This window comes from Myripristis murdjan, chromosome 7 (assembly GCF_902150065.1).
Source record: "Myripristis murdjan chromosome 7, fMyrMur1.1, whole genome shotgun sequence".
Lineage (NCBI taxonomy): Eukaryota > Metazoa > Chordata > Actinopteri > Holocentriformes > Holocentridae > Myripristis > Myripristis murdjan.
Genome location: NC_043986.1, coordinates 28,950,484 through 29,094,662, shown reverse-complemented (window position 1 = coordinate 29,094,662; position 144,179 = coordinate 28,950,484). Strand labels below are relative to the sequence as shown.

Genomic DNA, 144,179 nt, shown 5'->3' with positions numbered 1-144,179 from the left:
ATGCCCATATCCATCATTTATGTAATAAATTCTAGCTGTAACAGGACAATTTAAGTAATTAGCAGCACAGCCAGAGCATCCTGTCCCGCTTTGCCGCACGGGCTGAGATTTACAAGCGGACGGGCGGCTCTTTCTGCAGCTCTGAGACACTCATCTCCAAGGCCGATGGTGAGAGCGAGAGTGAGAGTCCAAGTCATCCTCTGCTGAGACAAAAGGGTTAATGAACTCTTGGAATGAACTTGGAATCACATGGAGTATGGGAGATTATTAAGGAAGTGGAGGGGGGATTAAAGATCCAGTAATCCTTGTAGATTACCTTTAAATTATGTGCTGGATCAGCTCTATTCCTGGATTCCTGAATGAATGTCCGACATACTGATCATCGAATACTTCCATCATCAAGTCATCGCTATCCTTCCCTTTCACTCATCCCTCTCTGTGCCTCCTGAGTGTCTGTCCTCCTGGCATAACAAAGGGACACCTTAGCAGGTGAGTGCTGCCACTCGATGGAGGGCATCGAGTAACCCTGTGCCTCCTCCTCAGTGGGTAGAAATACATACTTGCATGTCCCCACAGTGACCATGAGAACAGGCATGGAGAAGGAGGCGGGGAGAGAAGCTGCTGGTCATGCCTGGACCAGTGTTGACTCTAATGACTTTGTCACTGGACTTAGTGAGTTTTCAGACAGCCTTGGTAACTATATTCTTCAAAACAACAAACAACAAGCGACTTTTTGAGAGAATACCCGTGTTCACACACTAATGCAATTTAGTGACAGTGTGATGTTATAACACAACACACTGAATTATTGGAAAAATACGCATTACACATTATTGAAGAATTCCATTATTTTCATTATTTTTTAAGTATTGCTGGTGCCTAAACTGACACCTGCGCACAGCACCATATGGATATCTCCTGCAGCCAGTGGGGGCCCTAATTTAGTAACTGCTCCTGTGGGTCATATTTGAGGGTAGCAACAAATTACCTATGTGGTCATATGTTGAGTGAGCAACTTAACTCAAATATGACGTGTGCCATAACAACCAAACATATCACATTACTCCTTTTGTCTTCCCATTCTTGATGCCAAACACCCTGAGAAAGGCCGCATGGCCGAAACATGTCGGTGGTTTTAATGTATAAGCCCTATTAATTAAAGGCCTTTTAACCTATTAATTCACTTGAGTGCCTGGATTTCTTTTTTTCCTTTTTCATTACTTCCCCCAAATATTCCATGAGCACCAGTGAAGGGGATTCCAGTAGCGCTCTGATCCTTTTTTCTTTTTCTGCATATCACATTAGCACCTGAAAGAAGTGCCAGCTACCATGATCAGGTCCGATGCACACAGATGCCCACTAACAGGGTGGCACTACAGAACACAGCTTGTCATAGGAGCAAAGTACCATCAATGCTGTTAAGTCACCGCTGAGCAGATTCTCTGTGTGGTCTTCTTTCCTGAAAGTGAAACATGGCTGGTCTGGCAAAATCACCACACCATCAGGCAACAACCACCGGCATCTGAGAATGCACAGCAGGACAGGCACAACTAGAAAATACTACTCTTAGGTGCCTCAGAAGTTTCACCTCAGAAAACTTACAGTGCCACACACTATAAAGGTGTCGTGCTTTATTTGGATGGTGCTGACAGGGCACTGGCACAGGCATGTCCACAACTTCCAGTTTCACAGCAACAGGTGCTGACCCAGCAGGTTTCTGTTATGCTGCTGTAGGTTAGAGAGGGAAAAGAGTGGAGGCCAATAGAAGCTGCTGCCTTATGGATCCACCTTGTCATAACACTGGGATCATCGTGGTTTGCTCGTCTGTGTGGTCCTCCTCTGCTGACCTACACTGTTACAGCAGCACAGCCTCACTCGCTTGTTTACAGCCATACCTACCACAGTCTGCCTCACCAAGCCTTCTACCTACCACACCGTGTGATTGTCAGCCATTTGTTGACACATTTCGCTATGGTGGAAGTATGCATGCCTCCAAACTGCAACTCCGCTGTTCGATTGTCCAGGGCATTACAAAAGGAGAGAACTATTAGCAGTCAGTTAGTAAAGTGGCTGCCTGGTGTGGAAGTGAATGATATGGCTGATTTGATTTCAAATTTAAGTCACTGCAACTACAAATCAAAATTACTTGTAGGCTGACAAGAGTTAGGTCAGTTCATCTAGACAGTTTCTTGTTATGCCAGCTAGTGAGCTAAAAATAACCCTGCTTATATCCAATCATCACCCCGACAAAGGCATTTGTGCCAAAAACTGTGATACTTATTCAAAAATATAACATGATTCAAAAACATAAACTCAGCATTGAATATCGGCACAAGAGGAGCTGCTCACACATGCAGTTTCTGGAGGCTAGATGTTGCATTGTGGCGGTCTGCTCCCCTCGCTGATGCTCTGAAACTGAACTCAACTCAAAGCTGGAAGTGATATAAAATGATACAAAATCTGCTAGCTAACTGTGTACTAACTGTTATAAAGAAAAATAGGGCCATGTATTTTTTTTTGGATACAGTAGATACTGCACAAGCAGTCAGTTTATCCACTGTTGAGCTTAACTTTGAATAGGCACACTACAGTGGTATGCAAACACATGAGACTTCACATTATGCTGGGCAAGTTTTGTTCATCTTATGTTGTGATATTTCCACAACATATGAACCACTGTATGCTTTGAAAAATAATCTAAAATAATCTTAAAAGGATGACACCAGTGTACCCTAACCAAATTAGACAGTACTATAATTTGAAAATTGCAACTTCCTAATGTTACATAAATACACCTACTATTATTGAGACAAAGCCTATAATTAACTGTCTAACAAACGGACATAAACTAAAATAAATTAGACGTATCGATGAAATAATCAGTTCTCAAATTCAACTTAGCAACAGAGCAACAAAGTTCAAGTTGGCAACAAAATTAGCCGTTGACAGAGCTGAAAACCCTCCAATATGGCCACCGGACAGTGATGTCACCTAAAAACCCTCTGTAGTATTGCATACATAAAAAGAAGAGAGCTGCAGTTTATGTCTGCTATATTTATCTATTTTGAGCGGGGTGTTGCTAGCTCCAAAGGTTCACAGTGTTCCTGTGCATGTGAGGGGGTTGGAGGGTGTGGAGGAGGTGCAGGTTGTTTCAGGGCCACCGCCACTTCCTGCCAAAGCCTTGATGTCCAGTTTGTTTTCTCTTCTGTCAGAGCGTGGTGTACTAGCTGGTTATTGGCAAGAGGCTGTCAGGAAGGAAGAGATTGGCCACAAACTATTATGTGGTTTGTCAGACCTACAATGAGATCAGCCCCAGCGTGTGTGTGTGTGTGTGTGTGTTCATATATGTATGTATGAATTTATGTGAACACATGCATGAAACAACATATGGTACATCGACCACAACCAGTCAGTGTGAATAAATGTGGATTATTCACCTTAATCGCATCTCACCAGGCAGGCTTGACAGTGAGCATTCATCCACAGCACAGCAATGGCCTGGCCTGCACCGTACCTTAAGCATAATATCACACCATCTACACACATGCACACACTAACATCCCATGCATTCCTAACCTTGCCTTGACATACTTGAGGGATTTGGAACAGATGTGGGACTACATGGGCAGAGGATCTAGCGATAAAAGATACATCATATTTCCCCCGCACTACAGCACTCCTGTTATGCTGTGCTTCATAGCTTTTTCATGCTATATGTGCTGCAGGAATTGTAAACAGTTAAAAGCACAAAATGTCCCGTGGAAATTGTGATGCTCTCTTTGTGCCTTGTTATGCCTGAATATCAGATGACTGCAAAATCCTTGCATTTCAAACAATTGAGTTTTCAGGAATAGATGAATTATGGATTTTGAGGTACCCATTATTTATGTATATATGTGTATTATGTTATGTGTGTGTGTGTGTGTGTGTGTGTACATATACATATATATATATATATATATATATATATATATATATATATATATATATATATTTACTCGATGATGGTTTAATAATTTTATATTAGTTTTTATCTATTTTTTGGGGCCCCTGTCAGGCAAGGGCCCTTGGAATTGTCCTAACTTTTCTCCCATATACGGCGCCCCTGTGTATGTGTGTGTGTGTGTGTGTGTGTGTGTGTGTGTGTGTGTGTGTGTGTATTTTTGTGATTTAAGGCCATTTCTATATACAGGAGACTATGTTAACTAATGTAAAGAATTATACTATGATGATGTTAGCAGTTACGCAAGACAAATTAAAGGATAGGCTCAGAATTTTTTCCACCCAAATAATATTAAAATTTTGAATACCATCATTTTTAACCAGACATGTCACAGTCTCACTGCTAGCTTTTAGAAACTCAACACTCTCCTGCAGCCTCTTGTTAGCCTGTAACACAAGCCAACAAGGCACCCGTTTTTTGCCCTTTTAAAAACATTATAAATGGACTTTTTTTAAAATGGGAAACTCAAAATACACCTTGAAACTGTATGCTTTTGAAACAGGCTTTCTAAAAGTTCATATTTTGTTTTTATGATAAGACATTACATTGTATTGTCGCATTGTTTTGCCGCTAACTCAGCTAACTTACGCTAGCTAACCTGAGGTGCTCTCTGTGTGGAAGGATACGAATGTTCGGCCTGTTCTTTGGTCTTTGCAAAAAGAAGTTCCACACAGTAATGAAAAGTAGTCCAGTTGTTCAAAAGTTGCTCTAAATGAATACAAAAATTAAACTTAAAATTAAAATTAGACAGATACAGCTATGCTGAGTTTCCTGTTTTCAGAAAGATTCAAAGTGGTTTTTGAGAGCTGAAAATGACGACGGCTGGTAAAACGTCACAGCGAGGAGGGAAGTTTCTTTTCACTGAAGCTTGCTGTGGGTACCAAACCTGGTACCCATAGGTGTACTGCACATTTACAAACCCATTTTCATCAGGATGGCGGACAATTATATCAGCACACCTGCTGAATGCACCTTTAAACACCGTGCACAGTAAACTGATCGTTTAAAATTGATAAATAAAGCTAAATGAAGCTGACTGTGACACATTATCTGCCAGCTATTTTTGCAACTGTTTTGACCCTGGCATCCTTAGATTCAGCAGAACATGCAGAACAGTTTTGATGATAACATGTCTATGTTTGTATAAAAATACGGGCGTGAAGACACCTAGAAAGTGCATGTAGAGGAAGATGTCTTCTGTGGGGATCTGACAGCAAATCTGTGTTGAACATGATGTTGCCAAGGGTTGTAGCATCAAGGTCACTTCAAGTCTGGTACCATTAGATTCAGCGGAAAACACTGATCCTTATTTTTAATCTAATATGTGTATGTTCATCTCAAGCTGCAGGCGTAAATAGCAAAAAACCAGGACAGTTTGGTCGTGAGGGTTGAAAACCAGGACATTTTATTTTTTTACAAAAATTTGTCGGGACTCTGGGCATCCCAGGACAGTCCCAGGATGTCTTGTCACCGTAGCCGAGGTTGAAAAATACCAAATCTATCCTTTAAAATGAAAAATGAAAAAGAAGAAAAATACATGAAATGAAAAATACACCTACCTGAATATCTCCACTTGGCCATCAAGGGCATGACAGGAGCCACAGCTAAATGAACTGAGTGACATTATGAGGCCTGGACTCATCCTATCACCCACACGGCCATACGCACCGGGCAATGGCCAAGGGTAATATTTAGGGACGCATGGATACACAGCCAAAATCCAAACAAACCTCGCTCTGAAACAAAAGGTGGAGGGGGGAAGGCTGGCATTAGCTGAGGGAACTAAACATTTGGTGAAATGAAATGCCTTTTCCCTCTGCCCAGTAAAGATGTGTGACTATAAATACAGCCTGTGACTACTAGATCGTCACTTTACTGGAGTTTACTGGACATTCTCTTGCTATTAGCACTGCTGGAGCTGCCTCACAGCTAGGGACAGACAGTTAAACTAGAACATCAGGCTGCAGGTGACTGGTTTAGCTGTTGGAAGGTGGAAAGAATACATGCCAGTATTGTATATAGATTTTTAAAGAATCAATCATTTGTTTCCCATTGCTTTCCACTGTGGAGGGAGGTAGACAGTGCACAGTGATGCTGTATGCAGGGAGTAATGTTCAGTGGTGGTCACGATCACTGGTGTTCGCTGTTTGCTTCTCTCTTATCCTTCTGTTGAGCAATGGATGCTCAGAAGCCTCAATATACCACTTAAGAGGTAAGAGCTATTTCTCTTTGTCTCTCAAACACACACACACATACTTACATATACACACTAAAAGATCCCCACACGCTACTCCAACACACAGGGTTATTTGTGTTAATTCAGTCATTCAAAGGTCATCTCATTAACATACACAGGCCGACGGCATGCTTATTCTAAACTGTGCAGGTCACATTTGAACACCCTGTCGTAAATCAACACTTGCACGGTGACTTATTGTACCTGCAGCCATTAAACCACCCTCACCCTCCCTGACCTGGGACAGGTTCCCAGAGAGATCTGACCTTGCACTAGCCCCCTGGGGCTCTTCAAAGCAGATCAGTGTGTTCCTATAGATAACCTTCTCCAATTGGCAGCCGTGCCCTACGAGGCTAGTTCCCGTACCTCGCAGGGATGGGAGGACACCAGCTACACCAAGGGAAGTGTGAATTTCGACAGTAAAAAGGGAGAGAAACAGAAAACTCGCTGTGGAAACTACATTTGGTGTTAGATGTGATGCCCTTATACAGTAGTTTTATGTGTTCTGGCGCAAGAAGAGACATTTATAGTCTCTGAAAATTGGAGGTACATTTGATTTAACATCCCTGCTGTAAAATAAGCAGATTTGTGCCCAGAAGATCAGCTAGAGGAAAGGAAAGGAAATAGTGCACAAATAGCTAGACATGCCAGTGTATTCACACTGTCATTTGGGTGCTTGTTTCTTCCACAGGCATCTGCTCATATAAAGACAAGTATTACAAGCCAGGAGACACTTTCCGGAGAGGGTGTGACAAGTGCTTCTGTCATGAGTTTGGCTTCTTCTGCTTTGCGTGAGTAGATTCAGTTCAATCCAATTCAGTAATGGCTTGGCCATGGACAGAAAACATCGTAAAACATCCATTCTCATGGAGACATGCATAGCTGGAATACACATCCACCAAACCAGCATGCTTCAAAAAACCAATTGAGCTTTTATCTTCAAGATCACACTGCTTCCACCTCTTCTCTTCTCTTCTCTTCTCTTCTCTTCTCTTCTCTTCTCTTCTCAATAATCAGTCCCTCTAACCTGAAGCCCTGTATCTTGTCCTTCCATCCAGACCAATGAAGCCCACCTCCTGGCCCAAGAAGTGCCGCCGCCTGAGGACAGAGTGTGGTTACGTGGTGGTTTACAAGGAAAACCCTTTGGCGGAGTGCCGAGCCTACAGCTGGATAGGATGATAGAGGAGATCAGGAGATCAGGCGCATTACTCTGAAAAGATATTAAATATGTACAGTAAATACTGACAGATCAACACACTGCTTACTGTACATATATTTTTGTGAAACAGTTCTGGAAACTGCTTTGGGAATCTATTCAGCCCTATCACCCAAAAGAGAAACTTGGCTGAGATGTTGTCTTGTGGTCCATTTTGAGAGTTCACCAATGCTTATGGTATAACTTTGATAATATTCATAAATATTTATAAGGGCAAGTAGTATCATGATATGATGTGCCAGGTCTTACTGAACATAAGCAGGAAAGGAGCGGGGTATCATGTTTTTTCAAAAGGTCAAGCTGCCATTAAATATACAGGCTTAATCCTGCTCAGATGACTGTGCATCATGCAGCGAAGTGTTGTAAGCTGTGTTTTTGTTAATGATTCACAGGTTTGTGGGTAAAGTTCATGTAGCATGAGCCCTTTCCCATTGAACACAGTGGTATGTTGGTGTACGGTGGTGCACCGTCTTCTACACTCCTCCAGTTTATTGGATCCAAAATGAGTTCATTCTGATGGTGATCATCTAATTTGAACTGAAATTCACACCCTGAAGGCTTTGCTGCAGAAGAGAACGGCAATATTATGCAATTACTTGGTGCATTTAAGAACATGTATAGAAATGTTCCCAATGTTTAGAGATTTGAGATATTTTGTATATTATATGGTGCATGAAAGGAAAAAATAAACAAAATAGCTGTATTTTGCATTAAAGAGGCTAATGTAATTGATCATGTGAGCTCTGGAATCTCACTAATTATGTTTTCATATATTCTGGTATAATATGTTTACAGGGCTGACAATGTTGGGGAGGCTTCTTTGAAAGTCTTTAATAGTTTTACAACTATTACTTGACATTGGAAGCTTAACTACAAGAGGAGTCTGCAGTCTTGTGTGCACACCATCGTTGTCCGTCATCTAAAACTACAGGAACTGGAATTAGATTCGCTGTGACTCTCTAATTCCCTAAATCTCTAACTTTCTGAGATCAGCAAACTACACGGTCGTCAGGTCGTTTTGTTACAAGCCCTGGTCGGCTTGAAATTGGGCAGTGTGAGCCTAAAAGAACCAGGTTGAAAGGTTCTGTTTTTACAAGAGAAAGAGATCCTGGAGAAACAAACCTTGGGACAGTGTGGAGCCCCCACTGGACCTTGTCTTGAGAAGCATCACTCTAGAAAGCACTCCCAGGAAACATGACATGTAGTGTACTTCATTTGTTTTATTGTAAAAAAAAAAAAAAAAATCATATCATCAATCATTAGAGCAACAAAATTTTGCGTGTCCATTACTTTTCTACATTATTTAATTAATAACATTCATACAGTGTCAAAAAAGAGATAGAAAAGCATTAAGTGGCAGAACATGGAGTGATGTGCAACAATACAAACTTTTCATTTAAACTAGGCCTTAAAGCAAGGTGCTGCAAACAAGACTCAAACTATCCCCTACTGCAAACTTAGCACCACTGTATTTTGTAACAACACAACTTTATCAATAATATGATTTTAGGTAGCAAAAAATCCAAATCCACCCATCTTATCAGTCTAAATCACAAAGCAACAGAGGACAGTGCTCCACTAATCAAGATGTGGTAGATTATCCTTTTCTGCCAGAGTGACATTTTGATGTTGGGTATGGTATGGTCACTTCTCTACCCCGCAGGGAGAGACAAATCAAAGTTTTAAACCAAAATCCAAACTGTTTCCTGAACAGCAGTGAGTGAGCACTGGGTCCAGAGAAAACTAGACTCACCAGCATTAGATCTTTTGCCTCTCTCATCTCATCTTTTGGTATAGAGAATCAAAATCGGGCCAAACTGCACAACCAGTGTGCAAGATTTCTAGGTACAGAAGCTCAAATTTTTCAAACAATTACACCTCGCTGTCATTCTGGGACTTTGAAAGAATGGCATGGGCTCAGTAGCAGGCCTGCCTGTGTTGTATAAAGAGTAAAAACAGGATGTGATGACACACGCCTGGCTGCTGAAATCCTCCGGCAGCGAGGACTAGATGGGGACAAGGGCTGTAGGGCTGCCGGGATCAGGCTATCAGGAAGCCAGCCAGGGGTGGAGGAGGCACTGTGCAGCAGTGGCTCTCTTCTCTGGATGGTAATCCAACATGCGAAGCAGGAAGTCAGAGAATACAGAAGCCTCCTCCAACAGGAAGTGGTATTTCTCCACCAGAACATCAAAGAGACCCCAAGGCCTGAGCATACTTATACGACACAGGTCACCTGAATAAAAATATAGTATAAAGGCTTTACTATACACAAATCATGAGTTTACGTAAGGCCATTTTGCTTAGAATATGCACCTAAAAATGAATTCATGGTAGCTGTATACTGTATTTGAAGAGTTCCATTCCAATATGATGACAATATATCCTCTTTTGGAAAAAAAATAAAATAAATAATAATAATTCTGTTCAGTATTATCTAGTATTTCCAATAAGTCAAAAAAATAAAGTCAAACAAAGACTTACAACAAAACAAACTTTGGTAGAGGGTTGAATGTTACTGGACAGTGCGCATGGATTTGAAATATCCTCAATAGCTGCTGTGTGCTCCCCTGGATTGCTAATCCCCAATACTGGATTTGTATCATTCAATTCACATTAAACTAACATTTTTAGCACATAAATGAATGCAAACAAAGCATATCATACCAATATAAATAACAACAAGTTCTGGTACCCATTTTGTTTGAAGAAATTAGAGAGCTTTTTTCTTCCAACGAGGAAAATAACAAGAAAATTAGAAAGTAGATCCGGCAGGTCTCGTCTGCAGGCAACTAATTACATGGGGGAAAAAATGGGTACCGGAACTTGTTTTTTATATTAGTATAATCTGCTGTGTGGACATTTGTTTATGGGCTGACAGTGTTATATTGGGAGCTGTTTTGTTGCACTACTTTGGTAAACGGAGAGACAGAAATACAATACAGTGGATTAGCAGCCCAGGGGAGCACGGAGCAAGTAACAAGGATGTTTCACCACCATGAGGACTCATTTTCACCCAGGTAAGTATACAACCCAACATTTTATTCAGGTCCAATTTTGCTTTAAATTACATCTTGCTTTATGAAGCATTTTATATATAAATTTGTAAGGAAGCTCTATTTTTTTTTTTTTTTTAAATGAAACCTGTTAGTGCTACTAACAAAGTAAAAAAAAAAAAAAGATGCTTTAAAAATTAATGCGAGGGTCAAACTGCATACACACCTCTGCGGTTGAAGTACTCTGCTGAGTATTTGCCCGTCAATGCAATAGCCGGAGGGATTCTACCAAGGAGCTCAATGATGTGGGCTATATGATCTGGGGTGGATGAAGAAAAACAATTCACACATGGACACACACACACACACTATATACACATTACCACACGACTGTAGCAGCAACTACAAAGGACGCTCAATGCAGCTACAATGTAATCTCATTTAATCCTGTGTCAATGTTTGTCACGCCTCTGTCAGCTCAGTGCACTGAACAGTACCTTCCTCCTGGGAAAACGTCTTGCCGGCTTTAGGTTCAAACAGTGAATCTCCAGTGACCAACTCAAAGGCCTGGGAATGAATACAGCAGGAAATTACAGGGTGAGGTTGTGTGGTCCAGTGCCTTGGGAAGTCAGATCTCAAGCCTAAAAAGCAGTGGCTCTCAGCTTGTTTAAAATATTGCGGCAGAGAAAGTTCAAGCAACAAAGTGAAATGTTCTCCTTTTCTTCATGCAGGCTCTACCGTTTCAACAAAATGCCTCAGCCCATGTCATGGAATGTACAGGATTTTAGTGAAGCATTTTCACATTATTATTGAGACACAGCACATATTTGCAAACCTACCCTTGCACAGACATGTCATTTTAATCAATAGAGGGCTTTTCAGTGCTGTAGCCACATCTTCTGGCCATAGAAAGTCCTCAGGTTATGGATACGATCAGCTGTGAGTAGCTGGTCGTCTGAATGTCCAGTTAGTTCTCAACAGAGCTGAACAGACGTGGCTCATTTCTGATTGGTAACTGATCATTACACAACTAATACATCTGATTTTATTTTTACATAATGCCACCTTGTTGGTGGAATTAGTTAATATTAGCAGACATGAAGCAAGCATATGGACGGTTGCATGTGCAGGAATTTGCCTTGCTCAATTTAAAGCTAAATGAGCATATGGAGGCTACACACATTCTCAGCACTGATGCAGGCTGTCCCCTCAGTGCATCTAATCATTTTCACAATATTGGCTGGGTGGTAGCTGAATAGTCTGTTATTCCTGTTCTAAATTAGACAGAGTCCTTCCAGTGAGCCAGCATGAACAACAGCAGGAACCTGTCTCTTTCAGACCTAAATGGAACAGGACCTTTATTAATGTCATTAATAACACCTAGGTTTACCTGCTATTACATGTCAAAATGGCTGCTGTGGAAGAGGTCTGTTCACTCTGACCTAAGCCTGGAACACACCGATCCAATTTTAAACAACAAGCACCGACCAAGACATGGTAAGAGTCCCATCACACCTACCAACATGCAGCACGTTCTGCACCTGTGTGAGTGGGAATGAAATGATTCTCCATGCCAGGAGGGGGCGGTGGTCTCAAATAGTTTCAAAAAAATTAAACGAAAGTCTAGGGCTTGTGGAAAGATAAGGACACAAACTAGCGTTAGCCCTTTATTTTTACGCCACTTAAAAACTGTTTTGTTATATGAAATTGGGAGTTAGTCTGCTGGCTGTGGTGTTGTCAGCCTGAAAGTCTTGTGGAAGGTTTGTTTACCACAGCTAACTCTCTCTGGTTTGGTAGCTTGATCACTGATTTCTGCCACTTCAGCATACCGAATCTGCCTGGTAGACCCTGAGGAAAGTTGAAGAGGTCTGACGGTGCAGGACACCCTGTGCAGACTACAGGCGCTCTGTGGTCACAGACAGCCCAGGACAGCCAGACAAGCGCCAATGGCCAACCATTAGCTTAGTGTGTCATGGGCTTTACAACATTACTGAATGGATGGAGCGCTACACCACAACAGTATTTTTAAGAGCTTCCAGGATGGCATCAGCTGTGGTTGCTGGGAGGTTGGATCCTCAACGGGGAGCCATGCAGTGGTTTGGGTCAAGGTTCTGTCTCAAATGGAAAGCTATGTTTCAGAATGACGTGTGTGATGGCAGCATGTCAGTGTCAGTTTTGCAGGAGGAAAAGGTAGGGAGGATATTATTCTAGGACAAGGCTAAAACAGAATTATGAGGACTTGGAACAATGCTGTAACTCATATGGTTGTTATTATGCTTTGGTCATCGTGGTTCCTGTGCGCTGGACTTACCATGCAGGCTATGCTCCAGATGTCAGCAGGCGGGCCATAGTCAGATCCCAGTAAAACCTCAAGAGAGCGATACTGACGAGTTTGGATCTCCTCACAGAAATGTTTATACTAATGATGAGAGAAAGATGAGAGAAACACCGCTATACTTAAAGGAACAGAACCTTCATTCATGTAAGAAACACCTGTGTTTACCCTGCTATTTCATTTCAAAATGGCTGCTTCGTTACATTGTAGCATATATACGGACATAAAAAGTAGCTGAATTAGTGGAGTGAGATATGGCCACTTTCCAAGGCAAATCAATTTGCTTAAAGAATTTTCCAGAACCAGTCATGTTTTCATTATCTGTAAACAAGGGTCATTATCTCACCCAATGGCAGATCTTCTCGCTTAACATGAGAAAACATGAGACTGAATGACTTGTCAAGATTGACCTTTTTCACATTGTGGCACTGCAGGATTTTACCAAGAGATTCAGCAAAAGATGAGAGTTCTGTAAAAGTTGTTGAGTACTCACCACCCAGCAGGAACTGCCCAGGTCAGCTATCTTCACTGTCACTTCCTCCCAGCTGAATGGGTTCAGGCGCTCCCCCTCTGAAAGACAACAATACATCATGTGTTAGAAAATGTAATCCCATAGAGAAACCTCTCATAGTACAAATATAAAATGTAAATTGGGGGGTTGAAAAATATGTTTGCACTAGCTCTATCGGGGATAGAGTGATACATCAGTTTGCCAATGTTGACTTTTTATGCCAAATTCAGATACCGGACAGACAGTGTTGTCCTCGTCTGATATGATGGACATGATGAACAGAACCGTCCGCGATTCCATTCATAGCAACACAGATAACTTTAATCTTCATACGCATGGCTGGGCGCTTCTGACACATGCACCGCCAGGTATTGGAGTCTGGGGACAACAGCTGCTATCTTTTTCTAGCATTATCACCTGACTTTCCACTTGCCTGCTAAATCCTCCTGTCCTTGTCTGCGTCACCATCCCTCTCCATGTTGCCTGATTTCTTCTAGTTTTGGTTGTTTGCCAGCGTCACAAAAATAATGCTCTTTACATGCAGCTATAGCCCATTTAACCATCTCCATCACCCATGAGTATAGCCCTAGCCTTTTTGCTTTTTTTGTGCCAAATAGATAGATAGATAGATAGATAGATAGATAGATAGATAGATAGATAGATATACTTTATTGATCCCAACCAGGGAAATTCTGGTGTTCCAGCAGCAACAGTAGAAACATACAATAAAGTTAACTAAAAAAAAGAATAAAGGCTAAAAATATACAATAGAGACTATAAAGACTAAAGACTCAAAAAATACAATAAGGGCTAACCTAAGGAAAGGAGATACGAGATGTGAAAATATACATATGGAATGAGCATGACAATATACAGATGGCGCTGAAGTATATGCATGATTGTATAGATTGTATAGATAAGGAGAGTTAGTATGAAACCAGGAGACTAAGAACCAAGTGGCAGAACCTTTAACGCCCGGGACTGGGACAAGGAACTAACCGCCTTATTAAATGTTAAAAGTGAATCTTCACTTTAACCTTAAGTGATTCTAAACTTGCATTTTGATCAGATTCCACACAATAAGGCATGAAATTGTTATTATTAGTAGTGATATACTGAGTATTAAGAGGTTTAGGGCATTAAGACTTCTCTCACATCTAATTATTTGGAATGTTTTGCTATGAAAATGTTCAGTTGAAGATATTGACTACTGATTCAAAAAACATTGTCTAACTTCAGTCTGAAAATATCAGTAACAACTGTAAAAATAAGTAAATCTGGCAAGCCCTAAGTATATGCTGTTCTTCATTCTATCGCACAGAGCAGACACTTTACATAACAGAAAGCGTCACTTGGCTCCAAGCACATCTGCCTTGTACACACATTTGTTGAGCCTGTGTGGCGACTCGTACAGCTCAGCTATCGAGGCTGTCCAGCTCTGAGACTTCACTCTTAAATAATCTGCAGCATCTGTAGCATAAAACCAACTGTGCCTCTGGTCTTGGCCTCCTTCCCAGGCAGTATAGAGGAGGAGCTGCTGTCCCCTGCTGGCCGTTTGTGGGACTGCTTCTCCAGACACAGCAGGATGTTCTCTGGTTTGATATCTGTGTGGATGATTTTACAGTGGGAGTGAAGGTAGTCCAGGCCCTCAAGAACCTACAGAGGGAAGTAAGGGTGACAGGGCTAAAGGGAAGGAGTAAAGGCTTGGTGAAGAAGAAGAAGAAGAAGAAGAAGAAGAAGAAGAAGAAGAAGAAGAAGAAGAAGAAGAAGAAGAAGAAGTTTTCAAAACTGCAACGAAGTGCTTTACAATGGTCAAAAACCAACATAAAATTCACAAAAATAAACAAGGTATGAAATTAATTCAATGCAAATACATTTACAGAAGTAATTTAAAAGATGATGCAGCCTGAGCTCCAAAATTTAAATTGTGACATAAAAAGGTATGGTCCAATATTAACTTTAATCGGTCTACATTTGATGGAAAATGTTTGAGAATTTGTGGAGAATTTGTGGTTTGCTTTGACCTCCCAGCCACCTCTGATATTCACAGAATTGGTTTGTGGCATCTTACAACGTAGATTCAATAGCTTGACTACATCTTAGTGTGATGAGATATGTTCTTCACCAGAGACAATGTAAATGGCTAAACTGATACAAGGTTTCCGCACCAGCCTTGTAAAATATTAAACAAGCTGAATCCACAAACATTTACCGTCGGTAACGCAGCAAATTGTTTCAGCTATTTGAGCCGAGTATGCCAGCCTCTTTGTTTGAACCGAGTATTCTGCAGTTGGGCATATAATTATTCAAGTAAATGTGTTGTTTTCTCTAATAAACACCTATGCTTTACCTGAGTGAGTATTTGTTTGACCCAAGGTCGCGGCAGTCCTGGATTCCCAAAACACACTTGCCAGCTTCTCAGGTCTGGGCCCAGCAGCTCCAGCACGAGGCATAAATCTGACCATTGGGGGTAAAGGTCCATTTGCAAGCCCATGCACAAGCCATTGGCTAAAATGACTCAATCTGGGCTACTGTGCAATACTGTCCTCAATACACCAACACATACTCATCTGAACATCTAACCTGACAATACTCAAAATGTAGATGAATAGTCTACTCACTCTGTGTTTTTGGATGCACACACACACTTGGTGTCAAGTTTATGGACTTGGGAGAGGACGGTCTTAAAAAAGGATACGGACCCCGTTGACCCCGACAAGCTTGAACTCATCCAGCAGCTGAACAATCCTTCGACTGGAGGGATGACGGGAAGTCGGGCCGCTGGCCTGATGGAGCGGGGTAAAGAGAAGAAGGGTAAAAATAAAGCGGGGGATGGGGAGAGGAGGTGGATGAGGAGGGAAATAGAAAGGGAAAGGTGGTAGGGTGCATGTAGAGTTTAGAAGGACATGCTGAGGAAAATGGAAATTAGCAGGGTTGAGGAAGGAACACAAGCAAGATGATGAGGACAGAGACAGGAGTCTGGGTTAAAGGGCCAAAGAATAATAAATAATGATAATGAATCCCAAACAAACTTCTGTTGATGTGCATTCTTCAAGACATTTTTTCAGCATAGGGTCCTGTGTCAAAATTGTGCTTTCTGATGTGCCAGATCTACTTAATTAATTTTGGGAAAGAACACCTAAAACTAGGAGGATGTATGACACTTGCATGGAGAACCAAATTGCAGGCCATCAGACTTCAGTGGAATAGAAGGAATGGCCAGAGGCCTGTCACTGTTGTTGCAATTCCTTCTCATCACCAGTGTTACAGCTTTCGTAATGCCCCTTTGACCTCTAAATAACTGAGACAGACATAACTTAGATAGACAACAAAGTGATGAAAGACGAGCTGAAATAACAACAGAAGGAGTGAGACAGGTGAGAGAGAAGAGAGACAAGCAGCAGGATACTAACGCATCGCAGGAGAGCCAGTTCGTCCTGGCCTGCCTCGGAGAAGCCGGGTCCACTCTTCAGCACCTTCACAGCGACCCGCCGAGCCAGCCTGCTCACACACACACACACACACACACACACACACACACACTAAATCAGCTGATCTATTGATGTGCTTTAAACCACATTCAAAGGCACAATGTCTAATCCTAAAGATGTACATTTATCAGCCATAAAATGAAGGTTATAGAATAATTATTAATATAAATCCGTATTTAACATGTTTGTTTCTTTTAATCGGTGCTTACTGAATATACTTGCTGTTCTAACAAATCTAAATGTCTAGACAGAGCTGTGATGCAGCCAAATACACCAACTGTTGTCAACACAAACCTCTTTCATCATTAAATAGTTACTTTTTATAGTTTCATCAAACCTACTGGAGGTCTAGACACAGCCAGACGGTGGAGAAATAGCCCCAGCCGAGCTTGGAAACAACCTGGTACCTCCTGTTGAAAGTGTCACCTATTTGGACAGGGTGGTAGCCACCTGAGGAGATGAAGACACTTTTATTACTATCAAAAGGAATATGTATTTGGCTGCGTCGATGTTGTTTATTAAGCTTTGGAGAGGCGGCAGAGCGGCTTAGTGGGCAGACTTGCCCTTATTCAGGTTGCAGGTTTGATCCCTGTTTAAGAGCCATGTGTCCTTGAGCAAGTTATGCATGCACCTAACAGAACATTCAGTTAAAAGCCAAAAATGTGAAGTATTTCTATTCTACACTTTTTTTTTTTTTTATCTGCTCCCTTTGAACTATAACACATCCATGGTGAGTAATACATCCAAATTTGCCTTTGGGACAATGACAAATGAGGATACCATAAACCCCTTGTAATTTACATTTCCCTTTTGGCCTGAGACTTGGACGTCAGCGGCAATCTGTGACTCGGATCTCTACTTCCATTAAAGTTAAATATGAATATCAGCTGGTGTGTGATTTATTACCGTGTCAAGGCGTCTGTATCACACAGGCAGCAGCTTATCTGCTATTTAAGAGATACATACAGAGACCTACGAAACGGGATGGTAAAAGAGGAGGAGGGGCTGAGGTCAGAGTGGCATGCTGGCAGTGTTATCAGAAAGAAAGGTTACATGGGAGAGAGAGGGAGACAGAAAGAGTCTTGGTTAGACTGCAGCACTGTTCAAGTCTTACATGGCAAAGCCAGACTAAATGACTACTCTGCTTGCCATACTGCCAGACAGATTTCCACACAAAGGTGACGGATCAAAGAGGAGGTGCCTCATGCAAAATCATACATCACCTGATTCTGACCTTAAAAATCATTTTCCCATTTATCCAGAACAGCTACCCATATTGGTATTTGATTGTCCAAATACAATTCTAACATAATTCTAACATAATAACTATTTGAGTTGAGGCGGTGCAGAAGCCGCAGAGCTGGCTAAGTGCAGCTGCCCTGACTCAACATGTCAGCAGAGAGCAGGGCGAGTCGAGAGCCTCGACCGTACCATAGCAGTATTCTCTGGGGTCCTCAGAGTCCTGGCCGTCCTTCTGATCCAGCTGCTCATGGCATCCCAGGTCCTCTAAACTACTAAATGACCCAGCTTTACCCCTGTAACACAGAAACACAAACACACACACAAATGTAGACAATTGAAAAACGGTCAAAGGAGGCAACAAGAATGAATAGGCATATGAAGACAAACCCATTTCATTCAAGATATTTTGACAGGATCACGTATTTGATGGTACAATTCAAACATGTGGATGAATAACATCTGTATATCCCCACCTGTGTCTGTACACGCATGCATGTGTATGTGTGTGTGGTGTTGCTGGGGGCAGACAGCGGTGTCACACTACTTTTAGACATTCCCACAGACTAAACCTGCCATGGAAACTTGGTCCCACTGCTTGGCTAAGAATGGACATGCAGCTGAAAGCGGAAGTGGTTGCCGCGTTTACGGCTCAGCTGTAAATCAGTTTACAATATGCTGATGCAACATGAGAGCTGCGCATCCCAGCTGCTTTGGAACCAGAGAAGCCAGGACCTGATTTTATCACGTCATAGCTTCACTGACTACAGTACACTGAACACAGGGCCCAGTCCTGTGTGATGGAGGACATGTTACCTTTGGTCTTTTACTGCACATACATCATCATGGGAATGCACCAGATTTTATCATTTGTGTGGATGTAGCTTTAGTGTTGTTATTGTTCTGTGTTTTTTGTTCTCTGCAAAAGTTGCACCACTGGAAATGAACTCTTTTTAATTTCATCTCCCCTTTTGAACTGGATAACCCGTGTCAACAGTGCCTTTGGGGTTAGGGCTGGTCAACACTGGTGGTGATGGACTGGAACCTGACACCGTGATATTCTGTGTGAAACTGGAAGTCACCTCCATGTCATGAAGTCTAAAATAAAGCTGGCGTGCTTTCTTTGTGCCCTGGTCTGCACCTAAACATGGTTGCAGCCTGGCATCGCTGTGGCCATTGGAAAAAAAAAGAACACGAGCCAAGTTGTAAATTTTGTCCAGCTCAGCGGAGTACGCAAGATTGCATAAAAAATTATATTTGGTACAGACTAAATAAAGGGACTGAGGTCAGAGTGGGAAAAACTAACTAACTAACTAACTAACTAACTAACTAACTAACTAAATAAATAAATAAAAGCTGCCCCCAAGAATTAAACACCAAAAAATAAATAACTACATATAAATACATTTAAATATCAGTGTTTCAGGTGAAAGTCTTCCCCATCTGGAACACTTAAAATATAGAAAATAGATTTTTACAGCAAACTGCTTATGTTCAGTGCATGAATGAGCTGCAAAGGGACAGCATAGGTCTGGTGCAAGGTCAGTGGGTTTTCAATACACAATAAAACACATGATTACATTAAAGCTCATAGGCTGATGCATCTGCATGAGTTTGAAGTTGCATGAGAAAAAGCGTGCATCCATCAGATGATATTTTCTCCATTAAAACAATGGAGAAAAGAAAGGCAATTTGTGGAAAACAATAGTAGTTACAGAAGAAAGCTTTTGTGCCTGACAATCAAATATGGCTGGAGGGAGTCCTACTCACGCGTGGTTGTGAGCAGCTGGAAAGGCTGAGCGGGTGCTCCTCTGCATAATGCCTCTAGCAGATGCAAGAGCTGAAGGGCTGACGAGATGAAACCACGCCGGGGCGCTTCAGGTACAGCAACCAGTAGAGCGATAAAAGAGCCGGCAGCTGGAAGAAAGGTGGTGGAAATCTGTTAGCCTGCAGCAGTCCCAACATTAGAGAGAGAGAGAAGCGTTGTGAGAGAGCGAAGTTGCAGAAAAGTTGTACCTTTAATGTTGAGAACTCGTAGCCAGTGAGCAGCTGAGAGGTAGCAGGTATCCAGTGGATCTCTGGGCTGCAGCTGAGTCTAAAAATGGAAACATTTACCTGTTGAATTGGTGCCTTCCCCTGCCTGGATTACTCATTCCAGGTCTGTCCTTATATGTGAAATTGCTTGTCTGCCTCTTTCTCTATCACTGTGTCTCCTCTCCGGTGGGAAAGCCGTGACAGAGGTAGAGTTTGGCGTGGGAGAGGAGGTGGGGTGGAGGGTGAGAGGAGTGTGGGCTGAAAGATAGAGGGAGCAGGGTGAGGAAGTGACAGCTGCTGGATTTTTGTTCTTGTCTCTCTCCCACTGGGAGTTTGACCCCAGGCGAAGGGATCAGGGGTGCTAAGACACTAAAAATGGCATGTGAAGGGGATCCCCTTGTTCCAGCGCTTGTTATGATATAAAGTATCACAATAACGCCAATGACATGAGGGTCAAACAATGTATTTTATTTCCCAGTTTAGCCGGTGGGAAACATGACCGGGCATTCCTCTCCCTCCTAAATCATTACTCTGTGTTGCCGTAGCGAGACGTTTGAAGCTCAGCTGCTGCTGTAGCCAGCACTGGAAGCCTGGCTGTCCGTTGCAAGCAGCAATTCCACAACAGAAACAACAACACTCAACCACTTTATTGAGTGGAAAAAACAGCTTTTTTTTTTTTTCTAGTTCCCCAAATAACTTTTTTTGATGGGTCTTTCGAGCATCTTTGGTGTTCTTTGGAATTCTTTGAAGAAAAAATCTTTCTACAGAGCACCGTGGTCTGAAGGCTTATTGGTGGGATCAGAAATGGTTCTCCTTGAGCACCACTCTGAAAAACTATTCTCAGTTCCATGTGGCGTCTTTATTTTTAATTCGAGAAATGAATGTTGACTCCTGTTTCCATGTGTCTTTGAGGAACCAACAACCAGCAGTGGTTCTTTCACGGCTCTTAGAGGCACCTTGATCCATTTTTAACAAATGCTGTGATTGCTCCATATCCTGTTGGCTAGTTTAAAGAACAGTGCATCAGATTCAATGTTTTCCATAAAAAAAAAAAAAAAAAAAAAAAAAAAACACCTTACTCTGAAAAGTAACAAGTATCTACAGCCAATACAAATTTAGTGCAGTAAAAAGATTTCCCTTAGTTACATTGCATCTGTGGTGTGTAACTGCATTAATAGAAGTGCCCAGGATAAATGGTGGGTAATCACAAATTTCCCAGTCACTTCTTTCTTTTGAAGATGGTGCTCTTCTGCATGAATATACACTTGATTTCATCTTTCTAAATATAGATCATATCTGAGCAAATGATCACAGACTGAACAGGACAGTTAAATTAATCGTTTTATCCCATGTGCAGTCAATCAAATTAGACACACTCGACATCAGTGGTCTGTTGTCCATATGGTGAGCTGGCAGAGATACACACACCTCTTGACCTTCATCACTATGTCTCCTCATATCTTCAAAGGCCTCTCCAGTGTGTGTGTGTGTGTGTGTGTGGGCACGTGAAAGTACATGAACATGCTCTGAAACTTTCCACATTCTACAGTCAGACTTTCTGCTCTGTGTTTGCCAACACCACGTTGTTAACACTCCCTCTCTGACACACCACCTGATGACATGGCTGATACCGCCGAGCAAAAAAAAAAAAAAAAAAAAAAAAAAATTGAGAGGCTGAGTGAATATGAAGGGGCCTCTCAAATTAACGTGAATTTTTTTAGCACTGAAGAATCTCACTTTCCAAATTTCCCCTCATTATGTTTTCCTAGAATGTTCTGCTTTACCGTATATGTTGTTAGATTTTTACAATTCGATTTTTTGTTTGTTTTTGCAGTGCATATTTACTGAATAATCAGCTACAGTTAGAGAGTCTCATCCCATATGCCATCCCTGAGCCACACACCTCAAAATAAATAAATAAAATAAATAATAAAATAAAATTCAAAATAAATAAATAAATATGAATAGCGGGGAAAAAAAAAATAGTGGGTGTATGTGTGTTTATCTTCTTCAGCTGATGGCTTGTTAGACTTCCAGCAAATGCTGAAAATCTGTTCTACTGTTAAGAATAGCACACTTTCTCACATCAAGTCCCAGATATATGCAGTAATCAATGGGATTAATGTTCCCAAGGCATAAATATATGCAAATTAAAATCTGAGTGACTCATACATGCATGATAAGTAATGTCTTGTTAGTCCCATATGTATAGCCGCGTGATATATTCTGAGCACAGCAAGGGTAGAATTCATGAAATGCCAAATCTTTATATATATGTATGTGTATGTGTGTATGTGTGTGAGAGAGAGAGTTCATTGCACAGGGGGGGGTCCAGTCCTAGTGATTAGATGACATTGTTTTAAATAATAGATAACTCCCCCCACTACAGCAGGCCTCCTCAGCTTCTAATGAGAAGCCTAAATTGTTGTTTTCATTATGGTCTCTTAGAATATTTTTTCTCTTCTCGGTTCTGCCAGCAATGTTGGAAAATTCTTCCCTGTCTGCCTGCCTGTCACTTTGCTGGCAAGATATCTCACTGGATTTGGCTGAGATTTGGTTGGCAGATCGTCCATCGTCCAAGGATCAGTTGCTCAATTTTGGTGGTGATCTGCCACAACTATTATGTTGCCTTCAAGTCCTGGAGGGAAAGTCCAACATCAGCAACCTCTAAGTCAGCTGGTTCATAGCATAGTCCAGTCACATACTGCTTTAATTTACTGAAAACACTGATGAATGATGAACAAATATAAATAATTATGGAGGCTGTAGCTTCGTAAGCTGTGTATTCTGGTTTTTGAGAAAAGTCTCTTTGTACGGTATGCTTGTCCGAGTTTCACCTCATTCATGGATATGATGCGGAACAGACAGGAAACTTACAAGCGTACAAAGGCAGGCTTTTCAGGTAGAGTGTGCTCCGTGCACCATTAAGGCTAAGTCATTGTTGCTGCGGCCAGGTTCGATTCCCTTCGCAGCATGTCTTCCCCTGTTTCGACACCTGTCTTTCCTGTCTCTCTCCACTGCACCTATCAGGCAAAACTGAAATGCCCTCATAATAATCTGCAGCTGCAGTGCTGGACAACCACATTGCCAGAATGAGAGGTGATGATGTCTTTATGGGCGGCACAATAAAAAAGTCAACCTTCTCATGATGTCACTCTGCCTTGTAAAAACATCACCACCATACCCACTACAAAGTGGCACCCACAGGATATGCACAAAGCTGTCAGTACGTGCATCTCAATTTCATAAGCAGCACTGAAACTTTTTGCACCAGTCAGACCATCTTGTGGAAACTAACAGGTGTATATTATACATAGTAGACTACAGTATGTTGATAATGTTAGAAAATACTTCTAAACATCAGGCACAATAGGCAATATGTACTGTATTGTTGCATCCTGACATCAGAATATCAATATTTTATTGTCTTCAAAATAGATTTATTACAATTTGGAATGAAATTTTTCATTTATTATTACCCCGTTTCAACTCTGACTCCTGGTTGCTGCTGTAAGAAAATGTACACTGTGTCTTCTGATAGCCCTTATGATTTACTGAAGAATACTGGTCCAGTCTTAAGCTGTAAAGCTTCTGCTGGTTGTTACTATTTTCACATTTCAGTGGGCTGTAATGAGACACTTCCCACAGGAACAGTGAGCATGTGTGTGTGAGTGTGTGCACTTGTATTGAGTGACATCAAAACAGCACCTGCATAAAAAGAAACTAGAATACTGGGTCAGTGGGCGATGAATATCAGATGTTAGAATAATTACTCACTGCAACCCTGGTGAACTTACTCTTTGTTTATCATAATTTTTCTTTTAAATCGATTTTGTTCCTGAAATCATATCATATGATGATAAAAGAAATCTCTGTGAGTGTCAGTGTAATGAAAGGTTTGATCCATGCATCCTCACAGAGCTGTGGCTGCTGACCTGTAGAGGACAACTCCAGGGTAAAGAAGCGAAGTTCACACACACACATGTGAAGAGATTCCTGTAGACGTGCTCACACATGCAGAGCCACACTCTCCCCCTCTGTCTGCCTGACCTTCAGTTTGGCCTCTCTGACCCCCACCCCTCCCCACCCAAAGGTCCATTGAGGTCTTTGAAGGTCTCTGCTGAAAGATTGAAACGTGACCTGCATTCATCCACTGTGACACCGCTGCTAATTTAGAACACAAACACTGGGCCTGTGCAGCCTGTGGTCAGTGGTCACACACACACACACACACACACAGAGACACAATAACCTCCAGAGTAACTGAGGTTTCATGAGATCAATTTTATCACCCTTCATGGACACCAAACAAACAAACAAACACACACACCCACACGCACACGCAAATACACAGATGCCACCCAAGACTCACACCTCTCATGCCAGATCACTAGTGTGACTTCATAGCAATAATATCACCACTTAGAAAAAAAGTGATGATAGTATAGCCATATAGGTTGTCCAAATGACCTCAATTTAAAATCTATGCATGTTACACCACTCATTTGTGCACATCAAAAAAGTGTGTTCTTTAGTATCTGCATTTGTGAGTTTAACTAGTGTTAATCAGTTGAATGACAGGTGCTCATGTTCCCAGATTTACAGGCCACTGAGAGAGAAGATGTCCAAATATGGACTCCTCAGTCTGGCTGGCTGATGACAGGAGGTGCGAAAGCTGTTGGAGTTGGAGCCACGCCAGGGCGCTCATCGCTTTCAACAAGAAGGGGCAGCAGGAAACTTTCACTGACTTTTCATTACAAACTTAGAAATATGGACAGGGTGAACATTTTGCGTCAATACAGACGTCAATAACACTTTAGGGACATTGTTCTTGATTTTTCTTCTCTTGAAATGCCTTGTTGGTATACCTGTATAGTCACAAAGTTATTATTTTTTTTTAATAAACATGTCTACCTACCTATTCGATTGATAGTATAATAACACCATAACAGTAAATGTGTCATCCCCAGTGATGCAGTGTCCCCACAAGCCCAACTGCGGAGATATGAATCATTTTCCAAAGTTTGGTCAGGTTCCAGTCGTATCATGCACAATACATAGACAAACACATGAATTAGTGATGTCGGAGTGATTCTGAAAATGCCAATATACAACATAAGAATTCATCATTTCTCCAAGTTTGATAAGTTATGTCTCACCAGGGTGATGCATGAATGAACCGACTAATGATTCAGTGAAAGTTTGATTTTCTCAACATCTGACCAGTGATGTTTGAGATGTCGTGTGTGAAGGATGGGTAAAAAAAAAAAAAAAAAAAAGGCAGATGCAGTAGAGTGCAGATCTCCACCAGGCGTATCTCCTGCTCCCCAATGCTCGGACCCAGGAGGAAAAGCCATTCTGGTTTTCGCCTATGCGGGCACTGCACGTAGCGTTCATTTTCTGACAATCAACATAAACACTACATGCATTGCACTGCTGTGATCACAGCTGGAGCTCACCTACAACTCTACAATTCACTGTCACACACACATGCAAATTAAATTTTGAATCAATGCAACCATGAGGTACATACAGTCATAGCTGTGGCTGATCGGCCCAGAAGTATATGAGATTAGTTGCAGACAGATACACACACCCAAGAGCAGAAGAACAGCCTTTTTTTGTGAGTACGAGGAGAATATCCAGTGCTCGGAGGCATACGGAGGCATGCCTGCATATCTCTCCTTCTTCAGTGCTGATTTTCAAAGGTGTTGAATCACCTCAACCACGAGAGGTCCTCCTCCAGGCTGCTGCATGGCGGACATAATGATAATAATCCATAATTGCCTCTTTGAGTTTAATAATATTATTGCCTGGAAGAGTCACAGCAAAATACATGCAGACTCAAGCTGACATTTGGACCACTTTATTGCGTCATATTAAGTTGCTGTTAGGCTCATCCTATCAACTGGTTAGAGAACACTATGGTCAGGATTACTTAACAACAGCGTGTATCTACAGGACCGCGGTAAACAAAACATTGGAATTCAGCTTTGCATACACAAGTAAGTAACAAGCAACATGGCAGAGAAAGAACTGATACCTCTATTTTTTCTTTTTTCACTGTACAAGGCAATTTTTGTGAACTATATTCCTTTCTCATAATTTCAGTTCTAAAACAAATGCAAAATGTAAAACAAGAGCTTGAGATAACAGTAACAGCAATAGTAGTACCAGAGTCCTAGAGCATGTCATTCTGAATTTTGACTTGGAGTTAAGTATAACTTTTGTCAACCTGCAAACTTAAAGTAGCAAAGGGGATCAAAACAAACACCAGGAGGCTTTAAACAAAAAAAAAAAAAAAAAAAAGGTTTTCTTGCTGGTACGTTTACCAGCATCGACTCAAACCAGCTAATTGTTTTCATTTTCTCAACCAGGATAGGCACTGCATGATACCAGACCTAACATCCGATTTGACGGATGTCAGGGTATGACCAGTGATATTTTATAACTTTGCAAATACATAACCAAACAACAATATATGCAAGGAAATAAATAAATAATAAATTAAATTGGAAAAACCTAGCAAAAAGACTTTCACATGTGGCACCAGATTAAGAAGAGCAAAAGCGGCGGGGGGAAACCTTTGTTTAACGTTTAAACTGCAATTGCAACTGATTAAAATGACATTTGTGAGATTTTAAGCTTTGACATTTTGCTCAAAGTCCTAAGGGATCAAGAAGACCAAACAAGGCTTTGGCCTGCTACAACACTGTCAGATTCTTGTGTCCATTCAGACATCAAAACATAACACAACTTAAAGCTTAAAAACAGGGGCATAGCTGTTGGTGGTAGCACAACATGTACAGAGTATAGAGTTGTGTAACGAGAAATTGGCAGGTAGCAACCTTGTCAGATATCCGGAAGAAACAACATTCTCCAAAAACCTTCCAAAGTTTGTCCTTAAGCCTGAAGAAAGTACTATGTGTCAATAATATTAAATAGCCTTAGTAAACATTACATTGACTAAATGTAGACATAGATCAGCTGCAGTGTGCGACATCACTGCAGTCAAGTGACCATAGTAATGAGACAAACCTTCATTAGAGTTGATGCTGCATCAGAAAAGAGTAAATCCAACACTGACTTGGCAGAGACAACAGCTAAAAAAGGCTACCTTTGCCTAAAATGTTTTCGCAATAAGATTGTGTTTTTGTAACTGAATGACAATAGGCAATAGTTGTGCGAGAATAGGATTTGTGTTGGTCAATGAGTTGGTAAAATTTCAGTTCATGGTTGTGTCATTAGGACGGATCGATTTTTATGTTTTAGCTACAGGCACTTCAGTCAAACTGTCTTGGGTCATTTTATACTCAACATCTGCGAGACATTATCCCAGACAAGGGACATTCACATAACACAAACAAATAAAAGACAGCCGGTCGAGGAGTATTCAGTGTACTTCATCCTCAACATACTGTAATAACATAAGTACATGAAACGAGTACAAAACACTGCTTTCGTATCTATGAATTAGAATGACAGCTGGCAATGTGAGGCTAAAGAAGGGAAAACAAAGTTGCTACTTGAAATCTGTTTACGTGAAAGACACATCACATACTGTCCAGCAAAAGCTACTTAAACTCTTAGAAAGTAAGACATGGAAGAATGATTCAAGGGATCTGAAGGCAGAATGAACACTGAGTACATCTTTCCTCCTGCTCCTACGAAAGGATCTACAGCACTTTGAAAGTGTCGTCATCTGTTTTTGTCCTCCTGTAGTAAGACTTTGACATGATGTGCTAGAAAACTCCACAGCTGTCACCATCAGGGTTCCAGTCCGCCTTTTCCCTTTTCCTCTTCCTCCTCTTTCGTAGTTTCTCCACCGAACAAACGCCTACAGTATCCATCCCTCAGCCGAAGACTAGTCAGTGTTGTAAACTTGGCACGGGAATGTTCTGTGCAGTCTGTTGAGAAGATCTTCAATCTAATTCCACCGAGAAACAGCCAGAATACAAACAACATTATCGTTTTTTTTTTGTTTTTTTTCATATTTCTCCCTTCTGTTCAAAATAAAGACAGGGGAAGTCCCAAAAATATACGTCACGATTCAGAGGAATGTCTTCCTGCTTCTCCTCAAAGCAGTGTCCTCTTTCTGCTAGAGTCAGGACCTGTGGAAATTTCAAGAAGGGAATCTGATTCCCCTGGAACAGTGCAGCAGGAAACGCTTCCAAAGTCAGCGATCCTCTTGAAATTGTTTATCTCGTTACCAAGTCCATCGTTCACAATGACAGTGTAATCACATGAAGTACAGCAATGTCCCTTTCTCTCCTTTCATTTCACAGTCGTTGCTCCCTATTTGACGTCCTATTTGTCCCTCAAGAAAACCTTCTCTCCTTTCTCCAAGAGTCAGGACAAATCCCCATCTATGTTCCTTTCCTCTAGATCAGTGGTCGCACATATCCAGTCCTTGGGGGTCATAGGTCAGTGACCTTGTTCTCCACAGCAGCGGCTATCTGCTGGAGCCTGTAGCCAAGCTGCATCTTCTGGGCCGTGGGGTCTTCTTCCAGGGCTGTGATGATCTATTAAGATGGACAGAAAGAGTTGGACAGAGCCTCACATGGCAAAATGTGCACAAGAGCCTCCAGAAATGTTTCATGTTCTGAGCTAATCACAGTGCTTCCTTTCCTGGAGGCTTGAAGGAAACTGGGGGGCATTTAAAAATATGTTTGTATATCAGACATTTATTACATATTAAAGCCCCAATTCGCAACTTATGCGATTCCCCAGCAGTCACAAATCACAGTCCATCTTCCATCATTTTTCCATGGGAACCATATCAACTCCACTTCTCTGCGTCTATGCAGAACGAAGACCTTGTCGACGCAAACATTTTGTGACCGCTGGGGTGTTGCACAAATTGTGGATTGGGGCTTTAATATTCATTAACTGTGGTGTATTTACTGTATTCATAATTATTTTTAAATGTATATAGTGCAGAGGGATTGAGCACTACATCATTTCTCATGTTCCATTCATTCCGACCGTTTAGGAATTTCAGTGATACTTACCTGATCATAGTATTTGTTGATATACTTGTACAGCTCATGTAGGGCCACGAGATAGTTGACCTCGCCTGCGTAATTCTGTATGGGGAGAGTGGGATAAGGGCAGAGAGCAGTAAGGGAGTGAGGGGGATTGTAGAAAAACACACTGGTCAGCATTCATTTTTCATGAAACAATGGATTCAGCTTGTTAGGCATCCACCAGGTAGGAAACTTCAAGTATTTCAAGTGTTCAACCTCAGTCTCTGACCTATAAAGTTCTTTTTTGTGTGTGAGTGTGAAACAGGAAAAGAAAGTGGGTAACATACACGAGAGAGTTCTGCTAGAGCAGAGTTCATTTCCTGGTCACTGGCAGAGATGGTCTGACGGATGTCTGCATAATACCTGGAGATGGAGGAGGAAAACAAGAATGAGACAGAGAAGACAGAGAAGCAAGAGAGATAAATAGAGGTTTATGATGTCAGTGCTGGACTGGATTCAGCTAGATATCAGAGGAAAATTATATTCTACTGTTTATGTATTTCCATACATTTAAAGCTACACTAAGCAACTTTGAAACTTGTATCACCAAATGGCAGTGATAGGTAACTTTGAAAATTTCAGACCTCTTAGAAATCCTGTAAGGTGACAGCAATAACCTGCACAGCATGTTTCGCTGAGAAGCTTTATATCAAAGGATATCAAAGGCATGAGGGAGATAAAAGATGGTGTGTAGTGAGTCCAACTCTCTCTTGACAGAGTGCTGCTGACTGCTGTTTAGGAGACAGCTTTGGATTTCACTCGACTCATTGTCTTTTGTAACGCAGTGTCCACTTTCGACATCAGAGTTTGATTTGAGCAAATACAGAAAATCTAACTGGACTTGCAAATGAAAACCTTGTCTAGTGCAGCATTACAAATCACCAGCGTTATCTACAGGGTTTAATGTGCAGCAGACAGTGGTAAGTGTGGCACAGTCTGCTTTCAAACCATCCATGCATGGAAGCCTCGCAGGCTTAGTCTGCCCTCTGTCTGGCACTAACAGATTGTCCCAGGCCTCGCCGCCCCTCCCTTCTCTCGCTCTCTCTGCTTTTCCAGAGTGTGTTTTATGCCTGGGGTCAGTGGGGCGACCGGCTGCCATATTCTCACCTCTCAACCATCTGTTTGTAGCGCGGGATGTCTCTGGCGTACAGCAACTTGTTGATAGGAGAGTCCTGCAGAGGGAAGACAGATGGAAACTCATGTCCACACAAGCACATAAACCAGGTAGAAATAAAGCCCACTAGATTAAACTCTAAGCCGGGAACAAAATAAGGCTTGCGGCACACCAACACAACATGTTCAATGTCTTTACTACCCTACTGGCCAGAAGACCCGTTCTTTTAAAATGGAAACATGCCTCCCTTCCCATGCACAACAGTTGGATCCCATAAATTTTACAGTGCATAACACTTCAAAAGATGAAAATCTCTCTGTGAGGATCCCCAAAGCACTTTCACAACACTTGGAAGCCCATCTAAGATCATATTGATGGTGTCTGTATACCATCTGAAGACTAATGAAACAATCAGGTGGAGCTATATTAATTGACATTAATTAACATTAATTTCAAGTTCTTGTATATCCACTTATGTATCAACTGCTGACCCTGCTTTTGTTGTTGTTTTTTTGTATTTTGAACAGATTGGAATATTATTGGGATGGGTGGGATCAGGAATTGTTATTATAGACTGTCACTTCAAATCAAATTTATGTCTATACAAATTCAATAAATCAAGTAGCTTGTTGGTTCATTACTGGTAGGTCATTACATAATAGGAGAGGGGGTGTTGTAAGGATGCTGTGGAGAATACTGTAAGGTTAAGGCAAATAGAGCTTTTTTTGGCAAAGACAAATAGTGCTGTTCTTATATCATTTTTTTTCTGTTATTGAAGTACTTTAATTCTTTTAATTCTCAACGTCCCTAAAAGTCCCATTCTCATTCCCTTCCTTGTCCAAACCCCTTCCTGACACTGTGCTCTCTGTGTTCTCCATTTTATTAGCTTACCCGTCCCAGTTTGTGGTCAGCGATGGTACAGGAATCCATAAAGGTCTGGGCAATCACTGAGAGCACGGCGTCTACGTGGTCCGAGGCCTGAACGTCAAAGATGAACTGGGGGTTCTTAAGGATATTGATCCAGAACCGTAGCGGTAAACTGGATGGAAAGACAAGGGAATGAACAGCCAAGTACATAAGCCAATAACTTACTTAATACATAAAAGGAAAGTATATTTAAGAGGTTTATAAGGGTACAAGAGTTTCAGAAACTATAGGTGAACCCCAGAATGCCAGAGCGTTCACTGAAAAACCCTTTCATAAAGGGTTCATGAATCCTGGTGGAACGTCCAGGAAACCTTATAGGATATTTTTTGTGAGAAAGTCTAAGGTTGCTTTCCAACCTACAAGTCTGTTTGCATGGTGCGAACTAACAAGTTGTTTGAGACATTAAACCAAAGTGACTCTTTCTTTAAATAAAAAAAAAAAAAAATAAAAAAAATAAAAAAAACATGGACCTGAATGCAGCAGAAAACTAGCAGCCAGCAAAGTACGCTAACTAAGGATGTTATAAGCTATGGTTTGGACCTTAGCGTTTATGATAGTCATCCTCCTTTTGTCTGTGCATCACAGAAAGATGGGAAGATTAACAAAATGGAAAGTGAGATACGGATATAATTCTGATCAGTGATGATAACGGTCTATCACGGTGCCGTCAGAACCCAGTTCCAAAGTAGAGGGCAGCAGTGTCTTCATAACTGCATTACAACCAATAGCAACCAGGCAGAGAAGGTTATAAACTGCTGCTCCAGAATTTGCTTCAAAGCTGAGACCGCCTCCTTCAAAATATCTGGTGTGCACCACGGTTCAGTCAGGGCATTCTCACCAACCCAAACCAAAGGGATAAACAATGGGATTCGACTCAATCAGACTAAACATGGCATATGTGAAAATGACCTAAGGTACTTATTGGACCTTTTGGGGTTCATAAGAACCACTGGCGGAACCATTGTTTTTAATGTTGCTTCTTGATTTTTTTTTTCTTTTTTTTTGTGAGATGTTGTAAAACTATGCCATGTCTATGGCTACTCTTGTGGGCAACATAAGAAGTTCCTATATCATGGGACCAAATCCCATCTTGGCTTCCAACCCACAATTTAAAGAGACAAAAATATCCACATTTTTTGTGAATCGTTATTGGCCAGTCACCTGTTGGTCTTCCAGATGTGAATGGTCTCAGGGTCAGTGATGTTGTGCTGCAGAGCCTGCTCGTCCAACATGTCAAAGAAGTATTTGACAGCCAGGGGGACGGGACGGCTGGTGCTGAGGATCGCTGTGAACAGATCGTCCACAAACTTCTGCAGTGTGCCCTGAGACAGCGCAAGAGAAAGAGCCAGAGAGATGGATAAATGAAGACACAAAGAGAGATGCTTTCATGAAACATAAGATGAAGAGGGCATTAAACTCTTAAACATAAAAATCTTGTTTGTTCTTGTTTCTTGTTCTGCAGTGTAATCTCAGACGGGGAACTACATAAAAAAAACAAACCTTTTTTGTAGTGTGGTTTCCCTCAAAGAGAGAGCATGATCTGTGTGAGTTTTCTTTTTGTCATATCACTTCACACTCATTGCTTCACCTTTTATTCACCTGCCTGTGTATCAACATTGTACAATCCAAAATGTAATACAATGTTAGGTCATGGTGAACTGACCAAAACGTAATCTTATGACATCAATATTCATCAGAGTTTTTCACATTAAAATGACAATAAATAGAGTATACACATTAGCAGTCTGTGTGTTCATGCCCAAATTCCTCATTTGTGTGATATTGGATTATTAATGATGTCTGGACCTTTTTGGGGTCTATACCATTTGTTGTGGGTGTGGCCTGTGGTGAGTCTGTTTTTGGCTACCAAGGTGAGGCTAGTAGCTACACAGTAGAAGTCACAGCAAAGACAACAATGGAGAAAAGAAGGACGATAAGAAAGAGAAGCCAAGCTAACAGTTCAACTACACAGTAAACACACTGCTTCGTCATTGCACATCAGCTATATTTGTTGTCTACTTCTTCCAACTCCTGAGAATGGATGCTGGTTAGCTCAGCCTCGGGATATTTAGTCATCTATAATAATAGTGGTGAGTACCACCCCCTCTGTCTCTGTTACCTTCATGGAGAGCAGTCGTGTGAGGTAGATCTCGGGGATGGCCTTGGCCCTCTCGCCCCCTCTCTCCCTCAGACTGCCCCTCCTGTGCTTGGGCAGCTCGGACTCCTCGCTGGCTTTCACCAGATGCCAAAGCCTCATGCCTCCCTCCTCCCCGTCATCCAGCATGGGGGTCTCTGGTAGAGGTGGGACACTCAGTCAGACCAGTTATCATGGTTTGGAGGGCAAGTCATTTATGTTGACACAGATAAGCTGAAAATTATTTCACTTTATTCATGTCATTTCGTAGCAGATTAAGAGATGATCCAATAAATATGTTTGCATTCAATGGTGTCTCTTATTCAAGCACTGCTACACAGCTCCATGCAAGTCTGTCTATAGGTGAACATTAGTCTTACATGTCTCACCCAAAGGGATACCCATAGTCAAACAGCGACCTCAAGTGGTTATTTAGACCATGTTCACTTGCTAAAGCCATCCTACATGCATACACATTTTCAACTACATTTAGACAAGCAACCACATACACTTACACACATATGACAATGCACAGACATGAATGTGCACATGTATAAGACATATAAAGTGCATGAGACTGACTCTCTCCAGGCATGTAATCATGACTGTCGTGGAGAAGATGTTTGGTGTTCCTGGGAACCAGGGCAACAGTTGCTCCATCAGGGACCTGCACAGCACAAATATATCACAACTTGCACTAGAGAAAATGGATTTGAATGCATGTGTTTCATGAGGCAGGGCTGCATTTAAGTAAATTTGGTTGGTCTTTCAAAAAGCTATCGCAATATGTTTATGCATGCTAGGCTGTGTGGTGTGAGATGCACCAACCTTGTAGTGCTGCAGTGTATTGAGACGCTTCCAAGAGCCTTGCACCACTGATGTCAGGTCCTCATCTGATAGAATGAGGTGACCTGCGACACCTGCACGCCACTCTGGAGGGAAAAATATATACGTGTTTACCTATCTAAAAAAAAAATCCTGTATTTTGCATCTTTTAAGACTACAGATTGAGTTTCATTTTAGGTAAAATCTCTGGCTTCTGCTGAACAAAATTTGTGAAACAAGGACTTACCAAGGTGTAACGAGTCAATGTGTGGCCTCTGGGAGAAGGAGGTTCCCTTCCAGGTTTGTTCCAGAAGTTTCTCTTTCACCTGGGTGATGGTGTCACAGTCCAGGACCTTGGCTGGCACCGTCTGGGTGCTGGCACCACCAGTGGCGCCCACAGCCGGCATCAGGACATTCAAGGTCTGAGTGGATGTATAAGAGGACTGCTTACTGATAGAATATTTTAAAACACATTGTGTACAGATTGGGAGTTTGTGAGCATGACTTGAATTTGTCCTTAGAGGATTACATTCAGGATATATATCATGTTATGAGTTGGTGATTGGTTGCTGAATTCTAAAATGTCATTGTTCCCCAATGGCTCATTTTTGATTGTTCTCCTTTAGGTTTTTTATTTTAAAATGTGAAATACGGGTTTCCTGGGTCTGATTGTTGATACATTCCAACAATGTGTAGTTTCAGCTCATACATAAAAACTAATAGTAAAGTACCCCAAAGTAGTAGAAGTGTGGTTTTCCCTGCGACAATGCCAACACCATGTGTGGGGTGGGGTTAATATATACAGCATCTGTGTGGGTTCTAACCAGCGTGCGATACTCCACGTCCTCTCGTAGCAGCCGGTTGTCGTTCAGGGTGTACTTGGCTTTTCCTGTCACAGCGTCCACAGGTCCCTTGTCCACCTGGTGCTTTATGGCTCTGAACAGCATGTAGAAAGACTCCCCTGCTGATTCCTAGCCAAGCATTAATATGGCAGGTCAATTATGTCCTAACACTACAGAAATGAAGAGTCACAGTTCTGACGGGAGGTTCCCCCCATACCACTGCACAGGCAGGTTGGGGCCAGTGGTTTCAGTGGTTTCAATGGAGAGCTTTGTGTCTCATGTTCTGTATACAGTTTCACGGCTGTGTTCATCTCCAAGTTCTCACTGAAACACTGATTCCAACACAGAAATACCATCCCCAAAAGTATCACTGATGTATCATAAAATAAGATTAAACATTATTGATCCCTGTGGGGAAATTAGGTTTCTGCAGCAGCAAAGTAATAGGTTTCAGCATGGGGGAGAGGCAATGGAATCATCAGAAAGTACACAAATAGAGAAGAAAATAAGCTATAAAACAAGATGGATATGGACAATAAAGCAATAAAATATATATTTAGAAATAACTATGGGGTTATAAAAATGTGCTGACAGTCCCAAAAGACTTGGAGGAGGGAAATATATAATATACCAATATACATGGATCAATTTATAACCATTACAGTTACTTACAGTTGTTACGAGAGATTGTGATTGCACACTTAAATATGCATTTGAATGGATATTTCAACAATATAAATACTGAGTGTAGGTGAAGGGACTATAGCTGTAATCCAAATCTGAAAACAATTCATCAGTAGTAGCCAAGCCCTCCACCCTGTGTTGTTTATAAAGACTGCAGGATTTTCTAACAGTCACTGAGAGGGGAACAACACTGTAGAAAAAGTACAGCATCAAGTGCTGCAACAGGAGCACTTCTTCAATGGTTACACTATTTAGGGTTCACCTTCAATAACTGGTACAGAAAGTCATGTGGAATGCCAAGCTACGTACCCTCAGAAAGGTGAACAGACAAATGGACATCCAGTTTGTCAGGAGCTTCTCGACCACCGATTCAGTTCTAAAAAATAAACGTGCACACTTAATCAAAGGACTAAAACGGCAGCTTCTTAAACCTTTTCATGTACAAAGTAGCAAAAAGATAAACAATAAATTAGGGCTTCCTCCTCACCTCCTGAGCATGAGTTTGGGGTTCTTGGCCACGTACTGCTCCACCAGATCATTGAGCAGCGTCTTCAGGATGTCTGTGAAGTATTCCAGTTTGCCATGCAGGGCTACAGTCAGCAGTGAGGCCACGTAGGCCCGGTCCCTGGGAGAGAATGTCCGCTGGACCTCCAGAGTGTGAATAAACTGAAGGGACAACATGGATAAGATGTGAGTCAAAAGTGTCCACCCTAGTTAGAGAGGCAACTTTTGTGACTGAAGTTTATTCCCAGTGACTAACAAAGCAAGGGTTGACCTTGTTTGCTGTTTGACAAGAAACACAACTAAACCAACCCATGCCCTACTGTCCCTTATCCCACTAATTTAGTGGGATAAGGGACAGTGTTGGGCAGTCAGGCATAACCCTGTAAAACATCACAGGGTTTTAGGAAGTCTTTCAGGAATTTTACCCCAAAAGGCTTGAGATACTATCACCCACTCAAAATATATTTACGCTGAATTTTCAAAATCTACATCCTACTTCCATCCATAACCTCTTTCCTCAGAATTTTACTTTCTCTAGCAAGTTAACTTTCTCTGGGGGGAAATATCTCTACTGCAGGGATGTTACGGAGCAAAGCAAAGCCATGAACTAGGGCTGAACAATCAATCAAAATATTATTGGAATCACAGTATGGCAGAGTCTAATATCCAAATCGCAGCAGTTGCAAATGTATTGATAAAAGGTAAAATCTGTGACAAAACATTGTTGTAAATAAAGTATTGTGATGCTATAGAGATTTCCTAGACTACAGGTTGTATTTTTCTGATACAAGAAATGTTTTTTTCAGAAAAAATGAAAATACATAAATGCATTCCTAGGAAAATTGTGAATCATATTGCAATTGCAATATCTATAAAATTAATCATATTATTATTTATTTTACCATATTGCTCAGTCCTAGGTGAACACTGGTTAACAGTGCTGCTCACATTTCCTAATTAGTCACCCAAAAAGTAATTGATTGATCATGATATTTGAAAGCAAGAGTAGAGTGGGAGTAGCATCTTAAAAAATATTGCTCTCAGGGAGTATGACAGGAAATGAAGTGTTGTATTACTTTTGAAATTAGCAAAAGTAATAAGAGACAAATTGCATGGAAAGATGTGGTGCTGAAAGCAAGTAATAACCACCAAGAAAGCAGGCAATAACCACGCCTTTCCATGTAATAGAAAGGTGTGGTTATGGAATGGTTATGGAATGGATAAATCCAGCACCCTCTTAAACAAGCTCTTTTTAATTGCATTAAAACAACAACATTTGTTGCCTAACCTTGGTGAGAAAGAGTTTACTGTTGAGCAGGTTGGACAGCTGAACCAGCCCCTGCTCCACGGTCTGCCTGCGACTCTCTGGCACATCCAAATCTCGCCTCAGTGGTGACTCCTGGTGGCCGGGGAAGAAAATGCGCTCAGCATAGGCCCGGTAATCCAGAAACGGAATCCCTGAACCCACCAGATCGCTGGACATGTCCATCATCTCTGTCATCAGGTCTGAGGGAGCGGAAAGGGGCAGGAGAACAGGAGAGGTATCAGGGAGGGAGGGAATAGGAAAGTAAGGGCAAAAGAATCAGAAAGGAGGGAGAGGACACAGAGAGGAAGCAGGAGGATGGAAAGAAAAGTGAAAAGAAAAAAGAGGTAAAAATTAAGGATAGCACTATTAATCTGCACACTTCACATAGTCCTAACGTTTATTATGGGTGAGTAGTTTCCACCATGTGCTGGGAAACTGAAAACAATCAGCACACTGTCCCAAAATAGGTAAAATGCCTAAAGACATGCTGATGCAATAAATAAATTTCTACGTTTTTCCATATATACGCCTTATATGGACTTTTTCCTCCTTTTACTGTTGGGGGGGCAGTATGGGGGTTGCTCTAAGTTTTTAAAAAGCACAGAAGCTGCTGGACTGTACCTGTGAACTCCTTCTTGCAGCGGTCTCTCACACTGGTCTCCAGGTTCTCCAGCTGGATCTGGACCTTCTTATAGTCCCTCATGGCCTGTTTGCTCTTCCTCCTGACAAACAAAAGTGATAGACAATCATTTACAAAGACAGATAAAATAGCACTATTCTTACTATTGTTCACTACTCACATTACTGGAAAAAAAATGAGAGAGGAAGTGATAGAAATGACAATGTGCACATGTGCTTGCATTAAATAATAGCTTCAGATATGATTACATCCTAGAAGAGATAGAAGCAGTCATCCAAACATATCAGATACAATATAAGCAGCAATCTGGAACTGAGCATGAAGACCTGCACTGTGAAAGCAGCTTTGTGTTTGTATTTAATGTGTGTGTGTGTGTGTGTGTGTGTGTGTGTGTGTGTGTGTGTGTCAGCGAGTTCATATTCACCTGTATACGAGCACTATGATGAGCACAATGAGAGCCACTATGGAGGCTCCCACCCCGACTCCCACCTGGGCCTCCAGAGGAAACGTGGACTGGGCCTGGCTGTCGTACTGAACTCTGCCTAGGGAGAAGTTCAGGTTTCCCATCTGCACCTGAACGCAACACAGATACACAGACGATACAGGGGAGAGTTTAGTGATGTGGTCAACCAAAAGCTGATCGAAAGTGAATGGAAAACCTTTGTAGCTGTGATTGTAAAGATGCATACAATTTTAGTATGCAATTAAAGAGTATTTTTCTTCTTTGTTTGTTTGTCGGTATACAGTATCTATCACTCTTTTACTCAAACAAGCATCCAGAAGTGCACTGAATTTCACGTCCAGGTTCTCTGTCATGTTAACTCACTGTGAACTCAGGCAGACTGTCCACCCCCTCCTGTTTCCTGCCGGCTGTGACTGAGGGCTGCTGGGCCGGCGGTTCACAGTACAGGTGGTTATGGGTCAGGGTCTTCACCGCGCACAACCCGTCCCCTATCAGAGCCACCACCTCGTCTTTGTAGATGGCCAGGTCTAGATTCTCCCCCTAGACAGGAAAGTGTGAAGTAAAAGTGAAAATGAAGTGCTTATTATTAACAATTGTGGGGTTTTGAAATATCAAAAAGTATTTTTTAAATAGGAAAATGGTTCATCAGCATTAATGCATTATATAATAGCCCTCTAATCACTGACAAAGTGTACAATAGTAAACATTAAGCAAGACCTAAATTGTAAATCACTTTTACAAGAGTTTACTGAGGTTGTGATCAAATGACAGTAAACCATATTTAAAAAACAAATTAGAACACAAAAAGAGAACTGAAAATATTGAGTAAAAAGCAACAAAAATAGGGTACCACAAGATAAAAAGAAGAGGGAAAAAGGGTAATAAAAAAAAGCACATCAAAAAACAGCAAGTCAATAAAAAACAGTTAAAAGAAGCGACTGAAGCTTCTCAAGCAGGTCAGTTCCCAGCCTCAAGGCACTGAGGGCCAAAGTCCAGTCTATTTTTAATCCGGGGTTTCGGATCAAGGATGTAAGGCTGCACACAGGCTCAGCGGTTGCTAAAAGGTCAACAGCGTGGCTCCGAGAAAGAAGAGGAAAGCCTGTGTAATAAAGAAGGAATATATAGATTGTACAGTATTACCACCCACCTCCACAGAGATGATGCTGCCGGGTTTGTGGTGGTACGGTTTGCCAGGGTCATTCTGGTTTAGCGGGTAGAGCACCGGGTTGGGCTCATAGCTGAAGGCTTCGCTGCCGACAGTACTGAAGTCAAAATGGAGGCTGTCAAGCAGGAAGTGAACTTTGACCGTGGCCCTCCTGGCCTCTGGACCCACCGCCGGGGTCGGACACAAGATCAGGGAGGAGCTGCTCACTGTGCAGCGAGACTCGTACTGGAGCCGGTGGAGGAGAGAAAAGCACATTAAGTTTAGAGAAAATTCTGATTAAAATAACAGCGAGAGAGGATAAGAAAGCAGGGAGGGGATCATTTTTAGACTGGCATTTTCTGAAAGGTTGGTATGCTAAGAAACACACAATTAGGGTTGACCAGAGAGAAAGAAGAGGAGCAGTGTGAGAGATTTATAGAGAAAGGGGACAAAATCTTTCCAGCAAATCCATACTGAAAAGTCAATAAAATAGAAAAGAAACTTGTTGGATAGATTTGTCAATATCCTCTTTATATTTAGCTCCACATGATATTTGGGGATTGATGGGATTGATGGGATTTATGTGCAAATGGACTTGAATTATTACATAGTGCCAGTCCAGTTTTAGCTCAATATATAAAAAGCAGTTGAAGAGGTAAAGAAATGCCAAATAGTATTTAGGGAAAAACAATCCACATTTTGCATGTAATATCTAATTTTATTAATTTTACATATAATAAACTAATTTGGAATAGCATTTTTAAAGCAAACTCAAGAGCTGAGCTTCAATGCAAAGACAATAGCTTGGCATACTTCAACTTGAATTACAAGTAGAAAAAAATAACCAGAGTGGTTGCATTTGCAAGGTTAAATTTACTGTTTTATCCTTAGAGATGGCCTAAAGCATGGGAATATGAACATGTTGCTTCTCAACAACTGAGAAAAAACAAGACTCTTATTATTTAATACATGTTTTCTGCAGGCACTTTAACAAGGAGATAAACTACTGACTGTCACAGCATTTGTGTTATTGGCTGATAAATTACATACATAAGAAAACGTATGTCTACAGGATGAGTGTATTTCTCTCTCTCTCTCCAGTTTTGAAACGGTGTTTGTACCTGTTTGACGTGGCACAGTGCACCCTCAGGGCAGCCTGGCTCTGGGACGATCCTCCTCCATCTCTTCAGCGGGCCCTGGTGGTCTTGCCCTCTGCTCAGGTGTCCTCCACTCCTGCCCCCGGTGCTCCTTCTCCTCCTGGGAGGGAGAGTGTCAGGAGGACTGAGGGTGACTCGGATCTTGGGCTCCTGCACCACATCCAGGTTCTGACCCGATACTTTGATGATTCTGCCTCCCCTGGGGACAAAAGTAGAACGACACAAGGAGTTGGACCAAACAGAAGACATTCATATATAAAAGGAGTTAAATATCTGTAAAATTACAGTGCGGTGGTGATCTAATACTGCATTTTCCTAATTCTGGCATCACTCCAAACATCAGAGAGTAGTCGTACTTTTAGTTTTCACTGAAACGTGCAACAAAGGCTTTTTCACTGGCATAATCAACTAACTATTTTTAGATGGTACTCAGCAAGCTAATATATTTGGGTGTATGCATAGGCAAGTCAGGAACGCATGGGGCATTAAAGACACATTCCTTCAGTAGCAGAGGCTGCCAAGGACCAGCTGGGCACCTAGAGAGGTCAGCTTCAAGCTCCGTTATTGAATGCATGGTTGGGGACCATCTGCAATACCTTCATGGACCACCAGGGGACTGTGCCCTTCTTTTTAGCTGTATACAGTGCATTTACCTGTACAGTGATTTTTAGCTGTCTCCCATTCTCCACTGCATTCATTTACTATTGAAAAAACACTAGTCATGTTTTTTTATCGTTGTTTTTGTGCCATTTTTCATGTCAATTTTACAGTTTCTATCCAAAGCCGTCCCAGACTACAAACAGCATATCATGTACCCTTACTTACCATGTAACATTAGAATTGCTTCAAATTTCCTTTTGAGCAAATATCTACTAGAAACACTTGAATGATTTTGTTGTCTGTTCTCATCACTTGGTTGGTGATTTAAACAAAGGGTAATCAAAACCTCAACATATTTCTTTAATATTTTGCTTATCACTTTCAAAACATGAGTAGGTCAGGGCTCCCAGGAATACCTCTGACCTCTTAGCTTAAGCTCATGACCCTAAGCAGGGCACATATACCAACCCCTCTCTTAGGGCAGTGTCTCTGTTTTTGCAGCTGTTCCTTCCTCGCTCATGTGGCCACGTTTCTGTGTCTTCTAATTTGATTGATCATGAAGCAAATTGTGCACTTCATTTTGGGAGAGTACTATGCACCGAAAAGTTCTTCTTCTTCTACTTTAGTATTATTAAATCTAGTTTTTATGTTTTATTTTACCCGTCTTTATTTTTCTTGTCTCTAATTAACTGTCTTTTACATCTTGTTTTTTTTTATCTTCTTAAATTTTACGAAAAAGCACTTTGAATTGTGTTTGAAAGGTGTGATACAAATAAACTTACCTTGCCTATTATAATCCAAACACATTGCAATCATACTCGATGAACATTTTTGAAATCCACTGTGGCAATTGTGGACTCTCTCTCAGTATCACCCAAAGAATTCAATTTTATTTTACATATGAAGTATTTGAAAAACTATTTGAATGTCTTCGCATCGCTTCTATGCCCACCTGAGGAAGCTTTTGGATGGAGCAGCCATAGTGATGTTGGGGTTGGGGGTGTAATGATACACCACGCCCTGTAGGTGGCGTTCTGCCCCTCCAAACCGCACAGTGATGCTGTGCTCTCCTGTTCTGTTGCTGCCTCCGGTCAGACAGCCGATCTGATCCTCCTGGATGTTCAGCCTGGACACAAGAGGAGGGAAACCACTGATAATCGTATGAAAACACAGAGCTTTGAGGACATTTTGAGGAAGCAAGAGAAAATTAGGTTTCATTTTATTTGTTTTCTTCTTTTTTTACCAAATGCATTGCCCTTTTGTATCTATGAACTTTTTTTAAATTATTATTCTTACTGTTTATCTCTACACTGAAGAGGGGTAAATCAGGGACATAATTCATGGTAATTTGGAAACACCTACACAATGCAGGGCACCCCTCCGATCAGGACACTGACTTCACTGGGGTGTCCGGTCCTCAGTCTCTGGCCTCTGATGCTCAGAGCCGTGCCTCCCGCCTTCGGACCTCTCTGGGGGAAGATGCTGCTCAGGACGGGGTCCTGAGGATGGAGAGGGGACAGCAGTGAAACATAATCAATAATCCAATTCTGAGCGAGTGATAAATTGAGAAGATAAAAGAGCTCCACAAATGCCGGTGCACTCAGGGCAACACTGGAAAATTCCCTGATACTGCAGCTGGCCAGCAGAACTCATTTAATTAATTTGTCTTTCACTTTAAACCAGAGCGATGTTTTCGAGCCTGTATTGCTTTTGTTTTGATGTGAATATTGAACTGCACTGGTTCAGTTATGGGGAACTGGTGTTTCATTCACTAGCCAGAAATTTGCTGGAGGAGAGGAGTTTTTCTGAGGTAACCAATCATAGGGCATCAGTGTTTGATGCATTGGTGGATTGTTTAATCCATAATTCACTGTGCGCTCTGTAGCTGTGTCAGATCACAGTTGGATCACATTCTCCAAAAGCAGGTTAGTAAGGACTTTCTTTCAGCACGGGCTGGCCTGATTGTTTTTGACTGCTGCGCATTAATGGAGTCTATGAAAAACTATGACGAAAAAGTCCAACTGCTCTACAAACTAGGTGTGAAAACGCCACTGGAGACATCCCACTTTTCAAGAGCTTGTCTCATTGATCTCTGTAGCCATAAAATCCTGCAGTACCAAGGCAGGGATATTGATGAGTTGTAGATGTCGTTGCTGTTGCTGCATCTACCTGGAAGCTGAAGGTCTGAGCCGACAGTCCGTGTCCTCCTCCCCTCACTTTGACTGAGGCCTGACCGCTCTTCTCTCCTCCACTGCTAGTGGTCTCACACACTATCCTAGAAGAAAAAGATGTAAAATGGACACAATTTGAAAAGAGGGCTGAAAAAGATGGAAAAAGAATATTTCAAAAGTAGTTTTATGTCACAGTATTTCTACTTTTGGTGGGTGTGACATCAACTTGCCTTGAGGACACCTCATATCTGCTGTGGATGACGTTGCAGGGAACGCCAGCGACCGTGACCGAGTTCTGGATGTCTTCAGCCCTCTGGCCAAGGTTAGAGCCTGAGATGGTCAATACTGTCCCTCCCTCTACGGGGCCGGACACCGGGTCCAACTGAGGACAAGAGGTGGGTAGAAAAACACTGGTTTGAAAATGGCTATCATTTATTGATTAATTTCTTTAAAATAAATAAATAAATAAAAAACCTCCCTGAAAGCATCAAAAGGGTCTTACAAAGTGAATGACGGGCGCAGGACAGGTGTGTTTGATCTCATCGGTGCAGGAGCCCTGATAGACACAGCGAGAGGTAGCAGTGCCGCCACACCAAACACAGCCATACTTTGGGTCGGCCGTACGGCATCGGCTGCAGTCGGACCGTCCCACCGAACAGTTGAAGAGAGTCACTGCAGACAGGGGCACATGGGAAAGATAGTTTCTGGTATTTTTTTTTATTTTTATTTTTATTTTATTAGAAAGTAGATCAGCACAATCAGATAAAGTGGGAGAACGCACAACATGTGATTAAGATCGTAAGCTGGAAGGCCACATGACCGTTAAATGCATGTGCCCACTCACACACGTTTTCCCCTCACACACACATACAATACAATCTGAATCCACATTTAGAATTACACTGCGATTCATGGTCTACAAAGCAGGCTACATACTATGCACATATACCTATCCACACACATCTACTTTGTCTCTCAAAGACAAAAAACACACTCAGACACACTAATAACCATCCCCACCATACAGATCCTCCGCGCTGTCAATGAGGAAGTTGTTTTTTCTTCTCACGTTGATCATGGCTTGGTATTCTTCCATCGAGGCTGAATATGCATACTGAAGCAAAAACCAGAGAAAAAAAAAAAAAAAAACAGCATAAAGCACTTTAAAGATTTTGCTTAACGACATATGATTTGGCAAATTGGTAACCATTATGCAAAGCCATGTTTGAGACAATCATTACTAAACACTCATAAAAGCACAAAGGCACATTATTGACAAACTGCGGTTCATTAATTCTGAAATGTATTGTGTCACTGGCTTATTGGTGTTATGTGCTGTTGGCTGTGGCCCTGCTGTCTGCTGATGGATTTTATTGGTCACTGCTAATCAGACCTGTGCCAAATGGTATTTGTTAAGAATTCTTAGCAATTACTCAGACTTGCTTAGAGTTGCCACATGGATGGGTTTTACTGCGTCAGGATGATTCACATAGTCTCAAGTAAGTTGTTATTCACACAAATTAATAGTTAAAGGGGAATAATGCCCATTTTCAGCAGGAAAACATTTCTCTCTCTAGCCAATGGGGAGTGCTGTGATCACAGCCAAAGTAGTTGAAGCGATTCCAGAGCTAAATTGCCAGTTCCAGGTGGTCAGGTCAGATGAGCCGCTTTATGTTCCACGGATGCTAATTTGGCACGCCTCCTTTTCAGGAGAATAGACCTTTTTCACAGCAGCCATTTTGACATGAAATCGCAGGTTCACACAGGTGTTGCTGATGATGTTAATGAAGGTTTGGTTCCATTTCAGTGCAGCAGAGCCTTCCCAATGAACCAGCATCAACAACAGCAGGCTTAAATGGAACAAAACCTCAATTAATGTCATTCGAAACACCTGTGTTAACCCTGCTATTTCAAGTCAAAATGGCTGCTGCGAAGAAGGTCTATTCACAGCTGAAGACCTGAAAGTAAACTGAGAGCCAGGTAATTGTCAAGTGTTGACTGTGTTGTAAAAGAAGAGCAATAACGCACCAAGAATCTCATGGTTTACCATTTTAATAAATTTGAAGTACTCTCCTCTCCTACTGAGCGTGGCAAACTCCTCCCATCTGAGACACTAAGCAGGATAAACTAAGGGCCCGTTTACACATACACAGGTATTTTTAACAACAGAGACATTTCCCTTAGTTTGTGCCCTTCTTTTACACGCAAACGGCGAATTCGCCTCTGAAAACGATTCTCTCTAAAAATTCCGGCCAGACTGGAGATTTAGGAAAACTCCCGTTTCACGTTTGCATGTAAACTGAGAAAAACAGAGTTTTAACATTATGCACCCGCATACAGGTTGATGTAAACGAAAACTTTTTTGAAAACTATGCTGTGTGCACAATGTTATTTTGGAAAACAGAGAGAGGAAAATATTTGTTTCTCAAAATACCTGACTATGTGTAAACGTAGCCTAAATAGTAAGAATTTCTTTACTAATGCTCTCCAACACGTCTGTTCTTAGGAGACAAAAAGACATACTGCCAAGCCTGAACAGCACAACCTCCATGCTTAAGCACATCGAGATCCACTGAGATATTTCCTGACCTGGTGCAGCTGGCAGGTGATAAAGAAGACTGACGGCCGCGCGGCGTCGGCCTCCACGGCAGCATCCACCACCACGGAGTGATTCTCAATGTCCAACACGCACTCGTAGTCCAAATCCTTATCCTGAATGTGGACACACATACGTACACACACACAGAGACATGCAGATAACACAATCAAGAAGGGTATTTCATCCATGTTGCCGCAGCATAGACAGACTAGACAGCATCTAGTTTTTATCAATGTCAAGAATTTCTGAAAAAAATTATCAAAAGTCCTCGCATATTGATGCCCCTTTTGATATGACAGTGGAAATCATCTAAGATACAAGACAGTAATAGTAATATCTTTGTCTGGACTCGTTTTGAAAGAATTTCTCCAAGCTCACAAATCATAGAAATTAAATGCTTAGTCCATTAGTCACCTTAGCCAGTTTGTGATCAGCTATTATCACCATATTCATGTCTGTTCCTCCAGTACATAGCTCTGTCCAGTGTTAACACTAACACTTTAGCATGCATTATGTTGAGTGCTACTAATGACATTAATTAAGGTTCTGTTCCATTACAATGCAGCAGAAACTTAACTAATGTCATTAGTAACACCTGTGCTGACCCTGCTATTTTGAGTCAAAAGGGCTGCTGTGAAAAAGGTCAAACTCCCTAAAAGGCAGCATTATGATGTACCACTACCCAGACAGAGGGCTGCGGGGTGGTTGTGTTACCTGAAACAGGTTCAGGTGTTGTCCCACCAGAGTGATCTTCCTCTCCACATTGACCGGGAGGAGAGAGGAACCCTGCACTTTCTCCACACACGGACACTCCTGCTAAAACATTATCATCCATTATAAGATATATTGAGACAAACAGCAAGAGAAAATGAGGTCATCCTACATATTTCTAGAGCCGATCCTATCATACTGTCATATCGAGCATGACCTTTGAAAACAGGTACTGCAAGTGAATTTACTTTCAAAAATTAATCCGTCTATTGTGAGATATGCACCACTACACCATCACACTCCCCAAAATCTCAGAAACTAGAGACTCAGAATACAAGGAAAAAAATTAATAAAATGCAAAAATGATTTAAAAAAAAAAAAAAAAGTAAAACATACGGAAAAAGCAAACTAGAAAAAAAACTTCATGCTGATTATAACAAAGACAAAATATATTACTGTGATGTTAACACTGGATACAATGGATGGAAATTCTCACTAGCGAATGGAAGATTTTTTTTTTCACTCTGTAAGATTATTTTTCTACACTGGAATTTGAATGAAGCTAATGGAAATGATGTGGAGGGGGCGCTGAGAAGACCGTCCAGGTTAAAGACTTAGCAAAGGACCATACCAGTGATTTTTTGGCTCATTTGCCACAATTTACCCACATTTTATAGTGCAACAAACCATTTTGCAAAACTTGAGGGTGGTACTAAAGATTTCAGAATATATAATCAAAATACCTCAATTTTCAACCCCCACCTTATAATGTTCTGCTTCTGTGGCCAACAAAGTCGTCACCATACATAAACCATGGAACTGATAATTGGCTGTGTAAGGCAAATGTTTCCACAGGGACTATTTTCTGGCAGAGAAAGTGTTTCACTCTGCCCAATTTCAAGTCATCAAAAAAAAAAAAAAACAGTGCTGCTGCTTTTAGGAAAACTAATGTGGACGACTTTATCACAGTGATGGAATACTGATGTGAAGAAAGTTTTAAGGCTCTGGAAGTTCATTTTCATGTAGTAGTGCAATAAATGGAAACATTGACTTGATAAAAGGGAGGATTATATTAGAGGTCTGAAATTCAACTGCTTGCATCATATGCAAAATCACTGGTATGGTCCTTTAAACATGTTTATTTCATCCCACAGGGCTTTCATATTGAGTCTGTGTTGATCATTGGCCTTTCTAGTTTCTGTGGTACAGCTCACATTTCATTGTTAAGTATGAATCGGTAGCCATTATAGATGTCCTACCACTTTTGATCTATTCTCAGTTTATAATGAGGGACTTTCCAAACAATTCCACACATGGGTGGAGCAGCAGTGACGGAAAACAGCAGGACTTCTACAACGGCTACACGCATAGCTTCTCCACTCACCAGCAACTTAGAATCAGTCGAGGAATCTGATTGGTAGTTTGCTGCCGAGTCAGGGTTAGGGTCAGTGTTAGGGGAGTGTGTATAGGTGAACGAATTTTCACTGCCGTCTGCTACAGATGGGACTGTTACAGAGAGAGGCGGTGTGTCCACCTCCACCTCTGTCTCTGTCTCTCCCTCTATCTTCTCCCACTCCTTCATCCAGACCGCCGAGTCGTTCTCCTCGGAGCGAGCCAGAGGAATTCCCTGCTTATCGTCCACGAGCAGGGCCGTCTCGCTGGAGGTGCTTGAGCTTACGCCAGAGGAGGAACCCCCAGCTTCACCGGACGGTTCCAGAGGACCGAGGTCGGAGTCAGTTTGGCTGACGGTGCTGCTGGGTAACGTCATCCTGGGAGACACACCAGAGACGTCCAAGGATTTCGTCTCAATTACCAGATCATCACCAGCGCTGCTGTGCTCTGCAGAGGCTGTGGTGGTGCTGACATCTCCCAGTGAAGTTGCCTCCCTGCCTTGCGTGGTCACCTGCATGTGTGTGGTGGTGGCCTGGGTGGGCAGGCTGACATAGGGGGAGGTCCTGGCCAGAGGAGGGGGTGAGGTAGCTGCAGCAGTGGACTCCGGGGTGGTGGAGGGTGTCACTGTGGTTGGGACAGCTGCTATTGTAGGAGCAGGAGGCTTTGTGGGTGGTGGTTGGGTCGCTCTTGTTGTTGTTGCTGTTGTTGTTGTTGTTGTAGCAGCCACAACAGTGGGAGGTAAAGGGGTCGGTTTTCTGGTTGGTGGTGTGGTGGTGGGTGCTGGCGGTTTGAACTTGAGGATGGAATAGCGGACAATGAGCAAGTAAGGAGAGGCAGAGGGAAGACAAGGGAAGAGGGAGAGGAGTCAGGGTAAAACAGAAGGGTACATGATGCAACAGTGATGCAACAAATTAAAATAAATAAATAAATAAACTAAATTAAAAAAATACAAAATGGAACACAAAAACAGAAAATGGAACGCAACACCACACACACACACCTAACAGACTATATACACAGACTAGTATGCACAGCATGGTAGAGTAAAATAAACACAAGCTTCTCAGCAAAGCAAATCTATGTAGTGGTTTCAAATAATGTTACACCCATTCAAGCACCCTCAGTAAATCCCTAACACCCGAGCCTCTATCTGCACCCTGACACCATTCCTCTCCTGAGGTGCTCCTGAGCGACCTCTCAGGGCTTCAGAAACCTCTGCTCTCCGGACCTGACGTGAACTCACATTCTGGTTGTAGATGGTGACTCCTCGGTCGCACGTGTGTTTGTGTGTGCACACGTGTTGGTGAACACACCAGTTACATCCCCAGCGACTGCTGACACAGCCTTGGCACCTGGTACAAGAACACAATGACTGATTAAAGGAAGCAAGAAAAACGTAACCAAAACTTCACTGGAATATTCCTGTTGCACTCCTCAGTAGGAAGTTCATACTAATCTTATCGTAGAAGATTAATAAGATAGTTAACATATTTTTTTAATGATGTCCTGCAGTTTATTTTAGAGGAGATTCAGGTACAATCTTATAACTGTATTTCCCTATGGAATATGATCATATTCACATATATGGGAAGCCTAAATTGTAACGACAGATGTGTAATTTAGGTTACACATAATATATAATGTATGAGTTATGATGTTTTCTAGTCCATTTCTAGTAAAATAAAAATAATTTGCTTCAGTAGATCAGTATGAATAAGGTGTAATATAACTTTATACATGTGTGCACCATTGTAGGACGTTGGATTCTCAGTGTGTGTGTGTGTGTGTGTGTGTGTGTGTGGTTGTTGACTCACGGCCTGCGTCCAGACAGCTGCTGGACCAAGCTGCAGTTGTAGAAGGTGAACTCCGTCTCTGCCACAGTCACATTCAGGAAACGCAGGGAGAGCGTCACCATCACAAAATCTGCATCAGGACAAAGCAGCTGTCAGTGCATCACAGAGACAAATCATGCATTGTGCAACTCGTGCTGTTTTGCAAATATTAAAAACACGCCATCAGGTGTGGTTATTGTTACGGTTTGAACTGACGGTTTGGGCACCGTTCCAGCGTGTCACTCACCATCTCCCTGGCCAATGAGAGGCAGGCTGCTGGCATCAGGGGTGGAGCATATCACACCAGTGCTGGTGAGCAGAGCCGCACTTTCTGTGTCCTGGAAGAAGCAAGAATAGGCTTCTCCTTCTGCCAGGCTGGGAAGGCCGGCTACTGACACCGAGACCTGACAGAGAAACAAAGAGGAGTATGAACAAAGAGGACAAGAAGGAAAACAAACATTTTGTGGTCACAGAACTAGAAAAATAGTATGTGTTTCTGCTCTGAAGCAGAAACACATACTATACAGAGAGTTAGCTAACTGGCAAACTTAGCAAACAAGGAACCCTGCACAAAATGCCAATAAAATCTAAGTGGCAGTTTACTTGTTCACTCATTCATAACCATAGTGTTCATTATCTTGGAAGGTCAGCAGGCAAGCTAACAAGCTGACTTTTGTAACTTTAAATTAGTACAGCCTGGAGGGTCAGCTAAGCTAAGCAGCTCACCTAGAAGAGTTAGCAAGTTTCAGCTATGCTTCATAACATTAGCTTGCTCTCCTTGCTTTTCTCATTGAGCTTCAGTGTAGTGTTTCTTTGGCCCCGCCCACTGAGGTTTAGCTCAACCAATGAGATTATTTCTGCAGCAAGAGAAGCTCCGCCTCCCAGAAACACCAGTAGAAATAAAACTCCAATCTGTGCCGCAGAAGGAGCCAAGAAAGGCATTGTCACCATCAAAAGAAGACCCCCCCTCCGCCCCCCCTCCCTTTTTAATTCATAAACACAGTAGATTATAATAATAGATGTGACCCATCTGCTCCCCCACACGCCCCCTTGCATTACATCAGTTTTCTCCCCCCTGCTGATGTTGTAGAGGCTGAGGTGCTGGACGCTGAGGCACTGCTGCTTCTGGTCAAAGCTCCACAGCCAGTGGCCCTGCAGGGAGCCTCGCTGGCACTCCCAGCGCTGGCCACACCTGGGCATCACAGAGGGGGAGAGAGAGGGAGGCAGACACCAGGACTCAGGTTAGATGGAAAAAGGAAAAAAATAATTGAAATGAAAATCATAGGAAAAAATCAAACACAGATAACTAGAAGAATTAAATTAATAGATCTGAAGAGAATGACAATAATTCCATAGGACTTCTGCAAACTCACATCCAAAAAAGATTTTTTTTTGAAAGCTCATGTAAATGCTTGAGAAAAGTGTCTGAGCACAAGAAATCTGATGTCAATCCAGCATGTTTAAACATATATCATCTTCATATATATAGCATTACATATTATTACATCCTATCAAATATATCGTTTTAATAATGATTAGCATGAAATTGACCCCCCAAACATAGCAAAAATGAGTACAAAGTTACAAGAAAACAATCACAAAATCTGCTAAAATAAAATAAAAAATAAATACATTAAAAAAATTTAATTAAATTTTACAACAGTCAACAATTGCATTTTTTTTTTTTTTTTTTTTTTTTTGGAAAATTTGCAAAAAAGCACTCAAAAAGTTTTAGATAATTACCCAAAACTTACCAGTACTTTATGAAAAAAACTAATAAAAAAGGATACCATAAAATGATATGTATCATTATTATAATTACATATGTACAATTGCACCATTAAATTGCTAAAATAACATAAAAGTACTGTTTTTTTTAAAATAAATATATAATAATGCTAATACACAAAAGAAAAACCTCCAAAAAGGAAAAATAAAAAAGAACTAAAGAGAATTTTGTTGAGAAGTGAGATCATTTTAGGCTGTTTATCTTTTGAAGTGCATGACTGATCTATTCATGGTTCAGGGGCCCCCAAATGCTTTCATGCCTAGGGCCCCAAATGTCCAGGAATGGCAATGACAACACAATTTGTTTACCTTGAGTACATGCTATAAACAGCCATGTTTGTGTTCTCACATTATTTCTTCATGTTTCATGTCACTGATCTTCATACGACATCTAGTCATTTTCATTTGATGCATATTTTTTTAGCCATTTTCTCAGAGTGCTCCATTACTATTGCTGTGTATACAGTTTGCATACAGGGTATATACTTCATACATTTTCACTGAATATGTTCTTTTGTTGTAACTTCTTTTATCATTTTAGATTTTTTTCAGCTCATATTTATTTTGCTTATGTACTGTTTGACATGACTATATGTATATGCTGCAGCCTTTTACATTTTGCTGGTGCAGGAACCAAATTTTTGCATAAGAAACACAAACGTTTCATCTTATCTCATTTCAAGAGATGGACAAATGAGAGCACTCACACTCTTTAAACACACACACACACACACACACACACACACGCACACACACACTGACTCACCGTCCCTCCAGCACACACCAGCCACAGTAGGGGTCTTTGGCTGACAGACATGACTGACAGTCCAGGTGATCTCCACACTCAGCCACCGGATGTTTCTCCACCTGAAGGTCAAATCATCATTATTGTCTCTCTCCAGAGCAGCTGTGCCTCTGAGAAACTTTTGCAGAAATAAAACTTCAGAAACTTACCCCACTTGCACTCACTGCTGGTAACAATATCTAAATCGTGTTCCCGATTTACATTTAATGTAGTTTTACAGCTCTATATTTGGAAGTTGGGTGTTGTGGATTTGAGAAAAGCCAGACAGTGCATTGCAGTTTTCCATAACCATTTATCAACTTCCAGCTTCCCACACAGCCTCGCCCTGTAGGGAGTGTGCCACCACAATGGAGGCCATTTTCACTGATCAATACCATTGTTACGTCTGACCCTACACCTCCTGCTGACTGTTGTAACTCTCACAGTGGGGTTATCGACCTTTGACCCCCACAGCCAGCTGGCTTCTCTGTTTTCTTTTATACCTTTTGACTCTCTTCTCTTATACCTCCTTTTTCTTTTATCCTCTCTCTCGCTGAGAGAAACAGCTTGAGGAAGTATCAAAGGCTGACAAATCAAGACAAGGAATGAATTGTGTGACCATGAAAGACAATGTCATGTTCACTCTTGTGTATGGAGACATCTGGGTGAGTGGCTGAATGCGCAGCGTTGCCAAAAAGGCTATGGGTGTTTATATGTGTGTGTTGTTCTGCATGCATTCATGCACACACAGGGGCATTTACAGTAAAAACACTTAAAAACACTCCCTTAATTAGTGAAAAGTAGGGATCATCCAATTGTCGGCCTGATGTTCCTAATTTTTCAATAAACGGTACTGTAACATAATAGCCAATACGAAAATCACTCAGACGGCCCGTTGATGCAGCCTCCCCGTCTGAAAGAAAAAGTGGAACTTAAGTGGTTGGGAAAAGTCTCCTAAATGGTTTTTAGGGATGCACAAAACACCACATGCGTCTTAGAAAAAGACAAAAACACTAAGCTGTTGCCTTCCCTTAACAACAGAGGAGTTACTACTGTCATTTCAGTTTTATTGCATTCATTCATTTTTATTTATTTCAACATGAAGAAAAAAATGTTATTCCCCATGAACTGCACTTCAGCCAAAGTCCTGCATTTGAAATTAAGTGTTTTGTTTTGGGGAGGTAATTACGAATTATATTTTCCCAGAGGGAAATCTTTGCAATTTATTTATCAAATAATCTTAACATTTGTTAATTAAAGGCAAGGTTTATGTTAGCATTTCTAATAATGTGAAATTTGACACTGCCATTTAAATTAACTGCAAATAAATATCATCCATAAATATCGATTATTGGTATCAGTGATTCCTAATAATCAGTATAAGTAGGGATGCAAGATAATATCAGTACGTCATCAGTATCTGCCTATATCAGCTTTAAAATTATCAGCATCGGCCTGAAATGAAAATTTCCGCCAATACGACATGCTGATGAGTGAAACAGATCAAATTCACCCTGGCTGTGGCTGTTGTCAGGATCGTCTCAGGGAGAGCAAAAAATCCAATATCGTGCATCGTTAGGCATCAATATCGGCCCTGAAAAGTCAATACTGGTCGATCCCTGGTGAAAAGGCTTACATCTCTATTTCTAAGCTGCAAGAGTGCATGCGCAATGTGTTCCCGCTGTTTTAGTTGATTTGTTAGCAGACCAAGTCCATGAGGGGCAGTTATGTTGCTGTAATATGAAGTTCCAGTGCAAAAAGTCAAAATCTTACCAAGATTATTTGTCTTATTTCAAGTAAAAATGTCTTATTTCTAGTCAAAATATCTCATTACACTTAAAATAAGACATGATCAGCTCAGAAATAACTTGTCTTTAGACAATTTTCACTTGTTTCAAGTGAAAATCTACTTGAAATAACTGGACAAATTTTGCCAATGGAACAAGTAAATTTAATTAAAAATTTAAAAATTTGCTTGAAAATTGTCCAAAGACTAGTAATTTCTAAGCTGATCATGTCTTATTTAAAGTGTAATGAGATAGTGTAATGAGATATTTTGACTAGAAATAAGACATTTTTACTTGAAATAAGACAAATAATCTTGGTAAGATTTTGACTTTTTGCAGTGTACCCTAAACAGCACAGACTTACTGCAGTATCCGTCATGATGTAGATGTGCGCTCCTGTCTGGTCCAGCAGAAGGTCGCTGTTGATGGGGGAGCTGGGCTGGATGCTTGTGCTCGCATACATCTCCACCTGACCATCTGGGCCCAGAAATACCTTAAGACACACAATAACACCTCAGAGAACACACTGGAAAAAAGACTAAATATCTGACAGCTCAAATCCACGGCCTGCCTGCCAGGAAAATGCTGGGTGGGGGAAATGGACTCTCTCTTCCATTATATTGTCCTGATTGCCTTAACCTCTCCAGTGTGTGTGTGCGTGGGTGTGTGTGAGTGTGAATGTGTCTAACCTTTGAGTTTAGGTAGGTCAGGGTTATGGTTGACCCCATGGTTAATTTTTTAAATTTTTGATTTTGCTTAGTTCAAAATGAGTTATGTCTAAAACTGAGTCCCGACATACATGATGTAAAAAAGAAATCTTGGCTTTTTTTTTATTTGCACATCCATGAGGAAATAATGAAAATGATTAAGTTTCTTGTGTGTGTGTTACAGGTCAGCAAGAGTAAGTGAAGAACAGACTCCAACGCAAAAGTGGTGTACACCTTCACACTTCAAGACTGAAACCAAGAGCTGGAAAAAAACCAAAAACCAAAAAGGAATGACTTCTTCAGCTTGCAACTCGATCACATATTGAATCAAGGCCACACGGGAGCGCAGTAGAAGTGCCCATGAATTTGATTACCACACAGTCAAATCTAATCTGAAGGACAGGGAGACACCTCTGGCTTAAGTGATTCCCAGGCCCTCAAACTCTCATGTTACCTCTTGCTAATGAGATTAGCAGAGGTTTTCGTGCTTCTTTCCATAAGCCTCTCACTTGATCACTGAGCAGAGAGCGGAGACTCGGCCGGCCCGTTAAGAGGATGCACTCAGCACTTAATAGCCCGGGAAGTTGCTCTGTAAGGCGCGGCGGCTTAGAAAGGTGTAGACGGGTTGTGATTCTGCATGTCATAGCTACAGGGGGACAGGCATGAGTGTGCAGTATTGAAAATGCCTTATGCCACTTTGTGAGAAAAAAAAAATAAAGAGCAGTGGGGCTTCAACATAATTAATATCTCAATTGAGATTCCAGACATGTCACCCACATTGGAGCCCTAAAACAATGGGGTCTTTTCACTGAGAATGAAGGAGAGAAAGACAAACAGCCACACAGACACACACACACACACACACACACACACAAGCATGGTTCTGTATCTGGATGCAGTGGAATTTGTCCTGCTGTGATGTGATAATCCAGTTATAATAGCTTACTTCAGCTGGCTGCATGAAGTGCTGCTTTGATCTGCTACCTAAAAGTACTGTGTCTGGAACATGTGCACACGCATACACACACACACACACACACACACACACACACACACACACACACAGAGAGAGAGAGAGAGAGAGAGAGAGAGAGAGAGAGAGAGAGAGAGAGCCAGAACAACTCTACAAACCTACCTCACAGTTGAGGTATGTCTACGATGCTGTTATCTGGATCCTTTCATGTAAATGTGGGCCTGTGTGGTATTAACGCTATCTAGAGGTTGGTCTAAAGGTGGTGATATGGGGTGATTTTGGGGCAATACAAATACGTAACACTCCAATAAAGTTGAGACCCAAGTTCAAAAAGATATTTCCATGAGATTATAGGACCATACCGGTGATTTTGAATGTTTGGCCCATTTACCACAATTAACCGACGTTTTACATTGCAACAAACCATTCTGAAAATCATGTGGAGGCACTACAGATTTAACAACATATAATCAAAATTCCAAAATTTTGAATTAATTTGCGGTTGATAAACCCATCTTAAAATGTTCTGCATCTGTGGCTAACACAGTCACCGCGATTCATAAATCACAGGACTCATAATTGCCTGTGTGAAGCAAACGTTTCCCCAGGGACTATTTTCCCTGGTGAAGGGATCGTTTCACTCTGCCCAAATTCAAGTCATCAAAACTCAACAGTGCTGCTGCATTTAGGAAAACTAATGTGGATGACTTTATTACAGTGATGGAAAACTGGTGTGAAGAAAGTTTCAAGTCTCTGAAAATGAATGGAAACCAATGGCTGGATAAAAGGTAGGAAAAATTATAGAGTTCTACAATACAACTCCTTTCTTTGGGAAAAGATTAGCAGAAACATAACATATGTACATTTTGTATATATTACATCAAACATGCAAAATCACTGGTATGGTGCTTGGTAACAATAGTAAAGACATTCCTCTGCTGTCCGTCAGTTTTCCAACAAACTGGCCAAGGTATCACCCATTCCTTGATTTTGGTTAAATGGATGAAACATACAACAGGCACCCAGAATCTAAACTTTCTATCTGAATGATGTACTGAAACTGTAAATGGGGTAGGAAAGAGCAAAGACAACCAATAGGGGCGCTTGTTATCGAGTTCAAAACTAAAACAACAATTAAATGTTTGGGCACTTTGAACCAAAATTTGCCCCCATATCATTTGCTCAAAAATGCATCAAGCACTGGCCTCCAGCAATCACATGCTACGGTTCACAGACCAAAAAAGTTTTAGACATGGGGTCACAGAGGTCTGTTAGTCTACTGTGTATGTTGGACGGGACGCTGGAATGACTGGAATACTGCAGGCTGCAGTCGTATAACAGTATAGTGCTGGCACAGGCTGTGACCAAATGTGTCTGAAATTGGTAACAAATGTTTAAACTAGAGGGAGATATGTTTTGTTTGCCTGCAGCTGACTCTTAGCCCACAGCCTGTCGGCTTGTACAGGTATCAGGTAGCCAGGTGAACCATGCAATTTATCGGAACCAAAAAGGAGTCATCACCACACAAAGTCTCCATTTCTAGTTGTGCTAGGAACACATTAATCTTATATTGGGCTCTTACTTGTAGAGTGGAATGGCATTCTTTCCATTTTTGTGGGGTGTGTAAAAAGATGTGAAGCTTGGGTAAAGTATCAAGTACATATAATCAGCTGCTCATTGTGTTTTTTTAGTTTCCCCCCACATCTCGAAGTTGAACCAAGTGGCTTAGTGTGGAGTTTGCACATTCTCCCCATGCTCAGTTGGGTGTTTCTCAGATCTCAGGGTATTACCTGCTACAATCCAAAGACATGCATGTCAGGTGACTCCAAGGCTGTAAATTCTCCAAAAATGAATGTTATTCCTAGTCTACATAAAATAAAAGAATGAAGGAATAAGTTCACTGCGTGATGAGTTACCTTGTGAAGTCTCCCTTTGGAGTCTCCAAGGAAGGCGATGCTGTGTCCCTCCCTGACACTGACGGCCACAGCGGTGAGACGGGCAGCGGGGCTGTCTAACACGGCTTCGGCTTCCAGTGGTATCCGGCTTGCCATTGGACTGGGGGTGTGGTCAGAACCACAGGGATACGCTTTCAGGGTGTTCTACAACACATGACCAAATTAGAGAGCTAAATCAGGTGATTTTTAATCACTGCACAACAAATAGCTTTATTTGTGTTTTTGTATGCTATTAGTTGATCTTTCTTGATTGCAGAAGTAATTTCAGATAACTTTCTCTTCACCTGAAAAGAGACAATACTTTCCATTGGCAAAGGAAAATTTTCCGTTGTACTGATCTAACTTAGATCCAACACTAATGTTTCAGACTGATGATTTCATATTCACGTCTTGAGAACCAGTGTCCAACTCTTTCCTGCAATTGACTCAGAGCCATTGAATCCTCTTAATTCATCATAAGAGGATTGCACCATAGATTAAAGTGGTCTCATACTGAGACTGCAGACGCGCTCTTTTGGTTTTGCAAAACAACCACTCCAAATCCCCTTACCCAGTAAGTCTGCAAGCTTGAGCTCTTGCTATAGATAATTGGCCCTGAAGGAGGAAGTATAATGGGGTGTCTTTTTTTATTCGTCTCAGAGCTTATTTGTTTTATTTTAAAAAAGGCTTATTTTTCGAGGAGAACTGTGTGCTATAGCATATCTTTCTCCTCTTTAACTCTTTTCTCCACCTTCTCTCATTTTCATAAGTCTATTTTTTCCCTCTCTCTATTATCTTATTTCTCTCCGTCTCCCCTATCAGTCCAATACTCTCTCTCTCTCTTTCTCTCTCTCTCTGTCTGTCTGTCTGTCTCTTTCTCTCTCTCTCTCTCTCGCTTATGTCAGTGGGTTTCAAAAGAGCTCCTATCCTTCCTTGTCAGAGCTCATTAAGCGGCAGCGGATCTGATTCAGGGTTAGTTTGTTTTATTGATCCCTAACGATCCCATTAAATGGTTGTGAGGGCTGGCAGGGCCCGAGTGGCTGCAGGGCAGCACAGGGGGTCACTGGAGGGTTGCAGCTGGGCAAAGCTGCTCCCGAGGCATCTGGGAGCTCTCCGCCGTTCAACAAGGGCCTCATTAAAAAGGCTTTGCTGTCTCAATATCTCTCTATTTCTATACACAACCTTTCTCCCCGTCACTGTGCTTAATCTTGCTGATCCACTCATCCCTTGATACCAAGCTTTGGTCTTTATCCTGCTTCTCTCTTCCTCTTTTTCTCTATCGCTGTCTGACCACCAAAGCCATGCCAGCCATTACAACCAACAAGGTTGAAGTAACGAAAGAGAAATATAGATGGAGATGAGAGAAGAAAATACAGTGTTGAATGATGTAGTTGTTCATACATGGAGATCGCATTGCACCATGTCTCTCTCTAACAGTTGCCCACAACGGCTGACATGCATGAGAGAAAAGAACTCAAGAAGAACATCAAGAGGTGACAGTGGTTTCAGAAAACCAAAGGTATCTGGGTCATAGAAAAACAAAGAAACAAACTAGTATTTCATTTTCTCACCAGTCTGAATCTGTCCAAACAATTATCTTATACAAATCAGAAATTTGTCTAATGAGAAGCTGCAAGTGGCACCAGTGTTGTCAGCCTGAGGGTCTTTCGCTTGTGAAAAGTTCATTCATCAGTTAATTTATCTTCTTGTTCTCTGATTTGCTTGGGTTGAACAGTCAATCAGAATGCTGTCTCTCACCAATAGCCTACGCAACAGATTCAACATGCTGAATTGGCCAGTCAGTTAGTTACTGATGAGGGCCTATAGGTGCCAATGATGCAGGACACATTGTACAAACTGTAGGTGAACATTGGCCACATACAGCTCAATGAGGGCCGGCAGCCGGTGACTTAGACCATCGGCTCAGTGTGTTACAGATCCAAAAATTTAGCCTTTCACAGACCTGTGAAAAGGTTTATCTCTTTTTGACTTTGTTGCACTTCTGTCATTGGGACAACATTTCTGCTGAGCAACTTGCCGAGCCCATATTGTTGAACAAGTCCCATGCAGAGCAACGAAAGCCATCCCTCACAGTAGCAATGTGTCAGTTTCAAAAGTGGCAAAAGTTGAGATGTAACATTTCTCCAACAAATGATCATATCACTGCAGTAAACCTTAAGAACAGGTCACCCACCAACACAACATTCATACAAACAGAAAAACTATTGCGAAACCTTGAACTGTATCATAAAGGATTCTCTTACAACATCCTTACCCTGGGCAGGATGGCACAACTGGACTTGACATCATACTCGATGTATGCCACCTCCCCTCCTCCCTCCACCCGTCCATCCTGGGTGTAGCAGAGGTCACGGGTGGAGTCTATGCGCTTGTCCAGTTCATCCAGAGGGTAGACACATAGAGCCGAGTTGTCTGATGGATTGTTGTTAGTGGAGCTGATGCGGGTGGAGAAGACTCCCAGCAAAGCCTCGCCCTCCCGGCCTCCACCCTGCCCCACCTGTTACAACACAGAGGGAAAAGAGCATACATCAGTGTAACCTTGCTGAAAAGTCGTTCCTAGAAACAAGATGTTTCCCTCAAGCCCTCTCATCCCTGAATTGGTGACTAATTTCAGTAAAGACATTCAACTTTATTCCATATTTTTTTTTGCCTCATGAGGCAAATGTTTCCAAGCACAGATACAGTATTTAAACCTGAGGAGAAACATCTGCATGGACATCAAAGTACCTGGGCTGCCTGGAGCAGGTTATAATTCCTGGATGAGGAAGAGGAAGATGGTGAACGGCACACAAGGGGAACCTCCACATATGAGTAGTAGGAGGTGTCATCCAGGCACACACGGGCAGCGTAGGTCCGGTATTCTCTTGACACTGCCTTGATGTCACGCCGGTAGAACAAGAAGTAGACATACATGCCCCGGGCAAATGCCGTCACGAAATGGTGGTCGTACTCTGAAAGCCGCCCAGCCACAGCCAGCTTGGCCGTCTCCTCATACGAAAACACAGGTTCTAAAGAGAGGTGGCGGGTGGAGATGGGCGGGTGGCTGGCGGTGTAGCCCCGACCAACGTACATCACCGTCCTTTCCTCTACGCGAGGCCCCACCACCAGCCCAACAGTCGACACCAGGGGATCATTGGCTGCAACGTACTGAGTGTCCACAGGCCTCTCGGTGGAGAAGAGCACCTCTTTGACAGACGCCAGGCTTCGCTTCTGGCAGGTGCCCTGGTGGACGCTGCCACAGGTGATCAGCTCCATTGCCTGCGGATCCACCAGCAGCAACTTGTTGTGGTTGCTGGTTCTCCTGGCCTGAGGACAGTTAGATTCAGTGACAGGGGGAAGGCAATCTTTGCTGTCAATCACAGGACCGGTCCGCTCCTCCTGTTCCAGCCGAAGTCCGTCTAATCCGTCCAGCTGGAAGAGGCAGTCCTTGGCCCCCACGTACACCGTCCCCACAGAGGGATCCGGGTGGAGTGCCAGGTGCTGGAAGACGGTGTCATTACGGGAAAAACGGGGATAAGAGCGACTGAAGGCTGTGCCAAAGAGGATGAGGATGAGGAGGAAGAGCAGGGCAGACTTCAGGGCCTTCCCATGTGGCATGGCAAACATTCTAGAGAGGAGAACCAAAGAGGGTTAGTTAAAGCTGTAAGATGCCAACACTAACAGATGTTCAAAGTTGCTATTCAGCATGGGCATTTAAAAAAAAAGACTTAAAACTGTCTCCACATAATTCGGCACAGTCCAAGTTTATGATTTAGAGAGCTTAGATTTAGGGTCAGGAATGGTTATGTTAATAAGTAGCTGGCAAGTAAACATTCTTCTATTATTTAATCAAAATGTACTCTAGAATTCATTTATTTTAATTCATACAGTCAAACTGTTTCTACATTGGAGTGTAACACCTCACCATCTGTGTCCTGTGTTACACTGAAGAAGACTTCCTCCTCCTTATCACCTGGAATTACATGCCATTCCTCTTCTCTCCGTCTGTAAATGTTAACAACACAGGAGATTAATTTATATCAGTACACACAACAGAGAGAGCCAGAGAGAAACCTGTCTCGATGATAAACAGCAACCCAGAGACACAAAACCAGGGCCTCTGCTAAATCACTAGTACTAAACAATTAGTTCCTTAATCCACAGGCAAAAAAAAAAAAAAAAAAATACAATTTGATAATTGATTCATTGCTTTAGTCATTTATCAAATAAAAATAACAAATATTTCCTGGGTACAGCTTCATAAACACTAAGATTTACTTAGGTTTTTTTTTTTTTTTTTTTTTTTTTTTTTTTTCTGTTCACTTGTGATAGACATTTGTCATTATTTTTAGCTTTTTATAGAATAAATGATTAAGCAGTTAATGAAAAAAAATCCATGGATAAATCAACAATGAGAATAATCATTAGTTGCAGCCTTGTAAATCACAGATTTTGGTGACTCACTTACAGCAGCACTTACAACTTTGCTACTTTATAAAATCCATTCAGTGCAATCCAAACACAAGCAACCAGGTAATTCTTCACAACCAAAGCGTTCCAAACTGAAACTCTCACTTCCCTTTCTGACAGCCATCACTCAGCACCTCTGAGGGAAGTGGCCACTGGACAATGGGAGCCTTGCCATTCAAACTGAAACCCCTTTCATTATTGAACAGGTTCCCCTGACCCCTCACTGACCTCAATGAGAGAGGGCATTACAGAGAAAAAACATTCAGCTGCATGCTGTCCTCAACAATCTATGCAGCATGTGACAACAAAGCCTTAAACTGATGGCAGGAAAAAAGTGTCTTGATAGATGATTATACAGTTAATTAAACACTTTCTATTCAAATAAAGCACTGTTACCAATGCCTGCAGCATTTCCATAATGAGAAAGAAATGGTTTAGAAAAAGTTGTCCATATGACGTAGTTCATGCTGCAATTGCAATATTAAGAGGAAATTTTAAAAAAATGCAATTGTGTTTTTATCAGTTTTGTGCACCATTACCTCGTAGAGTGAATATGATGAAAAGATATTAGATATGCAGAGCCGGCACACCTAACTGTCCCCCGCCTGGGGTTGCAATCAGCTGCAAGATGAGGGGGACAGAAGGGGAGGAGACCATGAGTGTGTGTGTGTGTGTGTGTGTGTGTGTGTGTGTGTGTGTGTGTGTGTGTGTGTGTGTGTGTGTGTGTGTGCTTGCATAGCCAGGGGCCATCCAGGAGCAGGTGCATGCGTCTTAGTGTGTGCCTGGTAAGTGGCTGAGTGTGTCTCAGGCCTCCTCTTTACTTATTCATGAAGAGAATAAGAAGTCTATCAGTCCTGACCAATAACCTCCACACCCACTGTCAAAGGGGCTAAGGAGTGTGTGGGTGTGGATGGGTGGGTCTGTGTGTGTGTGAGTGGGTGGAGGGTTAGCCATTGGATTCTCTTAAACAGGGGCGAAAAATCCACACAGTCCCCAGAGACAGGAGAGGAATAGTGTTGAAGTCTATGAAAAATGTATCAAACAAACCAATTCCTTGTGCCTCATGTATTATTGAGACAAATCTGTGCTGCATCTTGCACACTAGTCGACTGCATAGCCACCATTTAAGTATTCATTTATCATAACGATGGGACCAGTCAAAGTGCCGGATTGAAATGATCAGATTGGTCCAGACCTTTTTTTTTTTTCGTGATGTCAAATGAAATTGAAATAACAATAATCCAAAATAAAGCTGGAAGGTGTGATCACAACTAACTGAACAAGGGCCGAGCCCGCGAGAAGAACAACGGCGAGTGAAATGCAAAACAGAAATGCAGACGTGAGAGCTGGCTTGTTTGGTGTTGGGGTGAGCTGAAGTTTCTATGCAAACATCACAACAGAGGAACAGAAACAAAGCAGAGTATAAACCACTTAACCAAATGCTCTGGGCTGCTGCTCTCACATCATCCATTGTAATACCTGAGTCAACCCTCTACACTGGAAAAAACACCCACCTGCACAAGCTTAGTTTAACCTTGAGTATTAAAGCTTGATTGCTTTAAAACAAATGGAAAAAAATCTTCCACTGAGATTAGGTAATTTCACATGCTTAGTAAGTCTACCAAAGTAAAATGCATTATTTCAATTATATACTACCACTTGTCTAAAGTGTGCTCCAGTTAATTCAGTTAAGTCAACTAAATGCATCATAGCTATTTTAACCATGGCTGATTGGACTTTGTTCTGCTTCACTGGCAGATTTTTCCACAGTTTTTTTTTTTTTTTTCCCAAAGGAAAACAAGACTCATCATCAGACTGAGTGACTTATTAATATTTTTAGTATAACATCTTAATCTATTGACTGTAATGCAGAGCCTGGGAACAAAGGTAGACAGATTCTTACTGCTGCTCTGTGCAGGCGTCCTCACCTGCTCTTTGACCGGCAGACATGCTGCGGTCAACATATTTATAGCCTGCAGCAACCTCATCGCCATGGGAACTTCCTCTTACTACCCAGCAATGACGAGCTATCGTGAGATCAGACTGGATGGCTGTGGTGTGGGACAAAATGAAGATGGAGGGGGAGAAAAAAATAGAGGCACCAGAAATACAACCGTGCTTGATGTACAAGAAAATAGGGAAAATACGATTTCCGATGTTTCCCTTGACATCTATGACCTTTTGAGGCTGTGTGAGATTTTCACTTTTTCCATCAATTAAATAACCACTCAAACGCTTTTAACAGTCATCAATCTCATTCTGAATCCAACTGGATGTCTTGGAGGTCAGTTGAGTGAATGAAGTTGCTGTAACACTGAAAAGTAGAGAAATGCTAGACCAGTGTTTATTTAAGCTATGAAATATGTACACAAACACATCCTGCAAAGCTCTGCATAAGCAGTTTTCAGTTGCACTCATCAGAGAGGATATTCCAACATACATAACACAACATAATACAATATTTTTACCTTAGCGCACATTCAATGGACAGTCAATGGACTTGTGCAGGCAAATGCTGCAGGTTCAACTGCATTCAGGAACAACTGGGCTTTCCCCCCAGTCCACTAACACTGAGACCACAACCGCTACTTCCACTACAACAGTGGAAGTGTTTTGTAGTGACATGAATACCACCACCAGGAGCAGAAGGCGGGGGTTCTCCCATGCTGTTAGCCAACAATCTCCAGAGTTCATCAGCCGTGTCTGGTATGCAACATGCTCGGCCCTGGTGCAGTCCAGCAACCTATAAATAACCCCTAGTAGACCACTGGGCTGTCAGCAGGACTGGTGGGGGTCAGTGTAGTCATAGAGTGACTATACATGCAGGCACAGATAGAAATAAACACATATACTGTACCAGTGTTTCCCCTGGAATTTTGTTCTTGCCAGGGTGGGAAAGCTTCTGAAACAGCATTACGGTCATCAAAACTCTCCACTGAAACCCTGGAAAATGAAGTTCCTGGGGCGGTGGGGCAGCAGTTCCTTAACGCACAGTTGTGCCTATAACAATATTTATAGACTTGGACATGTATGAAATAACATGATCTTCCCCGAACATATTTTGATCTGCGAACCTCTGCCCCAACTGTTCTGTCCGTCCTGCTTTCTCTGGCTGTCCGTGCTTATTAATCATAGAGAGTGTCTGCTGTGCATGTTCAATTCTAAAGCTCCTAATGAGCCATGACAGCCCACTGAACGATAAAGACCCCATAAAATATGTGGGGTCAACAGCCGAAGGACAGGGCTGGCGATCCTTACAGAGGGGGATGATGGGCCTGGGGCCATGGCGCCCTGCCTTGCATTGTTGTGTTCTGGTGGGTCGGCTGGCGTCTCGCCCCGGGCCCCAGACTCTGCAACTCGAGCGTCTCTGGATCCCGTCCAGGGAGTACAGTGTGGACGAGAGAAGCAGCGTGTCTGTTTGGGATCAGTGAGGCCACCGATGAGTGTGCAGGATGCCATTAAGCAGATAAAGAAAAGACAGGGACGTCTGACAGTTTTATTGCATCTCTGCTTTACTTTCTTTGCATTACTTTACTTTCTGCTTGACCGTGTGCTCCAGGGAGAGAAGAGTATGTGTGTTTGGAGAAGCAATGTGAGGGCATATGACACAGGTACAGTCCAAGGTCCCTAACCATCTCTAAACATCGTACATGGTATATGTATGAACTGTTTTGGATGTGTAACCACTCAGTTTGAAACAAAATCACAAGATTTGTGATTCGAGCCGTCCTCTTCCAATTAGCCTTGATGAAGCTCCCCTATTTCCTTGGACTTGAACTAGAGAGAATTTTCCAGCTCCGCCTGCCCTGCAGAATATATTGCTTAAGAAAAAAAGTGTGAGGCCAAAAATCATGGCTCTCAGAAGCAATAGTCAATCAACAACTCTTGGAGGCCACTGAGAGAATGCTGGGTCGATGTTATTAGCTGTCTTTTTCCACAACAACCAGAGGCCCTCCAGGTTTAAGAGAAAGCCTAGGAACAAGGTAATCTTCCAACAGAACTGTGGTTCAACCAGAGTAAGCACAATCAAAACCAACTACAGGAAAGAACACCAGGTGGACGAAGACAAGTGCTGCTCCTTATGTTTGGAAAGCCAACCCTGGTATCCACATATGCTCATAGTCAGCTATTTCTTCATCTGTTCTGAATGAACACATCAGTGATTTGGACCAACTCTGTCCAATAATTAAGCTATCTGTGAATCATTCGACTTTTGTTTACAACCCCTGCTTGGCTTGTAATTGGGAACTTGAGCGAAACAAATACAAAAATGCAGAAGACTCAACTTTCCACTCCAGTGATGCCACTTCCAGTCCACAAATCACACATCCACATCTGTGGCAGATAGTAACAAAATACATTAACTTGAGTACAGCACTTAAGTACATTGTTTGAGTATCTTTATTTTGCTTGAGTATGTTTTTTTTTTTTTTTTTTTGAAAGCTTATGACTTTTGCTCCACTACATTTCAAAGACAAATATTGTACTTTTGACCCACTAAATCTCTATGAAGGTTGTTGGGAGCATATGGGAGCATAGCAACCAAGCCCGACCTGAACCTGTCAGGCATTCTTTTTTGGTGTCTGAACCTGACCTGAGCCCCAGATTTTGCTTGTCCATCACCAGGTTACATTTACCGCCTGAAATAGCCTGTGTTGCCATCAGCGTCATCACCTAAACTCTAGCACTACACAGGAATCTAGCAATACACAGGAAGTAGGTCCATCATTTTTCAATAAAATAACGCTGACGTGGCCAAACCCGAACCCGTCATGACTCATCAGGTCAAGACAGGTCACGACAGGCTGGGTTGGGTATCCACGCTCTATGTCAAACAAGTGCAGCCAAGGCATTTCTATGCTGACGTTTTAATAGGCATTTCTATAGGTTTTGTGCAGCATAGTGACAAGCAAGTCAGTGCGTTCATTAGGTGGTTTCGAAGTTCTATAAATGCATTGTGAGAACAATAGAGCAAGGTGTTGATATCAAAAAGAAAATGTACTTTTGAACACTTTAATATTTGACCAGGAGTATCTATGCTGTGACTAAAGTATTGGAGTTGTGTACTTTGTCCACCACTGATCCACATACAGTACAGCTTCGGCAATGGCCACGACGGGTGTATCTGTCTGTGTTCCTACTTACATAGAGAGATCAGTGAAAGCGCTAATATTATGAGAGGCGGATGTACACATGCTTGGCCCCTCTCCATTTCCGTCGCCTCCTTTAGGTCAATGGCAGGCTCTCTGTCCAGGGTTCACATGGAGGCACAGAGGGTCTCTCTCTTCACCCTGAAGGGGCTCTCTGTGTGCTGCTACGGGGAATAGTGTCCCTTTCACTGCGCCCTGACCAAGTGGCTGCACTGAGCGGACACAGGATGAAAGCCACTTCCCTTGGAAAGAGAGCCGACACACACACACACACATTCACATACGTGCATCGTTGCAAGCAGATACACACTCACGCACTTAACGCACTTTTTCACACACAGACAAACACCCCGATACACACACCCAGATGAAAGAGACCCTACACACACACACACACACACACACACACACACACACACAGACACACACATACAAACACCCTCAGCCTGCTTTATGACAGGATCCTTTCACCCTACAGACAGTAGTGCTCACCCTGTTAGAGACAGGTGTTCAGCTGGGCTGCCTGGTACAGGATGAGACCCACTGTAACTGCTCCAGACCGACTGCTCGTATCCTATAATACAGTTATTATTACAGATGATTTTATATATTACGAAGGATGATTTTACAGATGATTTTTTCAGTCCATGCATTCTAGCACATTTTTGCAAGGCAAATTTCATGACTTTATTTTGGGAATTTATGTGCATAAACATTTTGGCATCATTTTCACAAACAAATCTTAAAACAATATCCTTCTAAAGATGTGATTTAAATAGCTTGAAATCAAATAAGTATCTCAGCTGGAAGGAAAATACAGGAATCAGATTCTTAAATTTTTTTCAGGCCCAGAAAGAACCATTTTAAAATCCTTAAAGATGCAAATAATTGCAATAATACAGATTAATGATTAAGATTAAAATTGATTTTAACAATAATTGTGATATTTTAAAAGATAATTTAAATACAATTATATTTAACTCTCTCTCTCTCTCTCTCTCTCTCTATATATATATATATATATATATATATATAATAAAATAACATTTTTAAACTGAATCTGAATTTTAGTATTTTTTTTAATACAAATTAGGGTTGGGTAATATTGTCAAAATTAAAATACTTTGATACCAATATTGTGACAATATTGTAAGGATGACTGCTAAAGCATTCATAAAATATTTACTGACCAGCAATTATTACAACTGTGGATACAAGCAGGTAGACAGAAATAACAGCGAGAAAACAGTCTACTAAAATCATAAAATATCATCCCTTTACTGTAATGCAGCCTTCAAAACCAGGAAAAGCCATTTCACAATATTGCCAGTCAATATGTAAACCCAGACAATATTGAATCTGATATCACAGTATTGATATATTGATATACTGCCCAGCCCTTATTCAAATTACGTTTCCAGCACCACAGCATATTACAGCCTCACTCATCATAAACAAGTATTGTGTGCCTCAGATATGGCCAGACAAACAGAGATATCCTGCCGACAGATGGACAGGTAGACTGATGGGCAGACAGACAAACGGAGAGATGAGAGGATAGACAGATCAGCATGAAGGACTGGAACCGGTGGTGCTGTAACGCTCAGCATTCAATGGGCACAAGGATCAAAGACCAGTTGGGAGGAAACAGGAGGGGGGTGTAAGGGTGAGAGAGGGAGTGTGTCTGTGTGTGTGTGTGTGTGTGTGAGAGAGAGAGAGAGAGACAGAGAGAGAGAGAGAGAGAGAGAGAGAGAGAGAGAGAGAGAGAGAGAGAGAATGACTGACAAGTGCAGCTGAAGCCTCACTTAACTAGGGACAGGCACAGGGCTGTGAGGCCGAAACAACCACCATAAAATATGGCCACTTCATAAGCACATCTTCTATAAATCTATAAATATGTATTTAAATATAGTTCAACAAAAATACATGGTCTACGTAGTGTAATTTCCCTCAAATACTACGCTGGGAACCAAAACTAAAATAGGACCCCATAGTAAATTGAGATAATAGCAGTACAGCAGTATAATAACACTGAATGTGCGTGTGCATGTGGATGTGTACATGCACCTATGTTTGTATGTATGAGTGTGCCAATGCATGTGTGCTGGTGTGTGTGTGTGTGTGTGTGCGTGTGTGTGTGTGTGTGTGTGTGTGTGTAACAGATACAGAGTGTTAAGTGGCTGGTGGTCAGATCCTTAGAGAGAGTCTCTGCCGACTGGTTTGGACCACAGCGGCCCGCACAGCAGCCAACAAGTCCTGCCACAATGACAGAGCTCGCTTCTCTGGCCTCCAAGAGGGAGACGGGGGGGATAGGGGGTGGGGTGGTGGATGACAAAGCGAGGATAAGCACACGCGCTCGCAACACTCCAACATAATCTCTGAATGTAGAACATGCTGGCTTTTCTGAAGCCCCGGCTACAGTCAGAAGCTCGGTCAGCAGCAGAACTCTGGCTCAGGTCTTACTCAGGTTGAGCCGTGAACATGAACTTGCGAATGGTCCTCAGCACTCTTTCACTCTTAACCATAAACATGTAGAAACCACTGCGCTTTGTAACAAACAGATTCTAAAAAGTTCTCCATTGTCTGATGATGCCTTCAAGGTGTGCAGCGAGAAGTAAATAAACATGGCAGCACTTGTGAAGAGCTGTTAGGAGGACGTTACAGACAGCACGCTAAACTTGGTCATTTCTTCTGTTCTTGAGAAATGTTACGGCGCCTCTAAATTAAGAGACAAACTTGCTGTTGGCACAGGGATGCCTGATGACACACTCAGTTAACCTGCTATGATTGCTTTAATCTCTATGAACAGACTCTATATAAAGAGTGTGTAGGTGAGGGACAAGACCTAGGTATCTGAAGCATCCTGGTTTCCACTTCTGGTACCAACTGTAGTCTGAGTAGTTGCCGTCTGTAGCCCAATTGGTTTTATGAAGGTAAACAGTGTGTGTGGGGAGCAAAAGAGATGGAATGCACTGGCAGAAATGTCAACTGGACCTGAAACACCTACAAAAAGTATCAATGCTTGTGCACTGTGTGGGGTAACGTTCAACTTGTGTGATAAAAGAAACAGAAACAGGCGGTTTCTGGTTTGTTTTCGATTAAACCTGAAAAATTGGCCCTCACCTTGAGGATCTAAAGCCACAGTCAGACGATAGCCGGTAAGCTCCCAAATTGTGATTGGCTTAATGCTGATCAATGGTCTTGACCCATAGGAGGGACAAGCACTGACTTTGGATAATCATCTTTGGTCGAGACATTGCCAGACCCACTGAATTACAATGTGATCCATGGATTCTGAAAACTTGGCTAAATTCAGCATGTATTAGTAATTATTTCACATTTTCAGCACATTTCCTAACACTGAAAACTGATCATTGTGGTCAAGATAATCATGAATTTGGAGTGTCATCGCGTCATATTTCTAACCACGACTAACAGAGTATCTCTGTCTACTTGTAGTGTCCTGACACAACAGTCAACCACTCAATAAAGTGGCTGTTCATTTCCAAAGTGCACCAACGCTTTTCCCAAAGTAAGCAGAGAAGGGAGCAGACAAAGGCGATAGCGTTGTGTCGCCAAAGAGGACAAAGCCCGCTCGAAACGCTTCCTCCCTGTGGCTGAAACGGGGTTTAGAATCCAGCGTGGCCATATGCTGGGACGAGGCATCACGTCATCGGGGCTGCGTTGCTGAAGTATGGCCATTGTGAGACCCTGCTAAGACAGAATGCTAAGGAGGTGGCTGTGGGACATGCATGCGTATTCATTTGTTTGTGGACGGTCTGCATACATTACCACCCACGGCTTGTACAGCCACATCTCCACTCCAAGAAACGGACACACACACACACACACACACACACACACACTCACACACACACACACAGCCGCCTCTTCTTTCACAACACTCAATAGGCTGAGAAAGCCCTTTGTCGTCCTTCGTTGTCGTGACGACGTGCCTGGGCCGGGTGAATAGGGAGCGGAGGTCTAGCTCTCCCAATTCGTAGGCATTTTAATCAGCTTGTCACACTGTCTGTGGGCTACCACCACTTGTGCTCTCCTCGGTCTCTCTGTAAGGGTGGAGTCGCATGCTAAAAGAGGGTTATTTTGTGAACCGGCACAATTCAAAAGAAACCGTTTCAGCATCTTCTTTTATTTATTTCTTTATTTATTCATTTTTTTTGGATTCAGGGAGCTCGGAGAAACTTCCACTCCGATTTTCTGCTATATCACTGAGCGGCAGAGTCAAAGAGGGGATAAACCAAAATCATGCAGTATGCAACCACAAGTGAAATGATAATGAAGCGGGATGGTGTGTAGAGAAACAGAGCGGGACCGGGGGTGTTTCGGGGCAGGCAATCTGTTCTGCATTTTCCGCAGCTTCCACTCGGATAAGTCACCAAAGTTTAAAGGTTATGAAAAATATCATAACTCAAAAGCCCGGAATGAGCCTTAAGAGAGTTCCATCTATTTGACTCCACAGGAACTTGGTGACTTGATGTTTTGAGTTGGGAATAGGAGTCTGAGAATATGCTTTGTTTTATTCATGAATGAGTTCGCGGCGCATGACCTTTGGCGAACCTTTAACTCATAACAGGGTAAGTGGAGCCAGTCCTGCGTAGCTTCTGTCTCTCACTCTTTCTCATCGGGTCCTCTTTCTCCTCTCCCTCCCTCTCTCTCTCTCTTTCTCTCTCTCTATCGTGACTGGTATCTCAGGCGCCTATCTGGATGCCACGCATTTTCTAAATGTTTAGTCAGGGATTCTTTGCGGCTCTTCTCCACTCGCCGCTGCCGGAGCTGTGTATCCCAACAGAATATTACAGCATTATATCAGGAATGTATCTAAGTTCATACCAGAGGAGAAATGATCGATGTGGTTTGCAACCAAAATTTTCGGGCCATCAAGTGGGGCCTTGTTTTGGTCCTCATCTCTGTTATGAATGAAAGGAAAAGCTGCATGTAGCGGTCCCAGGGTCATGATCATTGGCAGGAAGTGCTGACACAAAAAAAAAAAAAAAAAAAAAAAAAAAAAAAATTAAATAGTTCCATCTTCAGTGGCTACAAAATGAAATTTTACTCTTTTTTTTGGTTTATTTTCTCTGCAACGTGGCCGTGGGAGAGCAGCGGAGAACACTGGAGAACTTGCTATCCCATTGGCTGATTGCTAAAAGGGCTGTTGTAAGGTCAACTTTGTTCACACAGTCTACTCTGTTTGTCAAACATACAAGACAGAAGAGAAGCTGAATATTACAGTGACAGTTGTCAGCATTCCAGGTGTGTGTGTGTGTGTGTGTCTACACATAAATGCACATTTCTCAAGAGTTTTCAGTAAGATCAGTATAAAACGTGAATGCTTGAGTGACACCACGCAATGCAAAAGACTTTGCATTGACTTTGCATTGCATTGATCAGTGGTGTCTTGATTTACCATGTTCTTGTTTCTGTGGTTAGAAAACACTTTTACAAGCCCTACCTCTATTTTAATCTTTGTCTTGCACCATTTTTATATGTGCAAATAAATACATTGTAAAAAACCAGTTATAAAGTAGGGCGCTGCAGGTTCCAGGACAGTGGTCACTGACTAAGCTACAGGGAAAACAATATAGCAAGACTCAGCCTGATTACCTCACTGGCATGGCTGGTCACCTCAGTGTGTGTGTGTGTGTGTGTGTGTGTGTGTGTGTGTATGCAAAGACTGCCTACTTTCATCCCAGACGTGTTTCATCCGCAGCCAGGGCACCCATGCAGACATAATCCCACTGAATAGCTAAAAAGGGACCAGTGACAGGCGTTTCTAATTCACATTTCATTCGGATCACACTTTACAGTCCTGCGGGGTCTCGCTCATTGGGTGGCTACTGGTGGCTACTTCCTGGTCACAGTGTGGACCTTATATAAGGCAGTAATGCCTGGTTAAACAGCTTAAAAAACAATGCAGGGACGGTTTTATGGAAACCAATTAAGCTCAGGACTGGAAGCGGGAATCTGAACAGAAAGAAATCAATATAATAGATGGAGCTGCATCGATGGGGAAATGTGCCATAGAGTATGTGCTTAGTGTTATAATGCGGACGAGGAAGCACCTCATTAAGACTACATTCATTTCATGTAGCACTGAAGTTCTTCATTGACCCTTTACGATAAAGGTTTTCAGACTTCTTCATGTTCTGGACCTCCAAGTTTAAATTATCGCCAGATCCCAGCATCACTGATCTGATAAATAAATATATGATTTTAATGACAATAAATCTAGGTTTTTTTTGTTTGTTTTGTTTTGTTTTTTTATTATATATATTATTTATTTAGGCTAATTATTAACTAACATTCTAGTAAATGTGTTGCTCATTTCCTAGCCACCTTTTACCCCAGCAAATTCACTTGATTTATTTCAAAAACATGGGGAAAAGGAAATGAGTGAATTACCAAGAAAGATTAGCAAGACCTCAAAAAATGACAAGAAAACCAAATTTATAAAGATTGAAATTATCAGTTTAATGGTCAGATCCTCATTTTGCTGAGGACCCCTTGGAGGACCCTTAAGGATCCCTGGGGGTCCATAGACCCTACTTTGAAAATCACCGCCTTATCAGCAGGGCCATATTAATGCTTTAATACATTTTAGAGGGAGAGCACAGCAAAAGCATAAGTTCTTATCTGAATATTATAGGTAACAAGAGACCAAGAGGAATATTATTGCAACATTACTGTGATTCCCATTTTAGGACAATGGAAATGAGTTTCCCTTGAACTGCATGTAAGTTCCACTAGCACAGCAGCGGTCCACCCTGAGAATTCACAGTGCCACGGGTGAAAAACGCAGACCCACATCTTTTATGACACATTCAATAAATATAATAAGACTTCTAATCCCTGTAGAGACAGGCAATATCCACACAGTGTCCTTCCTTCCTGCTCAGTCTGGTGCCTGTAGCAGGATCATAATAATTTAGTCGTGCTGCTGAAGAAAATACCACACTGGGGAGTGACCGGTGAAACGGTATACACCGGCGGTAATGAACTCCAGAGGCCAGACGAAAACAATTGCCGCAGGATTACTTTGCCTACAAAATCCTGTGATCACAATATTTTGCTGAAATTTTTTCCACCCCTTCAGAATGTCTCCTAATCTTCCTAAAAAGGCTAATCTGCTGCACACTGTTGTGACTCGCCAGCACGGCCCGCTCAATAGGACAACCTCATTGGGTGGATTTGGAGTGCGGGCAGGTGGGAGCGATATCCTGGCCTTCTGTCAACGAGCCGTGTGACGGACAGCTTCATTACAAAGAAAATGGACGCCCCTAGAGACACGCCTTTGTCCCCCCCCACCTCAGCACTCTGGGACTAGGGAAGGAGGACAATCCAAGCAGGTCTTTTAGAGTGGGAGGTCTTCAGTTGTCAAATGCTTAATAGAGTGTGCGCTCTCCATCCTGCTCAGGAACACGCACGTGAGGGAGAGTCCTATGTGCAATTAACAGTCACACGCGCGCACACACACACACACACACACACACACACACACACTATCCCAACTCAATGACACTGTCCCTCGATCTAAGCTCCTGGCAGAAAATCAAACATGATTGATGAGCGGAGCCTGGCTCTGTTGGAAGGCTGAGGTGTGTGATTGTGACCTGGGGACAAAAGAAATCATAGCCAAAGGTTAAGCGAGCGATAAAACCTTCAGCACGGCGGGGGAGAAAATTCTGGATGTCATCAATCACATGGGCATCTCTCTTTCTTCCCACTCGTCACTTTTTTCAAAACATTGATCACCAGTGACATTGGCACATTGTGTTAATCAGCTCTAATAATGTTTGCTGTGATGACTTCCAGGCCGAGAAATCCAGCGCAGGGCTTTAAAGGGCCATGCCAGTGATTTTGCATCTTGAGCTTAATATCAGCATATCGTAAAAACTTCAAGTTTCTGTTGATCTTCTCCCAAAGCAAGCAATGATATGAAAATGAACTTTCAGAGACTTCAAACTTTCTTAAAAAATAAGTAATAAAGTCATCAATGTTAGTTTTCCTAAAAGCAGCAGCACTGTTTTGATGACTTGAAATTGGGTGGAGTGATACGGTCTCTCTGCTGGAAAATAGTCCCCGAGGACGCAACTGGCGACGACTTTGTTAGCCACAGAAGCAGAGCATAATCAGGTGGGTGTTTCAACTAGAAATTCACATTTGAAAATGAAGGGATTTTGATTATATGTTGTGAAATCTTTAGTACCCCGGCATGATTTGCAAAACAGTTTGTTGCAATGTAAAATGTGGGGAAATTGTGGTAAATGGCCCAAACATTCAAAATTACTGGTATGGTCCATTAAAGCTGCACTATGCAAAATTGAGGATCCACTGAAGTGAGGACAGTTGCGATTCAACTGTCAAAAACGTCGAGTAAGCACATAATTTGCCATTGAGAACCATATAGACTCAGCTATCAAATTTCATGCTTAGTCTGTGTCTCAATATTTGCACTGTGCACCTATAAATCCCTGCACCGTCTTGACTATCTCAAGCAAACTTGCTGCAAAAGGCTTTGTTTTCTCAGCCGTGCCTTAAAAAAACACACTGAGTAAAATATGAGAAAGTTGGCCACCTACGACGCGCTGCATTATAAAACCACGACCCTGCCACCGCCGACTGGGTCTCCAAGCGGTTGTGCGGCTACAAATCAGCGAATCGAGACAAACGCCGGCCAAAAATGCTCCAGGAGGCATTAAGAGGTCTTTGTTTGAGATGGGGCGCAGGCATGGACCCAACACTAATATGGCTAATGGCTTAGGGAACCCCACCGCTTCTTTAATTGAAGCTGGCTCTCTGAAGTCTGGTGGAGAGAGGGAGGACAGAGCGAGAAGGAGGGGAGAGAGAGAGAGAGATAAGTGATGGCGAGAGAGAGTGAGAGAGAGAGAGAAAGAAAATGGGGGGGGGGCAAGAAATACAATTTGACTCTGATCTTGTGAAGGGTGGAGGGCTGGAGGGGGGGGTGGGAGGACTGGAGAAGGACTGGGGAGCCAATCAGGACTTCCCCTGAGGTCTCAGGACACCTGGGATCATCAATGATTGATCAAACTGGAGGGTTTAAGCAAGGGAGAGATGGGTAAAAAAAAAAAAAAAAACAGGGAGTGAGGAGGCAAAAAATAACAAAGGAGGAATGAGGGTGTGTGTGCATGCGAGAGAGAAAAAACTGCAGCGCAAGAGAGAAAATAAGCAAAATTTCAAATGAAACGGCACGGGAGTGAAAGAAAAATAACAGTCAACACTGAGGCAAAAAAAAAAAAAAAAAAACAGAGAAAAAGAAACTAGAGAAAGAGCAGTAGTCTGAAAAAAAAAAAAAAAAAAAAGCAGCCAGAACAAAAGGGAGCGGAGCAGCCAGGCTGGGGCGTCCCGAGTCCAGGCCGGCTGAGGCAAACAGCAGCATCAAAGCCAAACCACTGCAGAGACCCCGCTGCCTGCCGGCCCACATGGTTTTGGCTGTGCTCAGACCAGCGAAAGACAAACAGAAGCTCAAACCGGTCCACATGGACTGGAACGTAATGCTTAGGTACACTCGGCTGCCTGCACACACACACACACACACACCACTGCCCTTCACAGTGACAAATGTGCTGCGAACTTCAACTCGACAAACACACTGACTTCTTCTATTTGGGGTTTTTTACTTTGTTAGGAAGAAACAATGAACTGGCATAAATGTACCTCCCCTCTACATTTTCTTTGACTGCCGCACAACCTGCTTTTTTTTTTTTCTTGTTGCCAATGAAAACTGAGACATCACTGAGCAGTGAAACACGTTTCTCTTGGACGCCGGCCTCAGAGGAAGGCAGATTGGCTCGCAGCTCGGCCTGGCATTGTTGTTGAATCTTGTGAATAAAGACTTGAATCCACTCCCTAAATCGGGAGCGGTTAGAAATGCATTATTAATGAGGACAGTCTGACTGATGGTTGGGATTAATGACTGCAGCTTTGAAGGCAGGCTTCTTTTTTTTTTTTATTTCTTTTACCAAACACAACTCGTCCAACAACTAGGAACTTTGAGAAACAACTCTTCCCTTTGTCCGCCAACAGCCTGCTGGAGGCTTGATGCCCGAAAACGCCCGCTTCTCTCTGGTTAAAAATGATTTACAGTCCAGTGTCTCGCTATATAAATAAGCATACCATCCGCTTTATTTCACATTTGGCACAGCAACAGATGTGCCGTGCTGTTGTCACCTGCTTGGTCACAGAGAGGCAAAGTGCGAGGCTGTGAGACTCATCTTCCAAGCCCGTCTGAATTCCCTCCTGTCAATAGGCTGGCTTATGAGTGCAGCTGGCTAATGTGGCGCTGCAACACAACCAACATGTGTCCGAGTCCATTTGGTGAAAGTCGGCTCTTTTTTGTGATTATTCCATCGGGCTTTATACAGGATTGATGTCCAGTAGTCGGGACATTGCTCCAAAGCACACAAATCCTAACCATGTTATGAATAAAAGCAGAAATAAACATGAGATCATGTCATTCCTGGCTATAAACTATCCAAAGCAACTAAAAATATATCACAACGCAAATAATGAGTGCAGTATTTAAGTGTTTTCTTTATTGTTCAAGCCAGAGCTCCATGACATAATAGCCCTAATGAAAGAAAATACTCACATTAGCACCAGCTTATTGATATAATATACAAATAACATGAACAGCCTCCATCGATCCATGTTCATCTTGTCGTCACACTTGAGATGAGCGTGCAACCATTTTTCTCACTTATCTTGGCAAAACCGAGGCTTCAACAATAGCCGATGACGGCGTGATCACCATGTGAATGTGGCAGATCCTCTATACTCCTCATTCATCATCCGCACACACGCACACACAAATCCTCATTCACCCTCACTATGGGTTGTTGTTGCTTTCAATTAGAGGACCCAACATCTGACACTAGGCCACAGGAGCCCCTATTGATTGGCTAAACCTATAGAAATGCATGTGTCAAGGGCAACTGGGGTCAAACTGTGCACCACAGAAGAAGAAAAGATGCAAAGAGAACGACAGGAGGGAGGGACAGACGGATGTGGCCGATGCAGACATGCCTCTCCGTCAAGAAGAGGGGGATATGCAGGAATCCATTTAGATATGACACAAAGCCAGAAAGCCATGGTCTATGTGTGTGTGTGTGTGTGTGTGGACTTGTTTTGCTGTCCCTCTGAGAACTAAGTTGGGTTGTAGTACTTGGGAGAGAGCACATTTTTTTTGCAAAGTGAGGTCATGAGTTAAAGGTTAAGGTTAAGGATCGTTCAGGGCTGGGGAATGAATGTTGCCAATGGAGATCCTCACAAGTATAGTAATACAGATGTGAGTGTGTGTGTGTGTGTGTGTGTGTGTGTGTGTGTGTGTGCCTGGTAGGGGGTGATTCAGCAGCTGGACAAACACACCAGATCTGACTACCGCTGGACTAATGGAGACCACTGACGGCCTGGCCTGTACACACACACACACACAAATACACACACACACCACTGGCACACTGATAATTTCTGCTGTAGATGTTTGAGAGTGTGTTCCTCTAACTGCCGTCACCACTGTGGAGTGAAAGCATGATATTACAATAATAAGCATGGTGCTGGGCTTGTGGGCTGACCTTGGTGGGAAGTAGCATGTGTGTGGAGACAGATTCAGCCTGGAGCCGGCAGCCTGTTGCTGCCGCACAGCAACACAATGAGTGGCTCTCTCTGCAGCTGACCGAGGGCGAAAAAACACCACACACTTAACGTAAACACATCAGTAAATTAAGCGTCTATCGGCGTTGAAGTCGCGAAGCTTCGAGACGCTGGTTCTGTGTCAAAAACGATCCATCTTAAGCAGACGTGATAATCAGCAAGATTTGTGTATTTCTTGACACCGTTCATACACCAAAACATGTCATTTTGCTGCAGATTCTTTTTTTAAGCCTTGTTTTCTTTCAAACAAGGTGAAAAATCTGCCAGGGGGATGAGATAATCCCACTTGTTTCCATCAGGAATCGTCCTGGCAAGTATCAATATGTTGAAACAAGGCAGAATAAGACAGATCAGCCTGCTAGGTTAAAGAAAATGACACCTTTTTAAAGAAAATCCCGGAAACAAGTGGGATTATCTCATCCCCCCCAGCAGATTTTTTACTTTGTTTGAAGAAACACTGAAGATGAGACTGAATGACTTGTTAGGATGGAGATTTTTTTTACAGTGTAACTTGTCATTACTTTGTTTTTTCTTTTCTTTTTTTTTTTTTTTCAACAGGATGTCAGCACTGGCTATTGTAATAACAAAGACACTTAATGCAGCTGACAGCTTCTTATATTTCTTCTTATATTTATTACTAACAAACTGCTGCTGTTGCTTTCATAAACATAAAACACATTGCTTCCTGCACAGCAGAGGATTTTTCCCAAACAGATGGACTCCCTCCCTTCTTTTGGAACAACAAATGTAAAAGCTTTCATAAATTGGCTCTATATGTAATCACTGTCGTATGGTCTCAAAAGAGATAGAGACATTAATTCATATGAAAATTGCAGGCAGATTATTATTTTTATCAGCTACTGAATCCAAAAATCTTTAGTGCCATTGAAAGTGTCTTGTTTTATACTAGTGATCTACTTTATTCGGCACCATTTCAAGATACTGATTTTTACCATATAAAAAATATTTGATATGCATTTCCCCCAGAGAGAAAATACATTGGCTCCAGAATTCCATATTTAGGCAAAAGTTTGCAGTCAATGTTAGGTCAGATCTCTGAGAACCACTGCCAAAAGCACTCATTTGTCCAAAGCAAAAAAAAAAAAAAAAAAAAAAAAAAAAAAAAACAGAGCTGAATTGGAGTTGATGATACATCACTTTGTAGTTTTACAAAACTTGAGTAGTTGCCATGCCAGGTTTATTACAAATGAATGGGGCCCACAATCATAACAACATGCAGAGCATTTAAATTCTCAGAGATCATCGTCACATTTACCATCTGGTTCCTGTCTAATGATTCACAGAACGGAGAACGTGGAGAGCGTGCCGGCACTATTTGTTTCTCCTCAGTTTCCTGGGCATACATTACACACACATGCACAGGTGTATAAGCTCATGCATACGCCTGCGTGCGTGTGTGTGTGTGTGAGTGTGTGTGTGACCGTCCTGAAAACAGAGAGCGGGAGGGAGAAATGGCGAGAGATGTCAAGGTGTCACACGCAGGTTTGTTTACTCTGTTGGGGCCGCGTGCTTCCTGTGCTCTAACTGTGCTGTGACTGCCATTAAAGCGGCTGCATGCAGACACACTGTACGTTACCTCATCAGAAATGCACAGAGGTGTTTGTTCAGCCCCCCTTGGCCTGGCCTCTGCTGCAAAACCAGACGGCTCAGTGCTGCAGCCGACCAGCCACACTGTTAGAGCTGCAAACATCTACCATAGCAAGCCGTGTAGTCTAGTGGTCAGTCTTAAAAGAAAAAAAAAAATGACCTCATACGGCAAAAAACAACCCCATACCGCGTTTGTACACCATCTTATTAGGCCTATGGTTACCTTTTTCAGTTAAGTGACCTCTTGTGGTCCTGAACACCAGTGGTTCTCAAACTTTTTTCAATAACAACACCAACCTGATACTGAGGATATTTTGTTGGCTGTATTTTTGCGTCTTTTTCACTTCTTTCTCCTTGTTTTCCACTGTATCAATGCTTCGTTTCAACCACAAATCCATTTTCTGGACTTTTTATCTTCCCGGTCATAGTGAACAAACGTCCTCGCTCGACGACCACGGCTACAGATTTAAACCACAAACACACACATCTGACACCTTCGGGGAAACCTGAGGGAATACGGAATATAAAATGTAGTTCATCAAATGCGCATTTACATTTTTTATTGAACAAATTATAACATAGGCTAATTATTTTAGGAATTATGCATGACTATTTTTTTCAATTAAAAAATTTTAAAAATCTCATGTACACCCTACTCCACCGTACCCCAAGGGATAGTTTGATTTATTTAGAAAAAACACATTTGATTTGACTCAGCTGACTCGAGTTCGAATCCAAGCTAGAGCAGTGCACATTTTTAGGCAGCTAATGCTAGCTCGCAAATATTAGCAAACGTTCAATAATATTAGCTAGTTAACGTTTTGTAGCCTTAACCCTGACCTTTTCCTAACAATAACTATTACAACAAACCTTTCCCTAACCTTGAAAATAACCTTTTCCTGACCTTAACTAAGTAATTTAAGTGGACGCTAGCTAGCAGGCTACAAAAAAAGCAGCATTAATATGACAGCGGGCCTAGTTTGCAGTATGATGCATTATCCACTCAAATGGATGCAAAAATTACATGAAAATGAGATAATAAGTGATAAATTAGATATAATAGATGATATGAGTCTCTGCTCTCATTAGCTAACTTATTATTTATGTCAGTAACGAGCCAACATAATACTGTGTCAGAGATGGTCAGTGTTTTTCAGTTCCTTGGTAGATAGTCAGATACTTAAAGTCTCTTTGAAACAAGTGGAAAAATATGCCAGAGCAGTTTCAGTTCATTTCCAGTGCAAATTAAATTGTGCGCTGATGTCGGGTTGAGCTGCCCAATTTCAAAATGTTGTCACTCCTTTGATCCTGCAAATGAATCAAATAATCTCATCTTTTTGATATTTGAAAAAAAAAAAAAAAAAAAAAAAAAAATCACTTCATCATTTCAAAAGACTCAATATAAGACTATACAGCTTGATACAATGAAGATGAAGATTGTTTGCAGTGAATACCCGTAGGCCTAGACATGCACGTCCGACAAATCTATAAAATCAATTTCCACGAGCGCTGTGTACGCCTCATGTTAATAAGCGGGCATATTTTTATTGCAGCTCGCGGCCAACTGGACCACTGAGATGAGGCAGACGTTTCGATTGCCGCGGTCAAAACAAGCCATCTAAATGATTTCCTCCTCTTTCTGCTGCAGCTGCTGGAATTGGAGCAGGCAGGCAGAATTGTAGAATCACAGTTTCCTCTGCTACACTCGGCCTGGGCCAAGGTCCTTTACTTAATTATACTGTTCGGCACAGAAAGCCATTCCTCTCCTCTCCTCTCCTCTCATTTGATAAAACACCAAGTGAGCAGAGGCTGGGAATAGTTTGGCAGAAAGGCATCTATCTGTCGGTGCCCGTGAGCCAGAGAACAGGGTAATTTAAAGCCACTTTTAGGTTCAATACAGAGCTTCCGGATAAATCTCTCAGCGAATGAGATCAACGTTTCCTGCTGAGCTACCACAGTAAGCAGAAAGCCAACCTCTTTAGCACAACTCAACAGGATCCATCGATACGGTGAGGAATATCACGCTCACATCACCTTGGAGTGTTGCAGCATATTTTAACAAACGTGTGATGTGGCCTAGGCTGCATGCAGTGGAGAGCATGGAAAATCATTCCCAAATACAAGGTTTGCTTTGTAATGTGTAACAGAAAATGAAAGAAAAAAAACAAAATTCAGCTGGCTTCATCAGAGCTATAGAGTTTTGGAGTGTAGCAGCCCCTCCTTCAGTAAGGATGCCCATTTACTTTGCTGTTGTTTTCCATTAGAGTATTAGAGTATTGATTAGTTGTGACTGATTCTATAGCTCTCAATTTTCTACATCATTACTGATCATGGAATACATCCACTTCTATACAAGCATGCATTAGCAGATCACGTTTCTATGTGCACGCGTGTTCTTACAATGCCTTGTTATTCTACACAGGGAAAATGCTGCAGTATGTCCAATTACTCCTACTGGACTCTCTCATTTTTGAGGCAAATGTATTGAAAAGAGTAACTATGTAAAGACTTCATGGTTCAAGTCCTCCACTGCAGAATTCATGAAGCCATAAATTGTAGTAAGTCGTAGGTTGGTCGTTTATCATGGATGACGGACGTGTCTGACAAAAAGCCAGATAATCATTCAGGTCAATCGCTGCCAGCCATGTTATGATGGAATGAAAGAGGGTCTCATCTGCTTCCATTTACCAAAACGAGGAGGCTGCATTAAAATGCTATCTAGAACTCTGTGGGCAGTTCTAGCAGTTGTACATTTTGAAACATTAGGTTAATGGACATATGTCAAAGTCGAGGCCCATGAGCCAGATCAGGCCTGTGACACAAATATCCAGCCCCCAAGATGGTATTTGATTTTCTATTAATACTGGCCCGGTTCCATACTGCCCACAACGTGGATACTAAAAACCAAAACATGCAGTGCAACATCCAGTGCTATCAACACCACAAAACACCTGAGCATCCCCTCCTTCTCCTGGCAAGCTGGTCGGCAACCCAGAGCGCTGCCACCAGGCCAAAATCAGTATCAAAACAAAAACTGGAAAACATGTATTTAAGCCAGGTAGGAAGTTGATTTTTGTGCCCACAAGCCAACCTACCTATATTTTTATGTTTGACTTTTGACATACTTTGGCATTTTTTGATCAAATAACTGGTTTTACATGTAAATATTAGGTTTATTTCTAGTTGGATTTGTGTGCCAGTGATGAGCTGCAGGCCATCAGTTATCTGGTTATATTGATTCCATGTGATGACAGTATTTCTCATTTGAAAGAACCCAGGGTAGATTTGCAGATACAAATTATGCCAGAAAAAAAGCTGATGCAACTGACACTCTTCATGTCATTTTCCACTCTAACCTGTCTTGGTTTTAGGTATCCTCTTTTTGTTTAATAGAAAAATATTTTTGGGGAGGAATGCTTCATGTAAAGTTCATATCTGAGCATGGATCCTAATTTTTACACAGGACATATTTTGATCAAAAGAAAGACCACCCTGTTTGGCCCTTGAATTGGTTGATTCTTTAATCACAATCACCTTCAGTGACGGAGGTTGACAATGTAATGCTTGGGCTAATACACTATTTTTTCAGCATTCTGTGTCTATTTTGTTGATTTTCAACCTTTTAATGTTGTTTGTTAAGATGTCTTAATTAACTATTAATTCTCAAAACCATTTTACACTGGTTCACACTAGTATATGGTTAAGAGTGGACCATATCTAGAAGATTAGCTGACAGTCAGTTTATCTCAAAGCAAATTAAAAATCACTCACATGTCAAAAGCACTGGTATGTCTGTTGCAGTGAGATTCATTGACCACCGGCAAGATTTATCTATGCCAGGCAGTAAGTGGACTCCATACCGAGCGGCCAGCAGACCCACCCTCAAGGTATTATGGTCTAATCTTCGACCTTAGAACTTTCCCTCAGCTTTTCATTAATCACAGGAAGGAGTTAAGAGGATTTTACTTCAACTAACATCACAACAGAAAAAGCTGAAATAACTGAGCGAGCTGCTTCCACAATGTAAACACTGCAAGAAATCCACTTAAAATGCAATCGTAGAAAGAGACGAGCTTCAAAGAAATGAACATGACTTAAAACAGATAAAATCAGTCAAACATATGGGATAAGCACGATGTAGTGACCCAGCAAAATTACCATAAAAATGGCATGAAAAGCCCACATATTGGAGGAGAAGGATCTAGAGTTAATATTTGTTTGTGGCTGTCTGCTTTTGATTATGGTCTTCACTATGACAATGTTAGGCTATATTACTAATGTTAATGGTTAATGTTAACAACACTTAAAGATATGAACACAACAGATAAAACGAACATAGACAGCGTGGTTTTCAAACCATGACGGCCTTATCAAGGCAAAGGCTTCTTCTGTCTTTTCCCATCTCATCCCCTTGTCTTCAGTAGCCTAAAGGGATTAATCCCATTCACTATCTGTCTGGATCTAAGCTGACTCTCTGCAAATCCCCTTCACTGCTGATAAACCTGAGCATCAGATGAACCTCTATGTAACAGCAAACCTCCGCAGACAATGTGAGAAGCAAAGCTGACTGTGCAATAGACCCTGAACCTTCTTTCTGCATGTACAAACAAGTAATCCCAAATCCATTAGCTCGATTGACAGCGTAATAAGGAGGCTCAGTAGTTTTTGTTTGATCAATCAATTCCACGAAAGCCATTTTGACAATTGTGCAAATGATATTGATCACACTTTGACCACTGCTGTTCCAGAGTCCTTGTTAGTAAGAATAATTAATTCAGGCCTGAATCCTATCTTGACAAACACGCATGTACTCTGGGTAAGAAACTGAGACATTCAAGCAAATTGAATGCCAGTGGTGTCAATAGGGGGTTTACTTGATACCATCTCAGCGTGGGCCTTGGGTGTCAGGTTCAGGTAGCGCAGTGATTACACCTCTGAACACTTATGCCAGTTGTCAGGCCCACCAAGCCACAGTCAAATCCACTGGCATTTCCTCTAGAAAGGGAATGCTCGCATCTGTGAGTCAGGCAGATCGCTAACATAGCTCCACTAGGCGCAAGGGCAACTGTCCCGGGGCCAGGGGCTGAGTGGGGGGGCCGTGTTGGGGCCCACACGTAACTGTCCAGCAGCCAAAGCTCAGGCCAAAGAGCAAGGGCTCAGGGGTAGATAGGAGTGGGATGAATAGAGTGTGCATTCCCATTCAAATCACCATTTTTAAGTGGCCATTCAGTACTAAGGGTGCACAGATCAACCAATAGCCATGTTTCAAAGAGGTCAGTAGTGATCTGCCCATCACCATTTCAACTGCATGATCAAAACATTTCAATGTCTGGATGAAACGAATGGAAAATACTAATCTCAATCAGCCCAAGAAAAGCTGGATAAGTGGTCAGGGAATACATGGTGAAAAAGTTCACTGGACTGAAACTAGTGGAGAGGCACCACTGCCTTTAATTTTCTTGAGGAACTGGCAATGAATATTCATATTCTAAAACCTTAAGCACAGTTCACACATGAAACACTGTTAGGCCAGTCATCTTAAGAGTAGCAATGAATTACAGCTGAACAATTACTAAAAAATGTTATGTAATGTAATGTTAGTAATATGGCTAAGTGTGGTGTGGTGTGACGCTACAGAGATTCCCTGGCCTATAAATTGTATTCTACAGATGATTTTGCACAGACCCCAGATGAAATCACATTGGACATAACAAACACATTATCTGCTAAAATAATTGCAGTATGATTTTTTTTTTTTTTTCACCATATTGCTCAGTCCAACAATGAATAGTTCTGACAGTACATAAGGAAATCTCTATCTGTTGCAACTCTATAGGGGACAGGCAGGGCAGGGGCCTGAGGCAAGCATATAGAAAGGGGCAGCTGGGGGTTTATAGGGTTTGGCTAGAAGCTGGGCCGAGGCCTGAAAAATGTCTCCAGGGAGCTAGATCAAGGGACAAGGGCTGTCACTGAGGGAAGGTCTGAGGCTAAGGGCTGGTGGCAAGACCTTTAGGTTACTGTCCTGGGGCTTGGGGCTGCTGGAGTACAATAAAAACCACACCCTCTGGTTTCAATATGACATGTTTTTTTCTGCATATGTGCAAAAAGAGCCTATTCAGCTGACCTGATATAAGCAGATTAGATTTTCAAAAAGGATTACATTGCTGAGAATTAATCTTGGCCATGCTGTTGTATTATGTAGCAGCTTGAATCAAGCACCCACGCGGTGACTAGTCCCTCCATTGATTTAATAAAATGGAATCCATGTAATTGGAGCCATTGAAGTTATTTGTAGCATTTTTTTTTAAAATATTCAGTCTAACCAATTCACAGTTTGTTTCTATTTGCCATTCACCTGTTGTTAAGTGAAGTTGCACTGGCACATTACTTTATGGCACCCATGGGAAAGCTTGTCTTGGATTCCATATTGTTGTCATGACCAGTAAAATCATCAATGGCAGTTTTCTCCATTCCCCAGACTACAGTATGGTCAAAAGGGTAAGGAGATGGAGAGGATTTCCATTTAAGTACAGCGGAGAGGAGCTTAGTGCTCATGAAAAGAAGTATTTATTAGGCTGCCAATATGACTGTCAGCCAAACACCCTCGGGGGCTTATTGAGGCCTGGGATCCAATCCACCCTGGAGATAGCAAGCATATCTGACCCCGGGTCAACTATTCGAAAGCATTTCAACAGGGTCTGGGCTTGTAAAATGACAAAAGAAGTGGCTTGAAATGACAATTTTACATCGGCTCCAAGTGTAATGAAAGGATCCCAAATAATGTTGGAGCCAAAGAATCCAGTTCGAAGACCAAGTAGACAAAATGGTTTGCTAGAAGACTGGCAGCGCCATCCAGCTCCTATATCTTCCCAGAGATGCCTGTGGCCGGCCACACTGGTGCCCCAACAAGTGTCCTCCGCTAAAGCTCCACTCCCCATTAGAGAACAAACTCCCACACCCTACACACACACACACACACAAAGGAATGTACCATGAGGGACCACCAGCTGTTGTTGCAGCGAATGATAGGGGAACGCCCAAAATACCTCCATCATAGAAATCTTGCTCTTGTAGGCACGCACACACTCTGTTTCACGGAGGTACACACAAAAGATCAAAACGTCCAGCCTTTTCACACCATCTTCACACATGTGTTTCCCTCACATTGATGCAGCTTACACAGGTTCAGGGATCAATCAGATAAAATCCTGCTGAATTCATCCGACATATAGTGATGGATTCACAGACTTCATAAGGTCAAGGTTCCATGAGGTAAAGCAGGTAGAGGAACTTGACAGGTGAGGAGGACACATCCGATCCTGGTCAGTTCTCTCCAGCTGTATTTCTGATGTAGGTCATTAAACTTATGCTGTCACATATCTTATTCTTTATAATACCTGAAAAGCACAAGTGACTCAGCCTGCGGGAGAGGGTTCCCTTGGCATCTGATTTCAAAAGGGTTAACTTTGCTCCCCCTGCCCAGCTCCTCTTCAGTTCTCACGCTGATGAAAGGCAAAACGACATTTGACATATATAAATCATAATACCCTGTCCGCACTGCATGCATGCCAAGCAGTTTTACTTTAATGATTCATAGAAAAGACTTGAGAATGGACGTTTCGGTTGTAAAGCAGCGCTTTTCACTGACCAGCTGCAGCTGAAGTGGCCTTCGACCCTTCTTCTGTGTCTGTTGTAAGTTGTTTGAGCAGCGGCTGGAAATCTACCCACTTCCTGTATGTTACCAAATGAGAATTAACCCGCTACAGTGTGACTTCTAAAGCTGTGGCACATGCTCCTGTATTCTTTCTGACCAGTCTGACATATCGCTATAGCTGTTATAAATGGAGTTTAATGGTCAAATAATGGTGAAAGTCAAATTCAAACAGCCTGCCACACCTCAAGGAAAAACGACGGCCCTTTATCGGACATTACCAAGACCACACAGACTAAGAGCAGGATTTTGAGACAGAAACATACCAAGTCGTGCCAGTTTGAGATATAAAAGCAATCCAGTGAATGACAGAAAAAGACCCTGGCACTCAATCTGTATATAACAGAACTGTTCTACACTACAGTCTCTGGTAACGCTATACTCCATGCACACTTTCATTCATCCCCCACACTACAGCACAGTCAAGTGTGGGTAATGTGATATTGTGCTTGTGGAACAGACCCTTAGCAAGCAGATGGCCTGCTATTCAAAAATGTCTGGATTTTGGGACCGGGACTACAACCAGAGGAGAGGGTATGCCGACGGCTCAAGGCTTAGCTGCCTTACCACAGGAGTCTTTAATAAGGTTGCATATCAAATCTGCTCTGCAAACATTCGATACTCTCCAAACATAATTAAAGAAAAAACCCTCTCCGCTGCCTTGATGGAGCCCAAGAGAAAGGTTACTCGGAGTTGAGAGGAGACTTCTGAAATAGATTTTGTATCCTCAGCTTTTAGGATAAAAATTCAACAGCCGTTTTAGAGGCGGGGAAGCAGCCCGACCATACACCGTCTTGGTATTTTAGCTGTGCCACACAGAAACAGTGCTTTCTTGAACAAAAATGCACACCATATCAAAGAGCAGTCTGCTATGTTTGTTGCTCGCACAGCTTCACAGTTGTCTACACTGCGGATGTATCAGGTGCAAAACAGGGAGTGTGAGGGATCTTTTGAAAGCCAAGCCTCACCTATTCTCCAAACAGCTGAAATCATAGCACATGACTCTCTCTAAACATGCGGTCACTCCAGGACTGAGGCATTTCAAAACTCCTCTCCACCGTCCTGGGCAGCACAGGCGAGAGGGAGCGGCCCAGTGCTCTGGACCAACAAGGCCGGGACGGCAGGTACACCGGTGGTTTTACTTTTCCTTAGAATGAGACGGGACCTCGCATCATCCCAGTCTAATGATGGTGAATGCCACACACATCCACACACCTGACACAACTGAATCCCTGTCAAAAGATGAGGAGACTTTCTGACTTGGACGACCACACACTTGTCAAGTTCAGCTCCTGTTTTGTAAATGAGGCAATAAGTAGGCGCCTGTGTTTGTCCAGCACAGTGCTAGCAGGTGAACAAGGCATTTGACATTTGCCTCACACAACTCACACACATTCCTATATCAGGTGACAAGTGTGGGGTAGCTGGTGTGTGTGTAGATATATGTGTGTGTGTGTGTTCCCAGCACTTGTGCTTCACATTCACAATAGCCAGTACACTGCAGTGTGAATAATCTTATGTGAATGTCTAGATGTTGATGTTTTATCAATTTCCATCAATAAGGATGACATAGCTGATCATTTGATGAAAAGGACAACAGTATAAAAGAAAAGTGATACCCAGGAATAAATAAGGATGTAGCCTACAATAGGAGAAAAAAAAAAAAAAACACCTCAACTCAGTGACCCAACTTTTTTTCAGAATACAGTTCACAATATTTATGACAGAGAGCTAAGAGTATAAATCACAATATTTAAGGATAATGTCTGAATTTCTGAAGAGCAGAAATCGATGCTATTGTAGTGTTTGCCTTCTGATGGTCAACTGACTTAAGGTCACACAGCAGTTTTCTCATCTGTTTTTGTTTACCAATACATGTATAAATAAAAAAAAAATGATGTTATTTAACTTACCTGGCTGGTCAGTGGAGTGAGCCTCCCATCCGCGGTAACAAGCACAAAGTCTCTGATCAGATCCAAGCTCTCCTCCACTTGCCGACTCTGTTAGTTTCCCCTCATAATCCAGTACATGGGTGACGCGTTTTGTTTATATATTTATTTGTTTATTTATTTTAGCTCTGGGACTCGAAACAAACTCCGAGGCCGAAAGTGTGGACGTGACTCGCTTTCCCTCAAAAAAGCCGGAGCAGCCTGTGTTTGAGCGGCGGTGGGCGCACAGGACACACGGGACTGGCCGCGGCGCAGAGCTCAGCAGTTAAAGGACGGAGCGGGCGGCTGCGTCAAGCTGCACCGAGTTAGACACAAACAACCGGAAACACGCAGAGGATCCTTTCACAATAAAGCCTTTACGTGTGGCTTGACAGGAAACACTAATTTGCATTGAGTAGAGTGCCAATTATGAGGTGTAGTGGTAGTTGATGAAGTTGGTATACTATTAAGTAGCTGGTTAGGTCACTATTTAGGTCTTAAATTTATTCAAATGGATTTCTGGCTGATAGATGGGTACACTGTAAAATGCCTGAAAAAGAGGTAGGCGGGGACACCACTGGTGCCAATCCACTAGAATTACAACCACAACACATATCAGATTGTTTAGTGTTTTTACTCATTTCCAATAGCTGGTGGGGGAAAAAAAAGAATCAGTGAGAGTTTTATTTTTTAAAAGGAGAATTGGGTGTTTTAGTCAGCATTGTAGCTAGTTTGACACATGTCACGTAGACCTGGGTTTGCCTAAATGCCACTCAGTTCATCGTTGAGGTGGACATCAGTGCCGTACAGCTAAAATGATCTTGTCTCTCTTCTTTGTGATGCTTCTGTATCATTCTGCTCATATTGTAATAAATAATTTCATTTCTAATTTAATTTTGCATATTTTATAAGAATTTTGTACAGATATTTTGACGTTTATGTTATTTATTGATTTATTTAGTTATTTATTTTAATTTATATCAGCATGGGTTACAGTATATATTACAATATACACATTATATATATTATTGGAAACCCTGTGAACCTTAAATCAAGTGAACTCCAATGATTATCTGATTATGCCCCTGGTTATTACAATGTCAAATAATTTATTTCATTTACTCTATACATTCAACACATCATACTGTATTTATTATGGACATTACATGCGCAGTTATACAGAGAGTCCTTCAACTGTTACCATAAGAGTCCAGCTGACCCCCAGTGTCCTCATCCTCACCTGGCAGGACGCTGCTCCACCAATGTAAAGTATGACTGCCCTCTGCTGGAAGCTGTTGGTATGTGTCAGTGCTGTGATCAAGACTGGGTTTGGCCTCCTATTAATAAACGTGATGCTCCTTCTTATTGTATCAGCCTTTTAAGTTGAGGTCAAGTGCTCTTATAAAATCAATTTTGTGGTCACTTGGAATAAAGTAGTCAAAGACCTTTGTTTGCATTATTAAATACTTAATTCCTTATATTCCAGAAGTTATCTTATAATGAAATGTTTTCATTCAACCTCCTTTGTCTACTACTGTATTACCTAACTACATTAGCTACTTTCCCAAACGGGCTTGTGTAATCTCAAAACCACATCATCCATGATTATTGATTGCTGGTACCAAATGACCTGTTGTAAGTTTTAAATCTTGCTCCCATACTGTCAGCATTATTGTTTATTACTTTATAACCATGTTTAACAGATCAGCATACTAGGCCTACATATATGAACTATAACACTATCTGAGAATCAAAAGAACAAAGCAAGTCATTCACTATCAAAAAAAGTTAAGATTTGTTTTGAGTTCCAGATTAGGGCACTTCCGACAAGTTGTTAAGTTTCCAATGAACTAGCTTGGCTTTCAAATGCATTCCTGTGTTTGTGTTAGCTCTCTCATGGTCAGTTTATTTTGCTGTATTGCTCACCAGTGTTTGACACCAAACAAACCATAAAAGCTGGCCTAGTTGCAAATGTTGTTTGCCTAAGGTCTGTCCTTAAGCTCCATCTATGGGCTCAAATGTCGCTGATCTGTACACATTCCTCCACAATTCACATGTGATGCTGAAGTCAGAATGGGCTTTGAAAAGGTCTAAGACTGTTGCTTCAAACCAGTGTTATTCAACATCCTCAGTTAATTCATAGTTAGAAACCATATTCACAAATACATATCTTGCTTGTTGTCCTTTCCTTATCACTTTTGAAGCGTTCAAAAGGTAGATTTGCAGGTAGGTTTGCATGATTTGCATTTTACACATGTGATCCATCAGAAGAGACAGAAGAAATCAAAAACTGGGATGAGCATCTCAAAAGCAAGGCTCTGCACCAGCACTGAGGTATTCACGTCATTACAGTCCAGTCATGTGCTGCCTGATGTGAGTGAGATGTGGACTATTGAACACAGTAAACAGTCTGCTCTGAAATCATACTGTCAATCACCATTTATTACCTGATCAATACAGGCCTATCCCTAAAGGCAAAATCAGTGTTGCCTAATAACAGAATCTATTGCGATGGTATCTAAACCTCCTGTGCTATCCTCTATTCCAATAGTACATTTACATTACTCTACTGCCCATATTATACTTAACAGCATTTTTCTCTATAAAGTGGCTACAACATTTATAGATTATTGCTATTAAGAAACATTGTATGTGTGTGTATTCAACAGTGTTTTTTTTGTTTTTGTTTTTTTTTTTTGCGATAGGCTAGGCCTACTTGTATTTTCAATCTGCTGTAGTATCAGTATGAGATTCCTGTAGAGACTTTGCCTATACCTTTTTGGTGTAATGGTTGTGTAGTATTTCTGCTACAGCTGTAAGGGTTACTCAGTAACAAATCAGGCCTTATTATTAACTCCAGAAGAAACAGTGTTATGACAGACCATGTTGACATTTGCCAGGCTGGAGCTGAAAATCACAGCCTACAGACATGTGACAGGTTGGTCGGGTGTGGCTGTAGAGGAAGGGGGCGTTTCTTGGAGCTACTACTACCTATGAGTCTGTCTCACCTGTAGGTCAAAACCTGAACACTATGAGCAAGTTGTGTGAATAAAATATCCGGTTGAATTTGACGTAAAACCGTGCCATGGAGTCGCCAGCAAAGGATTCCCCAGTCAAAGCTGGTTTTAATAGGATTGAGATCCAGAAGACGACGTGGGACGTCCCGGAGAGGTATACGGCGCTGCGGGCTGTCGGCTCCGGAGCCTACGGGACGGTGTGGTGAGTTCACCCGCTGAGGGGTCACCGATCAAAAGATCATGCTGCCACAGAGCACCGGGGAAACGTCTGTTCTAAGACTATAGGCTATAATCTATGTCCGTAAATTTCATATTGTCGTAGGTCTACACTGGAAAATATAAATTATTCTCTCTAATCTCTTTTATCCACTAAGGAATGTTGATCACAGTGCCATTACTGGGAAAACCTTTACACTGGGACACACAACAACAAGTCAGGACAGAAACATAACACAAGTACAGAGTCACTTATTCACTTGTCATCCTATAATAAATTTTAAAGATATGCCCCGCAAATATCAGTAACATATACTTGTGGAATATTGTAGGAATATTCTAAGGATTACATAAAGAGAAAAACTGTCTCAAAGCACAATGAGTATCTACCACTAACTACTAACCTACTAGCAGTGTTTGTTCATTAGGCTTAACTTGTAAAAGGTATTTTGGCATTGCTTTGGTTATTTACCTGTCAGTGTAAATGTATTGAATATTATCACAAATTATTATTATTATTTTTTTTTTTTATGGGCTGTCTGCACTATAGGGCTATGTCTGCATACCAGTCCCAGAGTGTGCTGCATGCAGTTCAAGGAGTATTACTCTGACATCTGCTAACAGAAGCACTATTGTATGCCTCAGGCTAGGCAGCAAGTCAATGCAGGTTCTCAGATAAGACAGGAATCTCCTCTACCAACTTGGAGCGAGCCAATACCGGAGCAGCAGCGAGTCTCAGACACAGCGCTATCTAATGCTGATCCACCAGGGATGACAGAAAGAGATCAGAACAGGGCCATCATTTCAATAAAGCAAACCAAAATGTCCATGATATTTGTTAAATTTTCAAAAAATTATTCATTTATTTGTTTGTTTAAATTGTTAGTCGCTAGTCACCAAACTTTGGCGGCTTCTTCTTCTTCTTCTTCTTCTTCTTCTTCTTCTTCTTCTTCTTCTTCTTCTTCTTCTTCTTCTTCTTCTTCTTCTTCTTCTTCTTCTTCTTCTTCTTCTTCTTCTTCTTCTTCTTCTTCTTCTTCTTCCTCCTCCTCCTCCTCCTCCTCCTCCTCCTCCTCCTCCTCCATGCAACTTCCAAATACATTTCTTGCATTCTCGATCTCCCCTGCTATAACAGAGCCGAATCCAGTGTGGCACATAATGGTGATACAGTTTTCTTCTCAACAAGTTTGAATGGATTTCTGGTTTTTATAAGTCAAGAAGTGGGCATCACAGATCTGCATCCTTTCCCCTCTAAGCTCTATATATGTGTATATGTAAACTCAAACATCATAATATCAACATGCTTAATGTAAAGTCTGGGTGGCAGGTGATTGAGAGAGTGGAAATAAGTGAAATTATTTATACACCTTTGCAGTCACCATACTGTGGCCAGAGTGACTCTTTCCATGAGAGCGTGCAGATGCGGTGACTGTGTGTCACTGCTCTTCATCTTGTTCATTTTCCCTCCCAGCTCTGCCATCGATCAGCAGACCAAGGAGAAGGTGGCCATCAAGAAGCTGTATCGGCCTTTCCAGTCTCTCATCCACGCCAAACGGGCCTACAGGGAACTGAGGCTGCTGCGCCACATACAGAATGACAACGTAAGTCACTGGAGAAATGCTGGATGAAACGGTGTTGCTATTAATGGCAAATTTTGTTGGATGCTGTTAATCTAAAGGGCCTTGCAATACAGGGAAGACAGAAGTTTTGAGTTTTTGAAATTCACTTGAGTCACTCTAGATATCTTGCCAGGTTATTTTGTATCTATGTTTGCACTTTCAGACATTAAGCAGAGTTTGTGTTTCATAATCCTGTTGGTGACACTTAGATCTATGTTCCCTGTGAAGCTGTGGATGTTATGTGTGGGGGGAACCCTCATGGTGGAGTGTTTTCACTAAAAACTATTGAAGACTACAGAGAGGGAATTGTCTGTACCTGACCAACTTATGACAGGGTTTCTTAACATTTTCGAGACTCTGAATTCAGTAAATGTAGTCATGGGAGTCATGGGATCCAAGTTCACTTTTACATTTGATATTCTAAAGACTCAGTGTCTGGTAGCTCTTTCCTGATTTTTATTTTTTTTTCACTGCATATAAAGTGGCATATGTTTGGAATAAACAGAAAAGCTGGGTAGTGCGTATGAGGAGTGATAGCAGTCATGGCTGAGCAGATAAAGAAAAGAGTGACACCTACAGGAATTCAAAACCCATCACCAGAAACCCCAAGGGGGGAAAAACCATTACAGTTACAGCCACTCTGGCTGACTGACAGGTGATCAGCTGATCTCTAGGAAATGCAGAAACACCACAAGCAATCAGCCAACCAAAATAAAATAAAATGAATGATCTTGTAGATTACCACTAAAAGGCACAGTTTGAAAAGTGGATTTTGTTCTTTAGCACTGAGTTCTGTTTTCATCATTGACCAAGATTTAAGCATTCCTAAATATCAATAACTCTAATAAAATGAAGTTTTACTGGTTGTATTTTCTACAGTAATCCATTCCTTTACTTCCCCTTGTAGGGTAGCAATATTGTCTGGACCCTGGTAAGACCAACCCGCTGCCCAGCAAAGTGAAAATATGTTTTGATAGCTAACATTACTGTACAGCTCGCTTTTTAATACTTTGTAGGCTTGTAGTAGCAGAGTTGATATGAGAAGGTCCATGGCTGACACCATCACAAGATAAAATTGTGGTTTTATATCCAGGAACAGCACAAAATCAGTTGCCGTGCTAAGTTACTGTTCTGCACTATTGTGTGTTGAGCCTAGGCGAGGGTAACGGGTGCAGCTGAAGTCAATTAAACGGGGCGGGACATAGAGATCGTGTGGCACTCTGATTGGATCGCTCCACTCCTACATGTGAAAGTAACTTTTAAGCTCCAGCAGAACTGATTGTTTCACTCAAGAGAGGAAAAATGATAGCCCTATCTCTGCATGGAATGGACTTAGGATTTTAGCAGTTTGATATGTTTTTTACTCTAAATGATGAAAATAAGAAACATTTAAGTAAGAAATGACATATTTTAATTTGCTACCCTTTTAAAGAAGCACTCTTACAGGAACTGAAGTGATGTTACAGGAAATAAACATGACATTTATATGAGAAATATTACCCTTAACCTCCAGTGTGCACTCTCACTGACCCTGCACTGTCACCTCTCAATGAGTATGGAGACCAAAAGTGTGTGTGTGTGTGTGTGTGTGTGTGTGTGTGTGTGTGTGTGTGTGTGTGTGTGTGTGTGTGTGTGTCTGTGTGTGTGTGTGTGTGTGTGTGTGTGTGTGTGTGTAAAATAGTGAATTTGCAACACAGCCCCATTTATGAGGAGACAACCAACTTTCTTGTAAGTTAAAGCATGCTCACGCTCCTCTTCCTCTCCACCATGTTGTTTTCCCTCAAGGTGATCTGCCTCCTTGATGTCTTCACACCTGATTCCTCCCTGGAAAAATTCCAGACCTTGTGAGTAGGAGCCAGGAACCACATTCCTCAGCCGGTTGCCGCGGCCTGTTGAGACACTGTGTTTGTGTGTGGGTTCGTGTGTGTAAGAGAGAGGGAGAGGGCGTGAGAGAGGCCGTGTGAGAGCAAGCTTATTCACATTCACTGGCACTTGGTTTTGTTTTAATCACCATACTGCTAAAAAGTAGGCCATCTGCTGTGCATAACCTATATACACACATATTTTCTAGTCATCTGAGGACATACTCTCTCTCTCTCTGTCTCTCTAGTTATATGGTGATGCCGTTTGTCGCCCAGGACTTGGGCCACATCATGAAGAAACGCAGGTTAACTGAGCGCATCATCACATACCTTTTCTACCAGCTCCTCAGAGGACTCAAGGTGTGTTGCTTGGCTTACTGACATACACACTGTCATTTTAGATCATACTCATTTATTAATAAAGGAAAATGTTGACATGGGGAGTCAGTCAGGGGAGGAACACAAATTTATTTTTCCTATTTTTTCCCCCTCTCCGTCTCTTTTCCTTTCCAATGCACAGCACCTTTGTGTCCTTTTCTTTCTTGCCATCTCTTTCCATCTTATCATCCCTTCCTTCTTCTGAGATGATCTATTACTTATAATAATATGTAAACTTGGAAATATGCAAATTTATGTTATCTAGCACTTTCTAATTCTTCTAATAATACAAGAAATGTACTTTGTTGAATACTTAGTATGAGTGCAATGACCATAAAGCTCATTCTATTCTATTCTATTCTATTCTACTCTATTCTATTGTTATAATTTTGTCATTATTTATTGACCCTCATGACAATGAAAACTCCTGTGTAGTTTCCACATAACATAGCAATCTTACAGTCATGGCTCCTCCTTCTCCAAAACACTTAAAATGCCTGAAAACTCTCTTTTTCCAGCTCAATAAGGCAAAAAAGACTGTAAAATTACTACAAAGCACCCTAATCCAAGTGTTGTGGAGGCAAACAATTGTACTTTAAGTTCAAAAATCCAAAAATGTTCTCATTTTTGCCCTTGTTGGAACTCAATAAAGCAAAGAGAAAAAAATAACCAGTTCCCAGTCACTTTTGATGTTTTGGAAAAGGCAGACACAGAGCAGTGCTGGTTAACTGCACCAGTGTTTAGACTGACATAAGGGTGAGTGCATAATGGCTAAATTTTGATTTTTGGATGAACTATTTCTTAAAATTTCTTGTAATCTTTAACTTTGAATCTCAGCAAGACTAATCCAAATATATACATGATAAACAACTATATCAAAATAACTACCATACCCACTTTAAACACTATATGCTGTGCACCCAGAAGGTAGTGTAATGTAGATGTTTTTGTGTTTCATCCTTATTTATGCCACTTCACATGTGATAGTCAATGTATAACCAGGAGTGCTCAATGGAAACAAAAGGGAAAGCACGTTTCAGATCGGAAGAAAAAAAAACTTGCTTGTAGCTGCTCTTTTTGTCGGTTGTCTTGAACTTCGGCTGTATAACCCTTCACAGATGTTGTTCCCTCTTTAATCTGTACCAATGTCGTGTTGTGCATTTGCTCTGTGAGCTGGAAAATCTTCAACACCCACAGGCCTCTGAAACACAGACCCATACGCTGAGACTGTGGGCCAACCAATCACAGATGTGAAACAGAGCTATGAGATGTGTCTGTCCTGTATGCCTGCATATGTTGTTGTCTCCTGTGACTGACAGCCTCTCTCTGCATTTTCACAGTACATTCACTCTGCAGGGATCATTCATCGGGTTTGTATTTGATCATTTTTACTACACCACTGTAGCCTTAGTGACTCATTCATACATATTTTATGTTTTTTGTTTGTAAAGTGGCTTAACAGTTGCACATTATTTCCTGCAAGTCCTGGTGTGCTGTTTTTATTTGTGTGGTGCTAAAACATCTCTTATGGTTTGTTTAAGGATCTGAAGCCTGGGAACCTTGCTGTAAATGAAAATTGTGAATTAAAGGTAAATAAAAATAAATTGTTCACACGTTGGATGTCAGGTCAAGACAATAAGAAACACCTCTTCCAAATAGCTGGGCAATATATCGATATGATGATATGAGACCAGATATTGCCAGCGCCATGTCATTGGTTTGTTATTCTGAAACCCCAATAGTCTGAAAAATGTCGCATTGGACCATTAGCCTGAAATTAAAAATGCATTGCTCCAAAATACACACTGTAGCTGTTGGAGTCCAGCAAATGTCGGTGTTATGTCACGTTTTGCATCCACTCCTGTTTAGCCTAACCTCAGCTTGAGGAAACTCCTGCCTAAACTTAACCAGATTCACAAAGTGGGCATTTTTCAGACTATTGGGGTTTCAGAATAATGGGCCCTTCAATGCGCGGTCCCCATATTGCCTGGGTTTTTGAATACTGTGATATGTTGATATGGCATAACAGTTGTCTTTTCCTGGTTTGAAAGGCTGCATTACAATAAAGAGATTCCACTCTCTGGCTTTTTTTATCGGTCATTAAGCATCCCTTACAATATCGTCACAATATTGATATTCAGTCAAAGATCCTGTGATATTTGATTTTGTTCATATTGCTTGGCTTTACTTCTCAGCGTTCCATGTGACAGGACATGATGTTTTGCATTTTCTTTTTCAGCATTTAGCTCGCCTAAAAAAAGCCTGTTGTCCTTGATTGCTTGATGCTTGGCTTCACACTCACTTCAGCTGTGACTCTCCTCAGATCCTGGACTTTGGCCTGGCAAGACAGACGGAGAGTGAAATGACTGGTTATGTGGTGACGCGCTGGTACAGAGCGCCAGAGGTCATATTCAACTGGATGCACTACAGTCAGACAGGTAAGGCTGTCATACCGTACCTTCAGCTGCCGACAGCCTGCCTCTGATACCTCGACTCACTATCAGTGTGCTATAGATCAATCAGGGCTCCTTAAACTTTTTCATGGACCCACATGGGGAGGCGCACCACGTACGAGATGCACCACGTATTTTGAGCAGTGAAATAAAGTTGTCACAAAAGTCTTTAAGGTTTCAGTGCCCTTAAGTCTATCATAAGGGTGAGGTAGGTTGATCCTTCCATATTTGAAAAATGTATGTGCAATATCTGATATCTCCACTAATATCTTTGAACTATTTATTTTTCTTCTGATAACATCAATGAAAAAAAAATCACGAGGAGGCTAATGCAACCCACAGTTTGAAAATCAGTATAACAGAAACAGTGTAAGTTGGTTTAATTTAGCAAAATATTGTATTTATTATTATTTATTCACCAATTGGGCTGCCTTTCTCTCTGTTGTTGTCCCCTGACTGTCTCTGTCCCCCTTTCCTCTCTCTCTCTCTCTCTCTCTCTCTCTCTCTCTCTCTCTCTCTCTCTCTCTCACTCTCAGTGGATGTATGGTCAGCCGCCTGTATCCTGGCTGAGATGATTACCGGCCATGTTCTCTTCCCAGGACATGACAGTATCCTTACACTGCTGTATGGAAACCTTACTACCCCAGAGCTTCACACTGGACGTTTCATCACAATGGGCCTCATTCACCAATATCTTCCTCTAAGAAAGGGCAGGCAACAGATCCCACCACCCAGGCAGCGGGCCCGAAGCACATACAGCGCAGCAGTGCAACAGGGGAGCTGGGATCATCATATTTAGTCGTGTCAGGAGTGAATATAGAGCAACAGAAAAAAAAGATGCATGGGATGCTTACTCCTTCAGTGAACACTGTATCTGGAGAGGGTCAAGATGTCAAATCTAAGGCCAAGAAATGACTTGAAGTGTTACTGGAGTGTTTAATTTAAAAGGCCTTTAAAAATATAATTAGAAAAAAAAATATATTATAAATGATGATAAATAGTATTGTAATTTAAATCCTCTTATTAGACAGCGGTAGAACTAAAGAAAACACAATAGCCAATTGTTTTGCACAAATATGTCAGCACTTAAATATGCGATAGAGTGCTCAAGTGTGTGTCAATTCTATTTTTACCTAAGAAAAGATCCCAAATAAGAAAACCTCAGTGAATGCCAGACTCTTCATGAAAACTGTGCAAGTGGCCTTTTACAAGAAATTTCTTCTAAAGAACGGTGAATGAGGCCCATTGTTACCAGCTTCACTTACAGAGGACACCAAAAATAGAGTAATCCATTGAGGGGAAAAAGCTGATGTGCTTATATTGAATTACATATGAACATTAAAAGAAATACAAAAAAATTACATTCTGTAATAGCACTATTTCATGAGACGTGGTTGCCGAAACATAACCTTTTAAGCAAAGGTTTGACACACACATTTGTGCTGAAATTATGAATGAACGAAGACGTCTACAATGCTGCCTACATGCTGTGTGTTGTGTTGTCACCTGCTCAGAGCGTAAGGCTTCCCTAACCAGCCTGTTCAGGTATCGATCAGCTGAAGAAGATCCTCCGCCTCACAGGAACACCGCAGCCTTCACTTGTGCAGAAAATGCAGAGTAAAGATGTAAGCTGAGTTCGTCTTTGTTAAGCCTTCACTTAATTCCAATGTTTTTTTTATTTTTATTTGTATTTATTGATTGATTGATTGATTATTTATTACAACACAACTGGATGAGTGTGATTTCATCCATGTTTCCGGAATTCTGGATGAGCTGTTTTTATGCATTCTCACAATGCAATGTTACAATAAGAATACAAGCGGTGGAGATGGGATATGCTTCTGTTTGTAAATATCATCAGAATATCCCACTGAATGATTTTCCAGGCACAGTCGTATGTGCAAGGTCTCCCTGTACAGAAGAAGAAAAACTTCAGGGACGTGTTTCCCTCCATGGATGAAAATGGTGAGCAGAACTGCCTCCAAACATGACCTTTTGTCACTTTGTATATTAAAACTTAGTAAAGCATTATGTGAACTCTACTGACCTCTACTGGTGACTAATACGAATTGCATCAACAAAACCCAAGTATGGACTGGTGAGTTTTAGTGAGTTTTAAGATTGGTTGGTGAAAAATGGTACTACAGTCATCTCTAAATGCATATTCAGTTCTATTTCACCAGGGAATCAGTGTAGTGGTGAATATGTTACATGGCAAAGGTGGGAGGTGCTGTTTTGCTTTTTACATTTGGACCATAATAGTATTTGTTTGATGATAAAATTTTAAATTCTTTATGAGAAAGTGTATGAACATGTAAGGCAAGTGACATTTCAATTACTTTGTCACCGTTATTGCATAATCCGGTGAACCACATCTACTGTATGTAGTTTGGGAAATGCATTTTAATTTTCCATTATGCATTATCATTAGAATAAAACTAGGCCTGATAGTGTAAATCTGTTTAAATGAGATGGCAATACTTGCATACAAAATTGCAGCTGCAAATAACATCATTGAATGTGAATTTTCATTTTGAGTGAAATTTCCACGTTATTGGCAAATTTAAGTTAAAATGTAGCATTATATCACCATTTTCTACATCAGTGTTTCCCAAACTTTTTTTCTGGGGACCCATTTTTTAAAAATGACAAACCACTGCGACCCAAATCACAATGTAGGCTTTATCTATAAATCACAAGAGCGAACTTGTACATAAATTGCCATTTCTGGCCATTTTTAGTGCCATTTCCACATCACTTCATCTTGAATAGGTGAAACAGCCATCTCAAAAGATATAGATTGTTCTCTTGTTGGGTAGTAGTGTCTTTATCCGGGGCTCTCTTTTTGATCAGCCAAGCATCCATTGTGGCTGGCTGCGCGCGAATTACGGCGAAAATATGGCGGAAACACACTATTGATGATCTGAGCGGAAAGTGCGAGTATGGTTTTAAAAAAATAATTAAAAAAATAACAACGAGCTCCCTCATGTGGCTAAAAGGTGTACTGCAGATATAGATCTTAAATAGGCTAGACTGGACATGGAAGAAATACCGTATTGATCTGAATATATGACGACCCCGATTTTAAGACGATCCCTCTTTTTCAAGACCCTTTTTTGGAAATATACTTTTTATATGGACATTCTGCGACACCAGCCCATGCTAGCTTTAAACTCAGTGCGGGGTATGTTGAGCTGTGGCAACTTCAGGTGCTTTTTGCTGCATCACAGCCCTTGTAACGGGCAGTCCTTCACTACGTTTCTCATTCACAAAATCGCACACCCTCCTGTCAGTCGCGTTGAATCAACCAGTTCTTGGACCACGAAAAGCCCTTCTCTGGCTGTGGGCATTTTTTAGCTCTTCTTTCTGAGACCGCCACCGTCTCACATTGCACTCATGGCCAGGGTTAAGGGATGTTTATTTACCTTAACAGTTTCGGAGGTAACTTCAGAGAGCGTCCAACTGACAGCCGGAGCGGCATGTCAGCTGGCTGCCACATTCAACCGGGTGGCGGCGCGCACCGGCCGGCCCACCTGATGCCGACCGAGGCACCCGGTCAGGTCTGCCGGATCTGACAGGTGCGCGGCGCACACAGACTGCCATATATACCTTTCATCATAAATCAGCTTTTGTTTATACGCGGTTGCAGCAGCACCATGGACAGCGACACAGACACCATGGTTGATTATTGATTGCGCGACGCGGCCATTCGCCGGTAATCGAGCCGCGCATTAAACGATTTTGCTGAGGCAGGAGGAAAGTTGCATGATTTACGTTGTATCCACGTTCGTGCGCTGCGTGCGTGACCGTGCATGTGCTCGTGCATGAACGCCCGTACCGTGCTGGAGCACACCCTTTCCAAAAGGGCCAGAGTGGGGGAAGTGTGCTGTATTCAAGCACAGAACATATGCAAGTACAATACATGTGTATTTGCTTAGACCCCCAATATTAGACGAGGGCGTTTTTTCAGGGCATTTTCAATGGGAAAAATATCGTCTTATATTCAGATCAATACGGTACTACAAATTTATTTGGCGACCCAAATAAAATCTCATGCGACCCACATGTGGGTCGCGACCCAGTATTTGGGAAACACTGTTCTACATAACATTTCCACTCTATTGTGCATGCAAAATACTTCCATAGACACTCCTCACAGTTATATTATGGTATTTTTGTGATTTAGAGCAGTAAAAAAAAAAAAAAAGACCTACAGCCGCTTCAGCTTTTTTTTCTACTGCTTCTCGGCCTCCAGCTGTGGACCTGCTGGAGGGCATGTTGCTGCTGGACCCGGAGACAAGGCTGACAGCGAAACAGGGCCTGTCGCACCCCTACCTGGCCGAGTATCATGACCCAGAGAGTGAGCCGGACTCGGATCCCTATGACGACTCCTTTGAGAGCCTAGAGCTCGCTGTCGGGGAGTGGAAGAGTAAGTGTACCTGTGTGGAAGAGCTGGGATGTGACTGGATGTTTCCTCAGGTCATGAGCCTGGTTTTGTCATGACGTTCACCGCCAATGAATGTGTCAGTGATACCTCACTAACCCTAACCCTGTTTTATTGCAAATAACTACATTTACAGTATTTTATTTTTTAATTTAAAGATCATATATTTTATATTGGTATGTATTTAATTTAAAGACATATTAGGCCTATGTAGCTTTCCAACAATTTTATACCACTTGCTTGAATCTGTGGAACATGGTAGTGATTTACATACATACACTGCACTTACACAATTTTAGTATTTAAATAAATTCTGTGTTTTTTTTGTTTTTTTTTTTGTTAACATCTTTTTTATCTTGCATTTTTGATGTTGTGGTTTGGCTCAGTCATATATCATTATTAAGCTAAAGCTTCTCCCTGTGTTCTACTATATTTTATACACTATTTTTTTTCTCTGCCATGCCATTTGTAACGTGTAGATTGTGATTTACTGTTTGGCTGAATGTGAGTGATGAGTGTTAGAAGACTTGTCAGATCATTTAGAGCAAAACCTGAAAGACACTGTAGTTGTGCTCCTCTGCTCCACTTATTTGACAGTGAAAGTTAAAGTGGTTACCATACAAGAAGAAACTGAACTGAAAAAGAGCACTTTCAAAATTGGCCATATTTGTCACTTATCTTGTGTTGGATTATAGTCCGACTGGCACTGACATTATTTCCCAAGTGATTATTGTTACTCCCAAAGTGCATTAAAATGCATAGATTTATACTCTAGCCTTCAAAATGTTCTAAGGGTGAAAAGCCCTCAAAGCCCCCCTTTCAGGGCTAGGACTCATATCCTCAGCATTTCTAAAATCCTGGCTACAGCCCTGCAGACAAGCCGTCTTCATCCTATTTTTTTTTTTCTTTTTTTTTTTGACATATTTACACCATATCTCAGTTGTAAATTACTGCTTTTCTCCAATCAGGTCTTATCCACATGGAGATCATGACCTTTGACCCAGCCAACCCCAGAAACACAGCGATGTAGGACGGCGGAATGTGCCGAAGCCTCCGGGTGTTTGGTAATAGTAAATACATAAAGCTCAACAACACTGTCAACCTCAGGAAAAAAAAAATGTTATGTGATAGTAAAACTACGATAATGCGATTTCCTTTAAAAAATAAAAAATAAAAAAAATCCAACTGCCTTCTCATCACAAAAGGTAGAGGTATTTATTTTATTGACCAATACATCATATCTGGTTAAAGAAATATAGAAATCTGTGGCTTCAGTCGTTTGTTCATGGAGTATGTTGCTTTCATTTTTGTGTGTGAAAAATTATTTCAGATTAGGCAGATTGTATCTTTTTTACATTGTGCAGTACATCTGTAGCTATTGTGTGTGTTAGATTTTGTATTTTTTTTTTAAATAAATTTATGATGCTTCAAAGATTTGTAATAGGAAGAGCTTGTCATTTTGCTTTAGGAAAGGTTTGGAAAGATCCAGGGATTACCTTGTGTCCTTGTGATTTATTAACAGATGACACCATTGCCAAACATGTTAGACTGCATTGTGTCATCTTATTCAAGGCATTTTGTTTATTTTGACCCATGTCATTTCAATGTCTGAGCCTATGATCATATGTACAGCACATCCCTGTTTTTTTCTAGATTGCTGCAGCCCCAGGCTCAGTCCTCCGATAAACCATTTGAAAATAAACATGTTTTACGTGTGATTTATTGTTGGATTTTTAGATGCTTTAACACTGGACAGAACCTGATCAGCGCTACTTTTGGTAATTTGTCTGCTGTCTTTCACATCTCCATGCATGAATCATCACAACCTGAGTCAGGATTGTATTTTTCCAATGTGTTTTTATTCCCCTTAAGGCATGAAAAAAAATGATTAACTGTTTTTAACATGAATTTTGCGAGTATTTTGAGATACTCACACATCCACACTGGTGGACTGCATGCATTTGGGCATTTAACTTGAAGAAATATGTAACAATAGACTACCTACAATTGAACTGTGTATTATCTGAAAAGTATGAAAATTGGGTTTTATGGCTGATTCGAGTTTGTGTTTTGCACTATTTCATCTCTAAACATTACAGCTGGGCAATATATTGATATTATATTGATACTGTGATATGGGACTGGATATCATCAGGAATTTGGGATATCGTGATATTCTAGTTTTAATGACTGCATAACAGTAAAGTGGTGCCATTTTCTGAACTCACCTGACTCCTCTAGCTACTCTAATGTTACTGATGATTTATCAAAAATGTCATCATGTAAATATTAATCAGAAATCTCATTGTGTAATCATTTTGTGAAAGCAGCAATGGTCATCCCCACAATATTGTCACACTATCGATATCAAGGTATTTGGTCCAAAATATCATGATTTGTCATTTTGTCCGTATTGCCCAGCCCTACACAGCATTCCCCACTCCCTCAGCTCCACTGTAACTATCACTACTCTGTTTTGCTGGCAGCTACTCTTTATCACTGCTGCTGCAGTCATCATCACTGGACCAGAGCCCGTCTACGACGAGCCTTGCCACTCCCATTGTATCAAACTTGATTGCAGTTCCACAGTAATTCCACTGGGGGTGATCGCGGGCGAGTGCAGAATGAATGGGGCTCTATGGAGCTAAACGGCTAAATCTGTCTCTTACTCCTGTTTATGGTTGAAAAATCGCAAATACTGTTGTAGTTTCTGAAAGCCCAGTATGGATTATAGGTTAAAAGTGAAATTAGCGAGGACTTATATCCTTTCAGTTTCCTACAGTTTGGGCTGTTGTTGGCCATAACATGCTAGCATTTGCTAATGAATGCTGATTGGTCAGTGACGGACTTGCGGCTGTTTACGACGAGGGATCCCACTTGATGGCACCCGAAGACCAAGAGAAACGGGAAACCCCACTCTTAAGGAGGACTTTTCCATCAAAGTTGATGTTTGTGCATACAGAGAATGTCTAATGTAGCACAGGCAGGCTCTCTCGAGTGTCTCCGTCTGCTCTCCGGAGACGGGCTCTGGAAATCGCCGTTTAAAGCAGCACCTCTCAATGTGTGACGTCATCACACTTTTTGAACGGCTTTTTAGAACATATAGGTGAACTTAAAAAATCCAATATTCAGCTGAGTGTATTTTTTTAGCCCCAACTTTTGAAAACAGTATTCAAATTACTTGACAAAAAATTATTTCCAGAGAAAAGTGGATTTTTAGGGGTGTAGCCCCATAGACTCCCATTCATTCTGCACTCGCCCGCGAGCGCCCTCACATGGACAGAGACGTGTTTCCGAGACCCGGAAGTTAGACGAGAGTGACACTTCTCCCCATATTAGAGATTCTCTGACTGGACTCTGATATTTCCTTCGCTATCCTATAGACAAGTTTATGAGCCGTTTCCGCTCTAGATCCTAAACTCCTCCCATCGATGCAATCCATTTCCGTTTTGGCGTGCTGGTTTGTTTTTAGCCACAGACATACATAGGTTTTTAGCTAGCTAGCTCTGTCCTGCCGACGAAAGGAAATTAAAGATGGATACTTTAAAAAAAAAAAAAAAAAAAGTGGTTCGGGAACGATGTGTGCGGTAGTGTGCTGGCCTAGTTAACCTGAAGAGTCCACTGCTCAGAGAGCCTCGTGAGGTTTAGAATCTTGCCTTGTGTCCCTGTCTATCAGCACCCAGCCATGTTGTTCATTAAATACAGATAAACACAACAAATACTGTGTGCATTGTAGTTTTTAATATTATATATGAATATTTTTATAGTGATGTAATTATGTGGGCTGCTTCTGTATTTTACGGTTTAATACCTGTCAGGATTAAACACGTTCTCTTTCTTGTTGAAGCCATTTGTTTAGTTTCCTCAAAGCAATTCATTCATCCAGTGTTATTAATGTACAGCATGAGCTTACTATGAATGATGAACTGTGTTAAAAGAAACTGTTACACTGAGGAACATAAGGCCTAGCATTCATGATCGTAGTTCAGTGCAATAATGAAATGAAATTACATTTTTACATTTACATAAACTTTTATTTTCACACAAACAGTCAAGGTGGTTGAATCGTGTTTCCATTGTAAGGACATAATTATTAAAATTGAAACCTCACGAGCAGCGAGCTACATGTCCAGACGAAGCTGCGTTAGCATGGAAGTTTGTTTACACCGGCATACGCTGCGCAAACCACTTCCGGCGGAAATGAAATGCATTTTTGTAGGGTAATGGCGTCCCCCGGGGTTTGGCGCGCAAACTTGTCTATAGGCCTCTCTATCTTGATCTCTGTCTTGTTGCAGCCATGTGATAGTTCATACATTAAGGGCTCTAGTTTCCCGGCGCAGCGCGGGGTGGCGCAGTGAGGCGAACCCCGGGCAGAGATAGTTTCGACCGGCGATACGGCAGAGGCGGACAGTTTCCAAGTTTCGCAGGCGGATGTTCGACGAGATGGGAGTGGCGGCGCAGCGGGGGGAGGTGCCGACAGATTCGGCTTGGCGCAGTGACAGTTTCGTGCCAAAAGGCTTCGCCGAGGTGCGCCAAAAGCTCGCCGTCTGAAACCACGTCTACTTTCAGCGCAAGGCGGAGCGGGGCTGGCGCAGTGGAAGTTTGGCTGCCTGGCGCACATCACCAAAACCTCACAATCAGCACAAACGGTGCCAATCTCCTTTGATCTGACATCAGTTGTGACGGGACAGTTGATATGGAGATATATGTATGTGCTGATTGTGATCGTAGCATTGAATAGTGTTTTTTTTCGGTATTTATTGCATTGTTCATGTGCCTGACATTCCGGAAGCCTACCTGTGAGGTTTTGGTGACGTGTCCGCACTGCTCGCCGGTCTCCGCTCCGCGCCTGTCTCCTGAGCTCTGCTCCGCCTGCGGCAATAGACCTCCATATCAGCTGTGTAAACTTTCATTACGCCTTCACGCAGCGCATTTTAAAGGCAAGGACAGGGGCTCATTTGATTGGTTACATGTGAATCGGCTGTGTCAAACCCACTCCACGCCTTCTCTCCTCCCCTCCGCCGGTAGGAGGGACAGCGGAGTACTTGCGCCACCGAGAACGGCGTGCCAAACTTGGAAAATCCGCCTGGCCACACCCAGTTGGCGAAGCGCATCTGCGCTACGCCCCCGCCTCGCCTGGTCTGCGAAACTAGAGCCCTGAGGCGGAGTCAGCACCAGGGACAGTACTTGCTGAGGCTGTAAGATTTTTCAGAGATGTGCAGACATGCTTTGTTCTTGTTACTAATGTGTTAATGTTATCAGTTATTAATTATCCTATTATTGTTTTTAATTTGTTTAGTCTTTATGAGTTTCCTAGGCCATTGATTTAATTAATTTGTCAATTTGTTTGCATCTGTACATTGAAATCAACATTTCATAAATCAACACATCTGTGAAAACTGTCATCTTTATTTCAGAGGTAAATTGATAGTAGCCCAAAAAGGTGATTAGCAAAAACCCTGAAAGGTGGGGTTGAAATTATATAACTCTGTTCAGCCTTAATGTTACTGGTTACTTATTGTTACTTTTGCTGCTTAGCCACATTAATCGGAGCTGACGTTAAATTGGAGTGACACACCCACCCAGCTGAAATAAAACATCTGCTGGTGAGTTTATGAAAAGATATATGTTTGTTCTGGCGCTGACACTGGAAAGCAGTAGCCTATATTTAAATATAACTGTTAATGTAAGTCCATTGTAGACAAAGATCAGCTGTGCTGCTGAGTCATTGTCATGGCACCTGTTAGATTAAAAATGATTGAAAAGTCGGCAGAAGTATAACTATCAATCCATGAAAAAAAAATGTTGTTGTTTTTTTTTTTTTTTTCCCAGCGGATATTCTAGTTACAAAATGATTGAGCTAGCAAAGCTCAATCATGTTGCTATGTGTGGTATTTATTCAGTTTTGGGAAATCAAGATGTCTAGAAAACATGATGAGCCCAAATTGGCTGGCTGACAAGGACTAGCTAACATCAGATCTCATGTATTTCCACTGAAATGGAGAGAATACTAGCAAAAAAGCAAAATGCCCATAGCAAAATGCCCACAGCCAAAAAGCTTTCTTGTTAATCACCTCAAAAATTTATTTCAGCATGCTTGATGCTAGTGTTTCCAGGAGGCTAGTGGGAATGTTGCTCCAAGTGGTGAAGATGGCTTCACGGAGGGCATCCACTGTCTGGAACAAGTGTCCATTTTTGTAAACTTCCCTTGCCATCCAATCCCAAATGTTCTCAATTGAATTTAGATCAGGGGAACATGCAGGATGGTTCAAAAGAGTGATGTTATTTCTCTGGAAGAAATCCTTTGTCAGGCGGGCATTGTGAACTGCAGCGTTGTCCTGTTGAAAAACCCAGTCATTACCACACAGACGATGGCCTTCAGTCATGAGGGATGCCCCCTGCAACATCTCCACATAGCCAGCTGCTGTTTGATGCCTCTGCACAACCTGAAGCTCCATTGTTCCATTGAAGGAAAAAGCCCCCCAGATCATGATGGCGCCCCCTCCACTGTGCCGTGTACAAAACATCTCAGGTGGGATCTCCTTGTCATGCCAGTAACGTTGGAAGCCATCAGGACCGTCAAGGTCAAATTTTTTCTCATTAGAGAATAAAACTTTCTTCCACCTTTCAATGTTCCATGTTTGGTGTTCTTGTGCAAACTCCAAATGGGCAATTTCAAAGATGAGGCCTTTGAAAACGTTTTTTGTTCTTAAAACCCTTCTCTCGCAGATGCCGTCTGATGGTTATGGGACTGCAGCTGGCACCAGTGACAAGCTTAATTTGGGCCGACGATCATCCCGTGTCTTGATGGACAGCCAATTGGATCCTCCGGCTCAGGGCCGGTTAAATTTTTTTGGGTCTACCACTTGACTTTTTTGTTCCATAACCCTCAGGATCTTTTAAGAAGTTTAAAATGACTGTCTTACTGCGTCCAACCTCAGCAGCAATGGCACGCTGTGAGAGGCCTTGCTTATGCAGCTCAACAATCTGACAAAGCTTTTTTGCCTTTGCAATCAGGAGGTCATGACAGTGTGGATACCTGACAGAAAATGACACTGAATCCACATTTTTGTGAAGATTTGGGCTTTTAAAGGCTGTGGTCTTAAACTTTTGATCAGCTGATGAACAGCCTATTTCAGTTTAATGGTTGTTTGCAATAAATTGCTTATTCAATTTTTTTTTCTCACTCCCATTTCTTCTTTTTGCATTTTGAAGCTCTACTTAGAACCTTCTTAAGATCCAACAGTGCAAAATGTAAATTCTTGCAATTTCTCAACTGGTCTTAAAATTTTGATCAGGACTGTACTTCCCCACAGACTGGTCACCAAGCTCAGGGACCTGGGGCTGAATCCCCCACTCTGCTCCTGGGTTCAGAGCTTCCTGACCGACAGACCACAGGTGGTGAAGGTTGGAACCCACATCTCCAGCTCCTGAGCCCTTAACACTGGTGCCCCCCAAGACTGCGTACTGAGCCCTCTGCTCTACTCCCTTTATACCTATGACTGCACACTGGTCCAACATCATTGTGAAATTTGCAGATGACACAGTGGTGGTAGGCCTGATCTCTTACAACAACAAGACGGCTTATCTGGAGGAGGTGGAGCTGCTGTCATCATGGTGTAAGGTCAACAGCTTGGACCTGAATGTCGCCAAGACCAAAGAGATGGCGGTAGACATCAGGAGAGAGAAGCAGAGGATCTACTATGCACCACTCAAGATCTGTGGGACCCTGGTGGAGAAAGTGAGCAGCTACAGATACCTTGGGGTTCACATCTCTGCACACCTGACTTGGACCACACACACAACCACCCTGGTGAAGAAGGCTAGGCAGTGTTTGTACCACCTCAGACGGCTGGGGAAATTTAAGATCTCTACTTCGCTGCTGAAAACCTTCTACGCCGCCACAGTAGGGTCTGTGCTTTCTGGGAGGCATCACTGTCTGATAGAGCAGCTGCATTTCCCAGGACAGGGCAAATCGAATTATCAAAGACACTCACCACCCAAACCATAAACTTTTGTATGGCTGCCCTCTGGCAAACAGCTACGCTCCATCAAAGCCAGGACTGAGAAGCTGAGAAGGAGCTTCTTCCCCCAGGCCACACAGATCTTGAACACTCCATAACATAAACTCTTTATAACAAAATCATAATATCACCTTATCACCTACCTGCTGTACCTGACAGCTCAGCACCTTACTACGCCCTGCTGTCTGATGCTCACAGCCCCCTGCAGACTGCGACCGACACACATACTCACTCTTATTACGACTTGTACTTCTTGTACTACGCACATAAATCCCCTGTAAATATGCCATTCCGCCTATGAATATGCCATTCCATTCATTTCCTGTTTATTATATTACATTTAATGTTTATACGTATATAGGGGTGTATATATACTTTTCTATTTTATTTTATTTTACTTGCACAATGCTGGAGTAGTTGCCATCAGATTTCATTGCTGCTGTACATGTACATTCATGCATGTGACAAATAAAAATCTTGAATCATGAATCGTGAATCTTGAATCTTCAGTAGATGTCGGTAAAAATCAAATATTACTTGGAAAACATATCCTGTATCATGGGTAGGTTTGATTTTTTTTTCTTTATTTTGTGCTGCATTTTGCTAAATATTGTTTTTTGAGTAATGGGCTATAACAGACTGGAGGATATATAGGCCGGATCCAGCCTTCCTGACTGACCACACCCGTTAAGTGATATAAGTGGTGATCCATGAGGTGTGCAACTGCTTTCATTCTTGGGAGTTCATCTGGTCAAAATCTGTGCGAGATGCCTGATGGTGACTAAAGTACTTGGCCCATAGGAGGGACAAGCATTGACTTTGGTAAACCATCTCAGATAAAAACATGGCCCAGACCCCTGTGAATTACAATGTCATTCATGGGGTCTGGAAACCACGCTGTAGGAGCTTATTCCACAAAGCAGGATTAGAAAGATTATGCTGGTGATAGTCATTTGAAATAAAACAAAACTTAAGTCAGTGATGTTGATGACTGCTAATCATAAAAAAAAAAAAAAAAAAAAAATGTATAAGATGTTTTGTTATCGTTTCTAAATGTATCAGGTCAACCTGCTAATTTTGCTTTGTGGAATACCCCATTTACCCTACAATGCAAGTAATCCGATATAATGTGTTGCTCAAAAAATACAATAAACAACAACAAACAAGAGAAGATGGAGAGGCAGTGAAATGAATATCGTACCCAGATTCATTTAGGATGTTTTGGTGGGACAAATTTTTCCCCTGTAAAGGGAGAAGAGAAACACAGAGGAAATTCCCCTAGAATGGGAGTGATGAGTATGGCTGCTTTTGGTGGAGTCAAAACACTAAACAAGATGGCAGACAATAGAGCATTTATTGCAGAACAGAGGAGACAAAGTCATAGTTGGAACATTATATGGGTGTCTTTCATATCTGTTATCAACTTGAAGTGACCAGCATGGCATCTGAAGCTCCATAATCCAAATCTGTGCACTGCTGCTGCCATCGTGTGTGTAATGATTGTTGCCTTGGGAGGATTCTCCATCTTGACACTACAAGTATGCTCTTGTCTACATGATAGAGAACCAGCAACTAGAAGACAGCCAGGCTGACTGATGAGAGGAAGAGTGAACAGACTCACATCTCTGCTGTCGAACATTTTTGGTCTAAAAGTCTCTGTCTCATCTTATATTCACAGAGGGCTTATATGGTGCTGAAGAGGGAAGCAGATGTCAAAGGGAACTGTACTATTACATGGATCTGCCGGCTGTGATCGTTACGTGTTCACTGATTTCAACCTGAGCATATTCTGACTGTGGAACATGTGGAGGACAGACAACTGCTGTGTTTAGAAGCGTCTTGAGCGGCTGACGCTGTAGCTGCTCCTGCTGCTGATTCCAGCGCCGCTGCTGCTGCCCATGGTCATACCACCACCGATGATGCCCATGTCCATTCCACTGCCAGCACCTGATGAGAATGAGATGGTTTCAGATGAGATTAGATGGCAGGATTTCTGACCACAACAACATTTAACAGTTATCTGATCATTTCAGTAGTCATCATCACACTTACCACTGCTTGAGCTCTGGACATGAATGGTGGCAGATCCACCACCAGAGGCAATTCTGCACAGAGGTACAGAAATTTGTTTTAATAGATATTCAGGTTGATACCAAGCCAATATTAGTACCTCCATGGGTTTATTCTTTCTTAATTTAGCTCACAAACTGGCTCAAGAGTTTACCTGGTCTCCTCTCCTTCCAGCAGTTTCTTGTAGGTGGCGATCTCAATGTCCAGGGCCAGCTTGACGTTCATGAGTTCCTGGTACTCACGGACCTGGCGGGCCATGTCCTGCTTGGCTCTCTGCAGGGCCTCCTCCAGGTCTCTGATGCGGAGCTTGGCATCCTTCACAGCCAGCTCACCCCGCTCCTCAGCCTCTGCGATCTGGGCCTCCAGGTTGGCGCGCTGCAATATTGAAAAGATATTTTATTTTGAAATAAATAACTATGCTAAAAAAATTACTGTACGTTTAACATATTCAACTGAAGGTGCAGTGATTGCTTTGGTTAGTACTGAAGGAAAAGTCAATTACTGATGTAGCTGCAGGCTTACCTGTCCCTTGACTGCATCAATCTCATTCTGGATGCGGCTGATCATACGATTCAGCTCAGCAATCTCAGCCTTGGTATTGCGAAGGTCATCTCCATATTGGCCTGCAGAGGTCTGCATCTCCTGGAACTGAATGGAGAAGACCAGTCGTTATTGAAGATCTCTGAACATTAAATTGCTCCTCTCAGTAGCTCTATGTCCAGCTTATTTAAAATGAGTGACTGATGATTTCATGAATTCCTATTACAATTTTATTTGAAGTTGCAAGGTGTGTGTGTTTGTGTATTGCACTGGGTTTATGGATGACCAATGATATGTGTGAGAACACAGCATCTCTCCACACACCTTCTGCTGGTACCAGGATTCAGCTTCGGCACGGCTGTTTTTAGCAATGTCCTCATACTGAGCGCGCACTTCAGCCACGATGGCGTCCATGTCCAGGTTACGGCTGTTGTCCATCTCCACAATGACTGAGGTGTCCTTGATCTGGCCCTGGAGCTCACGCAGTTCCTGAGATGAGGAAAGAGAGAGGGAGATGAGGTAGAGTCATTGAGTGATCAATCACTTGTAAATGGAATCATGATTCTGAAATTTAGAGCAAAAAGACAGACCATGCAGAGAGCTGGAATAAAGTCATTTTTTTTCTCCTTACCGCCTCATAAACAGCCCTGAGGAAGTTAATCTCATCCTGAAGGGCATCAACCTTGGCCTCCAGCTCAACCTTGTTCATGTAGGCACCATCTACATCCTGGAAGGGAAGGCAAGGTGAGAGATTTCATGTCATTGACAACATAATGAAATGACAGGCACTGAGTGGGTTATTCGGTTCTAATGCAGTTCTACTAAAATTCACTCACCTTCTTGAGGAGCACAAACTCGTTCTCCACAGCAGCACGCTTGTTGATTTCATTTTCATATCTGAAAGAGGAGAAGTTGAACAATGAGCTGGAGACCTCCTGTGTGTGTTTGTGTGCTAGCACTGCTCTTGTGTCACATAGATGAAACATTTGAAAGAAGGAAGCCTTGAACGTTATCCGTGGGTGATGTTACTGCTGTGTCTTGTATGGTTCATGCTGTGAACTCACTTGTTCTTGAAGTCTTCCACCAGGCCCTGCATGTTTTTAAGCTCTCCCTCCAGCTTGATCTTCTCATTGCCGAGCCCGTCCAGCTGTCTGCGCAGGTTGGCGATGTAAGCCTCGAACATGCCGTCGATGTTGGAGCGGGTGGTGGTCTGGTCCTGCAGCAGGCTCCACTTGGTCTCCAGCATTTTGTTCTGCTGCTCCAGGAAGCGCACCTGTATACAGGAAGTGACATCATTTGGCAGGTTTAGATCCAATGGGAAGCACTGGAAAGAGCCCATACATTAATGTGCTTGGAGTATTATGAGAAATGTTGGATGTGTTTGTTTTCATTGCAAAAACTCTATGATAATGAAATTATAAAATACAAATGCAGACTAAATTTACTTTTATTTTGCTTTGTTTGGAGCAGCATTTGTTCCAGTGAGATCATTTTATTGAGAACAACTGATATAATCTCAAGAAACACACTTCAGCTCCTGCTGGGAGACACCCCTCCCTCAGTTACGGGTGGTAGTTGAAGGGTAGTTTATCCAGAAAAGTTGAATGGAGAACAATCATTGAACTGTTTGGCATGGACATTTGGGTAGTACAAAATAAAACCATGTTTGTGGTTAGTTGTTACAGTGATGGACATTTAGGGCAGTAACGTGTGTCTCACTTGAGAAGCAAGAAGTTATGTTGTCCTGTGGCTGCTGACTGAAAGTAGTAAATAAACGTTAAACGTTTCCACAAATGGGAATGTGAAATTTAGCCTGGTGCAATAGCCACAGTTCTGTATTCGTCTCAATGATTTGCAGAAAACTAGCTACAACTCCAACCATACTTTTTGTTGATTTAAATTTGATAGTCTGTTCTACTCAAATTCAAGTTCTATTAAACTTCTTGCTCATCTCTCTCTGAGAGAGAAAGGTCCCTCATTTTCACAGAGCCCATAAGCTCTGAAGAACCAGGACCAGTATTTACACATTAAATTGCAGGGAAAGTGCATCTGAAATGAAAACTACATCTCCTTCACATTTAGGTTAAATAATTAAAAGTTAATTGCAGCCGTGGGGATGCTGATAACCTGATCCCTGTCTTCCCCTCACGCAGAGAGAGCAGCGGACACTGGAAACGGCCGGGCTACAATTTCATATATCAACTTGTTTACGTCTCACTCTACAAAGAAGAGGCTTGGAGAAACCCAGTTCTGATCAAAGGGAAATCCTCCAGCAGAGGCCTGCCTTCAGTTTCACTGTTGTGCCTGGACTTTGCACAAAAAGGCTTTGAGAAGCACTGACTCTATGTGAGGTGATTATATTATTGTCAAGGCATGTTTTATTTCAATAGTTTTAATAGAGAATTAATGATAATCGGTGTTTATTAGTGCTGTAGTGGTAAGTATTTCTGATAAATTTTCATGGCTCCTCTTATTAGGCCAAACGTGTGCTCAGTATCCAGTTACTATGTAAAATTAATGAGCTCAGTGCACTCTGGACAGAGAGACACTGCAATCACTTTTTATCCCCGATGCTTTATTTTCTTCCATTTGTTCATCCCTAAATGTAATCCTAACAATTTTACATCTAATGTGTTAAAATATTCTGCACTGGAATTCCAAATGACTTTACATAACATTCTGCATGATATGATTGACATGATTGTAATGAAACTCTTTGAACTTCTATCAGCTGACTTTAGGCATAAACCTGTCAGAGCTGGAGCAGACAGACAGGGGTCACTGACCTTGTCGATGAAGGAGGCGAAGCGGTTGTTGAGGGTCTTGATCTGTTCCTTCTCCTGGGTGCGGACAGTCTGGATGGTGGGGTCGATCTCCAGGTTGAGGGGGGCCAGCAGGCTCTGGTTGACAGTGACCGCTGTGATGGGAGGAGGAACAAAGCCACCTGCACCTCCACCAAGGCCAAAGCCTGCGCCAGCACCAGCACCTCCACCAAGGCCAAAGCCTGCGCCAGCACCAGCACCTCCACCAAAGCCTCCTCCATACACTGAGAGAGCGCCTGCACCATAGCCTCCACCAGCCTTAACACTTCTCGAGCTGATTGTGCGGCTCATTGTCGGGGCGGTATAGGACCGACTGGAGAAAGATTGTCTTCCAATGCTGGACTGACCCATACCACTGCTGAATCCACCACTGAGGCTTCCTCCAACAATGCTAACTCTAGCTGACATGGTGAAATTGCTTCTTGTGTCCCTGTGTAGAGATGAACAGGAGAAAAGAATGGGAGCAGAAAGAGAGAGAGAGGCAGAGAGGCTCAGCAGATCAGTGGAGCTCACACAAAGGAGAGTCAGGTCCCTCTGAGTACCCTCTCCCTGTCCACCGCAGGATTTTATCTACCTCTGTGAGAGGGGGAGTTTCCACCCAGCTCCACCTCCCTCTTGACCTGCCCCCCTCCACCTGGCCACTCAGAGGCTGTCCTGCAGGCAGGTAGGGAGGCTCTGAGCAGTCCAGCTGGTCAGACAGGTAGCAGTGCCACCACCTGTAAAGTGATCTGGTCCGGCCAGCACACCCAGGCACTCACAGAGGAATGGCATCAGGGCCTGGGGCAGCAAAGGGAGGAAAGTCATGCTGGCAAATACTTTTACATACATGTCTGGGGACTTTTTCTGGGGTGGGGTGTAGAGGGTTCTATTGTTATCTACTGCTTATTCTACCTAGATAAATGAAATGTTCAAGAGAATAAGATACCTCTTTACAGCTTTAACGAAAATGGAGATTGGTATTGATCATGTTGCTTTTCATGCTTTTTCTCACTCCATTTGTGTCATGCAACTTAAACCCTGTTATGACCTGGCATTAACATCCATCCTGATTGATCCGATCAGAAGCTGACACCTGAATCCGGCCAGCACACCCAGGCACTCGCAGAGGAATGACATCAGGGCCTGGGGCAATCTTATACAATCAAATACTTTTACATACATGTCTGGGGGCTTTTACCAGGGTGGAGTTGGGTGGATAAAAGGGTTCTATTGTTATGTACTGCTTGTTCTTACTAGATGAATATAATGTTCAAGAAAATAAAATTCCTCAAAAAATACAGCTGTAATGAGGATGGAGATTGGTATTGATCATGTTGCTTTTCATATTTTTTCTCACTTCACTTGTATCATGCAACTTACTGACAATTATGTGTGTTTGCATGCAAGAAAATACAAAATAAACAGAATTATTTATGATTTTTATTTATTTTATTATTATTATTTTTTTAAATAGCACTACGGTAGCTCCTGCATGGCTGGTTTTGTAACAAAAAGCCTCCAGGATTAAAACCGTACCTTACTGAAATTCTGTCAAACATTCTTCCTAGATAGATAGATAGATAGATACTTTATTGTCATTGTCATTCCAACAACGAAATTTAACAAAATTCCTATAGTGACTTACGTAATAATCACTTGAGTTCTCATTTTTGGAGAAAAACAAAACAAAAGTCTTGGATAGTTTAACAATGAGTGTTCGGTCATGCATACAATCATGTAATACCTGATAGTCTCATAAATGTACAAAATTGTACTGAAGTTTCCTGCTAATTATACCAGTAGTATACCAGTTGCTATAAAACTAAAGTTTAATATTGTTTTATGTGTGCACAATGTCATGCACCACAAAGTAACCACTCTGTCTCTGCTAGGAGAAAAAAAAAATTACACACACACACACACACACACACACACAGACAGACATATACATACATACATATATATATATATATATATTAATGAAGCACGTGTGTGTGTGTGTGTGTGTGTGTGTGTGTGTGTGTTTGTATGGAGTAGTGTGGTGTAGAAGTAGAAGAAGTTGCGTAAGTAGTAACATGAGAAAAGCCTTTCAGGCGTGTTTAACCCGTAAGGTGAAACTGGATAAGCTGGAGTTTCTCTGCACACAACAGCATTCTGTAGATGACTGCATGACACCAGATGAAGATAACTGGGTAACAATAAGGTCTTTAAACCCTGTCTTTAAACAATGGTGAGGTTAACTGCAGGGGTGAAAGACCAAATTTTGTTGAGCTTTAAGGATTGTTAAAAACAGTATCTGAGGGACAAGGCAATAAGGACAGATCAGGGTGGACGTGTGTGTGTTTCCAGTTAATAGTTGTTTTAAAAAGAATTATGCATTTTGGGGGCAAGTCTTGAGGCACCACCTGTCACTTGGGACTAATCCATGGTGGAGCTGCCCAGTGGGATAAGGTCATGCCTGACAGAGGGGCAAGGAGAGCAAGGGAGAGAGAAAAGAAAGAAAGACAATATGAAGGGATGCAGGAATAAGACATGGGTCTTGAATTCCAAGGTGATTTATGAAATTCAGCCACCATTCCCTTCATGTGTTTAGGCCTGCAGCTTGTAGGTGCTTGAAGGGAAACACATTCTGCCCTCAATATTCATATGCATTTATGTCTTCAAAACTCTAATGGCCCATGCCAGTGCCTGCAGTAGTGTTGGTTATCTAGGCAGGGGTGCTGCCAGGAATTTTGGGCCCCATGAAAAAAAAAATAATTAAAAAAAAAAAAAAAAAAAAAAAATATATATATATATATATATATATATATACTCAATGATGGTTTAATAATTTTATATTAGTTTTTACCTATTTTGGGGGGGTCCTGTCAGACAAGGGCCCTTGGAATTGTCCTAACTTTTCCCCCATATACGGCACCCTTGAATCTAGGATCTGGAGATTATGCTACTGTTGCAATCATTATAAGCGATTCTGCAAAAGCGCTTCATTTGAATGCCAGATATGGAAATTAAAATGTTCTGTGGTGGAGGTTGGCTTCATCAAATCTCACATGCTGTCACTAGAGGACAGCATTCGATTATAAAATGCAGGATCTTTGCAGGTTTGGGGAGTAATAGAGATGACTGTCACCTGGGCAGGAAAAACTGACATTTTTCAGTGTATTGCTGTTACTGAAGAGGAACAAAGCAAGGTCCATTTCTAGATAATACACATACAATACAGTAAATGTCTGCCTCCAATGTTACATATTATCAACATGTGATGTTCAGTACAATCCAATCCAGGAGTAATTTTGTAACAAGATGTTATTTCCTTTTTTGGTTTATCCATTTCCCTCAACCTGCCTCAACTATTTATGCTTCACTTAGAGATTTCCCATCATTTGTTTGAGTCATACATGTTGTGTGCAACCTGTTGCACACAACAGGTTGAATGCCAAAGGACTGGGGATGAAAACTAGCTAATCTAGCTAATTCCGTGCATTTACATTTTAATTCAATATTGAAATGTCCATGAATGCACACTGTCCCTTTTAAATAAACAAATAACTAAATAAAATAATATCAATATCCCTGAAAAACACAAGGGTCCTGCTCCTTCTGTCAACAGAAAGAGCGTGACAGTTCTGCAGGACAGCAGAACGAAGGAATTCAATCAGGTGACCCGAGGTTCTTTAGTTCATTTGTAGTTGAAGTCTTTCTCATGCTCATGTTTTGACAACTAAAATGCAACTGAGACAACTGCTTTAAAACTGATCTGATTTATGACTGAGAGCATCCTTATGATTTCTGTTAGATCAGTAAATCCAATAAATATTAAATCAGCTTCAGTCTAATCTTTTCGGGGATAGACTGAGCTGTTTAACATTGGCAAGTGTTTGGTATCCTTTTTTGAAGGATTCCTTGTGCTACACAGTGAATTACATACAAGTACATGGTCACAACATATACATATTCTGACTAAAATAACTAATGGCAGTAAAAATAAAATAAAATAAAATAAAATAAAATAAAATAAAATAAAATAAAATAAAATAAAATAAAATAGAATCAAATCAAATAGTTTTATAGATGGAGTCACTGTGACATTACAATTCAGCCATAATTTTAAATTTTTTACATTTAAAAACTATGGTCTGAAAGATCTGCCATCTCTGATATATTGTTTTTCTGTATTGCTTAGCTTAGCCAACATCTACACAACAGCGCCATCCAACACCAGACAGGCTAATTGCAAGGTTAAGCTACTTTGGTTTTAGAAGTAAGTTTGCTCTTCTCAACAAGATTTCACCATTTTCTCTTGAGTTGTTGTAACTCGTTTTTCCCCTTGTTTCTTCTTTCCTACCACTGAACTTGCCATTGTTGCCATGGACAACATCACCAAATTCTGAGTTTCCTCTCTTGAGTTGCTCTGCCAAGTCTTTACAGCAGCTGCCTTCAGCTGCTGCTTGTTTGTGGTTCTTTTGGCCTTCAGTTTGGTCTTCAGCAGGTGAAAAGCAGCTCAGCTGGGTTGAGGTCTGGGGACTGACTTGACCATTGAAGAATATTCCACTTCTTGCTTTCAGTAACTCTTGGGTTGCTTTTGCAGTATGTTTTGGGTCATTGTCTATTTGCACTGTGAGGTGCCGTCCTATCAGTTTTGATGCATTTGGCTGAAACTGAGCAGATATTATAGTCCTATGAACATCAGAATTCATCCTGCTAATTCCATCAGCAGTCACTAATCATCATCATCATCAGTAAACACTAGTGACTTAGTTCCACTGGCAGTCATACATGAACCCGCCATAACACTGCCTCCACCATGCTGGACAGATGATGTAATAGGGGTGTAACGGATCAAAAAACTCACGGATGGGATCGTATCACGGTTTTGAGTCACGCATTGGATCATTTTTCGGATCAGCAAAAAAAAAAATAAATAAAAAGACAAGACAAGACAAATATAGCCTAACTTTGTCCTCCATTTATTTTATAAAACATTTTGCCCATTAAATAAAAGCATTCAACAAAAAATGTCCATCCAATGTTTAATTAAAATTTTAAACTATATAAAAACAACTTAAAGTGCAATTTAAGGCATGATACCTTCTAATATCGCATGCCACAGTGCCTACACAGTGTAATTGTTTTATCTACCAGGGACGGTTTTTGCTATGGGCAGTGTGGGCAACCGCCCAGGGCACAATCTACTACTCCCAAAAAAAAAAAAAAAAAAGAAAATCACCAGTTTTCTCAACTACCATATTGACCCGCATAAAAGACGACCCTGATTTTAAGACGACCCCTCTTTTTCAAGACCCTTTTTTGGAAAAAATAGGCTACTTTTTAAATGAGCAAAATCTTGTTTGAATAAAAAAGCCACCGGCCTGCATCAGGCAGGTCGGCCGCGGCACCGGTCGGCATCAGGTGGGTCGGCCGGCCGGTACTGCGTCCACCTGGTCAGGTCTGCCGGATCTGACAGGTGGCACCAAGCGAGCGGCACCAGCCGCTCACCTAATTCAATGTTGTTCAAAAAATACAATACACAATAAAAAAGGAGAAGATACAGAAACAGTAGGAATACCGTCATGAATATAGAACTCAGATTTATTTAGGATTGTTTGGTGGTACACATTCAGTAACCTTCAACAAATCTGGTAGTACAAGTCAGCCTTTTCCATTTGTTGTTCTGAATAAGAAGGAAAGAAAAGTGGGATATAAACACTGCTTCCTAACCTTAGTGGAGAACCCATTTTTCCCTTAGAAAGGGAGAGGAGAAGTAGAAACAAAAAGGAAAATCCCATAGAATGGGTTGCCACTGTAGGAGTCTTGTGTATGGCTGCTTTTGGTGGTGTCAAAACACTAAACAAGATGGCAGACAGTAAAGCATTTATTGCAGAACAGAGCAGACAAAGTTATAGTTGGAACTTTATATGGGTGTCTTTCATATCTGTTATCAACTTGAAGTGACCAGCATGGCATCTGAAGCTCCATCATCCAAATCTGTGCACTGCTGCTGCCATTGTGTGTGTAATGATTGTTGCCTTGGGAGGATTCTCCGTCTTGACACTACAAGTATGCTCTTGTCTACATGATAGAGAACCAGCAACTAAAAGACAGCCAGGCTGACTGATGAGAAGAAGAGTGAACAGACTCACATCGCTGCCAAACATTTTTGGTCAAAAAGTCTGTCTCATGTTATATTCACAGAGGGCTTATATGGTGCTGAAGAGGGACACAGATGTCAAAGGGAACTGTACTATTTCATGGATCTGCCGGCTGTGATCGTTACGTGTTCACTGATTTCAACCTGAGCATATTCTGACTGTGGAACATGTGGAGGACAGACAACTGCTGTGTTTAGTAGCGTCTTGAGCGGCTGACGCTGTAGCTGCTCCTGCTGCTGATTCCAGCGCCGCTGCTGCTGCCCATGGTCATACCACCACCGATGATGCCCATGTCCATTCCACTGCCACCACCTGATGAGAATGAGATGGTTTCAGATGAGATTAGATGGCAAGAATTCTGACCAATAAAACATTTAAAAGTTATCTGATCATTTCAGTAGTCATCATCACACTTACCACTGCTTGAGCTCTGGACATGAATGGTGGCAGATCCACCACCAGAGGCAATTCTGCACAGAGGTACAGAAATTTGTTTTAATAGATATTCAGGTTGATACCAAGCCAATATTAGTACCTCCATGGGTTTATTCTTTCTTAATTTAGCTCACAAACTGGCTCAAGAGTTTACCTGGTCTCCTCTCCTTCCAGCAGTTTCTTGTAGGTGGCGATCTCAATGTCCAGGGCCAGCTTGACGTTCATGAGTTCCTGGTACTCACGGACCTGGCGGGCCATGTCCTGCTTGGCTCTCTGCAGGGCCTCCTCCAGGTCTCTGATGCGGAGCTTGGCATCCTTCACAGCCAGCTCACCCCGCTCCTCAGCCTCTGCAATCTGGGCCTCCAGGTTTACGCGCTGCAAGATTGAAAAGATATTTTATTTTAAAATGAATGAATATGTTGAAAAAATAACTGTACGTTTAACATATTCAACTGAAGGTGCAGTGATTGCTTTGGTTAGTACTGAGGGAGAAGTCAATTACTGATGTAGCTGCAGGCTTACCTGTCCCTTGACTGCATCAATCTCATTCTGGATGCGGCTGATCATACGATTCAGCTCAGCAATCTCAGCCTTGGTATTGCGAAGGTCGTCTCCATATTGGCCTGCAGAGGTCTGCATCTCCTGGTACTGAATGGAGAAGACCAGTGGTTATTGAAGATCTGTGAATAACATTAAATCGCTCCTCTCAGTAGCTCTATGTCCAGCTTATTTAAAATGAGTGACTGATGATTTCATGGATTTCTGTTGCAATTTTATGGGAAGTTGCAAGGTGTGTGTGTTTGTGTATTGCACTGGGTTTATGGATGACCAATGATATGTGTGAGAACACAGCATCTCTACACACACCTTCTGCTGGTACCAGGATTCAGCCTCGGCACGGCTGTTTTTGGCAATGTCCTCATACTGAGCGCGCACTTCAGCCACGATGGCGTCCATGTCCAGGTTACGGCTGTTGTCCATCTCCACAATGACTGAGGTGTCCTTGATCTGGCCCTGGAGCTCAAGCAGTTCCTGAGATTAGCAAAGAGAGAGGGAGATGAGGTAGAGTGATTGAGTGATCAATCACTTGTAAATGGAATCATGATTCTGAAATTTAGAGCAAAAAGCCAGACCATGCAGAGAGCTGGAATAAAGTCATTTTTTTCTCCTTACCGCCTCATAAACAGCCCTGAGGAAGTTAATCTCATCCTGAAGGGCATCAACCTTGGCCTCCAGCTCAACCTTGTTCATGTAGGCACCATCTACATCCTGGAAGGGAAGGCAAGGTGAGAGATTTCATGTCATTGACAACATAATGAAATGACAGGCACTGAGTGGGCTATTCAGTTCTAATGCGGTTCTACTAAAATTCACTCACCTTCTTGAGGAGCACAAACTCGTTCTCCGCAGCAGCACGCTTGTTGATTTCATCTTCATATCTGAAGGAGGAGAAGTTGAACAATGAGCTGGAGACCTCCTGTGTGTGTTTGTGTGCTAGCACTGCTCTTGTGTGACATAGATGAAACATTTAAAAGAAGGAAGCCTCCAACGATATCTGTGGGTGATGTTACTGCTGTGTCTTGTATGGTTCATGCTGTGAACTCACTTGTTCTTGAAGTCTTCCACCAGGCCCTGCATGTTTTTAAGCTCTCCCTCCAGCTTGATCTTCTCATTGCCGAGCCCGTCCAGCTGTCTGCGCAGGTTGGTGATGTAAGCCTCGAACATGCCGTCGATGTTGGAGCGGGTGGTGGTCTGGTCCTGCAGCAGGCTCCACTTGGTCTCCAGCATTTTGTTCTGCTGCTCCAAGAAACGCACCTGTATACAGGAAGTGACATCATTTGGCAGGTTTAGATCCAATGTAAAGCACTGGAAAGAACCTGAATTTGTACATTAATGTGTGTGGTGTATTATGAGAAATGTTGGATGTGTTTGTTTTCACTGCAAAAACTCTGTGACAGTGAAATTATCAAATATGAATGCAGACTAAATTTACTTTTATTTTGCTTTGTTTGGAGCAGTATTTGTTCCAGTGAGATCATTTTATTGAGAACAACTGATGTAATCTCAAGAAACACACTTCAGCTCCTGCTAGGACACAGAAAACATCTTCCATGCAAGATACAGCCAGAGGAGAGTAAAGTGAAATCAACACTAAACAAACAGGGGTTTAGACCCCACCCTCAGTTTGGGGTGGGTACTTTATCCACAAAACTTGAATGGAGAATAATCATTGAACTGTTTTGTGTGGACATTTGGGTAGTACAAAATAATATCATGTGTGTGGTTAGTTGTTACAGTGATGGACATTTAGGGCAGTAACGTGTGTCTCACTTGAGAAGCGAGAAATTACATTGTCCTGTGGCTGCTCACTGAAAGTAGTAAATAAATGTTAATTGTTACCACAAACTGGAAGGTGAAATTTAGCCTGGTGCAATGGCCACAGTTCTGTATTCGTCTCAATGATTTGCAGAAAACTAGCTACAACTCCAACCATACTGTTTGTTGATTTAAATTTGAAAGTCTTTTCTACTCAAATTCAAGTTCTGTGGCCTTAACAGTGCTTACGTTTTCTTGGGGAGTGTTAAGGTAAGGCCTGCAGTGCCACATTTCAGCCTTTACCCAGAGCGTGTTAAACTTCTTGCTCATCTCTCCCTGAGAGAGAAAGGTCCTTCATTTTCACAGAGCCCATAAGCTCTGAAGAACCAGGGCCAGTATTTACACATTAAATTGCAGGGAAAGTGCATCTGAAATGAAAACTACATCGTACCCCTTCACATTTAGGTTAAATAATTAAAAGATTATTGCTGCTATAGGGATGCTGATAACCTGATCCCTGTCTTCCCCTCACGCAGAGAGAGCAGCGGTCACTGGAAACGGCCGGGCTACAATTTAATATATCAACTTGTTTACGTCTCACTCTACAACGAAGAGGCTTGGAGAAACCCAGTTCCGATCAAAGGGAAATCCTCCAGCAGAGGCCTGCCTTCAGTTTCACTGTTGTGTCTGGACTTTACACAAAAAGTGTCCATGTGAGGTGATTGTAAAAGCTGCTGTTGAGGCATGTTTTATTTCAATAGTGTGCTCAGTATCCAGTTACTGTGTAAAATTAATGAGCTCAGTGCACTCTGGACAGAGTTGTTTTTATCCCCAATGCTTTATTTTCTTCCATTCGTTCATCCTTAAATGTAATCCTAACAATTTTATATCTAATGTGTTAAAATATTCTGTACTGGAATTCCACATAACTTTACATAACATTCTGCATGATATGATTGACATGATTGTAATGAAACTCTTTGAACTTCTATCAGCTGACTTGAGGCATAAACCTGTCAGAGCTGGAGCAGACAGACAGGGGTCACTGACCTTGTCGATGAAGGAGGCGAAGCGGTTGTTGAGGGTCTTGATCTGTTCCTTCTCCTGGGTGCGGACAGTCTGGATGGTGGGGTCGATCTCCAGGTTGAGGGGGGCCAGCAGGCTCTGGTTGACGGTGACCGCTGTGATGGGAGGAGGAACAAAGCCACCTGCACCTCCACCAAGGCCAAAGCCTGCGCCAGCACCAGCACCTCCACCAAGGCCAAAGCCTGCGCCAGCACCTCCACCAAAGCCTCCTCCATACACTGAGAGAGCGCCTGCACCATAGCCTCCACCAGCCTTAACACTTCTCGAGCTGATTGTGCGGCTCATTGTCGGGGCGGTATAGGACCGACTGGAGAAAGATTGTCTTCCAATGCTGGACTGACCCATACCACTGCTGAATCCACCACTGAGGCTTCCTCCAACAATGCTAATTCTAGCTGACATGGTGAAATTGCTTCTTGTGTCCCTGTGTAGAGATGAACAGGAGAAAAGAATGGGAGCAGAAAGAGAGAGAGAGGCAGAGAGGCTCAGCAGATCAGTGGAGCTCACACAAAGGAGAGTCAGGTCCCTCTGAGTACCCTCTCCCTGTCCACCGCAGGATTTTATCTACCTCTGTTTGAGGGGGAGGTTTCACCCAGCTCCACCTCCTCTCCCCCTCCCTCTTGACCTGCCCCCCTCCAACTGGCCACTCAGAGGCTGTCCTGCAGGCAGGTAGGGAGGCTCTGAGCAGCCCAGCTGGTCAGACAGGTAGCAGTGCCACCACCTGTAAAGTGATCTGGTCCGGCCAGCACACCCAGGCACTCACAGAGGAATGGCATCAGGGCCTGGGGCAGCAAAGGGAGGAAAGTCATGCTGGCAAATACTTTTACATACATGTCTGGGGGCTTTTTCTGGGGTGGGGTGGAGAGGGTTCCATTGTTATGTACTGCTTATTCTACCTAGATAAATGAAATGTTCAAGAGAATAAGATACCTCTTTACAGCTTTAAAATGACGGAGATTGGTATTGATCATGTTGCTTTTCATGCTTTTTCTCACTCCATTTGTGTCATTCAGCTTAAACCGTGTTATGACCTGGCATTAACATCCATCATGACTGTTGTGATCGCAAGGTGACACCTCTAAGTCCGGCCAGCACACCCAGGCACTCGCAGAAGAATGACATCAGGGCCTGGGGCAATCTTATGCAATCAAATACTTTTACATACATGTCTGGGGGCTTTCACCAGGGTGGAGTTGGGTGGATAAAAGGGTTCTATTGTTATGTACTGCTTGTACTTACTAGATAAATGTAATGTTAAAGAGAACAGAATACTTCAAAAAATAAAGCTTCAATGAGGATGGAGATTGGTATTGATCATTTTGCTTTTCATACTTTTTCTCACACCAATAGTATCATCAACTTACTTACAATAATTTGTGTTTGCATGCAAGAAAATACAAAATATTTGACAACAGAATAATTTAAGAGTCTTTGATAGTGCTATGGTAGCTCATGCATGGCTGGTTTTGTAACAATAAGCCTCCTGGAGTAACCAAGATTTAATTGAAGCATGGGCTTTCATCTTTAATTTTAGCAGCTGAACAAAAATATGGCATTAACTTTTTAGGATTTACAGCCAGTTCTATACATTGTCACCTCATTTCCAGAGGCTCAACAGTAATTGGACACTTGACTAAAAAGCAGTTTCATGGCCAGGTGTGACTTTTTCCCTCATTATTCCATGACAAATTAAGAAAATAAAAGTTCTCGAGTTCATGCCAAGTGTTTTCATTTGCATTTGGTTGTTGTTTATCAGAGCCCTCAACATGTGAACCAAAGAGGTGTCTATGCATGTGAAGGAGGCCATCATTAGGCTAAAAAAGAAAAAAAAATCTATCAAACACAGAAAACTTTAGGAGAAGTCAAATCAATAGTTTGGTTTATCATGAAAAAGAAGGAATGCACTGCTAAGCTCATCAGCACCAACAGGCCTGGAAGACCATGGTAGACATCTCAAGTGGCTTCTTTCCCTGGTGAAGAAAAATCCTTTCCCAATGTCTAGGGAAGTCACAAACACTCTGGAGGAGGCAGGTGTATCACTGTCCAAATTTACCGTCAAGAGACGTTTGTGAGAAAATAAATAGAGAGAGTAAACAGCAAGGTGCCAACCACTGGTGTCACTCAAGAAAAGGATGGCCAGATTACACTTTGCAAAAAACATCTAAAAAGCCTGCCTGATTCTGAAACAAGGTTCTTTGGACAGATGAAATGAAGATTAACTTGTTATAGAATGATGGGAAGAGAAAAGTGTGGAGAATCAAAGGAACAGCTCATCTGTCCAGCATGGTGGAGGCAGTGTTATGGCATGGGCATGTATGGCTGTGTAACTGGCTCACTGGTGTTTATTGATGATTGGTGACGACTGATTGAAGTAGCAGGATGAATTCTGATGTTTATAGGGCTATACTATCTGCTCAGATTCAGCCAAATGCCTCAAAACTGATAGGACGGCGCCTCACAGTGCAGATGGACAATGACCCAAAACATACTGCAAAAGCAACCCAAGAGTTACTGAAAGCAAGAAGTGGAATATCCTTCAATGGTCAAGTCAGTCCCCAGACCTCAACCCAGCTGAGCTGCTTTTCACCTGCTGAACCAAACTGAAGGCCAAAAGAACCACAAACAAGCAGCAGCTGAAGGAGCTGCAGTGAAGGCTTGGCAGAGCAACTCAAGAGAGGAAACTCAGAATTTGGTGATGTTGTCCATGGCTTCCAGACTTCAGGCAGTCAAAAACTGTAAAGGATTTTCCTCCAAATATTGAATATAATATTTATAGCTATGCATGTTATGTATAGTTTGTCCAATTACTTTTGAGCCTCTGAAAATGGGGTGACAATGTATAAAACTGGCTGTAATTCCTAAAAGGTTAATGCCATATTTTTGTTAAACCCCTTAAATTAAAGCTGAAATCTGCACTTCAATCACATCTTGATTACTCTTTTTCAAATCCACTGTGGTGAGTGCAAGGGCAAAATTATGAATACTGGGTCACTGGTCACTGTCCCAATACTTATGGACCTGACTGTATATACATGGGTGGTTTGTTTGAGGCATTGTGGTGTAGAAGTTGTTGTAAAAGTAGCTGCATAAGTAGGCTAGTAGCATAAGAAAAGCCTTTCAGCGTGTTTAACCCGTAAGGTGGAACTGGATAAGCAGGAGTTTCTCTGCACACAACAGCATTCTGTAGATGACTGCATGACACCAGATGAAGATAACTGGGTAACAATAAGGTCTTTAAACCCTGTCTTTAAACAATGGTGAGGTTAACTGCAGGGGTGAAAGACCAAATTTTGTTGAGCTTTAAGGATTGCTAAAAACAGTATCTGAGGGACAAGGCAGTAAGGACAGATCAGGGTGGACGTGTGTGTGTTTCCAGTTAATAGTTGTTTTAAAAAGAATTATGCATTTTGGGGGCAAGTCTTGAGGCAGCACCTGTCACTTGGGACTAACCCATGGTGGAGCTGCCCAGTGGGTTAAGGTCATGCCTGACAGAGGGGCAAGGAGAGCAAGGGAGAGAGAAAAGAAAGAAAATATGAAGGGATGTAGGAATAAGACATGGGTCTTGAATTCCAAGGTGATTTATGAAATTCAGCCACCATTCCCTTCATGTGTTTAGGCCTGCAGCTTGTAGGTGCTTGAAGGGAAACACATTCTTCCCTCAATATTCATATGCATTTATGTCTTTAAAACTCTAATGGCCCAGGCTGAGTGCTTGCTGTAGTGTTGGTAATCTGAAGAGAAGCAAAGCAAGGTCCATTTCTAGATAATACATATACAATATGGTAAATGTCTGCCTCCAGTGTTACCTATTATCAATATGTGATGTTCAGTACAATCCAGGAGTTATTTTTGCAACGAGTTATTGGTATTTTCCTTTTTTGGTTTATTAATTTCCGTCAAACTGCCTCAACTATTTCTGTTTCACTTAGAAATTTCGCATCTTTTGCTTGAGTCACCTAAGAAATCCAAAGGAACACAGCTTGAACATGCACAGTCACGGTACTGTAATGTACCGTGACTGTGCAATGTAATGTACCTATAATGTGGTGGTTGGATCACTCTTTATAAAAAGAAACAGTCTGATGCAGCTCTTTACAGTTCCCCACATTTGATCAGCTTCACAACAACAACACTTCCTTGTTACTGACTCACATGTGACTGAGCTAACCAATCAGAGGCTAGAAGGGCCTACTTAGGTAAATGTGAGTAAAACCACTGAGGTAGATTCAGGATATTATTTTAACTGTTTCAAATATCACTCATTCATTCATTTTCTAAATCGCTTATCCTCACAAGGGTAACGGGAGGTTGCTGGAGCCTATCCCAGTGCACATTGGGCGGAAGGCAGTGAAACACCCTGGACAGGTCGCCAGTCCATCGCAGGGCAGACAGACAAACACTGACATTCACACACACAGTCACAATTTAGCTTCTCTAATTCACCTAACCTGCATGTCTTTGGACGGTGGGAGGAAACCCACGCAGACATGGGGAGAACATGCAAACTCCACACACAAAGGACCCTGGATGGGAATCGAACCCAGGACCTTCTTACTGTGAGGCGAGAGTGCTAACCACTGCACCACCGTGGCGCCCTGTTTCAAATATGCTGATGTAAATATTCAAACATGCAAATATGTAAGTAATTGTCTAAACATAAACATGTAAATAGTTAACTTAGTAAACATTATGAATATACATATATATTTTAAATTAACTCAGATATGAATTAACTTAACTTCTATATGAATTACTTCTACACCTTACAGTACTTTGCAACCACAAACTACTTAGGGAGGTCTGTCTAATTTACTTGATATGTTTCATATTGTTAGTTTGACAATATCCCTGAAAAACACAAGGGTCCTGCTCCTTCTGTCAACAGAAAGAGCATGACAGTCCTGCAGGACAGCAGAACAAAGAAATTCAATCAGGTGACCCGAGGTTCTTAACGTCATTTGCAGTTGAAGTCTTTCTCGTGCTCATGTTTTGACAACTAAAATGCAACTGAGACAGCTTTGTCTATGGATATTCTCATTTATCCAGGTCATCGTTCTCTTTGGGTAAATTGAATCATAGGCAACTGGACTTGTATTTGTCTTTCCTAAGACAAATACAATCCTAATGATTTCTGTTAGATCAGTAAATCCAATAAATATTAAATCAGCTTCAGTCTAATCTTTTGGGGTTTAGCCTTTTTTGGGTATTTTACACACCTTTTAGTTTTATGGGGATAGACTGAGCTGTTTAACATTGGCGAGTGTTTGGTATCCTTTTTTGAAGGATTCCTTGCGCTACACAGCAAATTATATACAAGTACGTGGTCACAACATATACATATTCCAACTAAAATAACTAATGGCAGTAAAAATAAAATAAAATAAAATAAAATAGAATCAAATAAAATAATTTTATAATCATTGTGACATTACAATTCAGCCATAAATTGATTTTTTTTTTTTTTTTTTTTTTTTTTTTTTTTTTTTTACATTTAAACACTATGGTCTGAAAGATCTGCCATCTCTGATGTATTTTTTTTTTTTTTTTTTTTTCTGTATTGCTTAGCTAAGCCAACATCTACACAACAGTGCCATCCAACACCAGACAGACTAATTGCAAGGTTAAGCTACTTTGGTTTTAGAAATGTTTGCTCTTCTCAACAAGATTTCACCATTTTCTCTTGAGTTGTTGTCACTCGTTTTTCCCCCTGTTTTTTCTTTCATACCACTGAACTTGCACAGGAAGTCTGGAAGCCTTGGACAACATCACCAAATCCTGAGTTTCCTCTCTTGAGTTGCTCTGCCAAGCCTTTACTGCAGCTGCTGCTTGTTTGTGGTTCTTTTGGCCTTCAGTTTGGTCTTCAGCAGGTGAAAAGTGGTTTTGAGGCAATTGGCTGAATGTGAGAAGATACTAAAGCCCTATAAATTCATTCATTTCATTCAATTCATTTTTTTGTTTTTTCAGCCTAATGGTTGCCTCATTCACCTGCATAGACACCTCTTTGGATCGCATCTTGAGGGTTCTGATAAACAGATGCAAGTGCAAATACGTGGAGTGAACTCCAGACCTATTATTTTCCTAATTTGTCATGGAATAATGAGGGAATAGGCCATTCCTGGCCATGAAACCAGTGTCCAGTTACTTTTGAGCCTCTGAAAATGGGAATGACAATTTATAAAACTGGCAGCAATTCCTAAATGGTCAAATCCACTGTGGTGGTGTACAAGGGAAAAATTATCATTCTTGTGTCACTGTCCAAACATGCAAAGATTTTCTACCCGGAAATAGCTTGAAATAAACATTGCGATTCCTACTATTAGGGTTAGGGTTAGGGTTGTTTGTTGGATTGGAAGGAAAGGTTTTTGTTCAGTCAGATCTCTGATGGATTGCTATACAGTCATATGAAAAAGTTTGGGAACCCCTCTCAGCCTGCATAATAATTGACTCTGCTTTCACCCCAAAAAATATAAAAGTGGTATGTCTTTCATTTACCAGGAACGTCTAAGCACTGGGGTGTTTTCCAAACAAAGATTTTTAGTGAAGCAGTATTTAGTTGTATTAAATTAAATCAAATGTGAAAAACTGGCTGTGCAAAAATATGGGTACCCTTGTGAATTTGCTGATTTGACTGCATGTAACAGCTTGTAAAACCAATGACTTGAAACACCAAATAGGTTGGATTAGCTCATTAAGCCTTGAATTTCATAGACAGGTCTGTCCAATCATGAGAAAAGGTATTTAAGGTGCCTAAATGGAAGTTGCACTTCTCTTTGACTCTCTGCTGAAGTGAGAAAGAATGGTATCATCAAAGCAGCTCTCAAACGATCTGAAAATGAAGATCGTTCATTATCATGGTTTAAGGGAAGGCTACAAGAAACTTTCACAAAGGTTTAGGTCTATTTCGACTGTAAGGAATGTTGTCAGGAGATGGAAGGCCACAGGCACAATTGAAGTTAAACCGAGGTCCGGCAGACCAAGAAAAATACAATAGCGGCATAGGCAGAGGATTGTGAGAATGGTTACAGACAACCCCCAGATCACCTCCAAAGACCTGCAACAACATCTGGCTGCAGATGGTGTATCTGTACATCATTCCACAATTCAACGCAATTTGCACAAAAAATATCTATACGGCCGGGTGATGAGAAGGAAGCCCTTTCTGCGCCCATGCCACAGGTATAGTCGCTTGGAGTATGCAAAAGCTAATTTAGACCAGCTAGATTAATTTTGGAAAAAAGTGCTTTGGACTGATGAGACAAAAATTAAGAGTTATTTGGTAACACAAAGCACTTTGCATGGCGAAAGAAGAACTCTGCATTCCAAGAAAAACACCTGCTACCTACTGTGAAATTTGGTGAGAGGCTGTTATTTTTGCAAAAGGAGGCTCAACTAAGTACTGATGTCATTTTTCTGTTGTGGCGCCCAAATATATGCACTAGTCTAATCTTGTTATGATGCCTATTGCATATTTCCTCTTAATCCAATAAAGAAAACATCATTGCTGAAATACTCCTGTTTCACTAAGGTATGTCATATATGAAAAGGAAGTTGCTTCTTTGAAGTACCAGCTAAAGGTGAACAAAAATCCAAAAAATTAAGAGCGGTTCCCAAACTTTTTCATATGACCGTATCTCCAAGTTTATGACTCTTCTGTGTAATTTGTCTGTTTGAGGCCGCAACAAGTGACATTTGTGTTTTTTGATACTTGATACTCTTGGATGTTCCACATGTACCATCTGAAAATTTGATATGTTTATCTACAGAATGTGCACTTTCAGAAAAGTTCTGAATGGAACCAGTAGCTCCATGTAATCCAGAGAATACTCAAATTGATAGAGCAGTCCTTTAGGATTTGTATGGCTATGACGGGCCTTGCTTTTTTTCTTTTTTTTTTTTACAGGTTGTTTCATTTTGTGTCATGTCAAGGAACGAGCTTATAAACTGTAGACTTAATGCACCTTTAAGGAATTAGACCTCTGTGGTATTAACTGATCATTGACTGTGGAGGTTATTCCACAAAGCAGGACTAAAAGGTTAGCCAGATAACAGTGGGAAAGATTATGCTGGTGATAGTGATATGAATCTGTAAAACAAAACTTTAATTTTAGCCTGAGGATTATGATCCAGTCATCCGTGCTGTCTACTAATAAAAAAAAAAAAATCATAAAATATCTTTCAGATATGTTTTCTGTTTGACCATCTAATCCCTATCTGTGGAATACCTCACTTGTAAGTCTCATCGTTGGATTTGCTGTGTACAAATGCCCGTTGAAGTAATTCAATGTTGCTCCAAAAAATACAATACAAAACAATAAAACAGGAAGATAGAGAAACAGTGAGTCATGAATATAGAACTCGGATTTATTTAGGATTGTTTGGTGGTACACATTCAATAACCTTCAACAAATCTGGTAGTACAAGTCAGCCTTTTCCATTTGTTGTTCAGAATAAGAAGGAAAGAAAAGTCGGATATAAACACTGCTTCCTAACCTTAGTGGAGAACCCATTTTTCCCGTAGAAAGGGAGAAGAGAAATAGAAACAAAAAGGAAATCCCATAGAATGGGTTGCCACTGTAGGAGTGTTGTGTATGGCTGCTTTTGGTGGTGTCAAAACACTAAACAAGATGGCAGACAATAGAGCACTTATTGCAGAACAGAGCAGACAAAGTTATAGTTGTAACATTATATGGGTGTCTTTCATATCTGTTATCAACTTGAAGTGACCAGCATGGCATCTGAAGCTCCATAATCCAAATCTGTGCACTGCTGCTGCCATCGTGTGTGTAATGATTGTTGCCTTGGGAGGATTCTCCGTCTTGACACTACAAGTATGCTCTTGTCTACATGATAGAGAACCAGCAACTAAAAGACAGCCAGGCTGACTGATTAGAGGAAGAGTGAACAGACTCACATCTCTGCTGCTGAACATTTTTGGTATTGAAATCTCTCCTTATATTTCACTGTATTCTCTAACTTTCTGAGACTTTATATGGTGCTGAAGAGGGAAGCAGATGTCAAAGGGAACTGTACTATTACATGGATCTGCCGGCTGTGATCGTTACGTGTTCACTGATTTCAACCTGAGCATATTCTAACTGTGGAACATGTGGAGGACAGACAACTGCTGTGTTTAGTAGCGTCTTGAGCGGCTGACGCTGTAGCTGCTCCTGCTGCTGATTCCAGCGCCGCTGCTGCTGCCCATGGTCATACCACCACCGATGATGCCCATGTCCATTCCACTGCCACCACCTGATGAGAATGAGATGGTTTCAGATGAGATTAGATGGCAAGAATTCTGACCAATAAAACATTTAAAAGTTATCTGATCATTTCAGTAGTCATCATCACACTTACCAGTGCTTGAGCTCTGGACATGAATGGTGGCAGATCCACCACCAGAGGCAATTCTGCACAGAGGTACAGAAATTTGTTTTAATAGATATTCAGGTTGATACCAAGCCAATATTAGTACCTCCATGGGTTTATTCTTTCTTAACTTAGCTCAAAAACTGGCTCAAGAGTTTACCTGGTCTCCTCTCCTTCCAGCAGTTTCTTGTAAGTGGCGATCTCAATGTCCAGGGCCAGCTTGACGTTCATGAGTTCCTGGTACTCACGGACCTGGCGGGCCATGTCCTGCTTGGCTCTCTGCAGGGCCTCCTCCAGGTCTCTGATGCGGAGCTTGGCGTCCTTCACAGCCAGCTCACCCCGCTCCTCAGCCTCTGCGATCTGGGCCTCCAGGTTTACGCGCTGCAAGATTGAAAAGATATTTTATTTTAAAATGAATGAATATGTTGAAAAAAATTAATGTACGTTTAACATATTCAGCTGAAGGTGCAGTGATTGCTTTAGTTACTACTGAAGGAAAAGTCAATTACTGATGTAGCTGCAGGCTTACCTGTCCCTTGACTGCATCAATCTCATTCTGGATGCGGCTGATCATACGATTCAGCTCAGCAATCTCAGCCTTGGTATTGCGAAGGTCATCTCCATATTGGCCTGCAGAGGTCTGCATCTCCTGGAACTGAATGGAGAAGACCAGTCGTTATTGAAGATCTCTGAACATTAAATTGCTCCTCTCAGAAGCTCTATGTCCAGCTTATTTAAAATGAGTGACTGATAATTTCATGGAATGCCATTGCAATTTTATTTGAAGTTGCAAGGTGTGTGTGTTTGTGTATTGCACTGGGTTTATGGATGACCAATGATATGCGTGAGAACACAGCATCTCTCCACACACCTTCTGCTGGTACCAGGATTCAGCCTCGGCACGGCTGTTTTTGGCAATGTCCTCATACTGAGCGCGCACTTCAGCCACGATGGCGTCCATGTCCAGGTTACGGCTGTTGTCCATCTCCACAATGACTGAGGTGTCCTTGATCTGGCCCTGGAGCTCACGCAGTTCCTGAGATGATCAAAGAGAGAGAGGGAGATGAGGTAGAGCGATAGAATAAATCACTAGTAAATGGAATCACGACTCTGAAATTTAGAGCAAAAAGACAGACCATGCAGAGAGCTGGAATAAAGTCATTTTTTTCTCCTTACCGCCTCATAAACAGCCCTGAGGAAGTTAATTTCATCCTGAAGGGCATCAACCTTGGCCTCCAGCTCAACCTTGTTCATGTAGGCACCATCTACATCCTGGAAGGGAAGGCAAGGTGAGAGATTTCATGTCATTGACAACATAATGAAATGACAGGCACTGAGTGGGCTATTCAGTTCTAATGCGGTTCTACTAAAATTCACTCACCTTCTTGAGGAGCACAAACTCGTTCTCCACAGCAGCACGCTTGTTGATTTCATTTTCATATCTGAAAGAGGAGAAGTTGAACAATGAGCTGGAGACCTCCTGTGTGTGTTTGTGTGCTAGCCCTGCTCTTGTGTCACATAGATGAAACATTTGAAAGAAGGAAGCCTCCAACGATATCTGTGGGTGATGTTACTGCTGTGTCTTGTATGGTTCATGCTGTGAACTCACTTGTTCTTGAAGTCTTCCACCAGGCCCTGCATGTTTTTAAGCTCTCCCTCCAGCTTGATCTTCTCATTGCCGAGCCCGTCCAGCTGTCTGCGCAGGTTGGTGATGTAAGCCTCGAACATGCCGTCGATGTTGGAGCTGGTGGTGGTCTGGTCCTGCAGCAGGCTCCACTTGGTCTCCAGCATTTTGTTCTGCTGCTCCAAGAAACGCACCTGTATACAGGAAGTGACATCATTTGGCAGGTTTAGATCCAATGTAAAGCACTGGAAAGAACCTGAATTTGTACAGTAATGTGTGTGGTGTATTTTGAGAAATGTTGGATATGTTTGTTTTCACTGCAAAAACTCTGTGATAGTGAAATTATCAAATATGAATGCAGACTAATTTACTTTTAGTTTGTTTTGTTTGGAGCAGTATTTGTTCCAGTGAGATCATTTTTTTGAAGAAACACACTTCAGCTCCTGCTAGGAGACAGAAAACATCTTCAATTCAAGATACAGCCAGAGGAGAGTAAAGTGAAATCAACACTAAACAAACAGGGGTTTAGACCCCACCCTCAGTTTGGGGTAGGTACTTTATCCACAAAACTTGAATGGAGAATAATCATTGAACTGTTTTGTGTGGACATTTGGGTAGTACAAAATATAATCATGTGTGTGGTTAGTTGTTACAGTGATGGACATTTAGGGCAGTAATGTGTGTCTCACTTGAGAAGCGAGAATTTATGTTGTCCTGTGGCTGCTGACTGAAAGTAGCAAATAAACGTTAAACGTTTCCACAAATGGGAATGTGAAATTTAGCCTGGTGCAATGGCCACAGTTCTGTATTCGTCTCAATGATTTGCAGAAAACTAGCTACAACTCCAACCATACTGTTTGTTGATTTAAATTTGAAAGTCTTTTCGACTCAAATTCAAGTTCTGTGGCCTTAACAGTGCTTACGTTAAGGTAAGGTCTGCAGTGCCACATTTCAGCCTTTACCCAGAGCGTGTTAAACTTCTTGCTCATCTCTCCCTGAGAGAGAAAGGTCCCTCATTTTCACAGAGCCCATAAGCTCTGAAGAACCAGGGCCAGTATTTACACATTAAATTGCAGGGAAAGTGCATCTGAAATGAAAACTACATCGTACCCCTTCACATTTAGGTTAAATAATTAAAAGATTATTGCTGCTATGGGGATGCTGATAACCTGATCCCTGTCTTCCCCTCACGCAGAGAGAGCAGCGGTCACTGGAAACGGCCGGGCTACAATTTCATATATCAACTTGTTTACGTCTCACTCTACAAAGAAGAGGCTTGGAGAAACCCACTTCTGATCAAAGAGAAATCCTCCAGCAGAGGCCTGCCTTCAGTTTCACTGTTGTGCCTGGTCTTTACACAAAAAGTGTCCATGTGAGGTGATTGTAAAAGCTGCTGTTGAGGCATGTTTTATTTCAACAGTGTGCTCAGTATCCAGTTACTGTGTAAAATTAATGAACTCAGTGCACTCTGGACAGAGAGACACTGCAATCACTTTTTATCCCCAATGCTTTATTTTCTTCCATTCGTTCATCCCTAAATGTAATCCTAACAATTTTACATCTAATGTGTTAAAATATTCTGTACTGGAATTCCAAATGACTTTACATAACATTCTGCATGATATGATTGACATGATTGTAATGAAACTCTTTGAACTTCTATCAGCTGACTTGAGTCATAAACCTGTCAGAGCTGGAGCAGACAGACAGGGGTCACTGACCTTGTCGATGAAGGAGGCGAAGCGGTTGTTGAGGGTCTTGATCTGTTCCTTCTCCTGGGTGCGGACAGTCTGGATGGTGGGGTCGATCTCCAGGTTGAGGGGGGCCAGCAGGCTCTGGTTGACGGTGACCGCTGTGATGGGAGGAGGAACAAAGCCACCTGCACCTCCACCAAGGCCAAAGCCTGCGCCAGCACCAGCACCTCCACCAAGGCCAAAGCCTGCACCAGCACCTCCACCAAAGCCTCCTCCATACACTGAGAGAGCGCCTGCACCATAGCCTCCACCAGCCTTAACACTTCTCGAGCTGATTGTGCGGCTCATTGTCGGGGCGGTATAGGACCGACTGGAGAAAGATTGTCTTCCAATGCTGGACTGACCCATACCACTGCTGAATCCACCACTGAGGCTTCCTCCAACAATGCTAACTCTAGTTGACATGGTGAAATTGCTTCTTGTGTCCCTCTGTAGAGATGAACAGGAGAAAAGAAAGGGAGCAGAAAGAGAGAGGCAGAGAGGCTCAGCAGATCAGTGGAGCTCACACAAAGGAGAGTCAGGTCCCTCTGAGTACCCTCTCCCTGTCCACCGCAGGATTTTATCTATCTCTGTTTGAGGGGGAGGTTTCACCCAGCTCCACCTCCTCTCCCCCTCCCTCTTGACCTGCCCCCCTCCACCTGGCCACTCAGAGGCTGTCCTGCAGGCAGGTAGGGAGGCTCTGAGCAGTCCAGCTGGTCAGACAGGTAGCAGTGCCACCACCTGTAAAGTGATCTGGTCCGGCCAGCACACCCAGGCACTCACAGAGGAATGGCATCAGGGCCTGGGGCAGCAAAGGGAGGAAAGTCATGCTGGCAAATACTTTTACATACATGTCTGGGGGCTTTTTCTGGGGTGGGGTGGAGAGGGTTCCATTGTTATCTACTGCTTATTCTACCTAGATAAATGAAATGTTCAAGAGAATAAGATACCTCTTACAGCTTTAAAAATGATGGAGATTGGTATTGATCATGTTGCTTTTCATGCTTTTTCTCACTCCATTTGTGTCATGCAGCTTAAACCCTGTTATGACCTGGCATTAACATCCATCATGACTGTTGTGATCGCAAGGTGACACCTCTAAGTCCAGCCAGCACACCCAGGCACTCGCAGAAGAATGGCATCAGGGCCTGGGGCAGTCTTATGCAATCAAATACTTTTACATACATGTCTGGGGGCTTTCACCAGGGTGGAGTTGGGTGGATAAAAGGGTTCCATTGTTATGTACTGCTTGTACTTACTAGATAAATGTAATGTTAAAGAGAACAGAATACTTCAAAAAATAAAGCTTCAGTGAGGATGGAGATTGGTATTGATCATTTTGCTTTTCATACTTTTTCTCACACCAATAGTATCATCAACTTACTTACAATAATTTGTGTTTGCATGCAAGAAAATACAAAATATTTGACAACAGAATAATTTAAGAGTCTTTGATAGTGCTATGGTAGCCATGGCTGGTTTTGTAACAATAAGCCTCCTGGAGTAACCAAGATTTAATTGAAGCATGGGCTTTCATCTTTAATTTTAGCGGCTGAACAAAAATATGGCATTAACTTTTTAGGATTGACAGCCAGTTCTATACATTGTCACCTCATTTCCAGATGCTCAACAGTAATTGGACACTTGACTAAAAAGCAGTTTCATGGCCAGGTGTGACTTTTTCCCTCATTATTCCATGACAAATTATGAAAATAAAAGTTCTCGAGTTCATGCCAAGTGTTTTCATTTGCATTTGGTTGTTGTTTATCAGAGCCCTCAACATGCGAACCAAAGAGGTGTCTATGCAGGTGAAGGAGGCCATCATTAGGCTAAAAAAGAAAAAAAAATCTATCAAACACAGAAAACTTAAGGAGAAGTCAAATCAATAGTTTGGTTTATCTTGAAAAAGAAGGAATGCACTGCTAAGCTCATCAGCACCAACAGGCCTGGAAGATCATGGTAGACATCTCAAGTGGATTCTTTCCCTGGTGAAGAAAAATCCTTTCCCAATGTCTAGGGAAGTCACAAACACTCTGGAGGAGGCAGGTGTATCACTGTCCAAATTTACCGTCAAGAGACGTTTGTGAGAAAATAAATAGAGAGAGTAAACAGCAAGGTGCCAACCACTGGTGTCACTCAAGAAAAGGATGGCCAGATTACACTTTGCAAAAAACATCTAAAAAGCCTGCCTGATTCTGAAACAAGGTTCTTTGGACAGATGAAATGAAGATTAACTTGTTATAGAATGATGGGAAGAGAAAAGTGTGGAGAATCAAAGGAACAGCTCATCTGTCCAGCATGGTGGAGGCAGTGTTATGGCATGGGCATGTATGGCTGTGTAACTGGCTCACTGGTGTTTATTGATGATTGGTGATGGCTGATTGAAGTAGCAGGATGAATTCTGATGTTTATAGGGCTATACTATCTGCTCAGATTCAGCCAAATGCCTCAAAACTGATAGGACGGCACCTCACAGTGCAGATGGACAATGACCCAAAACATACTGCAAAAACAACCCAAGAGTTACTGAAAGCAAGAAGTGGAATATCCTTCAATGGTCAAGTCAGTCCCCAGACCTCAACCCAGCTGAGCTGCTTTTCACCTGCTGAAGACAAACTGAAGGCCAAAAGAACCACAAACAAGCAGCAGCTGAAGGAGCTGCAGTAAAGGCTTGGCAGAGCAACTCAAGAGAGGAAACTCAGCATTTGGTGATGTTGTCCATGGCTTCCAGACTTCAGGCAGTCAAAAACTGTAAAGGATTTTCCTCCAAATATTGAATATAATACTTATAGCTGTGCATGTTATGTATACACTGCAAAAAGTCAAAATCTTACCAAGAGTATTTGTCTTATTTCAAGTCAAAATGTCTTATTTCTAGTCAAAATATCTCATTACACTTAAAATAAGACATGATCAGCTCAGAAATAACTTGTCTTTAGACAATTTTCACCTGTTTCCAGTGAAAATTTACTTGAAACAAGTTAAAATTTGCTAGAAACAAGAAACATTCTGCCAATGGAACAAGCAACTAAGACACTAAAGCCCTATAAATTCATTCATTTCATTCAATTCATTTTTTTGTTTTTTCAGCCTAATGGTTGCCTCATTCACCTGCATAGACACCTCTTTGGATCGCATCTTGAGGGTTCTGATAAACAGATGCAAGTGCAAATACGTGGAGTGAACTCCAGACCTATTATTTTCCTAATTTGTCATGGAATAATGAGGGAATAGGCCATTCCTGGCCATGAAACCAGTGTCCAGTTACTTCTGAGCCTCTGAAAATGGGAATGACAATTTATAAAACTGGCAGCAATTCCTAAATGGTCAAATCCACTGTGGTGGTGTACAAGGGAAAAATTATCATTCTTGTGTCACTGTCCAAACATGCA

The 144,179-nt window shown here is 41.9% G+C and overlaps 5 protein-coding genes and 1 long non-coding RNA gene across 7 annotated transcripts; 2 read left to right on the top strand and 4 right to left on the bottom strand.

Moving 5' to 3' along the window:
- Positions 1-9,503: 9,503 nt before the first annotated feature.
- On the bottom strand, positions 9,504-18,835 carry LOC115361461 (SRSF protein kinase 2). Its single transcript, XM_030054831.1, has 12 exons — positions 18,798-18,835; positions 18,217-18,320; positions 17,127-17,235; positions 16,708-16,795; positions 15,993-16,080; positions 15,645-15,751; positions 14,788-14,950; positions 13,277-13,353; positions 12,760-12,867; positions 10,946-11,015; positions 10,675-10,767; positions 9,504-9,688 (listed from the first exon to the last, which is right to left on the bottom strand). Exons 1-12 carry the CDS (start codon positions 18,833-18,835, stop codon positions 9,504-9,506), a joined length of 1,230 nt encoding a protein of 409 aa, XP_029910691.1.
- A 7,073-nt stretch (positions 18,836-25,908) lies between these two features.
- On the bottom strand, positions 25,909-90,820 carry LOC115362467 (plexin-B1-like). Its single transcript, XM_030056399.1, has 39 exons — positions 90,643-90,820; positions 62,028-62,107; positions 60,851-61,730; positions 60,378-60,620; positions 58,085-58,267; positions 54,853-54,981; positions 52,684-52,784; positions 51,189-51,321; positions 50,377-50,533; positions 50,112-50,220; positions 49,541-49,649; positions 48,290-49,090; positions 46,909-47,010; positions 46,185-46,307; positions 44,616-44,709; positions 44,098-44,267; positions 43,826-43,977; positions 43,594-43,699; positions 42,787-42,923; positions 42,377-42,550; positions 40,789-41,023; positions 39,671-39,913; positions 38,887-39,063; positions 38,485-38,633; positions 38,042-38,142; positions 37,403-37,620; positions 36,098-36,276; positions 35,920-35,986; positions 34,909-35,055; positions 34,332-34,506; positions 34,088-34,191; positions 33,842-33,926; positions 33,245-33,417; positions 32,287-32,447; positions 31,090-31,237; positions 30,192-30,256; positions 29,372-29,447; positions 29,070-29,144; positions 25,909-28,580 (listed from the first exon to the last, which is right to left on the bottom strand). Exons 3-39 carry the CDS (start codon positions 61,727-61,729, stop codon positions 28,476-28,478), a joined length of 6,585 nt encoding a protein of 2,194 aa, XP_029912259.1. The 5' UTR covers position 61,730; positions 62,028-62,107; positions 90,643-90,820; the 3' UTR covers positions 25,909-28,475.
- A 2,872-nt stretch (positions 90,821-93,692) lies between these two features.
- LOC115361578 (mitogen-activated protein kinase 12) lies at positions 93,693-122,166 on the top strand. 2 transcript variants are annotated; one of them, XM_030055024.1, is made up of 13 exons: positions 93,693-93,876; positions 95,359-95,488; positions 97,292-97,350; positions 97,617-97,728; positions 99,087-99,116; positions 99,288-99,335; positions 100,070-100,184; positions 100,736-100,807; positions 101,745-101,824; positions 102,086-102,164; positions 104,455-104,628; positions 105,612-105,684; positions 122,156-122,166. In XM_030055024.1, exons 1-12 carry the CDS (start codon positions 93,743-93,745, stop codon positions 105,671-105,673), a joined length of 1,095 nt encoding a protein of 364 aa, XP_029910884.1. In that variant the 5' UTR covers positions 93,693-93,742; the 3' UTR covers positions 105,674-105,684; positions 122,156-122,166. The 2 variants fall into 2 exon arrangements, with proteins under 2 accessions (XP_029910884.1, XP_029910883.1); XM_030055023.1 differs by lacking the exon at positions 122,156-122,166 and having other exon boundaries at positions 105,612-106,305.
- LOC115361460 (intermediate filament protein ON3-like) lies at positions 114,481-128,349 on the bottom strand. Its single transcript, XM_030054830.1, has 9 exons — positions 128,029-128,349; positions 126,269-126,477; positions 126,041-126,101; positions 125,836-125,931; positions 125,530-125,694; positions 115,260-115,385; positions 114,892-115,112; positions 114,720-114,772; positions 114,481-114,614 (listed from the first exon to the last, which is right to left on the bottom strand). Exons 1-9 carry the CDS (start codon positions 128,347-128,349, stop codon positions 114,496-114,498), a joined length of 1,371 nt encoding a protein of 456 aa, XP_029910690.1. The 3' UTR covers positions 114,481-114,495.
- On the top strand, positions 123,674-124,212 carry LOC115361579 (uncharacterized). The gene is made up of 3 exons (XR_003928430.1): positions 123,674-123,746; positions 123,976-123,980; positions 124,201-124,212. It is a non-coding gene; the product is annotated as an uncharacterized LOC115361579 (long non-coding RNA).
- A 9,237-nt stretch (positions 128,350-137,586) lies between the features above and the next one.
- On the bottom strand, positions 137,587-141,213 carry LOC115361459 (keratin, type II cytoskeletal 8-like). The gene is made up of 7 exons (XM_030054828.1): positions 140,776-141,213; positions 139,040-139,248; positions 138,812-138,872; positions 138,607-138,702; positions 138,302-138,466; positions 137,960-138,085; positions 137,587-137,811 (listed from the first exon to the last, which is right to left on the bottom strand). The coding sequence occupies exons 1-7, from the start codon at positions 141,211-141,213 to the stop codon at positions 137,587-137,589; spliced, it is 1,320 nt and encodes a 439-aa protein (XP_029910688.1).
- Positions 141,214-144,179: the final 2,966 nt, after the last annotated feature.

Coding starts and splice junctions, on each gene's coding strand:
- LOC115361578 (XM_030055024.1), top strand. CDS start 93,743: ATGGAGTCGCCAGCAAAGGATTCCCCAGTCAAAGCTGGTTTTAATAGG. Junction 99,336..100,069: donor ATGAAAATTGTGAATTAAAG/GTAAATAAAAAT, acceptor GACTCTCCTCAG/ATCCTGGACTTTGGCCTGGC. Junction 104,629..105,611: donor CGCTGTCGGGGAGTGGAAGA/GTAAGTGTACCT, acceptor TTCTCCAATCAG/GTCTTATCCACATGGAGATC.
- LOC115361460 (XM_030054830.1), bottom strand. CDS start 128,349: ATGAGCCGCACAATCAGCTCGAGAAGTGTTAAGGCTGGTGGAGGCTAT. Junction 126,102..126,268: donor GTGGAAGACTTCAAGAACAA/GTGAGTTCACAG, acceptor CTCCTCCTTCAG/ATATGAAGATGAAATCAACA. Junction 115,386..125,529: donor AATCCTGGTACCAGCAGAAG/GTGTGTGTAGAG, acceptor TTCTCCATTCAG/TTCCAGGAGATGCAGACCTC.
- LOC115361461 (XM_030054831.1), bottom strand. CDS start 18,835: ATGTCCTCCATCACACAGGACTGGGCCCTGTGTTCAGT. Junction 16,796..17,126: donor TGGCTGTGTCTAGACCTCCA/GTAGGTTTGATG, acceptor GTGTGTGAGCAG/GCTGGCTCGGCGGGTCGCTG. Junction 11,016..12,759: donor TCTGGAGCATAGCCTGCATG/GTAAGTCCAGCG, acceptor ATTCATTCCCAG/GCCTTTGAGTTGGTCACTGG.
- LOC115361459 (XM_030054828.1), bottom strand. CDS start 141,213: ATGTCAACTAGAGTTAGCATTGTTGGAGGAAGCCTCAGTGGTGGATTC. Junction 138,703..138,811: donor AGTTTGTGCTCCTCAAGAAG/GTGAGTGAATTT, acceptor CTTCCCTTCCAG/GATGTAGATGGTGCCTACAT. Junction 137,812..137,959: donor TTGATGCAGTCAAGGGACAG/GTAAGCCTGCAG, acceptor TCAATCTTGCAG/CGCGTAAACCTGGAGGCCCA.
- LOC115362467 (XM_030056399.1), bottom strand. CDS start 61,729: ATGTTTGCCATGCCACATGGGAAGGCCCTGAAGTCTGCCCTGCTCTTC. Junction 44,268..44,615: donor CAGCGCGGAGGATCTGTATG/GTGGGGATGGTT, acceptor CCCTGTCTGCAG/TGACTCTCTTCAACTGTTCG. Junction 32,448..33,244: donor CACGACTGCTCTCCATGAAG/GTAACAGAGACA, acceptor GCGCTGTCTCAG/GGCACACTGCAGAAGTTTGT.